The following is a 121,896-nucleotide window of genomic DNA, read 5'->3' as shown; positions in this document are numbered from 1 at the left end:
TGATTGGCCGGATTCTGAGCAAGCCGACAGGAATCCTTAAATAATGTGATGGGGATTACAGTGGAATGGCTGTTTTTACAAGTGAATGAATATGATAAAAGGCTAATTAACAAGGAGAAATTATAAAAGAAATACTGAGAGATGGAAAAAAGCTTACATACCTATAACACAATGCATATAAAACGTATAAAAATGTATTGATCTGATGCTGTTTGATGTTTGGAAAAGAATACCAGGAATGTTTAAGAACAATGATTCTCAACTGGTGTTTCACAACCTAAAATGGATCACCTATATGTTCTGTTGGGGTTGTCGACAGAAGAGAAAAAAAAAAGCCAAATGGTTAAAAGCAACTAACCCTATAATCATGCATATTTAGGATAGCTTGTCAATGTTTAAAAGGGAGGAGAAAATGCTTCCAGTATCTTTGGTTGTTGCTGTCAAAAGTTGTGCATTCAATCAAACTAGACAATATGTTTTGCACAAGTTTATCTAACACTTGGTAATATTGTTAATACTAATACAATATTTGGTCCAGTGTTTATTCTATGTGTTGGGCTGGTAAATCACACTTTTGCTGTTGTTTATGCACTTTTAGATTTGTCAGATTTTTAATTTTTTTGCCTACAGAATGTCATTTCAAGTTATTGCTTGGCCTATGCAGTTCATTCTCATTTTTAAATTTCATTGCTTCATTTTTGTGGTATTTTTCCAGGTTCAATACAATTGACAGCATTTATGGCATAATGTTGATTACTACAGAATTTGACTTGTATCTCCTTTTCTTAAAAAAAAAAAAAAAGACAAAATCGAGGATACAGTGAGGCAGTTACCATGAAAGTGAATGAACTCTTTGGAGGGTTTAAAGGCAGAAATGTGAAACTTTTATTTTGTAAAAGCACTTACATTAAAGTCCGCATGAAACGGAAGTTGCGACCGACTTCCGTATTGTGACGTATTTCCGAGTGAAACAGCTTATCGAACAAGAAAAAATGTGGGGTGGGGATTTAAGTTTGTCCATTGGTTGTTGATTGGATTGTGAAAATATGGTGCTCTAGTCAGAGCCAGTTATTGGAGAAATTGAGCAGCGATCTCAACACATTTATGATCAAACTGACAACATAAACGCACGAGCACATCACTGTCTTTGCTTACGAAGAGGCTGTATAAGCTGAAAAATGAGTGAGTAAAAGATAACCATGTTTTAACGTTTTGAATCACAATACACTAAATATAAAGGGGAAAAAAACACTTACTCATGCTGTGCATCCCAAGATAACTGCATTAAAAAATATAAATAAACTCCATAGGCTTCCAAAGCATTGTATTAATTAGTGATCTCCTCAGCAATTCAGGCGTGAAATGTCTCGAACACATCTGCGAATTCACCATTATTCCTCCTCATTCGAAATGTAAATTCAAACCAGCAGACCCGTAACCAACTCAACTCAACCCATCTTTATTTATATAGCACTTTTTATACGTTTACGTTATCCAAAGTGCTTCACAATTTTTGTGGAACAATCAGTAAAAAGGAAGAAAACAACAGAACATCAGAGACATACCTTTACAACACACTTGAAAATCTCTTCACTCACTTAAAAATGAATTCATTACTCAGACTTAAAAGCTTATTCAAAAAGATAAAACTTCAACTTTGATTTAAAATCTCAGTTGAAGGGGAGGACTGGATGTGAATAGGGAGATCATTCCATAACTTGGGGGCAACCACAGAAAAGGCTCAATCACCTTTAGATTTCTGTCTAGATCTTGGAACTGCTAACAGCATTTGATTGCATGATCTCAATAGCCTAGAGGAATAATAGGGCCTAAGAAGATCATTGATGTACTGTGAAGACTGGCCATGTAGTGCTTTAAAAACAAACAATGGAATTTTAAAGTCGACTCTGTACTTAACTGGCAACCAGTGAAGGGAAGACAAGATGGGAGTAATATGTTCCCTTTTCCTGGTGCCAGTCAGTAACCTGGCTGCCACATTCTGCACAAGTTGTAGACAGGATAACTGCTTATGATCAATTCCCGAGTAGAGGGAATTACAGTAGTCGAGGCAGGATGAAACAAAAGCATGAATTATCACCTCCAGATCTTTAAATCCAAAAAAACTCTTGAGATGACAGTAGCTGCTTTTAACTATAGAGTTGATCTGCTTATTTAAAGTAAGAGCTGAATCTAGTATTACACCAAGATTGCTCACATTATCCTTTACACAAATCACTAGTGGTGCAAGTGTATGGGCTAATGCCTCTTTAGATTTAGATGGGCCAAAAATAACAACTGATTTATTATTATTTAACCGAAGAAAGTTATTAGATAGCCAACACTTAACATCCTTCAAACAATTCATGAGCGACGTTAGCGACTGACTGCCTCCCGTTTTTAGTGGGAAGTAAAGCTGTGTGTCGTCAGCATACAAATGATAAGAAATTCCATGTTGGCAGCATATAGATCCTAGAGGGCGCACATATAAGCACAAAGGGGCAGGGTTTAAGCGGACTAAATGATTAGAGAAGTCCTGCATATTTCATCAGAGAGAAGTCTGTCGTTTCATTTTTATGAAAGATTACGAGGTCCAAAAAACAAACAAAAAAAAACAAAAAAAAAAAAAAAAAACAAAAACAAATGCATGGATGAATTGTTCACAATAATCAGAATCAGAATCAGCTTTATTGCCAAGTATACTTACACATACAAGGAATTTGTCTTGGTGACAGGAGCTTCCGGTGTACAACAATACAAAAACAATACAAAAACAGCAGCAAGATATAGATAATAATAAAAAATATAGTTATACACATACATACATACACACACACACAGACACACACCCACATACATACATACATACATACATACACACATACACATACTTAGTGCAATCTAATACAAATCTGTTATCTGTTATGTACAGTGCAAATACAAATCTGTTATGTACAGTGCAAATGTTTTTCTTTTTTCTTCTTTTTTTTTTCAGAGGAATGAACTGGCAGAAGAGGTTGGATGTGTTGGATAAATATAAAAAAAAGACTAAACTGTGTAATGCACATAGTTATTGTTCAATGGGGCAATTTAACTGTTCATGAGATGGATAGCCTGAGGGAAAAAACTGTTCCTGTGCCTGACGGTTCTGGTGCTCAGAGCTCTGAAGCGTCGGCCAGAAGGCAACAGTTCAAAAAGGTAGTGGGCTGGGTGAGTAGGGTCCAGAGTGATTTTTTCAGCCTTTTTCCTCACTCTGGAAGTGTATAGTTCTTGAAGGTGGGGCGGGGGGCAACCAATAATCCTCTCAGCAGTCCGAACTGTCCTTTGTAGTCTTCTGATGTCTGATTTCGTAGCTGAACCAAACCAGACAGTTACTGAAGTGTAGAGGACAGACTCAATGACCGCTGAGTAGAACTGTATCAGCAGCGCCTGTGGCAGGTTGAACTTCCTCAGCTGGCGAAGGAAGTACAACCTCTGCTGGGCCTTTTTCACAATGGAGTCAATGTGGGTCTCCCACTTCAGGTCCTGTGATATGGTAGTGCCCAGGAACCTGAATGACTCCACTGCTGCCACAGTGCTGTTTAGAATGGTGAGGGGGGTCAGTTTTGGAGTGTTCCTCCTAAAGTCCACAATCATCTCCACTGTTTTGAGCGTGTTCAGCTCAAGGTTGTTTTGACTGCACCAGATAGCCAGCTGTTCAACCTCCCTTCTGTATGCAGACTCATTGTCATCTCGGATGAGGCCGATGACAAGTGGTGTCGTCTGCAAACTTCAGGAGCTTGACAGAGGGGTCCTTGGTGATGCAGTCATTGGTGTAGAGGGAGAAGAGTAGTGGGGAGAGCACACATCCCTGGGGGGCACCAGTGCTGATTGTACAGGTGCTGGAAGTGAATTTCCCCTGTCTAACAAGCTGCTGCCTGTCTGTCAGAAAGCTGATAATCCACTGACAGATAGACATGGGAACAGAGAGTTGGTGTAATTTATTCTGGAGTATAACTGGGATGATGGTGTTGAAAGCCGAACTGAAGTCCACAAAAAGGATCCTTGCATATGTCCCTGGTCTGTCCAGATGTTGCAGGATATGATGTAATCCCATGTTGACTGCATCATCCACAGACCTGTTTGCTCGATAAGCAAATTGAAGGGGATCTAGAAAGGGTCCAGTGATGTTCTTCAGGTGGGCCAACACCAGTCTCTCAAATGATCACAGACTTCAGGGCGACAGGTCTACAGTCATTAAGTCCTGTGATTTTTGGTTTCTTTGGGACAGGAATAATGATTGAGGATGCATGGGACTTCACACTGCTCCAGTGACCTATTGAAGATCTGTGTGAAGATGGGGGCCAGCTGGTTAGCACAGGATTGAAGACACGCTGGCGAGATGCCATCTGGGCCTGAAGTTTTCCTCGTCTTTGTTTCCGAAAGACGTTGCTCACATCATCTTCAAAGATCTTAAGTGCAGGTTGAGTAGCAAGAGGGGGGAGGAGGGGGGTTGCAGGAGGTGTTGGTGTTTGTGTGAAGTGAAGGTCAGAGTGGGTGTGGGGTGTTAGATTGGGCCTTTCAAATCTGCAGTAGAACACATTCAGGTCGTCAGCCAGTTGTTGGTCCACCACAGGGTTGGGGTAGGAGTCCTGTAATTTGTGAGTTGTTTCATGCCACTCCACACTGATGCAGGGTCGTTAGCTGAAAACTTGTTTTCAGCTTCTCAGAGTATCTTCTTTTAGCCACTCTGATTTCCTTGTTCAGTGTGTTCCTGGCCTGATTGTACAAGACTTTATCCCCACTCCTGTAAGCATCCTCTTTGGCCTGACGAAGCTGCCTGAGCTCTGCTGTAAACCACAGTTTGTCATTGTTGAACTTTAAATAAGTCCAAGTAGGGATGCACATATCCTCACAGAAACTGATATATGATGTAACAGTATCTGTGATCTCGTCCAGGTCTGTGGCTGCAGCCTCAAAAACGTTCCAATCTGTGCAATCGAAGCAGGCTTGTAGTTCCAGCTCTGCTTCATTGGTCCATCTCTTTACAGCCCTTACTACTGGCTTGGTTGATTTTAATTTCTGCCTGTAGGTTGGAAGAAGATGAACCAGACAGTGATCAGAGAGTCCCAAAGCTGCTCTAGGGACAGAGCGATATGCATCCTTTATTGTTGTGTAACAATGATCCAGTATGTTCCTGCCTCTGGTGGGGCATGTAATGTGTTGTTTGTATTTGGGCAGTTCACGTATGAGATTTGCTTTGTTAAAATCCCCAAGAATAGTAATAACTGAGTCCAGGTATTGTTGTTCCTTGTCTGTGATTTGATCAGCCAGCTGTTGCAGTGCTGCATTAAAACACGCGTTTGGCGCGATATGCACACTCACCAGAATAAACGAGGAAAACTTTAGTAAGTGATTTTATCACAATAAAATCATATTAACACGTATTGTTTTCGTCTTGTGGCTATACTTTTGAAATAGTGAGTATTTTGACAATTACGGACTGGCCACATTCACTTCCACTGTAAGTCCCTCACTGTAACCTAGATTTTAGCTTTTTTCAAAATAAAGTCAAAATTATTTTTTGTGATAATCAACATTATGCCACAAGTGCTGTCGATTGAGCTTAATCTGTGTTGAACACAGAATATTCCTTTTTTGTTTAAATTTGTATGATAAACAATTACTAAAAGGGTCATCACTTCATGTCCAAATCAAAATCTGCGTCCTGAAGAAAAACCAGTAGAGAACACTTGAGTTACTACCACATGAGTGCTCTAGTTCTTGGGTTTGTGTTCAAAAATGGAGGTGCTCACTATCGAGTGACTTATACCCCATGGAACATAATGAAATCATCTAAAAAGGAAGAATCAAAGTAAATGGTTTCAACCCTTCCCAAAACACCTTTTTTCTCTCATTTATACCCTGTGTAGTAGTTTTCCAGAAAGAACAATTGTGGTAATTTTTTTGGAGACAGACAGGACACTGGCTCAGAGGTGGGATATGACCTTATCATGTCCTAATTCATATTTTGTCCTGCCATGACCCCCAAGCATGTGACCATATCACTTATGATGTCACTTATGAGCCTCTAGGCAATATTAACCCTGCTATTCTCTATTTTCAGACACATAAAAAGGAATTTATTATTGTGTACAGCCATGAATGAAGGACATTACATTGGCTGCCCACAATTACACATAAACTATGAGATAGTCTATAAAGACTGTTATAAACAACCTTATGAAAGGACTTTGGTTAGAATTAATGCTTGTGTTAACCTTCCAAATGTCCCATATTCCAAGCTCAAAATATCCAGTATTGGGTAATGTTACTTTTAAAAGTAACTAGTTAGAATATTGTGTAATTCCTTATACAAGTAACTTAATTAATTAAAAAGTACATTTTTATGGAAAGTAAAGCATTACGTTACTTTTGCATTATTTTGTGTTACTTTTTTCTCACAGCCACTTTCTCTTCTGCTATGCTATGCGTTCCATACAAATAAGCCATGCACTGCATACAAGAGACATTACAGGTCATGCTTACACAACATAGTAAACAAACAGATATTTAGAATGTAGGTCTTCACGTCATATTTATAATAAAGCATCAATATGCATGATTTGTTTTTCCATCAGCATGGCAGCCAATATGAATAATGAAGAATAACCACTGTCTTACCTAAAGCAGCAAAGTCCAACACTTGAACCTGCATCATATACAGTATGTCATCATGTGCTGTGCCCATCGACAATGCCAGAGTCAACTTAAGATGTTTTTCTAAAGTCAGGATAAATTCAGTGGGGAATGCCAGCCTAACATGTTCAAGGAATGTGTCTGAAAATAAAACAATATTTTTCACTTAAGTCATCTCAGTGCACGCTTGTTTTGAGTTGATCTACGGTGCGTACAGACACCACTGGTTGATCGCATACAACTTCAAAGGCGCATGTTGATACGTCTTGAATGGAATCGTTTTTAATGCTACCAAAATGTTTCATGAATCAAACTACTTGTTTATTCTAAAACAAAAATGTAGAATCATTTTAGAAACTAAGACATTATCTCTGCGTACACAATCGGTGTAGAACATTGCTCAGAGCCACTGATCCAGAGTCAGCTTTTCTCATCCCATTCTCCCAGTTACGGCGAGCTGTAACACAGAGAAGTTCGGCTGCATAAGTCAGTGAAATGAGCGAGTATTTCACCCCGTGTATCATGTCGTGGCCAGTGGAAGACTAGACTAGGCATAATCCTCCTGCCTAAACGCGTTTACTGATTTTTTAATGCAGTGTGTATTAATACTTGAATCAATCACGTTTCACTCAACCGAATGTTGACCTCATATTATGCTAAAAGACACAATTTTCCCGGCTTGTATAGCTAACGCGCATGCGCGTTATGTATTATCTTCCAAAGAGCACTCATTTATAACACAGACTATACTGGATTACGTGTTTAAATGCAATGCAGTTCTTGTAATGTAAGGCATCTATGCAAAGCCACATGGCAGGATTTTAGAATTAGAAAGATAAAGGCCTCTCAAGTAGGCTAGTCATCCACTAGCCTTTGTCCTTAGGACTTATGGGAATCACAAAAAAGTAGCTCATGACAAAGTTTATTGCCATAAATTCATTTTTTATGGTGGAATCTTTCTCTATACTGTTTATAGAGACAATAGTCTCCCAATCAAACACTTAAAGCATTATTAAAGTTAGCTACTATTCATAAAAGCTTAATCATTTGTACCCCATTAAAACCACACCTTCATTTTTAACCTTAAACACATTGGCCTCACTTCAGACATCAGGTGCTAGATACAATATACACTACCATTCAAAAGTCTGGACACAACAACTCCTTCTTTATTATAACTATTTTCCACATATAAGAATAATTGTGAAGGCATCAAAACTATGAAATAGCACAAATGGAAGGATGGGAACTATGTAGTTGCCAAAATGTTAAACAAAGTCTGGGCATTTCCTCAGTCAGCTTCATGAGGTGCTGCCTGAGATGCTTTTTAAACAGTATTGAAGGAGTTCCCATGTATGCTGGGTACTTGTTGACAGCTTTTTCTTTACTAACAGGTCAAATTTGACCAAAAATATTAGTTTTGTAAAGGATTCAATATATAAGCACAATTTATATAAGTCTACAAGCTAATGTCACACTTTCAGGTTTATAGGATCATCTGAAACATACATTGAATCAAGCGTGTCCAAACATTTGAGTTGGAGTTGGAGTTAGTGTACATCATACACGATCAGTTAGGAAACTAACGTTTACTCGACAATTTGCTATCCAAGAAGCAAGTGCCCCAGATCAACTGCAGTATAAACATTTTAATACCAATTACCAATTAATTAATTGTAAATCTGGATGATTTTAGCGAAGGAATAATACAATTCCACACAGACAATTACAAACGTCACTCATACTCTTCCCAGTATGGCTGGATACAGTTTTGTGAGCACATTCATCACTGCGTGTCTTACAGGTGCTGCAGTGGCAGCTCAGAGCCACCGGGTAGGTGAAGTGAGGATCTGCATGTGGCGGGCAGCCGGGCAGAATGGCTGTTCGGTACTCCACCTCCTGATAGGTGCAGCCCCTCTGGACCAGGAAACGGGGATCCACCAACTCCTTTACATTACTGTTTTGTAGAATAAATATAAGATCGCTGATTTAGCAACATTATTGTCACCAAATGATTTTAGATTTGGCTTATCCAAAAACGTGTCTTTTACTCCCATAATGGAAGATTAACAAACTAACGAAAATTTTTCTTACGATTTTTTTACAAAGTTAAGCCCATGAAACAACCCTTAAACCTAACCATAAAGTCGAAATTTATGAAGGAAAGAAGAAAGAAAACATTGGGAATTTGGAATGAGATGAAAGATGCACATTACAGGTTATTAACATGTATCAGTAATTTGTATTGCTTCAAAAAATATGGAATGAGTAACCAGATTTGATCACAGATGTTTCCTTTGTTTAAATAAAGTACTGAATCGGAGGTTAGTTACAATTCGAGACCTATATTGTATCAAACTTTTGTACGAGCCAAGTCGTATGATATCTTACAGTTTCACCATCTCGTAAATTATTATGAGGTATCAGAAGACTAATTGAATTGTTCACCCAAAAATGACAATTTTTATGTCATTTACTCACCATCATGTTGTTTGAATCCTGTATGATTTACTTTCTTCCGTGGAACAAAAAAGTAGGTACTGGCCAGGATCAACCCTGCTTAGCTTCAGTGGGCAACCAGTCTTGAGCTACAGGGTGATATGGCTGGGCCTTTAGCAAGCACTTCTAATTACAACAAAGAAATAATAATAATTAATAATCTTAAAGAATTACTGAATAATACATCTGAATTATGCTAACCCTTTACTTCCATAAGAAACAAGAAAGACTTTACAAAAATAAGTTATGAAGGCCCTGTAAGCGAAAACGAAGAACTCAAAAATATCTGCTTATTTTTTGATGTGTCTTTCCATCCATTGCAAAGCTTTTTGCCTGCCAAACATTACCGTCTTACACTAAATAAAAGGATCACTTACCTGAAGGATCTAGGCAGGCCTGTTTGCTTTAAATCCTGCTCCTCAGATACTGACCCTGATCTCCACTGTGCTGCATGAATAAAACTTCTGGCTTTTAACCAAATCATCCGCATGCATCTAAATTAGATGTTGAGTTCTATCTACCCAGGGAGAAATTAAATTGCTGAGATATTGCTTTTCATGTTCTCTGTTATTTTTCATTAAAGTATCAACTTTGTATTTAGATGTTCCTCCTGAAATTTCTTGGAAGAAATAAAAATAGACACAAATTATTGCATAGATGACATTCAGAGCTATAACATTAATGTGGATATAGCATATCTCTATTAGTTGGTCTTGAAAGAATTTGATGAGAAATGAGTTCATATTGAAATCTCTGACTTGATTGTAGGCTTTGGTATCTTGGAAAATCTGAGCATAGTTAGTGATGGTTAGTTCTCGGTAAAAAAACCCCCAACTGAAATATTAGAGAGACCTTAAGTGATTATCCACAGTTTTTTCCTCACCAACCACTGGGTGGGGCCATGATAATTCTGATTGCTGCTGGACTGTTTTATGATTCCAGTCTTTATAAGAGCAATGTAAACTACTGAAACTACTTTTCCCGATGGAGTGCAGGTGCTACCTGTTCAGCCCGATGGTGGAAAAGCGCCTATATCTCAGAATCAATATATATATATATATATATATATATATATATATATATATATATATATATATATATTTTTTTTTTTTTTTTTTGTACAAATACAAATCTGTTATATACGGATGCAAGGGAATGTACGGCAGAAGAGGTAAGGTATGTTGGATAAATACAGTTGAAGTCAGAAGTTTACATGCACCTTAGACAAATATATTTAAACTCAGTTTTTCACAATTCCTGATATTTAATCGTAGAAAACATTCCCTGTCTTCGCTCAGTTAAGATCACTACTTTATTTTAAGAAAGTGAAATGTCAGAATAACAGTAGAAAGAATTATTTATTTCAGCTTGTATTTTTTTCATCTCATTCCTAGTGGGTCAGAAGTTTACATACACTTTGTTAGTATTTGGTAGCATTGCCTTTAAATTGTTTAACTTGGGTCAAACATTTTGGGTAGCCTTCCACAAGCTTCTCACAATATGTTGCTGGAAATTTGGCCCATTCCTTCAGACAGAACTGGTGTAACAGTCAGGTTTGTAGGCTTTTTCAGTTCTGCCCACAAATTTTCTATCGTATTGAGGTCAGGGCTTTGTGATGGCCACTCCAATACCTTAACTTTGTTGTCCTTAAGCCATTTTGCCACACCTTTGGAGGTATGCTTGGGGTCACTGTCCATTTGGAAGACCCGTTTGTGGCCAAGATTTAACTTCTTGGCTGATGTCTAGAGATGTTGCTTCAATATATCCACATAATTTTCCTTCCTCATGATGCCATCTATTTTGTGAAATGCACCAGTCCCTCCTGCAGCAAAGCACCCCCACAACGTGATGCTGCCACCCCCATGCTTCACGGTTGGGATGGTGTTCTTCGGCTTGCAAGCCTCAACCTTTTCCTCCAAACATAATGATGGTCATTATGGCCAAACAGTTCAATATATGTTTCATTAGACCAGAGGACATTTCTCCAAAAAGTAATATCTTTGTCCCCATGTGCACTTGCAAACTGTAGTCTGGCTTTTTTATGGTGGTTTTGGAGCAATGGCTTCTTCCATGCTGAGCAGCCTTTCAGGTTATGTCAATATAGGACTCGTTTTACCGTGGTTATAGATAATTTTCTACCTTTTTCCTCCAGCATTTTCACAAGCTCTTTTACTGTTGTTCTGGGATTAATTTGCACTTTTCGCACCAAACTACGTTCATCTCCAGGAGACAGAATGCAACTCATTCCTGAGCGGTATGATGGCTACGTGGTCCCATGGTGTTTATACTTGCATACTATTCTTTGTACAGATGAACGTGGTGCATTCAGGTGTTTGGAAATTGCTCCAAAGGTTGGACCAGACTTGTGGAAGTCCACAATTTTTTTCTGAGGTCTTGGCTGATTTCTTTTGATTTTCCCATGATGTCAAGCAAAGAGGCACTGAGTTTGAAGGTAGGCCTTAAAATACATCCACAAGTTAAAAAAAAATAAAAAAATGATTTGCTTATGTTTTTCCTCTTTTGTAAGTCACTTTGGATAAAAGCGTCTGCCAAATGAATAAATGCAAATGTAAATGTAAGTTCACTTCCAATTCAGTACACCTCCTATCAGAAGCTAATTGGCTAATTGTCTGAAGGCTTAACATCATTTTCTGGAATTTTCCAAGCTGCATAAAGGCACAGTTAACTTAGTGTATGTAAACTTCCGACACACTGGAATTGTAATATGGTCAATTAAAAGTGAAACAATCTGTCTGTAAACAATTGTTGGAAAAATTACTCGTGTCATGCACAAAATAGATGTCCTAAACGACTTGTCAAAACTATAGTTTGCTAATATTATTTGTGTATATAAACTTCTGAATTCAACTGTATAAAAAGACTAAGCTGTGTATTGCACATAATTATTCCTCTATGGGGCAGTTTTAACTGTTCATGAGGTGGATAGCCTGAGGGAAAAACTGTTCCTGTGCCTGACGTTTCTGGTGCTCATTGCTCTGTAGTAGGCTGGGTGAGTGGGGTCCAAAGTGATTTTTCCAGCCCTTTTCCTCACTCTGGAAGTATACAGTTCCTGAAGGGAGGGCAGGGGCAACCAGTGACCCGCTCAGCAGTCCAAACTGTCCTTTGTAGTCTTCTGTTGTCCGATTTTGTAGCCGAACCAAACCAGACAGTTATTGAAGTGCAGAGGACAGACTCAGTGACTGCTGAGTAGAACTGTATCAGCAGCACCTGTGGCAGGTTGAACTTCCTCAGCTGGCGAAGGAAGTACAACCTCTGCTGGGCCTTTTTCACAATGGAGCCAATGTGGGTCTCCCACTTCAGGTCCTGTGAGATGGTAGTGCCCAGGAACCTGAATGACTCCACTGCTGCCACAGTGCTGTTCAGAATGGTGAGCTGGGTCAATGTTGGGGTGTTCCTCCTAAAGTCCACAATCATCTCCACTGTTTTGAGTCTCTGTGACATCTCTTTGATACTATTGGAATAAATACATTGAACAGACAACTAACATCACACTTCTGGAATAATTACAGTACTGTGCAAAGGTTTTGGCAGTTATTACATATTTGTTATCAATTAATTTCATACAATGTGCAGTTAACAAAAAACTAAATAATTATTTGGTATGCCTTTAAAACAGCACCAGCACCCTGTTGGGGTCATATCATCTGCTGTCTGATACTATCTCAGCATTCAAGAATCAGCTGAAAACACATTTGTTCAGCTAGCACTTAGTGTGAAGCACCAATCTACACTAACTGCACTTACAATTTAACAGTAAAAAATAAAATAAAAAATAATCCTTGCCTTTCTTTCTTCTGAGCTAGCATCTATACTACTCCAGCCACTTTGAGAACTTGGCAGTGCGATACTGAAGATATTGTTGACTTTTGTATGACAAATCGCTTGTAATGTTCTTCATTTGAAAATCACTTTGGATAAAAGAGTCTGCTAAATGACTAAATGTAATGTACTATTCTATTCTATTTGCTAAAGGAATGTTGGAGAATCTAAAATTGTTATTTCCTATTGACACACTAAAGCAGAAGATATAAAATAACCAAATGTTTTTGTGAAACATCTAATGTGTCTAAGACTTAGTATAGTTAATATATTTAATATAGTTGGCAGATACTGCTGGGAGAAGCTGAAATATTGTTTACACAAGTTATATTGGATATGTAGATAAAACAGACAGGATGTATCAACATGATGGTTTCTGCACTGATTGATGGGCTTCATTTAGTTGTCCCTCACACTTAATAACATAGCTAGTGTTTGTAAAGATACAAGCTATTAGTTCTGTCAATTTATCATGCTCTCATCAAACAAATCTCAGGCATCTTTGGGTCCTTATCTTATGTTCAAAGTTCATAGGGTGGAAAATGGAAAACTAATTGCATGCACAAACTGTTAGCATGCAATTGCCAGTTGAGTGATATGCATGTTTGGCACTGGAATAGTAAAATTAAAATTGATTAAAATTGTTTTGCAGCTTAGAGAACCAACAACAAGAGATTGTCATAGTGTAACAGATTAACTTTCTCAACCATCAAAGCAACAATACGAATGTTGTTTGCACAAAAACTAATGTTTTAACACTTTTAACTGACATGAACTGTATGGTTCAAGTTCACGGTACACCTGTCCTGTTGACTGTTGGCTACCAGCTATACTTATTCATATCTTACAATTCTGTATAGAGAACCTGGTTTCATATGCTGTTAATAATTTCTTTGTCTTATGGATTCCAATGTCTCTGTCAAGCTATAACTCATTTGAAAACCGCTCACTGTTTCTAATTTACCCGAAAACATTTGTGGATACTGATTCAACAAAACCTACTTACAATGGACAAAAACATTCCTTTCAAGCCTTAAGAAAACTCCTATGTCAGGTAAGTGCAAAAACAGTTCCAGGAACTGAGGGGGTTCGACTAGACCTTCTCTTTGGTACTTGAAGTCCTGTTATGTTGGTCATTTTCAGAAAATAGTGTAATTGTGAAATATTGTTTCTATTGTGATTTATCATATTGCATTATCAGTGGGAGTTTTATCAGGCTGCACAAAGCACAAAGCGTCCTCCTTAACATCTTTTGAAATTCTTTAAGCAACTGTGACTAGACAATGCTAAACTCACTTCATGAGCTTGGAATAATAATAATTAAAAAAGCAACTTTACTTCCTTTTACAATGTAACTGTTATATCTTCTGGCCTTGAGGGATCATTAACTCAGGGTTTTTTTTTTTTTTTTTTTGTGGTCAGTCCAAGATTACAGAACACTCAAATTCTTATCAGTTATTGGCACAGAGAGGAGCTACTTGGTCCTGTCCTCCTCTTTAATGTTGGGGAAATCGTTGGAGGACTTTCCAGCAAGAACTTGATCTCGATATCCAGCATCACTTCACAGAAAAACAGGACTCAACCAACCAAGACTAAACTGACTGGAGTGATCGCAGTTATATAGCTCTTGATCTCCTTAAGTGTACTTTCGAAATCATGACTGGCAGTGGAGGTCCTGTTGCAACGTTTTCAGTGTGGGACTATGTGGTCTTTGCTGGGTTGATCCTTTTTGCAGCAGGAATTGGGCTGTTCCAAGCCATCCGAGGGCGAAAGGATACCAGCAGCAATGAGTTTCTACTGGGTGGCCGTCAGATGACAGCAGTACCTGTGGCTTTGTCCCTCACGGCTAGTTTCATGTCAGGTATTACTGTTATTGGAACACCTGCAGAGGCTTACTTGTATGGCACACCGTATTGGCTCTTCGTCTTCTCCTATTCTATTATGTCAGCAATCAGTGCAGAAATCTTCGTGCCTTTATTTTACCGCCTGGGCATCACCAGCACATATGAGGTAAGAGGGCAACACAGGCCACATGGAGTTTGAATGAGGACAGATGAGTGTGGAAAACAGACAGAAAACTCCCAGATAAACTGCAGGGTGTACATGAATTTAAGAGTACAATTGATTGCCTCTCAGATGCTCCCATTTGTGTTTGCTCTTGTTAAAGAATCAATGGATGGAAATACAAATGAGGACAAATAAGAGCGAGTGAGATGAAAAGAAAAAAGACAATGTCGGGATAGTTTATTGATAAACAGATTTATTGCCTCTGGCACTGTATTCGACACTTTCATGTTGACAAATGTTGTAGGTTGTAAGTGCAAAAGTTCTTCTGAGTTACCCGCCCTGTAAAATAAACATACAATACAAACATAATTTAATGAAGAATTAGCATTTAGAATTGGAATATACAGTGTCCCCCCAAAAATGTAAGACACTTAAGTCACTCTTAAAGTTCTATACATTTTTGCATTATACAGTAAGACAATGATCAAAGAGTCATTAATTTTAAAGAAATATAGCTCAAATACACTTTTTGAGCAAGAAATTTCACAAAAAGACGTTTGTTAGGATTTAAATGGTGTTAAATAATGAAGTCAAAAAGTAGTTCACTTTGTGGTAGTTAAATGTTAGTGGAACATGTTCATAGTTACTGTGATGAACTATGCCTGCGGTTAGTTTGAGAACTGACTTCATACAGCCACTAAAAACCACCTTGGTTGTTAAAAATACATTGCAAAAATGGCCCAAAAAAGTGACGTTTGTTTGCAGTTGCCACTTGGTTTGATAATTTGTATCTATTGCAGTGAAATTCGTGCATTTTTAAGTGACTTAAAGGAATGTTCCAGGTTCAATACAAGTTAAGCTTAATCAACAACATTTGTGGCACAACGTTGGTTACCACAAAAATAATTTCCTCCATTTTAAAAAACTTGTTCCTCCTCCTCCTCCTCCTCAAAAAAAAAAAAAAAGCAAACATCTGGGTTACAATGAGGTCCTTACAATGCAAGTGAAACATTACAATAGTCACTGTTTCAAAAGTATAGCCACAAGACAAACAATATGCATGTTAACATGATTTTAGTGTGATAAAATTGCTTACTAACCTTATCCGTGTAAAGTTATATTAAATTTTACAACTACATGCCGTGACAGAGTAATGCCGTAAACCCTAAAACAAAGATTTAAACAACTTTACAGCTAAAAAAAAAATACACAAGTATTAGTAGAAGAATTAATGAATTAACATTTCTGACTTCAAACCTCCAAAAATGGGTGCCATTCACTTCCATTGCCTCACTGTAACCATGATGTTTGCTTCTTCTTCTTCTTTTCCTTTTTTGTTTTAAAGAAAATGAGGGACGAGTCAAAATTAATTTTGTGGTAATCAACATTATGCCAAAAATGCAGTCAACTGAGCTTAACTTGTACTGAACCAAGATTATTTCTTTAAGTGTCCAAAAGTGTGGGCCATTGATTCAATGGTCTGTATTTACAAAAAGACATAACTAAATGGGTGCAGATGTTCAAAAATGTGTGAAAATTATCATCACTCAAGAATGTGTTTAACATTAACCTCAACAGCTAAGATGTTAATCTTAAAAAAAATAAAAATAAAAAAAATAAATAAAAAAAATATACAGTACAACTGGTGTTTTATGTAATCATGACATTATGTAAATTTCTACAAAGTAAATTTGTTGTTTCATTTATGAATAATTAATTGAATTGGTCACTTGTTTTGTAGTACTTGGAAATGCGTTTCAACAAGCTCATCCGAATCATTGGAACATGCATGTATATTGCACAAACCGTAAGTTGGCTTTTAGCTTCTTGCATGACTTTATACATAACCAAACACACATATGAAGAATGACTACCGTATCAGTCATTCTTCAGTCATCTGTAATCAGTGTACATCACTTTAGAAAATCAACTTCCATTTGTCTACATTGTTCCATGTCATATATGCAGTGACGTGCACAGACCTTAGCAGGGACGGGGCGGAAGGATAAAAAAGGGCACTGTTTTTTAAAATTATTTTTTATTTATTTTATATGAGTAGTTATATATACTAAACTAATTTCTTTGCTTTTTGAGTATTTAAGCATTTTTATATACAGAATTTTTCCATTTTTTCTTTTAACACAAATAATAGCCTATTCTGTTATATTTCTCATAAAAAACACCATGGTATTACACTTGTTTATTTATTTATTCAGACATGGTCTGTGATAGTAAAACCATGGTATTTTTTGACTTACCTTGGAGTACCATGACAGTATCATGAAATATGAATATAAAAATCATTCAGTACCATGGCATTACCCTTGTAACGGCACAGTCTTTTTGTTAGAGTTCTAATGTTTTTCTTTCTCATCACTCTTTTTGGTTTCTCTCATCTCTGCTACCTCACTTTATCATTTCATCTTTGCTGCTTCCCATCGGACCTCATCATCCTCTTGAATTGTCACTTCTTATATTACTTTCTCTTCATTTCTTTTAATATTCATATTATTTTATTTATTGTCTTCTGTCATTATTGTTTAGGAGCTTACAGCAAAAAGGTGGCGGAACCATAGCACAATGATGGTGTAAAGATATGCTCCTATGGGTTTGACTTGTTATCATGGTAAATTGTAATACCATGGTATTTTTCTGAAAGTGATTAGTCTAATGGCTTATTAGTTTAACCTGTTTTGGCTCCTTCAGTTTATGACAGTACAGTATTCTATGGAAGACAATTTTAATTTCTATCACAGCTCCCATGACCGCTCCCATTATAATTAATAAAGCTGTCTACACTGCAAGTGTGCGATGTCGGAAATGTGTTACCAATCAAGTTTTATTCTTTTGATGAACTTACAACACAGTACATAGAGTGGACTTTTTATCTGACCTGTTACTTGTCTGAGGCCATGCCACTTTGATGTTCTGAAGTGGCAAACTACATTTTTGCTCCCTTGAAGGGCACTGTTGTGGAAGGGGATGCCACTTGAAAGCTCGTTCAAAACGCCCCTGCTGCCCCCCTTCTGTGCATGTCATTGCCTATAAGTGTTTAATATATTAAAGAATTTAAGGCAGAAGAGATTTTCTCCAATTACCTAATGGGAGTTATTATCCCTCCTAGGTTTTATACACAGGCATGGTAATCTACGCACCTGCACTCGCCCTTAATCAAAGTAAGTAAAGAAGCAATTTTCATTTTTTGATGTCAAAAATATTAAAAAAAGGGATAGTATTTGCTGAATATGAAAGTGATATCTATTCCTGCCAACATGAATGGTGACACCTTGCCATGATCTCAAACATGTACAGTGGGGTCTAAATTCTGATATTTTTATTTAATATCAGAATTTAACATGACCAATGTCACATATTTTCACAACTAAATCAGAATCTTATTTTTACTTTATTTCACATCAAATTTTCTTTCTTTTAAATTGTTCAAAATCTTAAAACTTTACTTCCAGATTTTTTTTTTAACCACACTGTATATCAAATAAAAAAGTTCTTGCAGTATAAAAATGTATATATGTATAAATATATACTGTATAAATAAGCTCTTTTGTTGCAGTCACTGGTCTGGATCTGTGGGGAGTGCTGGTGGCAACAGGGGTTGTTTGCATCATCTACTGCACCCTGGTCAGTAACATTATTTAATTTATTTGCAGTTTCACAACATGTTTTCTTATTCTTTTAACCACTTTCCCCTTAGTTTTAAACATAATTAGTGCTATTATTTTTTTTTTTCAGTGTTGTGTAATGTGTACATTGTACAATGTGTAGCCCAGTGATGTGAAAAAAAAATATAGTATATCAGATACGTATGAATCTCTCTGAACTCAAAGGAAAGTGATCCTAATGCTCAAAGGTGCCATCCGTGCCTGATGTGAGATGTAGATTATGTAATTTGCTGATATTCTCTGATATGCTCTTATTAACAGGGAGGGCTGAAGGCCGTGATATGGACAGATGTGTTCCAGATGATCATTATGTTGGCGGGGTTTGTGGCGGTCATTGCTCGTGGGTCTGTGCTACAAGGGGGACTTGGAAGGATCTGGAATGATAGCTACCATGGTGGACGTTTGGAAACATTTAGGTATATTCTAAGAACTCCTGTCTAGATCACATACTTACTGTAAATAGATGTAATACAGATGTAATAGACAGACAGACAGATAGATAGATAGATAGACTGATAGATAGATAGAACAGTGACAGACAGACAGACAGACAGATAGATAGATAGAAGAGTGACAGACAGACAGACAGACAGACAGATAGATAGACAGATAGATAGATAAATAGATAGATAGATAGATACCAACCTAGAGTGTATTTTACAACGCCTTCATGATGTGGTGAGATAGATAGAAGAGTGACAGTCAGACAGAGAGATAGATGATAGATAGATAGAAGAATGACAGATAGACAGACAGACAGACAGATGATAGATAGATAGAAGAGTGACAGATAGACAGAGGAATGACAGACAGACAGACAGCCAGACAGAAAGACAGCCAGATAGATAGATAGATAGATAGATAGATAGATAGATAGACAGACAGACAGGCAGGCGGGCAGGCAAAGATAAATAGATAGGTAGGTAGGTAGATAGATAGATAGATAGATAGATAGATAGATAGATAGACAGACAGAGAGACAGACAGGCAGGCAGGCAGGCAGGTAGGCAGGCAAAATAAATAGGTAGGTAGGTAGGTAGGTAGGTAGATAGATAGATAGATAGATAGATAGATAGATAGATAGATCTTAACCTACCTCTCAAATGTTCCTTCAGTTTTGATCCTGACCCTTTGAGGCGTCACAGTTTTTGGACAATTGTTGTTGGTGGCAGTCTAATGTGGGCATCAATGTACTCAATCAACCAATCTCAGGTCCAACGCTACATTTCCTGTAAGACATTGACTCATGCCAAACTGTGAGTATATGATCAATACATAATTGTGTGAGGATTTATTGCACCTTGTACCAGATATTTTATGTAAACATTGGTGTCCTGTTAATATTCTACTACACAGATCTCTGTATGTGAATATGGTGGGATTATGGGTCACAGTGAGTTTGGCCATGCTTTCTGGTCTCACTATGTACTCCATCTATAAAGACTGCGATCCTTTTACGAACAAAGACGTAGGAGCCACAGACCAGGTAATACAAGCTCCAACAGTGACCACATAATCTTTACACCCAATGCTTGAAATCAGACTCACCAAACAACATGTTCACCAGCTCCTTCCTTATCTGGTGATGGACATACTAGCAGATTTCCCAGGACTGCCTGGCTTGTTTGTGGCTGCAGCATACAGTGGTACATTAAGGTTAGAAACAACAACAAAAAACCAAACCAAATAAATTATTTGTCGGATTTGTCCGCCCTGATTATTTTGAGAAGATTTTCTAGACTGGGGTTTGGGATTGTGATAGTGTGCTTAGTTAAATTAAATTTAAACAAAAAATGCATCAAATGAAAAAATTCTAATATAACACTCATCTTCTATGCAAAATAAATTGTGTTAAATGTTTTCAACAGTACAGTGTCATCCAGTATAAACGCTCTAGTGGCAGTCACAGTGGAGGACTTTATGAAACCTGCATGGCCCTGGCTGACAGAGAGACAACTGTCCTGGGTCAACATGGGCATGAGTGAGTAACAGTGCAACAACTACTGTATATACACAGAAAACTGCATGCAATAAACCCAGCAGAGAGCAGAGAATGGAGGTGATGTTGGATTGTTTGATGAGTAATGGCGTACTGTTTACCTCTAGGTGTATTCTATGGAGCAGTATGCATTGGTATGGCTGGCATTGCCTCCTTGATGGGCAATATACTGCAGGTAAGTTTATTTATGGAGACTTGAAAATACACAAGACAAAACTATTAGAGGAAGCATTCAAGTTTTTAACTTAAAACGGCAATAATATCTTTACAATGAAAATTACAGAACACATTTTAAGAATTTAATACGGAACTAGTATTGCTTGGGGCACTGTGCAAGGCATTGGATGTTTTTTTAAACAACAGCACCATCTGCTGGTAACAGACTGCAATGGCACGTTATGAATAAATGTTCTCTCTCCCCCTACAGGCAGCTCTGTCCATTTTTGGTATGATCAGCGGCCCTCTTCTGGGCCTGTACCTGCTCGGCATATTCTTCCGCTATGTGAACTCCATTGTAAGATCTGGAATTTATCTTAAAGTGCTCATTATTTTTTTGTACATCAATTTAAACAAAAAACATCAAAGTTAAAGGAATATTCCAGGTTCAATACAAGTTAAGCTCAATCGACAACATTTGTGGCATAATGTTGATTACCACAAAAATTAATTTTGATTCAGCCCTCCTTTTCTTTAAAAAAAAACAGTACAAATCGAGGTTACAGTGAAGCACTTACAGTGGGGGCCAGTTTTTAACACTCAGTTTCAAAAGTATAGACACATGGCATAAAGGATGTGCGTGTAAACATGAGTTTTGTGTGATAAACTCGCTTACTAACCGTTTCTGTGTAAAGTGATAACCAATTTTACAACTTCTTTACCATGAAAATGTAATGACAACAAACACTAAAACCCTAAAATGACTGTAAATATTACGATTTAAACAACTTTACAGCTCAGATAATACACCAGTTTTAACAAGAAAAGGAGGGGAGAGTCGAAATAAACTTTTGTGGTAATAAACTGCTGTCGATTGAGCTTAACTTGTATTGAACCCGGAACATTCCTTTAAAGTGTCTTAATGGTGCACTGAGCAACTCTTTCCACGGTAAAACGTTTTACAGCTAAAGAAATGAATCACAGTTTCGAAACATTTTGATATTTCTGTACTCTACATGGGGTGGTCACCCCCTCATTGTGCTGAGATCACATGACTAGCTGAATTACTACTCTCTTTATCCTTGTAACCCCCATATTATCGGACACTTTTAGTTGCAAGCAGGGTATTTCTACAATCGGCATCGGTACCTGAAAATGTTAGCTTTTGAGTGATGATGCATCCACGTAGACAGGTGTCGATGTAAAGTTTAAGAGCAGTCACACCTTTATCACTAAACTGCACAACTTACAGAGTTCAATTTGCTCAGACTGTCTGATGTACCACAGATCTATAGAATAACTATGTAATCCTACAGGGTGGTTTGGTTGGTCTGATTTCGGGCCTGGTTATAACATTATGGGTCGGAATTGGAGCTCAGTTATATCCACCTTTACCTGAGAAGACCCTTCGCCTTCCCTTGAGTGTGGAGGGCTGCATCTCATGGGACATGAACCAAACCACTACAGTGACACCATTCAGTACTGTCACAACTCCAAAGTTAGTGATCTCATATTTTTGTTACATACATTGAACTTGGCATTGTAAGCGGCATGCTGTACCAATTGAGAAGCAAGAACCAATAAACCTATGGCAGTAAATACAGTTATACTGACATCCAAGTTAACATCTCAAGCTAACAGTTACTTGTCTCATGCTGTCCTTCAGCCCAAGAACAGCTTTGACAGACAGCTGGTATTCTCTGTCCTACCTGTACTTCTGCCCTGTGGGCATACTGGTGACAATGATCACAGGACTAATAGTTAGTGCAATCTCAGGTAAGCTCTCCTTGTTGGTGATGCAAGCATTCAGAGGTGACGCCTTAAAGTCAACATCAAATAGCCTTTGCAACACCTTTTACTACTGCAATCTGACATACTTCTAATGAAAGAGGATATACAATGAGAAAAAAATGTAGGGCGGGACTTGATTTTATCTGTTGGGAATTGATAGTGAAAAGTGGGTATTACATACCAGAATGGAACTAGGTAGTTAAAGGGGACTGAAAAAGTAAGAGGGATTCATGATGTCAGCTGAAAACGAAAGACGTTTCAGAGATGGAGCAAGTTACTACATTTTGATAAAAAAGAAACAAACATTTGCTAAATTTGGAATAATGTGCACTGATGAATTGTGCAAAATAAGAACAGGAATGTGCATTAAGCAAATATGGTCAATTTTGATTTCATGTTTTTCTTTAGGTGGCTGTAAACAGGAGAAACTTCAACCTGAGCTGTTTATCAGAATGTCAGATCTCCTCTGCTTTGGCTGCAGTAGAGCAAACACAGAGGTGAGGCCTTTCATGTGCACTGCCAAAGAAAATCAAGATCAAAGATCAGGTTTTTTTTCAGTTACAGTTTCAGCTTTTAGTTGTAGTCTGGAATCTAAAATCAAGTAATTAATTAGTAAGCTACAAATGTGTTGATTAAAGTTTATTTTACATACACATCATTTATGAAACATTTACAAATACTGATTATTTGTTTTATTGCAGATGTTTTAGCAAAACTGCAAGAATTTAAACATATATTAACTGCATTGTTTTTTATATTCTTTCCAGAAGTCCAAGTCAGACCTAATTGAAAAAGAGCCAAACCCCATCCAGGGGCTGGACAGTCCAGTTTTCTATGACAACGAAATTGCACTGAAAGAGAAAGACCTAGAGAAGATCACAAGATTTTAGAAATAAAACACTCTTTTGATTTTTTGATATGTTGTAAATAGTAAATGATAACTGTATTTTTGTATGTTAAAATTGCTGATACTCCCAAGAATTCAATCCACATAAAGGAAGCAAAAATTATTGATAATCAACATGTCTATTTATTTCCGTTGTTCTCATAAAGTCTGTTTTTGTTTAAGTTGCTTGGTTTGAATAATTTACAGAGCAATAATAAAGATTATGCATTAAAATTGAATTGTATAAGAACTGTAAAATCACTGAGTAATCAAGGATAACACACCCACAAATGTAGGGCGAGAGAGGGGGTAGAGAGAGTGAAGTACAGATAAGGGTTAAAAATGATTCAACACCTGCCTCCTTGACACTCTACCAGTAAAGGAAGTCACACATTTGAAGGTCCGCCCACTCAACCTGTTTGTTTGACTTAGAGCTGATTTTGAGCTCCCTGTTTTCTTCAGGGAGTGGAAAAAGTATAGATTCGACAGCAGTTAGGGGAGTGTTATAACTGCTGCGAGGCACTTCCTGGTTTCATGTACCAGGGTTTGTTTCTGCTCACAGGTAAGTTCAAAACCTGCTCTTATTGTTCTTGTTTTTTTTGTTTTGTTTTTTGCTTTTACATATAAACTACTGTATAGAAACAACAAAAAACAAAAATGGTAGGGGAAACAGAAAGAGGTAAGAAAAAGACATTGTGGCAGGGGGAAGAATGAGGGAATGAGTTTTTCTTTAAAAGCTTTATGACATATAGTTGTTCTCATAATAATGCAGAGTGGACAGAAATTTAACAAAATTGTTTGCGAGATTATTAAATTATGTGAGTCTACTGTAATTAAGGAGAGTCTGTGATGGATAACATTGCTAATAAATTAGACTGCCCATGACTGTTTGTTTAGTCCATGCAAAACCATGCTGTTCTTTGTTGTTTTCGGTTTAAGTGTCAGCACCATTTTAGGTATTATCTTCAAGTATATTATTTGTGTGAGATGGGATCCTTATCATCAACACCATCTCAGCATCTTCTTCTAAATTTCTGAAAATTTAGAAAAAAAGACAAAACCATTTCTGATTTCAGGTGATTATAGTAAGGAAATACAAAGCAGGTTTTACAAGAAAATAATTTACATACCAAGCAAATGGAAAATTAGCAAGAACCTAACAGGAAACCACATGTCAACACCACATACACATAAAGACACTAAGTTAGGTCATGCTAAATATGAAAATGCATGATCTCTTGCTATCTCGAGTGATTTGTGTGTGTTCTGTGTTTATATTATTTTTTAAAGGAGACAAAAGCATTTGTGAACGGTTATGGGTGTACTGACTCTTCAGCTTTTGGTATCTGGCCAACTAATACTGGTTGTATTGGCCATAAACAACATAACTGATCCTCAATGGATCACTGAGTCACCATCATGGCTGCGTAACAAGTCTCAAATTCTTACGGCTCCACCTCTGAATGCAACCGGAAACTACACAGAAAACAATGCCTCAAATTCATTGAGCAATTCTGCGTACAATTCTAGTGATACAAATATGACCAACTTCACCACCCAGGTGACGACTACTGGCCCCCAGAACACTACTTTGGGCACCACCCAAAGCAATGTAACAGTCAAAGCACCAACAATGCAGCCAAACACAACTGCAAATGCTCAGACAACACAATCAACCATGACTCAGACAACCCATTCAACACAGCCCACCACAGAGAGGAAAACAACAGTCAACATTACTTCAACAGCCATCACTTCTCTAAACAACATCACTCATAGCGGCAATAAAAGTACTTCATCAAATACTACACCAGTGCCTAAGCCAACAGAAAATGCAGCCACCACTGTAATTCCAAACAATACAACTCTTTTCAATGAATCTCAAGGTAGGTTTGACCACATTCTATCATCAATAGTGTAAACTACATAATTAAATTATTTACCCTGCCTGATTAACTCCAACCCGGTCTCATGACATGTTGTAATAATAGTACAAGATGGCAAAATCATAAGAAATTGTAGTTTGCTTTTACAAAAACATTCAACTTTTACTCCAACAGAGAGAAAAAAGGTTTAACCCCTGGTTAATATGGCGCCTTGGGCGAAACCCGCTTCAACGCCCCAAAGTGTGTGTGTGGGGGGGGGAGGGGGGTGGGGGGGGGTAACCTGTGCAACTGCCCATGCCAAAATCTGCCACTGTCAATTTGAAATTCTGTTTTTTGATTGGTTGGTCTCTAGATGGGAATAAAAGTCTTACCTTTTTGTACAAGCCAAGTTGTACAATATCTTACGATTTCGCCATCTCATACAAATTATTATGATAATATGCTGATTAATTCCTACCTCCTATTCCTATTTCAAAGCAGGTGCTGGCATGAATCATTCAGAGAAATCTCTGACCATTTTATTCAGCATTCTGCTTGGTGTAATAGTTCTGATAATTCTGGGGCTCTTTGTGTACAAGTCTGGTAGATGTAATCAGAGAAGGATCCAATATACTCATCGCCGTCTCCAGAATGAGGATACAGGTAAGGAAAATATTTTCTTTACACTGTGTACTTGATGTATACATGTTCATGGATGTCTCTTTTTGTGTACATGATGTCTATACTTGCTTAATGAAGTTCTTGTAGCATCATTCAGGTTACACAAAGTTATGATTAGGTATAATGGACAATGTGCCAGTCATTATCACATAATAATCGCTTACTGACCAGCTGGCTGTACATTATCCAACTTATAACACTGCTGCTTAACAAATAAACAAATGGATATGAACGATGAGGGAATTGAGTGCCCGAAACAACAGACAATTAGAGAGTTCAGCAATTATACAAAAATATTTGACAGCAATGTTGTGATTGACCAATTAGAAATCAAGTTTTCCAGAGAGCTGTGTAATAAAAGTACTTATTATGATTAAAATTACAAATAGTACATCAGATTATCTAAATTACTTTCACAGGTGAGCAGTTTACAGTGCCAGATGACACACTGGTCATTTCAGGAGGACTTTATGATGGCCCACAGATTTACAACCCTACCATGACAGTGCAGAATGAGGATGAATTTCAGACAGATGCACCTGGACATGCCTACAGACCCACTCAGTTCCGCTTGGAGTTTTTGCGAGAGGATCAGGGAAGTGCACTCGATCATGAAACCTCAACCTTTCAGACATTCCAAGCAAATGATCAACAATTACCTTGATATCTGAACTCATCAACCAGCCTCTTTATTTAAAAAACAAACAAAGAAACAAAAAAAAAACAAAAAAAACAAAAAAAAAACAGAGATGAAAATATTACTTTTACTTGAAGCTTCTATAGTATACAGAAAATGTAGTTTTTAAATTATTAAATGAAGATTTTGACAACTAATGAAATGGCTGAACTGAAAATTCAGTAGCTGAAAAACACTTGGAATGCAAAAAATAAAATAAAATAAAATAAATAAAAATAACAGCAAAAATAACAGTACCAGGAACAGCATCTTTTTGATGAACATTGTAACAACTAAATGTAAAACTATGACATGCAAGTGTACTGAGAACATACTGTAGAACCATGTCAATGAAACAAGATAATCACCGTAATATTTTTGATTAAAACTTTTTCAAGCAAATATTTTCTCTGTTAACTTTGTTTTCTTCTTATCTGAACTGCTGACGGTGGTCCATCCAGCATCTCGCATTCTCTTTATTGCTGCAAGTTTCAGAGCTGTTCCTGGAGACTTGCAGGCAACAGAACTCTGCACCTGTACAACATAAAAACAATATTTAAGCACATGATCTCAGTATAGAGAAGAATAAAAATTTTACTAATTCTGTAACAATTTAGTTTTTACCTTCTTGAGCATGCCTGAACTCCCTGTTTCTGGGTCTTTTGGCATCATTGGTTTCTTTGACTTAACAGGTCTCGGAGAGAAACTCTGCACAACAGACAAAGAGGGGATGTAACAGATAGTGTACATAAATTACAGACACAACAGAAAGTGTTACTCAAACCACAAACTTGAGGATCTACTATAGCTGATTTCAAATAAAAAAAGCAGAGCATGGTAAGACACTAGAAAGTAAATAGAGTAACAGTAAATACACATTTACCAGTACATCACTGAATTCTGAGCTGTCTGACTTGGGGTCCAGCATCAGGATGCTGGTCTTCCAAGACCCAGTTTTATCAGGTGTTGGTGGTGTCCGGATTCTGAACGACTGAAGCAAAGATTGAACTGGCTCATACAAAAGTTTAAGATGAATGATGAAAAGTGCAAACAGTTCAGGCTGCCCATATACCTTTATCTGAGGTGTTCTTCCAGTGCTGAGACTCCACAAAGGGTTTTTTATGACTTCATTCACAGCTCCCTTGCATAAAAATGTTTGTTAGACACTATACATGAAGAAAATGAATGTTGTACATAAAGGGGTAAAACCTACACTAGGAGTGGCAGATGCATTTCTTGATGGAGATTCATTTTCTGCCTGCTTAGTGGAAGCAGTTTTTAGAGTTTTAGAGATCCTGCTTCTCCCTTTCTTGGGTTTTGTTTCAGATATCTAAAACAAGATTTTCATATTTCACTCTACTTTAAACAGCTATGTATACTTCTGGTATGTTCTCAAATGAAATGAGATATGATACCTTTTGAGGTGTGTCTTTTTCAAGAGACGTCCTCAAGGCCATCTTTTCTCTTTTGATCTGATCAAGCTGTTGTCTCAGCTCATTATTTTCTACTTGCAGGTGCGACAGCTCCAGCTCCTGAATTCATTGGTTATTTTTTTAATTAGCAGAGGCTATTTATAATTTAGAGGCTTTAATCCAATGCAACTTAAAGTACTCTTACAAAAGTGACAGCCTCTCTGCAGCAACAGAGGGTAAAATGTCTCGAGGGCATAAAAGTAACAGGCAAACCATGCAACTTCATGAATCAATCTTTCCAAAGTTTGAACCTAGGACCTTTGAATTACCATCCCTAACCTCAAACCACTATGCTACCACTAACTCTGCATTTATCCTGAATAAGATATTAAATGCAAACAATGTATGTTGTCATGTCAGCCATAAAAAACTCAAATAATTACCAGTAATGCTTTACTTGCATTGACTTCAGCTTCTCTCATCCGTTTTTCACTCAGCTCTGCATCTTTTTCCTCTACCATTTTGTCATACTCATGCTATCAAGTAAAATAAAACATCAGAATTGACAATCTGCAAAAAGTTCCGAGATTAGTGATGAATATAAACAATGATTGCCACCTTGTGCCTCTCCATCAAAGCAACCATGTCTGATATCTTCTGCTGGCATTTGATTTCTGCGTCATCTTTACTCTTCAATGCGTCCATAGCTGTTTGCTTCAGTTTCTGCACCTGAAAAAACCAAACTGATCAAGTAAGGGCATGAGTGTTCATTATTATGCCAGTTACTGTATGAAACAAAAGAAATCACCTCGAGGTTGAGTTGTGTCTCAGATGTTGATTTGTCTTCAAGGTCAGAGCACATTTTCTGAAGCTCCTCCTTGTGATGTTTCTTTGTGTTGTCAGACTCCTCCTTCAATTTAGATATCTATGAGAAACAATTTTATACTGTCGGATTAATCATATACATTATGCCATATTCATCAACAATTTCCATTTTCTGATGCTACTGATTTCTACTGAATATTGATCACTGCAAAGAGTTTAATATAAACTTGATAAAGTATTATTTGTTAGATGAGTAATAGTGAGTAAATTGTCCACCTCATTTTGGCACTCATCATGAGCCTTGATTTTGGTCTCTAGTTTTGTTTTCAAGTTTGTTAGCTAAAAAAGAGAGGAAATTAAAAGTAAAAATCAAAAACAGTTCTAATGAGTATGGAGCATACATAATACTGTATATCCAACATACGTCATATGATGTTTTACCTTTGACTCCAATGCTTTGATTTGTTTGTCTTTCATCAGAAGTTCTCTCTTTGAGTTTCTGCCCTGTTGGGGTGATCCAAAAGAAATTATTTTTAGATGTGTGAGCTGATCCACCTCAATAACTGTAACAATAAAGTGTGTAATAATTTAAACGCACACTCTCTTTCAACTGCTCCTGAGCATTCTTACTCTCTTCATTTTGACCAGCTATTTTTGTAGATAAAATATCCACCTGCACCCTGGGATATGAAATTGTCCATGTAAGACAAAATTAAACCCATATATAAAATCAAATATACTGTTGCAAAACTTTTTTCCTCCAGTCTTACTGAAGCTGTTCTTTCTCCCTCTCAAGTCTCTCTTTTTCCATCTTCTCCCTTTCTGCATTTGCTTTGATGTCCTGTAATTAAAAAAGAGATACTGCATAACATATAGCACCTAAACCAAACAAAGCCACTTTTTCATATTGTCATCCAATTACAACGTTATTGACTTGATTCAAATTACAGACCATGAGATGAGACTGTAGGACTTTTTTTTCTTGAGCATCACCCTCAGCCTGTTGTTGCATGGTGTCCTTCTGTATCTGCAGGTCATTAAACTTCAAAAACAGCTCCTCATATATCTCTCTACAGGGACAAATAATTCCATATGATATTAAACAGAATTCCATAATAAAGAGCAGGAAGATCTAAATGCTTGATATTTAAAGGAAAGGGACATCAATTTAGCTCATTTTCTTATAAGGCCTTTAGCGTTTAGTTTCCACTGTACAATTACTAAGACCACGAATGCATTTGCAAAACATCTCTATCTTCAAAGAATGCAAAAATACTGTTGATTACCTCCCTCAATTAAAAATACTTATATAAACTGTACACAAAAACAGTAAGCAACAATGTAAAATAGAGGAGTAAATGACCACTAAAAATATCCTTGAATTATTTTTAAATACATGAGGTTCAAATTTGATATGAAAAGATTAGAGACAGTGATTGCTCTTACTTCTGTTGCTCTATGTCCTTCTCCAATCTTTCTACCTCTTTTGATGATTTATGACCACTGTCCAAAGCTCCTTGCAATTGTCCTTCTATCTCTTTCAGTTTAGTCTAGATGAAAGATGTACATATTCAACTTGAGCACCCAAACTGCACAAGTACAATCACATTCCATCATATTACTCAACTCATAATATGATTATAAACACATTTACTTTGGCAGTGCAATATAGTGAAATACTGAACTGTAAATATATGTTATTTGACCTCTTTCAAAATAATTTCTTCTTGCAACTCATCAAACTCATGTAAAGCCTTTTTCAGGGCCTCCTCTGTGTTTTTATTTTTGGTGGCGGTTTTCTCCATTGCATCCTAAGAAGGAAGAATTTTAGATATATGAAACACACAGAGCACTAAAATTATGGGGGATCCACTTTACCATGGCATCTCAGTAAAATACTTCATGACTTTCTCTTCACCTTCAATTGATTTGCTTCTGTTTGTTTCTCTTCAAGAGCTACAGTAAGCTGGAGCATCTGATCCTCACTTGTCTGTAATTTCTCCTTTACAGACCTAAGTGACTTTGACTTCACATCCTGTTTAAAAACACAGTAAGCTTAGTTTCTTAAATTAGTGAGTCACAGAGAATGTTATTGGTTAAACAGAGGAAGAAAACATACCATCTCATCTTTGAGTATCTGTATTTGCTTGCCATAGTCCTTTTTCTGCCCATTGATTACTTCTGTATGTTGACAACAGAGCCAATGATATTAGAATGACACACACAATAAAATTATCAATAATAATTAATGTACACAGTCTTAACATACCTAACTGTGAGTTTTTCTCACTGAGTTCATTCAATACTGAGCTTAACTTGGTCTCAAGGTCTTGTACCCTGTGAAAACAAAGGAATTACATATTTTAAGGATTAAATTTGCTATTAAAATTCTTTGTTAAATTGTGTACTTTACCCACCTGTGCAATAAAAAAAACTTTTCATAGCATTATATTAGGGCTTGTATTATATAGGGCTTTTGATATATTTTCCTTGATGTACCTATGCATTTCTGATGTTAGTGAGGCCTGCAAAGAATTCACTGTCAACTCCATCTCTGCAAGTTGGTTTGACTGTTGCCCTTTGAGGTTGTTTAGCTCCTCTATTTCAGTATTTTTCTTCCGAAGGACTTCTGCATGCTTTTCCATGTTTTGTTCCAGTTCATTGGTTAATGCTCTTTGATTTACCTTCAAACATTTATATATAATATAACTTAATACATAAATGTCTTTTCACACTATTCCTGGTTCAAGAAAATTAAAATTATAAATAAATAACGAAATATTAAAACATAAGAACAAACCTCAATCTCCTGTTTGAGTTGCTCTGTTAGCCTGAGTTTTTCTTCAAGGGCCTGCTGGTCCTGCATAACACTTTGAAGTAATTTCTGATGTTGCTCTAAAATAATAATAATAATAATAATAATAATAATAATAATTAAATATAAAAAAATATGAGTATTAATGAGTAAAGTTAAATAACTTTTGGACAAATATGATACCCATGTATCTTCCATTCATACTTGCAGACTCCTGTAGTAAACTGCAGCTTTGCTGTGCCTCTTGGAGTTTTAGTGAGACTTCTTTGAGATTGCTTTCTTTTGATTGGAGTTTTTCTAGAAGAATAGCAACCTAAACAAGTCAAAGCCAAGGAAAACAAAATGCATTGTTTTCAGGGTGTTTTTAGTCAGCATGAACACAAAGACAGGCGAGTACTATATGATAAATTATTCAATCTCAAGATTATTAAAGCAAATGCTGCCCTCTCCAGGCAGAAAATTTATTTCAAGGCTCAATGGCAATTGCACTTACCTCCTTTTCCTTTGTATGGCAGTCAATTTCAAACTTCATTTTAAGATCTTCTAATTGTTTAAGGCCTTCCCTTACTGTAATATAATTTGTGCATTTTCATGTAATGTTAACAAAAATTCAATTTGATTACTTCAACTGTCTTGTGTATAAAAAATAATAAGACAAATTAATAAAACAATTTGTACATTGCAACATATCCTGCTGATCAGCTTCTGCTTGCTTCCGAAGACTTTCAAATGCTGCCCCCATCCTCTGCATATAGACAGGTAACAGGGTTACTCCAAGGTTGGGACCCCCCCACCCCCACTCCACCCCACTCCACACTCACACATTTGTCCGTATAAATAAACAAATAACTTTTTAAGAACCCTTTATTACATAGTTACCTGAATATGCTCACTGTTGTGTATAAACAGATCTTGAGTTTCCTCCCGTTCAGCCTCAACTATTAAAACAAATAAAATAAAATATATTGTTGTTCTGTGATAATTGGTACATTAATATGAGTTACACATTTATGAAGGTAAAATGTAACATTACTGTCTATATTATATCACATTTATCATATGTTATAATATGCTATCACACTTACACAGACTCATTTTCTCAGCAGACCTCTCAAATGTGTCCTTCAGAATGTTACACAAGTTCCTGGTTGAATTACTCCTGCAAATCATGAACAAAACATTACTCAAAATGCATCATATATCACATGTTGAGAAATATTACCCATCATGTACATACTTGTTTCTAAGGTCTTCATTCTCATTGAGTTGATCCTCTAATTTCATGCTTAGACTTTCATTTGTAAACTAAAACAGACATAATTGAACATTTCATTTTGGTATAAAGGAACATAAAAAACACAAAACAAGCACACAAACAAAACTACTGTTTGAAATCAGCTCATTGCCATACAAATGTGATTTACCTGAAGCTCCTGAATAGCTTTGCGCTGGGTCTCAATAGTTTTTCTGTTCTCCTGAAGCTTCCTATCTTTTTGTGACATCTCCGAATCCATTCTGAACTTCCACAGTTTGATTTTCTCAGCTTCATCCAGCAATCTGGAGTACAGCTGGCTGGATCTCAGTTTTGTCTGTTAGGTACAGAAGCATGGTAATTAAACAGATGAGTTAGATTTACATTTTTAAGTATGTTGCATTCAATTCATAAGCTTGTATTTAGAATTTATCAGCTGACCCTAAAAACATTCTAAAAGATGAATAAACGAACCTCTCCCTTTTCCATTGGCATGACTGCAGCCTTTGGTCCCTCTTTGGAAACAAAGTGTCAGGATTATTGGGCATACTGCATTCAAGGCTGGCATTCCCACCAAATTAAAATACCAAACAATATTTATATTTATTAGAGGACAACACCGCATTAGACCTTGTTTAACTTTATTTAAATGTTACCAATTCGTGATGTCCTTGTAGGATGCACCATTTTGGAAGGAAAAGGCAGGCTTGTCTCCATATCCATACACCTGTTGTAACTCTACACACAAAGCATATGTATTATGCAACATATAAGTGAACACAGCAGTTTGACTGAGGTCAGGTGCCAACATTCTTAAATAAGAACCTGATTTGATGGAGAGGAAACACAGTTGTCTTCAAGTAAGGCTGTTTCCTGAGGCTTTACTGCAGCTCTTGGGGGCACCAATAGTTTGAAGTTGAATGCCCTTTGCATGCTGTAGAATACAACGAAAGAGAGCACTGAAATAATCTATCAAAATGTGATGCCAAATGGTTTTACCACAGTCTTATCGTAATTTTTTTTTTAAATATATGTATTTATTTATTTTTTACACATAGTAGTTGAGGCTTTTTTTATTTTTACTTTTGGGATATTCGCTAGACGAGAAATCAAACGCCAACTACGTCGATAGCGTTGTGGTAGCTGAGGTAAATATTCCTCGCAAAATGATTTTCGATACTGTTTGTCTTGTATAACTTGCGTTTATATAGTTAAACTTCATTTCACTTCATTTTGGAGACCTTTTGCGAAACTTTTTTTACCTTTAAACAAGTCACTGGAGCTCTTTCGTGAACTATTGTACCGTTAATTTCACTCAGTGGACCAACGGTTTCTCAACTGACGTAAATTGGACTCACGCGACGCGGATTTTAAATAATAGCGCGGTTTCACGCGATGGTTTAGTTTCAATAGCGTGAAATCACCGAAATGAACTCTTGTTGCACCACAGTATCAGTCGTTCCTTAACTGTAACAAGTATTGTAGTTTTGTTATAAATATACATTATAAATAGAAATCTTCAGGGAGTCATTACTACTCTTGAAAGAATGGGAGACATTAAGTTTCTTATTAAATTGAGAATAACTTTTATTTAACTTTTATTACTGTTTTATAACACAAAACGATATATATTTGAATTGGTCCAGACAGTTAATTATTTGGCATTTCAAGACCTACACAGTTTTAAACAACAAAACAAAATCTTTAATCATTACACACACTCATACAAACATAAGAATAAAAGAATAAAAGAGACATACTGGCAAGTGAAGCAGTGGGTACTGCATAAACAATGCACACATTATTGCAAAAAAAAAAAAAAAAAAAAAAAAGTTTTTATATACACAGGGTTGGGAGGGTTACTTTTTAAATGTATTCCACTAGGATTTGTTTTAATACAATATTTTTACAGAAAAACAATACAAAAATTATTATCAAGAATACGATTTTTGCCTAAATATCAAAAGGTCTTACTAGAAAAAAAGAAATTATGATCCAACATGAATTTTCTTGATAAAAAAATATGATCATGCCTGATAACATGTGCATGTAAAATGGCTAGAAATAGCATTTTAGCTTAGCCTAAAGCTGACAATTTACACAAAGTTTATTTCTATTTCTTCTGCTCCAAACTTACTTCAAACGTACTTCTCTGTCTGCTCGTATGAATGTAACACATCATAAGAAAGTTTCACTGCTGTTCAAATGCACTTTGGATCGCATCATTTATATGTATAAATGTTTTCCATCTGAAAGGACTAAATATTTAATGAAACAAATGACAATAAAATGCAAAGTAATCTCTTCAGTAATCAAAATACTTTTTGAAGTAACTGTATTCTAATTACCAATTTTTTAAATTGTCACTGTAGTGGAATACAGTTACTTATATTTTGTATTTTAAATACGTAATCCTGTTACATGTATTCCGTTACTCCCCAACCCTGTATATATATATATATATATATATATATATATATATATATATATATATATATATATATATATGGATAAAATCAACTCCTGACCTGCCCTAAATTTATTTCTTGTTGAATATCCTATTTAATTTAGAAATACATCACAATACGGAAGTATATTGTGTTGGGAACTCCTTTTCATGTTGACTTATAACAACAAAAATTGTTTGTCAAAGGAATAGTTCACCCCAAAATTCTCTCATTATTTGCTCTCCCTCATGCCATCTAAGATCTGCAGAACACAAAAGTTTTTAGAAAAACATCTCAGCACTGTAGATGCAATGCAAGTGAATGGTGACCAAAACTTTGAAGCTCCAAAAAGTAAATAAAGGCAGCATAAAAATAATCCATTCTGTATGACTCCAGTGGTTTGATCCATGTCTTCTGAAGCGATCTTATCGATTTTGGATGACAACAGACCAAAATATAACACCTTTTTCATTGTAAATTTTGCCACTGCAGTCTCAAGACATGATCATGATTTCAAGCTCAACCACACTTCCTTGTGCTGGATGCATGCTCAGAGTGCTAGGAAATGTAGTGAAGCTGGAAATCATGATCACCAAGAAGACTGCTGATGTCAAGATTTTTAATATAAAAGGAGTTATATTTTGGCCTGTTCTCAGCAAAACCCGACTGGATCACTTCAGAAGACATGGACTAAACCACTGGAGTTGTATGGATTACTTTTATGCTGCGTTTATGTGCTTTTTGGAGCTTCAAAGTTTTGGTCGCAATTCACTTGCATTGTATGGACCAAGCTATACAACAGTTAAGCAAATGTCCACCCAAGATCAAGAAGCTACCCCTCCAGCCATACTGACCAAAAATCTCTGTTTGTGTTCTGCAGAAAAAGAAAGTCATACAAATCTGGGATGGCATGAGGATGAGTAAATGAGAGTAATCTCACTTTAGGGTGAACAATTCCTTTAATTTCTCTCCTTATTATAAGACAGTTGTGTCCAGTAGATTATTTTTTATGTATTCAGTGCATTTAGATTCAATCTTTCCTTCAACATACATAAAATACCCCAAAATAGTGCCACAACTACAGTGAAATATTATGTTTTAAACTAAAATCAGATAAAATCTGTATTATTTAATTAATTTTATTATATTATTTACAGCAGCCTGAATACTCTTGATGGATATTTGTATTTAGATTTTCACAATATTGAAAGTGTAGAGTATAAGTATCACCAGGATCAACATCGGTGATAAGATAACCAAATCAATTCATTTCAAATCAAATAGTCAGTGTCACACAGCATCCTCTGCAGTATTGTCATCAGGTACTTTCAATGCCTCTTTGCCAGATCCTCTGTTTGAACTGTCTTTGTTGCCGTCATCCTCTCTCCCCTGCAGATTGGCTCTCTTGGATTCCTCTTTTGCCTCCCTATGTAGTAGCCTGTAGTTGATGCCCATTCCGATGAAAAGAAACATACTGCCAACCAGTAGCAAAATTCCACAGCCCATGTAAGTGTACTTGTAGTCATGATAGATGTCATTTAATTTTCCTATAGGAGAAGACAGAATTATCATGTTAGTAATGGTCTGTAAGTAAGTGCATCCAAAACCAGGAAAATGCTGCCTTCGGAGGCTGTATATGGAGGTAGGAAGGGACCGAGGCACGACCGAATCCAATGTTCGTGTCACATCCTGTCTACACAATACCTTCATCTGATCGATTTTTGAAGGCAATTTAGATGTATCCTTCACTGCATATGAAATCCCACAAACCTGTGTGTGCAGTTCCACAATGGTTGAGCTGAAGAAAAGAAATGGCGGCCAAAGAGGCAGTTGATAGCCATTGTGTATAAATGTAACTTTTTTCCACCTTTTCCACCTTTTGATTCCATTTCTAGCGAGAAATAAGTATCGTAGTTATGAAATATACACTTGGTTATCGCCAAAACTCTCTTGACTTTTTCTAGATTATTAGACCATTGTGGTTTGGTTGGACCGAATGAAGCAGATGCGTTACATTTAGTGGACACCAGATGGCGACAACAAGTTGCTGGTATCCTAGCAACGATGTGACTATGCTGTCTCAGTAGCCTGTCCAAAACTAGTTTCTGGAGGTACCTTCATACGCAAATGCTGTCTGTTGAGTCATTGACTGATAGGGCAGCGAGGCAACAAGTCAGCTGCCTATGGTTTTGGAAGCAGCCGATGTGTCTTTACTTTCAGCCAATTGGGACTTTAGAATGCAACAGTGCCTACCTACATTTTCAACCACCTAGGTTCCTGAAGTATTTTCCCATTCATTTTTTTCCATAGGGAATTCATAAAATCCTTCAAAAGAGAGTTCTAAGCCTTAAACCAACTATACAACCATTACAAACTTTGATTTGAAGCAAAAAACTATTTGAAATTTGGACAAATGCACAAAGTTAATTTACCATCTTTAATGAGAGAATGAACTACGGTCCTATGAAGCATCGGGAATTACTTAAATAAAAAACTAAGGAAAAATATACAGTTATTGATTTTAAATTGTTGGATATAAGAATAGAAACCATATATTTAAATAGTTGAAAGTCGCTGCAGTGCTTGTTTGGCACACTTTGTTGGCTGCGATTCTCTGATTGGTGGGGTGTTTCTGTCCAGGATCATGGGTAGTGTCGTTTTTCACCAGGAATTCTGCTATTAAACACAATTTCTAAAATAGTAAGTTGAAATATACCAAAATATACCATCGATTAACAACCTCGAAACTCATGGTAGGTCTGCCTTTAAAGGTTTATAAGTTATTGTTAAAAATGAACTCACTCATGGAAAACATTAATGGGATTTTTTTTACTTCTAAAACCCAACTGTTGTGCTCTATTATGCTAGGCCCTGGAATTGCAATGATGAAATAAATATTCTAGGAAATATTTTTGAGTCCTTTCACAAAACATAAAAGAACAGATAATTAGCATTTTTATGGGAGCATTTTTATAATTACTTTTAGTGTTCATTTTGACCAAAATGTAAGTGATAAAAAATTTAGGACGCTCAAAAATCTTTGCAAGATGAATTCTGCCTGATGCCTGATTCTCATTATGCATCTTTATTTTACAAAGACATTCAACTTTTGTTGAACATTTTTTTCACAACTTCCCTTCTGGGGATGCAAACAGTGAGAACTCCAGAGCACAGTGTTTTTATTGTCTTTTCTTATCATCCATCATCATTATGAGTGGGTAAGGAAATAAATCTCTAAAGCGAGTTTTTAAAAGTTTTGAAACCCTAATAAAGTTGAAAAAATTCGTTAAGCTGAAATGTGTAACTTTATCAGTGTTAAATACTTTCTCCTATCCCAGCTTAATATGCAAAGACTTTAAGTAAGCCATTCATAGGTTAATTATTATCATACTATAAGCACTATGTCTCTGAGGCGACAAAAAAAGCACAACAAAACAACATTGACTCAACCAAGGGCCTGATTTTGGGGCAGGACTATCTGTCTGATCGATCAACAGAAGACGCGTATTCAGATGTTTGAAAACAATGTTTATTTTTGCAATTTACGTTGGATAGCGCTAGTGGTACAGAAATTACGCACTTCAGTTTTAATAATGACTTATTTTGTATTGCTTGATTTCCTAGTTTACAGGTCATACTCACCTAGTAAAGGAGGCCCCAGTAACACTGGCCCACATTCCACAATCGTCACCAATCCTACAGCACTGGAAAAACGCTGGGCCCCAACCAGATCCATGAGGGTCTCAAACAGCACAGAGCTCAGCCACCCAAAGGCAAACCCAAAGAAGATGGAGTAAATCACAAACCCTGTGTAGTCCGTCGACAGAGGAGCAAGCAGGTGACACACACCGTTGAGAAGAACAGAGGCAGCAAAGAAGTACTGCACCCTCGGTCTCACCCATTTTGTGTTAGCGACTATTCCCATGGACGGTCGTGCCACCATGTCTACAAAGGCCAGCACAGAGAGCAGAAAAGCAGCTTTCTCCTTGGGAATTTCCTTGCTCTTGGCATAATTACTGAGGAACACAAGGGGAGTGAAGAGGCCAAAGAACATGACCACGTTTCCCATAAGGTAAAGCAAGAAGCCACGATGCTTGAAGAGCGTCAGATCAATAAAACCATTGATCATCTCTATTACCGTCTTTTGCTCTGTGGCTCTGTTGTTACTGTTAACCCCTTTAACAGCAGGTTTGGGCTTTGGCCCTATAGGCCTCATCAGAGATCCAGCTATACAACAGTTAAACAAAAGTCCACCCAAGATCAAGAAGCTACCCCTCCAGCCATACTGATCGAAGAACCAGGTGTTCAGAGGAGCAAGAGTAGACAAGAAGACTGGACTACCAGCCATAGCAATGCCATTCGCTATTGGGCGTCTCTTGAAGAAATATTTGCCAATCATAGTGAGAGCAGGGTTGAGATTAAACGCCAGTCCCAGACCTGTAACATCATAACAAACATTTCAAATGAGAATTGATTTATTGTGTGATATTAAAATGTGCCACTGGAGTACAATATCACCAGGAGTGCTATTATGGTAAATTGCATTGGATAAGAGCAGTATGGGTTTAAACATTTTATTTGCTTTTAATTATACCTCCCACAACACCAACACAGAAGTACAAGCCCTCAACAGTATTGCAGAAAGAAGCAGCAATGAGTCCTGTTCCTGAGAGGCAGCCTCCTAAAATCATAATAGGCCGACTTCCATACTTATTGACCAGGATACTACTGACAGGACCTGTGGTGAGAAATGGAACAGCAAAAAGTTAGGACTTTTCTGATGTTTTTTAAAGGTTAAAACATCCATAGAGTTTTTCTCTTTTAAAAGGAAGTTAAAAGGAATATTCTGGGTTCAATACAAGTTAATCTCAATCGACAGCATTTGTGGCATAATGCTGATTACCACAAAAATTTATTTTGACTTGCCCCTCCTTTTTTTCTCCCCTCTTCTCCCCAGTTTGGAATGCCCAATTCCCAATGCGCTCTAAGTCCTTGTGGTGGCGTAGTGACTCGCCTCAATCTGGGTGGCAGAGGACGAATCTCAGTTGCCTCAGTGTCTGAGACGTCAGTCTGCGCATCTTATCACGTGGCTTGCTGAGTGCGTTACCGTAGAGACGTAGCACGTGTGGAGGCTTCACGCTATTCTCCGCGGCATCCACGCACAACTCACCACACGCCCCACCGAGAGCGAGAACCACATTATGATGACCACAAGGAGGTTACCCCATGTGACTCTACCCTCCCTAGCAACCGGGCCAATTTGGTTGCTTAGGAGACCTGGCTGGAATCACTCAGTATGCCCTGGCTTCGAATTCGCGACTCCAGGGGTGGTAGTCAGCATCAATACTCGCTGAGCTACCCAGGCCCCCCTGCCCCTCCTTTTCTTAAAAAAAAGCAAAAATCTGTGTTACAGTGAGGCACTTACAATGGAAGTGAATGGAGGCCAAATTTTGAACATTAAAATACTCACTTAATCAAAAGTATAGCCACAAGACATAAATATTATGCATGAATACATGATTTTAAAGAAATAAAAATAGCTTACTGTAACAGATGTTTGTATTTGGATCAAAAGGAGGAAGCAGGACACAGCGAGATCCAACTCAAAAGGCCTTTATTTCCCACAGTCAAATTGATGCTTTTCAGCACAATACAAATCGCACTCAGGAACACTCTGCTCTGTGCAGCTCTCTCTCTCTCTCTTTCGGTGGACTGGGCCATCTTTTATCTCCCCTGACTCTCACTGTGAACATGGAAATGGTAATTAGTCACAATTCATCTCAGGTGGATGTATTTACCACTTTCTCTCTCCCCAGATGGACGCTTGAACACGCCCTCACCCCCACATGCCCCCACTGCCCGACTCAGGCCGGGGGAACCGTCCAGACTGCCCACTCCCCCCCTTTTCTGGAGAGGAAGTCCGCAACAGCCATCTGTGCTCCTGGTCTGTGGACCACCTTGAACTTAAATGGCTGGAGTGCCAGATACCAATGGGTGATCTGGGCGTTGGCATCCTTCAAGCAGTGGAGAATGAGGGTGAATGCTCGTCCCAACAAATAGTAACGGAGAGTGAGGACTGCCCATTTGATGGCCAAACACTCCTTCTCTATGGTGCTGTACTTCATCTCTCTCATAGAGAGAGCATCGGCATACGCAGCGTGCGGTCTGAGGACTTGGTACATAAGATGCTGAAACGTAGCCAGGCCCCCAAACAAACCAAATGGAAGGGTCACAAATTGGTGAAATCCAAATGGTGTGGAGAAGGCCGTTTTCTCATGGGACATCTGTGTTAAAGGGATCTGCCAATATCTCTTTGTCAAATCAAGTGTCGAATACAAGCGAGCAGAGCCCAACTGCTCGAGCAGTTTGTCAATATGAGGCATTGAATAAGCATAAAATTTTGACTCCATGTTGACCTTTCTATAATCCACACAGAACCGGGCCGAGTCATCGCTCTTAGGCACCAGAACCACCGGGCTGGCCCAATCAATGTGGGTTTCTTCTATTATGCCCATATCGAGCATGGCCTTTAATTCTTCCCATACTACTTCTTGTGTTCAGTTAAGTGGTAGGGATGACTACATACCACTACCCCTGGGGCTGTCTCGATGTGGTGTTTTATGAGATTAGTGCGGCCAGGGAGAGGCGAGAACACATCAGAGAAATTATTTTGCAACCTGGCAATCTCTGTATGTTGTGACGGCGAGAGTTGGTCTCCGCAAGGGAGCGGGGTGAACTGATTGGCTTTTAGACTCACATCCAGGCCGAGGTCCTCTCTCTCCGAAACTACCGTCGCCAAGGATACGGGGACCGCATCTCTCTATGGTTTTTGTTAGTTGAGTTGGTAAATTTTATGAGCCCCGCCTCTATCCGAACGCACTACCTCATAATCGACTTACCCATCTCACTGTGTGACCTCAAAGGGCCCTTGCCACTTTGTGAGTAACTTAGAGCTCGATGTGGGCAGTAATACAAGTACTTTATCTCCGGTGCAAATTCCTGTAGCCGAGCTCTGCTGTTATACAGCCGGGACTGGCGTTCTTGTACCTGTAGCAAATTCTCTTGTGATAGTTGCCCCAGTGTGTGGAGTTTTGCTCTCAGGTCAAGAACGTATTGAAATTCATTTTCAAGTTCCCTCCTCCTAATTTTCTTTCATGACGTCTAAGACGCCATGGGACTTATGACTATATAACAATAAAAATGGGGAAAACCCTGTGGAGGTTTGCAGGACCTCTTGCACTGCAAATAACAGGGGTTCGAGCAACTTATCCCAATTCCGAGCATCTTCATGCACGAACTTACGAATCATATTTTTTTAAGGTCTTATTAAATCGTTCGACCAAGCCATCCGTTTGTGGATGGTACACGCTTGTCCAAATAGATTTAATTCCCAATAATTTGTACAGCTCGTGTAGTGTATGTGACATGAAAATATTGCCCTGGTCAGTGAGGATTTCTTTCGGAATCCCCACTCGGGAGATTATTCTGAAGAGTGCCTCCGCAACACTACGTGCTGAGATGTTGTGAAGAGGCAATGCTTCCGGTAATCGTGTTGCATAATCCACCTGAACCAACACAAAGAAATGCCCACGTGCTGACCATTCTAATGGCCCAACGAGGTCCATGCCAACTCTGTCAAAGGGAACCTCGATCAAAAGAGGATGGCACAATGGCACTTTTGGAGTGGCCGGAGGATTCACCAGCTGACATTCATGGCATGTCACACACCACCGGCTAACATCCCCGCAAATGCCCGGCCAAAAGAAACGGGCCATGAAACGGCTTAGTGTTTTCACCTGTCCCAAGTGACCTGCTATCGGACTATGATGAGCCGCCTGGAACAACATTTCCTGACGGCCTCTTGGTAATAACAACTGGGTTGTATCTTCTTTTGTCTGAGCATCCTGCATCACTAGATACAACCGATCGTTTATAATTGAGAAATAAGGATATGTGAGTGTAATGGGCGGCTGAAGGGTTGACCATCAATTATTTTCACTTGGTCAAACACGTGCTTAAGTGTCTCATTTTGCATCTGCTCCAAAGGGAAATCCCCAGTGGGAATTCCCCTAAGGGCTGGGGAAGCAGAGGCTTCCCCCTCCCTTACGTCATCCTGACACAGAGTTGACTTAGACGGCCCCGGCTCCGCCTCCTCCGTCAGCGCATTGCACACCCCAGACCATACTACTGTATTACAGGACCATCCACACACAACCCCTTTAACAATTCGGTAAAAGCCGGCCAATTAGTACCCAAAATTAGTGGATGGGTTAGGCGGGAACTAACCACAGCCTCAGTGTTATGCTTTTGACTCCGAAATACAATCGTGATGATCACTGCAGGATAATCGTAAACATCCCTGTGCACACACTTCGTCTTCACCCGATTATTTGTATCCAAAGCCCCATTTTGAACCAAGCATTGATGAATGGAGGTTGCACTGCTTCATCTAATCCACCAAGGCTTGGTATGTACCCCCCCCCCAATACTCATGGGTATTTGGTACGTCCGCTGATCGAGGGCGGCCTGTGGAGTGTCAGGGACCCAGATCAACGACCCACCTCCATCACGGGCACATTTCACGGATTTGTCCTGGCTCCCTGCAACTCCAACAGACCAGCCCAAACCTCACGCCTATACCAGTGGCGGCAGCTTCCCCCACCTGAGAGGAAGAATGGGTAGAGCCGGGGGAGAGAGAGACAGGAGTGTTAGTACACCCCCAAGGCTGGGCACAGGACTCGGGGGATTGTTCCACCGTTTCTGGGGGAATGGGATAGGTCAGAAAGAAGGAGGGGAGGGGTCGGGGGAGGTACCACAGAGCGAGAGAGAGCGGGGCTCGCTGGCCCCCGGGTACACCGCTAAATGGTCCTCCACCAACTGCACTGCTTCATCTAACGACGCCGGTCGGTGGTACTGGACCCACTCTGCAGTTCCTTTTGGTAGTTTGGAGATGAATTGCTCCAGTACCACGAGATCGATGACACCCCCAACGTCACTGGGCTCCTCGGCCAGCACCCACCACCAGCAGGTGTCGTGGAGCTGTTGAGCGAAGGCAAACGTGCGGCCGATTTTGCTCAGCATCAGGGTTGGGAACCGCTGGCGATGCTCTTTGGGACTGCAGCCGACCTGCTGCAGGATGGCTTTCTTCAGCTCAGGGTACCTCAGGAGGTAGTCGACTGGGAGTTGTTGGGCTGTGAGTTGGGCCTCCCTGGTCAGCAGCGTTAGAAGGTGGACTGCCCATTGCACCCGCGGCCATTCCAGAGCTTGGGCTGTGTGTTCGAAGATTTCCAGAAAGGCCTCCGGCTCATCTTGTGCCCCTATCTTCACCAACGTCACATGAGGGTTAGCTGCTGCCGGGGTCACGGTGTGTACCCAACCACCCCCCCCCCGCCCCCCGGGGTACCAACCTCCGCAATGCCCATCGGTCCTCTTCTTGGCCTCGAAGGAGTGCCTCGAAGCACTGTTGCTGCTACGACTGCAGATCCATGAGGGCCTGATGTTGAGCCTTGTTGATGCTGGCGAGGGATCAGAACACTTCCTCCAGTGGCGAAGACGACTCCATAACAGCATACCTTCCTCCTTATCCTGGGTTTCGGCACCAGTGTAACAGATGTTCGTATTTGTATCAAAAGGAGGAAGCGGGACATGGCGAGATCCAACTCAAAAGGGCTTTATTTCCCACAGCTTCACAGTCTATATATATATATTCCACTTTTCAGTGGTCACACTCAAATTGATGCTTTTCAGCACAATACAAATCACACTCAGGAACACTCTGCTCCATGCAGCTCTCTATCTCTGTCTCTTTCGGTGGACTGGGCCATCTTTTATCTCCCCCAACTCTCACTGTGAACATGGAAACGGTAATTAGTCACAATTCATCTCAGGTGGATGTCCTTACCGCTTTCTCTCTCCCCAAATGGCCGCTTGACCACGCCCTCACCTCGACACTTACTATCCTTTTCTGTGTAAAGTTATAACAGAAGAATGAATGCGCTTTTATAAAATTATAAGCTTCACATTTCTACCTTTAAACCCTCCAAAAATTGGCCACAATCACTTCCATTGTAAGTGCCCTTTTTTTTTTTTTTTTTTTTTAAGAAAAGGAGGGACAAGTCGAAATTATTTTTTGTCAGCATAATCAACATTATGCCACTGAGTTTAACTTGTATTGAACGTAGAATATCCCTTTAATTATTTATGTGCCTCTCGCGGCACCAAACGGAATTGCAAAAATAATGTTTATTTTCAAACAGGTTTCACGACACTCCCCTCGTCTTCCATTAGTGGATCAAACAAATAGTTTGTGAAAAACAAGGGGGCTTGGTGTAATTTCAGAGGCACAGCAAGTCATTACATTTTGATAAATGTTTTGAAGACAAGAATTACTTTTCTTTTTAAAAAATGTGCTCAGATAAATTATGCAGGTATATGTAAAAATAAAGTACATACGGTCAAATTTGATGTCATGTTAAAGAAATAGTTCACCCAAAAATGATAATTCTCTGATCATTAACTCACCCTCATGCCATTCCAAACTCATTTGGCTTTCTTTCTTCTGAGATGTTTTTGTTCTCTCTCTATATATTACAAGTCAATGGGCATCAAAACTTTTAAGGACATAAAGGCAGCATAAAAGTAAGCCATACGAGTCCAATGGATTAATCCGTAATTTATGAAGCGATACAATCGCTTTTGGTGAGAAACAGACCAAAATTTATGTCCTTATTCACTCTAAATCCTGACTACTGTCCCGATTGGAACACAGTGCAGTCTTCAGTGCAGTGATTCTTTTTTGCTGCGTGTGGTTGCCAGGCCCTCAATCCCGGTTTTATAATACATCATTAAGATGTATTTCATTTCATTTTTGGTGCCTGCTGTACATTTGAAAAGTATCCCAAATAAAACTCAACCAGTGACTCTAATAAAACTATCATTTTAACCTGCGACTGCATTTTCAAAATATACCAATTGGGCGTGAAAACCACAAACATGGTAACACTTTATCTGGTTTGTGTACAGCGCTTCACGCATGCATCAAGCACGAGAGTGCATGAATGAGCTTCCCAAATGAATGTGCATATGAGAGCTGGGTGGAAGTGAAGATTTTTAGTGAACAATGACTGCTTGTAATGCTTTAGAAGACATGGATTAAATCACTCAAGTCTTGTGGATTACTTTTATGCTGCCTTTGTCCTTTTCGTAGCTTAAAAGTTTTGTAACCCATTGACTTACATTGTATGAACAAAAACAGCTGGGACATTCTTCAAAATATGTTTCTTTTTTCTTTTTGTGTGTGTGTGTGTGTGTGTGTGTGTGTTCTGCAGAAGAAAGAAAGTCATATGAGTTTGGGACAGTATGATGGTGTGTAAATGATGAATTTTCATTTGTTGGGTGAACTATTCTTTCAACTTAAAGGGATAGTTCAGCCAAAAAAGAAAATTCTGTCATCGTTTACTCACCCTTGTGCTGTTTCAAACTTGTTTGACTATCTTTCTTATGTAGAACACAAAAGGAGATGTTTGGCAAAGTGTTAGGGACTGACAACCTCAGTCACCATTCACTTACATTTAATCTTTTTCCATACACTGTGAATGGTGACTGAGGTTGTCAGTCCCTAACCTTCTGTCAAACATCTCCAATCCTGTCCACAGAGGAAAAAAGGTCATACAGATTTTGAACAACATGAGGGTGAGTATATGATGCCAGAATTTTCATTAATGTGTGTGCTGTCCCTTTAATAATGTAAGCTGGTAGTCTATCTTCAAACCACGAGAGGGCATTGCAGCTCTGTAAGAAAGAACAATAGAATTTGACATTGCATTTTACTGCAGTAATCATTAAACTGCAGATTTTACTGTTTTCCATCATCATACAGTCACTGGATAAAAGATATTACCTCAGAAACATGGTGGCTGATAAATTAAACTACTCTCCTAAATTATTTTCCAAATGCATTTCCCCCATGGTAAATTTTAGCCCTCATAAACCAAACTAATGTGTTACTCCACTACTGTAGCAAATACAGCAATCCCAAAGGTATTTCCAGTTACGTGCATGCTTTAAAGCTATCCTTGTACTGAGTCTAAATCCTATCATGAATGTAGGAAGGAAGCCTGCTAATCACGCGAAAACCGGGGAGTGATTGTGCGCACTTGCACGTCTTCAGCCTCCCAGTACAATAAACTGCGTTCTTTAACCGCTGTAATCCACTTCGTACAGCGGGGAAGTTAGTCACCTTAAACATGCTTGAATGAACACATTAACACGTTAAAACTTCATCAGCTCTTTGGTTGGAAGGAGAAGCCCATGTTTACCCCACAACCTGATCTGTTTTCAAAGAATTTGGACTGCTTAACTACTAATAGCAGTCCTTTAACCAGATTTGTCAGTAGGCTACTCTTTCTCCAAGAAGAAATATGAGTGAAGTACTGAAGATATATGAGTGATCAAGCACATATGAGCATGATTCACCCTCATGTCGTTCCAAAACCGTATGACTTTCTCTTTTATGTGGAACACAAAATGACAGAGTTTAATGAATGTCTTGGTCCATCTTTTCAACACATGACAAATCTTTAAAACAAAGCACTCAAAAGTATCATAAAAGTAGTCCATGCGAGTCGAGCATCATGTATTCTGAAGGCATACTATAGGTTTTGTTAAGAAACAACCCGATTTCTCATTATTAAATTCTGTTTTCTAAGGACTATGTATAGATTTAAGCTGAACTGAAAATGGTTTATACATCTAATAGTATACTCTAATAGTGGGTAGAAACAAGATATATAAATATATATTGTATATATAAATCAATTGTGTGTGTGTGTGTGTGTATATATATATATATATATATATATATATATATATATATATATATATATATATATATATAAACAAATGTAATATTTTGATCATTTCTTTTGGCTTCAGTACAATGACTATATATAATCCAATTATTTCATTTCGCAAACAAAATATTTTCTTTACAATATGACTCTTATTATTTTTCTCACACAGTATAAATGGGTCTTTATAGATGAAAATATATTACTGCCTTTTAATGTTTCTGGAGGGGGATTCTCGAATGGGGATAATCATATTTGGGGGACCGTTGCATCAAAAATTTTAAAACCCCTGCCCTAGATATGGCCCAGATCCCTTGTTCAGTGTAAATCTTTGGGATTGTTTTTCTCTGATCCCTGTTGCTTTGTCTTTTGATTGCTTAGGAAAGTAATAGCACATTTCTCCTCAATAAGCCGAATCTTTTGAGGTATCATTTATATATGTTGCACAGAAGGTGCAGGGTGAGTTTTGCACTAAAGTTTAATACATATATTAGAGATTTTGACAAACCCCTAACCCCAAGTATGTGCCTTAGCGAGCACCACCATTAGTTAGCGTTGAGGTGACAAGATACTGTATAACACTGGTTAGAGTCAGCCTTAATCTTTTGCTAATTCTTGTTACTAAAAAAATTAACAGCTTACTCGGAACATTATTCCATTCTACACACTTTCTTTTATGCAGCTTTGGTGTTAAAGCAGGCACAAAAATAATTAATGTGACTGTAAATGTAGGAGTTGCGGACTGATTTTCAATTATAATTTTCACAGACTAAGCCCATGGGTGACATTATACAAAAAATCACTGCTGACATCTCAAATCACTCTACTGCATTCATGTAAATATCCTCATAACAAGACCTCTCGCCCCAGGCAAAGTACCTCTGGGCAGCCTGAGTCACCAACAACAAACTAAAATGCAGAAGAGGTCTCTCTGCGAATATGTCTTGGCCTTGAATGCCAAAACAACACAACCCTGCAAAGAAATAAACGCCATCTCACAGTATTTGCTTAGAGGGCATCCATACTTATTCGCATACAGTGGGCGAGTCAAAGTGGCTGCATTCATGAGCAGGCAGAAAGGGGAACAAAACACAACTAGTGAGGGAAATGAGCGACAAAAAGAAAACACAAACTGGAAGGTACTGAAAACAAAATGCATATGGGAGACTGGTGCTAGTTGTCACGCTTTAACTCCAGTGAATATTTCTCAAGGTATATTTATGTATGAAAGTCAATTTCTGTAAAGGCACATATTTTAAAGTCCTGTCTATAAAAAGCTACAGAATATTTTCACCTTTACTGCCCAGTAATAAACACTGACAAAAGTGGGGCAAGTTGTCACATTGTATTGGATACGTTTTCACAATGGGAACCTGCCAAGAAACAGCCTACTATCGGCTATTTAATGGCTTATCTACTGGCTAATTTAAGACCTAGTTTTGAACTAGGTGTGTGAAACCAACACTGCTAGAGAAAACGAGCATTTGTTCAATTGGTCTTTTGACTGAATACTTCATATCCTTATAGTTACTGACATATAGGCCTTGTGACAATTTCCACATTTGACAACTAGCCCTTGTCTCCCGAGTATGGCTTTCATATAGTGTTTGATCAAGGACGGCGTCAAATGGAATCAATAAAAATGGTAAATCAGTGCTAATCCATTCCGATGTATTTGTGAGCATGTGTATTATTATGTATATTATTAAATATATACAGTATGTATGGAATATATTGCTACACAGCTTATGATTAAGGCACAGCTGATGTGCACAAGTCAGCATAAAACATTTTAGTAATTTTTGTCTTCCCTGCATATAAGTTTATACACAGCAGTAGTGCTACATATTAAATTTAGTTCCGATCATCACTGTCTGCAGAACAAAATCCTTGAAATTTTCCAGCCGTGGTTGGTTCTGTATTTATTTGAGTCACGTGCTGTGTATTGCCCCTTGCACACTACAGTAGTGAATTAACTCTCTTGGTCCAGAAGGAGTAGTGTTGTAGTAAGAGGTCAAATGTAAAATCATGTGGCTCTCACATGACAGAGTTCTCCAGCATGTTAACCCCACCAGCAGAAACTGAATGGTTTTTCTTTTGGGAGCATGTCCTGATCAACCACCTCATGAAAAATCTGAAAAGGCTGGGAAGGTGTTGGTAACAAAGGCAATAGCTCAAGTTTGACAGAAACATATTTTATTCAGAATGTTGCTATTGAAACAAGCAAGCAAAACACTCTTAAAAGGTTAGTTCACCCAAAAGTGAAAATTCTCTCATCTTTTACTCACCCTCATGCCATCCCAGATGTGTTTGATGTTCTATCTTCTGCAGAACACATCTGAAGATTTTTAGAAGAATATCTCAGCTCTGTAGGTATATGCAATGCAAGTGAATGGTGACCAGACGTTTGAATCTCCAAAAATCACATAAAGTCAGCATAAAAGTAATCAATACAACTCCAGTGGTTTAATCCATATCTTCTGAAGTGATATGATAGGTGTGGGTGAGAAACAGATCATCCTCTGACCAGCCCTGACCAGTAGGTGATGATATGCACGAAGAATGCAATCACCAAGAGAAGAAGAATGTGGAAGTGAAAGTGTAGATTTATAGTAAAAAAGGACTTGAATATTGATCTGTTTCTCACCAACACCTGTCATTTAGCTTCTGAAGATTTGGAATTAACCATAGGAGTCGTATGGATTACTTTTATGCTGACTTTTTGATTTTTGGGGATTCAAAGTTTTGGTCACCATTCACTTGCATTTTGAGGACCTACAGAGCTTTAAATGTTCTTCTAAAAATCATAATTTGTGTTCTGCAGAAGAAAGTCATACATCTAGAATGGCATGAGGGTGAGAAAATGATGAGAGAATTTTAAATAGCTATAGGGTATGTAAAAATACGGTGCCCCTTAGAGGACAGGGAGGGAATTTATTTTCTGAAATTGTTTTGCGTTCTCTCACAAAAAGTTTTGTTTTCCCTTGCTGAAGTTTACATTGCCTCACAATAAGTTTTGTGTTCCCTCGCAATAGCTTAATCTATGCTTTACTAAAATGAACCATGGTTTTACTTCAGTAACAATAGTTCAACTATGGTATTTGTAGTTAAACCATAGTAACCACAAAATTGACCATTGTTGTACTACAGTAACCATATTTTAACCATGATATGTGTATTAAAACTATAGTTATAATAAAGGAAAACCAAAACTGTGATACTATAATCATTCTCCCAAAAAACATGGTTACTACAGTTTACCACAGTAACACCATGCCTTTTGTGGTACGTGTACCATGGTTATCGTACCTACCAAAAACATGGTTTCTAGAGTTATTATTGCAGCAGTTTTACTATTGTTCAACCATGGTTTTCACAATTTTCGTTAGGTCTTTTTTTTTATTTTTTTTTTTTTTGGTAGGGAGCATGGTAACCCCACAAAAATTCCCCAAATAACCCCAAATAATGGGTTATTTAATATGGAAACCTCAAATAAGTAAGACTGTAAAACTATTTCAGAAAATAAATTTCACATTCTCTAACATGCATACAAAAGTAACTTGAAACTAGACACTGAATATCTTAATGGATCTTATAACCAGACAAAAAAGTTTATTAGCATAGCTTATACTGTGTATACAGTATATTATGCAGAATACAGAATAAGCAATTTTAGTGAAGTCAGCATTAAAACTAGAGAATTTGTCCCTCAATTCATCATGTTTTGAGAGTTTGCATCTTGAAAAAGGAACATTTACTGTAAGTTTATTTAGCTTGTTTCAAGAGTAGCAGATTTTCACCAAGAGTACAATAACATAGACCTATGGTACATTACAGGGGCCAATTTTCTGGTTATTTCATTGGCTAGTTATGTAAAAAACAGGTTGCGTTTTTGTGTAGGCATACAAGCAAGTCATATTGACAACAGCAAACACTAGTAGGCTTGTGGTGATGATAATAGGTTTATTTAGTAATATAAGTGAAATGTAGCAAAATACTGCCAGAAAAAAAATCTGTGTTTTATTTACTATATTCATAAAGGTTCATATTTTTTTAAATGCATGTTTGATTTGCTCAGTAGCGTGAGCATGAGTGCCTGCAATTTAGCCTGCCGATGTGAGTGTGCTGACATCACTCGCTGGTGCTCTACTTCCTGAGACAGGTTTGCTATTGACGCTAGTCATCACAAGTCAGTGCGACTTCTGAGTTAGGCGTCTCATCTCCTCATCTCTCTCCAAGGAAAACATCTGACACTTGCAGAATAAAGAGCTGACTGAGAAGAAAGACTCCAGAGAGAGATAGAGTTGCCCATTCAGAGCTCAGTCTCCCTGCAAAGCAACCAGTAGCTGGAGTCTAAGCCTTGTCTAGCTTGTCCTCATTTCTACCATCCAAATGAATAAGGGTCTTTTCACTCATTGATAAACTGCATAGAGTTCTTCATTACCTGTGTCAAGGTCTCAGCACTGGCTTGAATTGATACAACACTAGCTGATTTAAAAGTGACTAAAGGGCAGAATTATAGTACGAAGCAACTCACTGAGACTAAACTAGAAAAAAATAATAAGTTATATTGCAAAAATAATAGGCCTACTTGTTTTCAAAATGGTTTCCCTGAGCACTTGCCCCTTCTGCCATTGGTAATAAAAAACAAAAACAAAAAACATAGTCCCTGCCTCAAACTAACGCCACTGGTTGAGCCAATGTTGTTATGTCGGGATGCTCAAACAAACATAGCAATGCTGAAAGCATCACAGAGATACAGTATTTGCTCTTTTTTGGTTATAACGCATATAGTTACATAAATATACTTTGAATAATATAAATAATAATAATAAATAAATAAAACATTTATAAAGTGTGCTAGATTCAACTTACTAAAATTGTACAGCATATGTCATAGATGTTGTATAAAGGGTTAACATGCCAACAGAGCACGTTATATGACAAGTGAGCCAAAAGTGTCATAAAAGCACCACAAAATGACATGGTTGCTTCATCAACATGGAATTTCACCTCACATTTGCTTTTATGACACTATCGGTTGGGTTTAGGTTTAAGGCTGGGGTAGGTACCTCAGTTTTGTTGTTTACATTTCAGTCTGTTTGGGTGAACATTTAACTCGCTTTTAACATCACACAGTGGACATTTTACCTGGAAACTGCCGTGATATTTAAAAAAATGTTGCTGCAGTAACGGAATTTTCATGAGATCAGGCTGCATATGTATCGTAGGCTGGTTGCCCCAAAAAGTGTAAACACTGTGTTTCTGTGGTGCTTTCAACATTGCTCTTTTGAGCATCCCAACATAACAACATCAACTCACCCAATGGTTTGAGTTTGCAGCAGGACTATCTGTTTGCCCAACAGTGGTAGACAGATGGAGAGTTTGGGAAATCTGTTTGGGAACAATAATTATTTTTGCAATTCCGTTTGGTGCCACTAATGGTACTGAAATGACACACAGCACCCTCCCCTCCAATTAAGCCTGCAGTATTTATTTTAGCACACAAATGATTTGATCCCCACTACTTGTGGCAAAAGAAGGTGGCTTTGATGCAGAGGCTTCTCTAGAAGAAGTAGGAAGTCATTGCTTACCTCCTGCATACATGACAGCAAGCATGATGGAAGAGATCCAGGACACTTGACTGCTGGTGGCATTGAAGATCACTTCGATTTCTTTGAAGAACACAGTGATGGACTTTGGGAAGGCATAGGAGAACCCAATGGAAATAAAGGCTCCAAACACCACGGCCCAGCCCCAGCCCCCCTCTGGAGGAGTGTAACCGACGGGACCTCCAACAGCAGGTGGCATGGCTCCAGAGTGCAGATGACCAGGTGTTTACAAAGAAAGTTCTTAAAGAATAAAGAAAAACTAAAATGGCAACTTAGATAGAGGTCAAGGTCAAAACATCATCAAAATAAAAATGTCAACAGTCTTGAAGATTGTAAAGATCACTTAGCTGTGATAGCTTAACTGAAACATTTGCAGAAATGTTTATTAAAGTGCACTGTCCCAGTAAATCTAAACTGAATAATGTAAAAGTAAGTACAGTAAAGGCTAACTGATAACAACATTTTTGATTGTGGATGAGGTAACATGATAGAACTATCAGAAACTTTGATTTTTTTCATCTCTGATAGATTCAACTTTGCAACTTTTGAGAGATTATTATGTACAAATTGCAATAAACAATATAAAACAGACCCAAATTATCGACTCTTTTTAAATTTTCTTCAAAAAATGTTAGTGGTGCTTGCCTTTGCAAAACTCTCTGCCATGATAACTTATTTTGGGTGGTTGCCAGGGTGTTGCTATATAGTTACTAGGATGTTCTGCGTGGTTGCTAAGTGTTCATATACTGGTCTAAATAAAAAAAGGCTCACTTTAAAGTCTCCATGGCATTTTGGTTCCCAGATATGGCTAGAACATAAGTCTATGGGATTTTTTCACCCATTTTGCTATCTGCTAGAAAAGTAAAAGCGCACCTCTCCAAAATAAAACTGCACAATTTGAGGTATCATTCATGTCCATGGCAAAAACAGTGCAGGTTAGAGATTTATTCAAATCCCTAACCCCAAGTATGAGGAATAGTAATAGTAAGGCTTGCTTTAGCAATGGTGTTAAGCTAAAATAACTGGAAATAAAAGATTTTATTTCCAATTAGTCTTTTACAGGTAAACCTTAAACATCAAAGCTTCACACATCAGACCCAACAGCTTTCAAAACCATTGTGCATAAATGCAGCAGAAAAACGTTCAAAGGAAATATAGATGGAGAAAAGACTCAGTACTTTTACATATTAAAACCTTGCAGCCGACCTGCATGCATCAAGTGTTTGTAAAGCTACAGCTGCAGGCTTTTAAGGTGAACGTGCCCTCCAAAATGGAAATGTGACTCACATTATTCAGGAGGATCAGAGGTTTATGTCAGAAAGAGGTTCCTTGTACCAATATCAGGTTATTTACCCCATCTGCGTTTAAGCCTCTCTACATGTGCTCCTGGATTTGTTTTGACAGCCCAGGCAGAATGATCTTGAGGACTCAGGCCACCTCGTTGCTTGTTATGTTCCATACAGCATACCCCATCCCCCCCCCCAAGCAATACCCATTATTACACCATATGATGTTCTCACTGCTAGATCATAAAAAAAAAAGTAAAAAAAAAAAAAAAACTGCTTTCAGATTAAAATATGAATCAGCAGAGTGACAGGGTGAACAGTACCTAAACACAAAGAAAATCTTGTATAACCCTATAAGGGGCTTACTTTGCAATAATGAATGGCTGACTGTATATAATTCTGCCTCCCTACTGAAAAAACATCTTAAACCAGTCTAAGGTGGTTTGCTGGTCTAAGCTAGTCTCAGAGCTGCTGTTCAGCTGGTGTAACTGGTCAGCCAGCTGGTCTCCATTATCCCATTAAACCAGACCAGCCTTGGAGACCAGCTGAACTGCTTGTTATTTTTTCAACAGGGTTATTAGATGGCTACTTGATAACTAAATAAAGAAATGGACATGAAATTGAACATATTTTGTTATGCAAGAATAAAAAGAGAACAAGTGATACAAGAGACACTAAAATCAATTGCCTGATACAATGGCCAATTACACAGTTTAACCATCACTATACAAAAATATTTGACAGCAGAAAGACACGATTGACCAATTAGAATCAAGTTTATCCAGAAAGCTGTGTAATAGTAGTTTTAACATTTTTTTTTTTTTTATGTGGCAGGATTAACTGAATTCATACAACCACTAAAGTTAAAGCACTCAGAAAAAAATAAGAGGCAATGCCTTTTTACACATCACCATCTCTCTTCTCCTTTTATCCAATTCTTTGTGAAATTCTTATAAAATGCATTTTAAGTTAGCCATTAGCCATTATTAAATCATTGGGCCATTTACTTTAAATTTGGACCATCTGACAGCTTGATTATTTTGGCACAGCATATTGTCCAAATCAATGCACTTGGAGTGCTGAATGGTTAAAATAGAGGTGAGAATTAAATGAATCACTTTACAGGTAAAACGGCTCTTTGACACGCCGACAGGGTGGACGTTTGGCGCATTCAAGCCTAAAATCACACATTCCACATAGACATGCTCCTACCTTTTTGGCACAGTATAAAAATTCTCTGCATAAAATAGTCCAAAGTGCTCCTCTATTCCACTGCGATGACAAGCTGTATTGTAAGGGACAAGTCTGGTTCAAGGCAAGTCTCGGGTTATGTGAATAATCCTTAGGAAAAACACGCAGCTCTGCGAGTGAAACCCCCCCCCAAAAGTACTGAAACTTCAATTGGCCTTAGTGTTCGCCTTGTGATATGGTCAACTTTGTCAGACTGTGTCCAGCTGAGTTCTGGCCTGCTCTTATTGGTCCCCAAAGTCTACAGAGAATTCAAAATGGGTTCTTATTGGCTCCTTGATGTCTGTCACCGGTCCCACTTGTGTTCCCTGTCCCCTCCTCTTTGTCCTTTGTTTAAGCCACCAGTTCTGAACTTTGTTGAGGTCTCCCTTGGAGGATACATGTTTCAAAATGGGGTCTTTGAGATAGCATGTACATTGCTTCTTGATTGTGTCTAAATAGTCAATGTCAATAAACACCCATTATAGCAATATGCATTGACGCTATTATACTTCCTGCACTGTTTATTTACATGCTCGTTTATTATTAGGTATCATTCTTGTTGCTCAGTGTTAGGGGAGCTACTTTGAGACTGAAGTTTGTTAAAGGGATAGTTCTCCCAAAAATGAAAATTCTCACATCCTTTACTCTTTTTATTCTTTCTACAGCAGAACACAAACAAAGATTTTTAGAAGTATATCTCAGCTCTGTAGGTCCATACAGTGCAAGTGAATGGTGATCAGGCCTTTGTAGCTTCAAAAATCACATAAAGGAAACATAAAAGTAAACCAATCAAATCAAATCAAATCACTTTATTGTCACTCAACCATATACACAAGTGCAACAGTGGGTGAACGTCTTGGGTGCAGTTCCGAACAACATAGCAGTCATGACAGTGATGAGATATAAACCAATTTACAATAAACATCAGATTTACACAACACAATTTACATATCTAATATACACATAATTACACAACACAATAATAATATACAATGTACAGTATACAATACACACAATACATGATACACATACAATATAGAATACACAGTATACAATAAAATAGTATATATAAAATATAGAGTAGGTTGTATTGTGCTGTACTGACATTCAGGCTGTCGGCTGATAGTCAGTGGCCAGTGTATTGTTAAGAGAGAATATAATTTATATTTATAATTTAAATGTTATAGATGAATAAGATTAATAAAGTGCAGTGCTGATGTATATTGATAGTGAGAGAACAAAAGTTCAAAAGTCTGATTGCTTTTTGGAAGAAGCTGTCATGAAGTCGGCTGGTGCGGGTTCTGATGCTGCGATACTGCCTGCCTGATGGTAGCAGTGAGAGCAGTACATGTCTCAGTTGGCTGGAGTCTCTGATGATCCTCCGAGGTTTTTTCACACACCGCCTGATATATATGTCCTGGAGGGAGGGAAGCTCACCTCCGATAATGTGTCTGGCAGTTCGCACCACCCTTTGCAGGGCTTTACGGTTGAGGGCAGTGCTGTTGCCATACCAGGTGGTGAGGCAGCCATGTGCTGGTTCATTCCAAACTTCCTCAGCCGTCTCAGAAAGAAGAGGTGCTGGTGAGCCTTCTTCACAACGGCCTCAGTGTGGACGGACCATGTGAGTTCCTCGATGATGTGGACACCGAAGAACTTGAAGCTTCTGACTCTCTCCACCGGTGCTACATTGATGGTGATGGGGCTGTGCTCTCTGTCTTTTCTCCTGAAGTCCACCACAAGCTCCTTGGTCTTACTGACGTTAAGGGAGAGGTTGTGCTCATGACACCAGCATGTCAGAGTTTGCACCTCCTCTCTGTTGGCTGTTTCATCATCGTCAGTGATGAGACCTACCACCGTCGTATCATCAGCAAACTTAATGATGGCATTGGAGCTGTGTGTTGCCACACAGTCATGTGTGCACAGGGAATACAGGAGTGGGCTGAGAACACAGCCCTGCAGGGCTTCAGTGTTGAGGGTCAGCGATGAGGAGGTGTTGTTACCCATTCTAACCACCTGGCATCTGCACGACAGGAAGTCCAGGATCCAGCTGCACAGCGAGTTGTTTAAGCCCAGAGCTTCACATCAAGCTTGGAGGGCACTATGGTGTTGAATGCTGAGCTGTAGTCTTCAAACAGCATTCTCACTGTGTAGTGTAGATGCAATGGCATCATCAGTGGAGCGGTTGTTGTGGTATGCAAACTGCAGTGAGTTCAGTGAGGCAGGCAGCACAGAGCAAATGTAATCTCTGATTAGTCTCTCAAAGCATTTACTGATGATGGGGGTCAGAGCAACAGGACGCAAGTCATTTAAGCAAGTGATTTTGGATTGCTTTGGTACAGGCACAATAGAGGACGGTCCACATGAGCAAAACAGTCTTGTAGCATAGAATCTGATTGGTCCGACCAGCACTGGATCGTTCTAAGGGCGGGTGCTTCCTGTTTCAGTTTCTGCCTGTAAGCGGGTAGAAGCGGAATGGAAGAGTGGTCCGATTTGCCAAATGGTGGGCGGGGGAGGGATTTGTAGCCATCCCCGAAGGCAGAGTAGTAATGGTCCAAAACCCGGTCCCCTCGTGTGTTGAAACTGATATGCTGGTAGTATTTCGGTGCTATTGACTTGAAGTTGGCTTTGTTAAAGTCCCCGGTCACAATGAACGCGGCCTCAGGGCGCACGGTTTCCTGCTCACTTATACTCCCATACAGTTCCTTGAGTACACGGTCTGTGTCGGCCTGTGGGGGGATGTACACAGCTGTGATAATGACTGCTATGAATTCCCTCGGTAGCCAGAATGGTCGACACAGAAGCATGAGAATTCCAGATCAGGAGAGCAGAAAGACTTGTTAGAATGTACATTCCTCTGATCACACCAGGATTTGTTGATTATAAAACATACACCACCACCTTTTACCTGCTTTTACCTGAGAGGTCTTTCATTCTGTCCGCTCGGTGCACGAAGAACCCCACAGGTTCAATGGATGAGTCTGGAATCTCTGCAGACATCCAAGTTTCTGTAAGGCAGATAATGTAGCAGTCCCTCATCTCTCGTTGGAAAGAGATCCGCGTTCTCAGTTCGCAGAGCTTGTTGTCTAGAGACTGAACATTTGCTTGTGGAATGCTGGGTAGTGGGGGTAGATTTGAGCAATGTCTTAATCTGACGAGAACGCCGGCTCTCCTTCCCCTTTTCCGGCTACGTTTCAGTGGCCGGGCTGCCCAGACAAAATGCTCTGCTGTCGTGTTTGAAAACAGCGGGTCGGCATTGAGGTACTTAAAGTCCAGTTTTCGGTGTGCTATTGCAGAACCAATGTCCAAAAGACACATATGGTGCCTGTTTAGTTTCACATCTAAAAGTGAAAGTGGAGATTTAGAGTAAAAAATGACTTAAATATTGTTCTGTTTCTCATCCACATCTATTATATTGCTTCAGAAGATATGGATTTAAACACTGGAGTCATATGGATTACGTTTATGTATCCTTTTCATGATTTTTGGAGCTACAAATGTCTGATTACCATTCACTTGCATTTTATGGACCTACAAAGCTGAGATATTATTCTAAAAATCTCCGTTTGTGTTCTGCTGAAGAAAGAAAGATGGCATGAGGGTGAGTAAATGATAAGATCATTTTTATTTTTGGGTGAACTATCCCTTTAAGCTACAAGCTGCTCATACTGTAATGTAATTTTCAAGTAGTTCAACAACAGTCAAGCTAGTCTTTAGAGAAAGTAGTAAGCTACATTACAAGCTACTAAAAAGTAGTTTTACTACATTAAAGCTACTTAATCTGATTAAATAATTTATAACTTAATCAGAGCCATATTTGCTGAAATTGGGCACAAAAACAAGGTTAGGATAATAGTATTAAATTTGATAAAGAGAAAATTTTACTCTAAATATACAACAAAAAACTAGAATACACCACAAAATAGAATACACCACAATTTATATAACTGAACTAAGAAATCGAAATGTAAATGTTTTTTTTAATCAGTTTGTTTACCTGAATCGTTCGAAAGAACCAATTCACTAGAATGAATCGGACTTTCAAGTAAGAGAGAGAACAGTTTATGAGAGCATGTCTGATTATTGCTACTCAGTTGGCTACATGCTGAAAAAAGTAGTTTGTAACAGGAAAAACACGACACAATTTTGAAGACAGCAGAACTACTGTCACGCCACTGAAAGTGCAGTTAAGTTTAAGTTATTAAGTTAAAAAACATTTCAAGACTGTTGATAATGATAGGTTTTTGCATGACACATGACACGTACACAAACTATCACACACGTATTCCTTTCTAATGGTCAAATCCTTTTCCTCTGCGTGCAACAAGTGTTTATAGCACAATGAAATGTTTGTTAATGTCTTTGACGTCTGTAAAAAAGAAGGCATAAAATGCTCAGAGCAAGGGATTTCCTTGATCCGGTTCAAGATAAATCACTGCAGTGCAAAGGCTAATGTTAGAATTAGATGTAATTTTGTAGAATCACACACATTAGGAACAGGAAATCACAAAATAAGCAGGAAATTGATGCATATAGGACATAGGTGAGCCGATGTTGTTTAAAGACCCCATGAAATGGCTTGACGAGCAGTTTTCTGTCCTATGTTGGAGTATTTCCTATTGAAACTGGTAGTTTGGGCAAGAAATAATGAATGGTTCATCCATAAAAAAATAAAATAAAATAAAAAGCCTTTATGCTTTAGTAATGTCAAAGCCATAAATCTGTTGCAGGTGGTATTAGAGGGAGGGACATTCTCATTATCAGTTTTTACTAATTATGTCTGTTTATTCCTTATTAGACATTAGTTCTCTAGACGAAGTTCAAAACAATTAACATAGCCATCATAACAGATTTTAATTTAGCTGTACAGCACCATATTGTGATCGGATTTCAGACTTTATGAAAATACAGAAATCACAGTTTGAGTTTATAGATTACAGTTAATGACAGCACATTGATCAGTTTTTTTCTTGCTGTAACCATAAAAATGACTAAATTTAGTTAGGTTTATGCTTAAAACAAGAAAAAAAAAAAAAAAAAAAAAATGTGGGTAACAAGGGGTTAGAAAAGGAAACTTAATTCAGGATATATTCTCTGAGGGGTAGCTCAGCAAGTAAAGACACAGACTACCACCACTGGAGTCGCAAGTTCAAATCCAGGGCGTGCTGAGTGACTCCAGTCAGATCTCCTAAGCAATCAATTGGCCCGGTTGCTAGTGTGGGTAGAGTCATGTTGGGTTAACCTCCTCGTGGTCGCTATAATGTGGTTCTCGCTCTCGGGAATTGGGCATGACAAATTGAGGAGAAAAGGGGAGAAAATCCAGTTACTGTTAAAAAACCCTGTCAAAGTATGGCAAAAAGTAGCCTTGTTATCCTGTAAATTTATTCTACAGTATTTTTTTACAGTACATGTTCTCCATACATCAGCAGAATCAAACTGTATAATACGTTCCTCCAAATTCCTGTGGCTTTCAAAGACCTAGTCTGACTTTCATGTCAGCGCAATTGTGTCCTGGACGTGACACTGACCCAAAATATTTACTTTTCTCTTTTTTCACATTAAATCCTGCACAAACCTGACATCAATAAGCTTCCTGCTTCAGTCCAAACGAGGGAGGAGAAACTGTGGCTCTACGCCCAGAAGAAGGAAGATCTGATGGCCATTTTTCCATGTTGGAGCATGCATCTGCGTGGAGAAAAACAGCTGTGACAATAAACATGCCATGAAAGAGGCAGGAAAGAATAGAAGAGCCTGTGTTCTCCCATCTTGGGCTCTATTGTTCAACACATCAAGCTTTAATATGAAAGGAAGTGTTTGTGACAATCCTATAGGGGTCATATAACAGGTTTATGGGAAGGAGGAGGTTCAAAAGACTGAAAGTCGCCAGTCTGGGTGTCTCTTTCAATCTCTTTGTCAGATGTCCTGGATTTCTGTCGCTGTGGCTGTGACTGTCAAGTGAGACGCTTCATGGCTAAAGGGTACGATGAAGTGCAAGAGACTTTGACCTTCACGGCTTCTAATTAGCTTTGGTGTGGATTCTTATGAAAGTATGCCCAGGTCACAATTCATTGTATAAAGAAAAAGAAGCCTATTTGTAGGATGTTTTTTTTGTTGCATTGTGACATTATTTTCATGACAATTAAATAATGTTTACTTGCACTCCACCCCACCCCAACCACCCCATTACATTATTATTACTGTAATAGAGTATTTTTCATGTATTACAGTAAAAATGCATTTATACTTTTTTTAAATATAACTGCATAAATTAAATGCAACAAATACTATGATAATGTAGTATAAATAATTTACAGTTGAAATAATATATATATATATATATATATATTTGCATTAAAGTAACTATTATTATTATTATTATTATTATTATTATTATTATTGCATTATAGTAATGAGAATTAGGGGTAAATGTGCATAATTATTATAAAAATGTCATGATACAAAAATGAATGGTCGTAAAATAGGCTTCATTTTCTTTAAGAAACCTTTTGTTAGCTTTTGTTAAATATATTACATTAAGAGACTCTTGAGTTTTGCAACTCTTGACTTTTGAGACTCTTGTATGTGTGAGCATCACTGATTATACTCAGGCCATCTCCTATTTGTCCAGCAGGGGAGGTAGCTGACCTTGAGAGAAATGGAGAGAACTGACAGAAGGGAACATTGTTAACAAGCACTGGCCATATATCAAAGAGCCAATTTGGATCTCTTAATCCACTGGGGGTCAATTCTGGCCATGTGGATGTAGATCACTGCAGTTCAGGACATGTTACATGGCTAATGTCTGTCTGTTCGATTCTGAATTAAGCCAGAAATTGTCCAGCTTGTTATTTACATAGAATGGAAAATAAAGCAGATAGAAACGAGTTAAAAAGCATACAGAAGCATGTGCACAAATATTTGATTACAGAGACAAGATTGCTTATTTACAGTTCAGTGTCATGCATTGCGATAATTTCACATTTATATTCAAATACATTTTTATGCAGTATGTAGCATTTATTCATCCTGTATACATGCTTACCCTGGGTAAATAACAACAACCCAGAAAAGCAATAACTGAATCATACAAGGAGGTATCTTTAGCAGATTCTGACAGTGTTGGGCAAGCTACTCCAAAACTAGTAAAGCTAGCAAATTAGCTAAGCTGAAAGCTAAGCTTTAGATAAATTAGCAAGCTACACTATAAGCTACATAAATTTAAGATACTTCATAGGCTACATCATGTTTCATTAAATATTTAAAATGATCAGCTGTAATTTGATCTACTATCCTATGCCTACTGCACATGTTTGTAAGAAATCAAAATAATTCTGAAATGTATTTTTGCTATTATCTAAAATTACACCGGTTTGGAACTGCTCTGTCCTGTGCTTTGCTGTTCCAGGCAGTAATGCCACTACTAATGGCTCTCACATTGGAGCTGCGGCAATAGCTATGTTTACTCATGACATAAATTTTGCCCTCAAGTGAGGGTACTCTTGCGCTTAAATCTCATCTGTGGTCCAGTTACAATCCATATGGCTTGCCTACAAATTTGGCCTGCCCAGAGAAGAAATGTTTTGCTCCGAGGTTGCTCTTCACAGCTCAGGAGATGTAATGGTGTTCTCAGTAATTATAGACTTTTTTTCTCCAAACAATTCTAAATAGAAACAATTATAAACCAAAAGAGAATGTTCTGAATGTGAACAGCATTTAGAATATTTGGTCTCGGATAAATTCAATACTCATACTGACTTCTGACTTTTGATTGCAGACTTTGGTATCTTGGCAAATCTGAGCATAGTTTAAGACATTTAAGTCTCAATTTGCTCTCCATTTAATCTCATTGCTTTCTAGAAGAAACTATTGTGATATAAAGCTACTGTAAGCAATGTTAGCCATCTTGGACCACTTTGACACCAAATTAGACAAAGCCCTGCCACCCATGGACGTGTCACTGTCAACAAACCAAAAACACACAAAATGACTGACAGACAGAGAGGTTCCTCCAAGGTTTCTGACTGGCTGTAGTAGGGGTTTTCAAACTGGGGTCCGAGGACCACCAGGGGGCTGCCAGGGGGTGCTAAGGGATCTGTGGAAAATTTCAAAGAAAGAAAAAGAAAAAAAGAAAATGTGTTACGAAAGTGTTCATAAATGTAAAAAAGTTAAAAACTATATATACAGAATTTGACATTATTACCATTTTAATTTAATTTAATGTTTCACTTTAAGTTTATACATTTAACATTACTCAGTTATTAGGTAGGAAAATAAATTTACTGGTAATGTACTACAAATTTGAAATAAAAGATGGCCGATATAATACTGATTTGAACTTATAAGACATTCTGATGCATTTATTTGAAGAGAGAAAAATAAAAAAATAAAAAAAATTGGAAGAGAGAAAAAACTATTTTTTTTTAAGAGAGAAAAAAAATTTTTGAAGAGAGAAAAAAACATTTTTGAAGAGAAGAAAACAAATTTGGAAGAGAGAAAAAAAATTTGGAAGAGAGGAATTTTTTTTTTTTTTGAAGAGACAAAAAAAAAAAAACACATTTGAAGAGAGAAAAAAAAATTTGAAGAGAGAAAAAAACAATTTAGGAAGAGAGAAAAAAAATTAAGACAGGCTCAGGAAGGAACTGAGACACTATTTTTTTTTATTATTATTTTTAATAAATTTTTTTTACTGTAATTTTTTTTCTCCACCTTGTGGTTCAGGGCTTCCGTAGTAAGTACATTTTATGTGAAAGAATTCACAGCAGATTTAAGGAGATCTCATTTGGGAGTCTTCCCTGAAAGTAACTTGAGTGGCTAAACAGTTTCCACATTTCTCTATTCATAGTTTTAAAATTCAGTTTGTGGTTGTGTTGGTATTCAGAGCAGGACTGAATTTGAACCCACTGTGACCCCATCAAACACAGGACAAGAAACAGGCATTTCCAACATCAAACAGTTGCTACAAAAATCAAGGCAAGGCAAAAAATTAAACAGATTAGACTGCATAAGCTCTGAACACTTGCGTGGACCTATGACAACCTATGACAACAGGAACAATTCTTATAAATTGCAACAGCAAAACAGTCACAGCAGTGTCTTATGATGTTAAATATTTTTTGTCACACAACAGGCCCACAGCCTCTTGAACAGTCACTGAAAATGATATGCTCCAAAACTTCCTTATAGTGGCCTCATTGTGTCAGCACGGCAGCTAGTAGATTCCCCTGCGTTATGTTGGATGCGTTCTGTTTCTGTGTAGTTCTAGTAAAACCTGCGCTCAGCAGATAGACTGAAGACTTCTAGAATCCATTTAAGTCCCCATATGGCTGGGAGCTGCAGCGCTCTAGTGAGCTTACTCCAGATATGTTCCGTTTTTTTTTTGTTTTTTTTGGTAATGTGTAACCTCTGCAATAACTGTAGCTAGGTATGATTTGTATTTCTGTCCTTGTTGTAAAGACAAGCCAGATGGCCAGCCTGCTGAGTGGGAACAATCTGTGAGACAAGTGATGCGTCACTATGGTAAAGTCTCTGGTGGTATCCGTGAGGATGGTCTTTGAATGTGTAGAATACAGCTTTTTCATATCTAGAAAAGTATTTGCACGCTTAAAGGGATAGTTCACCCAAAAATGAAAATTCTCTCATCATTTACTCACCCTCATGCCATCCCAGATGTGTATGACTTTCTTTCTTCAGCAGAACACAAACAAAGATTTTCAGAAAAATGTCTCATATCTTGCATCTGAAGATATGGATTTAACCACTGGAGTCTTATGGATTACTTCTATTTACATATTTCCTTTATGTGATTTTTGGAGCTACAGAAGTCTGATCACTATTCACTTGCATTGTATGGAACAACAGAGCTGAGATATTCTTCTAAAAATCTTTGTTTGTGTGGTGCTGAAGAAAGAAAGTCATACACATCTGGAATGGCATGAGGTTGAGTAAATGATGAGAGAATTTTCATTTTTGGGTTTAAGCCACACACATTTCATTGCATTATAAACAAAATCTCAAACCAAGTGGCATCTGCTTACAAACAACAATACACCTTTTTTTCAGAACTAACTAACTAGCCATTTTTGTAATTTCTTTTGACCAACTGCTCCCAAGGTCACTTTTAGTGCATGTATGACGTCAGTTCCTCTAAAGTTCTCACAGGTGCCTAGCAGAGAATCCACAGGTGTAGTTCATCACATTAAATATAAACATTTTCCACTAATGTCTGACAACCAGAAGGTGTCCAAATATGTTTTGTCTTAATGTGGAAGAGCATGTCTTTTGTTTTATAATTTAAAAACTAACAAACCACTTTTTGTCAAATGTTTTGCTTGAAAAGTGTGCGTATGCCGTCTTTCCTTAAAAAGGCCACTTGGTTTGATATTTTGGTATAAAATGCAATGACATTCATGCATTTTTAAGTGTGGTTTAAGTGTCCAAACACTTTTTTATGGTCATTGTTTATCAAAATGGAGACTTTTGCCAGGAAGGATATTGGCTTGTTGGTCCTGGAACAACGTAGCTAGCAACCTTCCAGATTTTAGAGTTCTGTCTAGGGCTGGGTTTAGGAATAACATTATCAACCTTTAATTTCCATCTTATTTTAGGGGTAGTTAATAGATACCGTTAAGCTTGGGTTATTTGGCACATTAACTTGTTGATAAATGTTCTATTGTACTAAGCATGACATTAGAGCGCCACTTGGTGGATATGGCAGATATTTTGCAACAACACTTTTCATTTGCATTATTGTAAATGCTTATTGATTTCAACAAACAGCCCTTGACTATTTATCTGATCGAATGTAATCAATCATTATCGCCGGTGTAGAGAAATGACAATAGATATCTCTGTTTGTACTCATTAAATACGCCTTTGAGAACTAGGGGTTAAACATGTTCTTGTTTGTGCATTAAACTACACAAAGCTTTGCATCACACACTGTGGGCCTACTAGAGGGAGCAGGACTAAATAACAAACCTTGCAGGTCATGTTTAAAGGTAATGCATTGTGAAACAATTTAACTGATGTTGTTTTTATTTTTAGACATCAAAACTTGTGTGAAAAAACAGACTGATTTAATTTTTAACAATGCCAACGGGTGTTGAGGGTTTATTAACCATAAAATGCCCTTCTAAAACAATAGACAATCAGAATGGGTACACTGCCATGGAAAGTATGGATGTTTCTTACATTTTAAATACATAATGCCCAAGTAAAAACCCTTAAAGGAATGTTCCTGATTCAAAAAGTTAAGCAATTGTAAATCAACAGCATCTATATAATAATAATAATACTACTACTAATACTACTACTACTACTACTACTACTACTACTAATAATAATAATCATAATAATTATTATTATTGCCCAAAAAATAATTTCTAACTTTTTTATTAAAAAAGTGGTAACATAGGGCACTTGCAATGGAAGTGAATGGGGCCAGTTCATAAACATTAAAATACACATTTTCAAAATTACAGCCACAAGACATAAATGTTATACATGCTAACATGATTTTAGTGTGATAAAATCACTTACTAACCATATCTGTGTAAGCTACATTACATCCAAGAATGGGATTACAAGGCTTTGTTGTCAGGACATCCAAGTTATAATATTGAATATTACTTTACAAAGATAAAGTTAGGAAGTGATTTTTTTTTTTTTTTTTACCTCAAGTGTTGCTGGATCCCTCTGCTACATTTCTATTGATATAATCTATGTAACTTGTGAGTGGATACATTTGTACCAGATCTACACTTGCAGCAAGTGATTTTATCACACTAAATGATTTTATCATTGGTGCCAATGGTCTCAGTTTAAGCTTGCAATGCTTTTGGGAAATGCAGCCCTGAGCACTTAAGCAATCACACAGCAACACGTTAAAAACAGATCAGAACATCTTAGCAACTACTTAGCAACACACTGGTAACCATCCTCAACAATACTGCATGCATCACATTTTACATGGGCAAGCACCAGTCACATTTTCTTCCAAAAGTGGAAAACCTAGTTAATAGATGCAGCCTAAGATGCAATTCAGACTTCATCCGCCCCCGAACTTGAATACCAACTGCAAGCTTCCCCAGCATCTGCAACATACTTATTCATGTATTCAGGCATTCTAAAATACCCATGTCTTGCCATGGCAATTACCAGCCCATCTTTCCCACCCCGCTGCCCACTGCCAGCCTCAAAGCATCCCTCTGCTAGAGGATAAGTATTCACCCCAGGGTCAGGGCATTTAAAAATACTCACGAGAACATATTTAACAACTGTGCTGCTCCTCTCTATTGTGTTCTATTCTGTGCCATGGGCCAGAAACCCTGACTAATTTTTTAAATATTGGAAAATTTTAATTCCTGAATGGATTTATGCATGACTGGCATTTAAGTTTAGGCCAAAGTCTAAAGGATCAGGTTTAAATAGTTTGACGCATACAGTTTTGATCTGATTCTGAGTGGCTATGACCCAAGACAAACATGAACCAGGAAATCTATTATGTGATATTTAGTGGTGAATTGACCTTAATCACAAGGTTTGGAATCAAATCGGGGTTGGAAGTGTCAGTATGAAGGACTGCAAAACAAGGTGGATTTGAGACACCCTCGGGTTAAAATATTAGGTTTTAAAAGTTTTAACGAATAAATCTACCCTATAAGAGAAAATATAATTTAGTAAATCTAGGCTTGTTTGACTCCCCTTTTTCACCTTTAGGACTAATATTTTTTTCCTTTTCAACCCTCTAAGAACATGTTGGAGAAAGAATCGCCATTGGCTAATACATTTTTGTTTTTACTCGACATCAATTTTGACAACATCTAAGCGTAATGCAACTGAAAACTGAAAAGATATTAAACAAACTGAGAAGGGGGCATCTTCACACACACACACACACACACACACACACACACACACACACACACACACACACACACACACTATATATATATATATTCTATTCTATATACTGTAGAATTCATATATATATATATGACTTCACACAATATAGTATGCAGGATTGTACATTTTATTTTGTATTGCACTTTTCATCATGTTAATCACATTTGAGCTTTTTTTTCAAAATGTACATAGTTCACATTCTGTCAATTCATCTAATGTCATGAAATTAAATTTTTAATAATGATACAAGCTGTTGCCTCTATATGAAATTTCATACACATTTTGTAACAATATATATACGAGGTTGGAACCTAATAATTAGCATGGAATTACACACAAAACGGTTAGGCTAAATTTGCGTGTTCATGTGTTGACGTCATATCCGTACACAGAGAAAATAAGCTCCGGCTACTGTAGCTCGTGTATGGTGTGGGAGTAGCGTGAAGCTGACAGTTTGTTGTCACAACGAACGAGAAAACTTTACCATGGATCATTCAAAATGACAAACCTCCGGGGAATCACTGGTTGTAAAAACAAAGAAACCCCGAACAGAGCAGAGTCTACAAGCAAAAAGGGAAAGTGACAGAGTCCGTAATAATACCTGGATTTCTTAATCAACAGGTATGATATTTTATTGATATGTTTTATGTATAGTTGTGTAATCACACACACACATACACACACACACACACACACGTTTATGTAGTGAAATACAATAATTACACTGTAATCGGTGCAGAACTTTTCACTTGCTTGCACATGTGTGTATTTTTCACACAGCAATAATTTATATAAACAAATCCTTTATATCTAGCCAAATCAAATCAAATCAAATTGTATTTTTATAGCACACTTAAAAACAACAAATGTTGACCAAAGTGCTGTACAAAACTGACCAACATATAATAAATAGTAAAACAAAATAAGAATAAAATAAAATAAAATAACACCATAAGGTGATACTGCACAATATGTTACAATGACTCATAAGCAAGGGAGAACAGGTGGGTCTTTAGATTAGACTTAAAAAGATCTAAGGTTGGACAAGACCTAATCAATAGCGGCAAAGCATTCCACAACCGAGGGCCCATGACAGAAAAAGAACGATTACCCATAGTTTTAAGACGAGTCCTTGGAACACACAACAGTAGACTCTGAGACGATCTTAAAGACCTTGGAGTCTGATATTGGTGGAGAAGTTCAGAAATATAAAGTGGTGCCAGTCAATGGAGGCCCTTATATACCAACAATACCAAGGACATGTGAGTCTTGAAATGATGTTGACCACTGGTTGGTAACAATGGCAATCTATAAATTAGTTACTACCGTGGCCTATTTGGCCAGAATATCCTGCAGTTATTAAAACTTTACAACGTTTGACCTTATCAGACTAGCAATCATTATGTCTAATGTTAACGAACGTTGCCTAACTTATGTAATGTCATTTATTTCAAAACATCAATGTTTTCAATAAGTCAAAACAACAGCATAAGATATGGCACTTACCTGCACAGATGACATGTTTTCATATATCTTTCTTTTCCTTTCTTTCGTTATTTATTTGTCCATTCGCTCTGATAAGATGTCCTGTATCCATGTGTACACTGGTGCCTCGAACCACATTCATCCGCACAGAGAAGCAGAGCCGAAGCACAACTTGCGTCATTACCAAAACAATGTTCTTCCGCAAGACACATGCAGTTTTGTTTTTTAACCGCTAGAGGGCCAAAACGTACATAGTGTAGCTTTAAAATATTTAATAATGTATGATTATGCCTTTAAATATTTATGTATTTACACATTTATTACACTTACTACACTTTGTTTAATGTTTTTATATGCACTTGTGAGATTTACATTGAGTTTACATTGACATGAATAACAACCACTAAATTGGTACTGTCTCTTCAGGAGAATGGCTGCTCCACAAGCAAATGTTTATAGTTGAATGAGCACAGCGCACATTAACGAGAGAAAAGTTGCGCAATGTGTTATTAGTATTTAGTTTATTTGTACCTTTTTTTATTACCAATTGATTGAAAATAACCAAAGGGATATTAAAAGAGACATGAAATGAAAATTAGGTGTGTGGATCTCGTCTTTGGTCACAAAATACATGGAACGAGCCAAAAGAAAACTTTTATGTGCATAATAAGTATTGACTTGCTTGTACAAATATTTATTGTACAAATTCTCACATTTAAATCTACAAGCTCTTGAGTTTTGCAACACTTTTATCTTCCAACAGCCATTCAACAGGGCAGGTGCATTACTGGTCTGTATACAGACAGTCCGTGGAAAAGTGCAGCCAAAAAAGGTACATTTCCTTTAGGGTGCGTGCTCACGAGTCAACATGCTGTAAAAGACGAGACTGAATCCAGCTTCATAATCACCAGCTTCTTATTCAGCAAGTTTTTCAGATTTTGGTGCTTTGTGACTACACAACTCAATAACTAGTGAATGAAATCTTAATATTTACTCGCCATTGGCTAATAACAGACATATTTTAGTCACATAGCTTGAAATTTAGTCGCATATGCATATGCGAGTGATTTACTCACTTTGTAGAGGGCTGCTTTTTCCATTTTTCACTTTTATACCACATTATAAGCATGATTAATTAATTCTATGACTTAAAGTAACAAATTACAAATGATTACTGAGATAAAGTAAGTACTAAGCAATATTCTGCTGCTCATGATCTCAACATGGTAATAATCATGATATGACAAGAGTCTTCATCTCATGTGAGTGTGCATAATTTTGAAAATATTTTTCAAGAATATGTTTCCTTTCTTTCTGTTTCAAAGTTGAGCATTTAGCAAAAACAAGAAAATCACTTTAGTCACAAAGAAAGTGCATTTAGATTTGGATGTTCTGTAGATTGCAAAGAAAAATTAATGGATATGTCCGTGGATAGAAGAAAAAACTACTGAACAAGTGCATTTTTTCTGTAGTACTCAAATCAGTATGATCGCTGATTGAATGCCATGTCTGTCTCAAGGGTCTCTACTGAAGCCATTTTTTGGTCTTTTAAAATAAAGAGCCTCATTCCTGTTCATCAGAATCCAGGAAAGACATATTTGTTGCACTTTTACTGAGTGCACACCTGGTGAGGCAAAGAAAAAGTTGTGCCTTCTTGTGACTCAAGTGCCTCCACATCGTCTTTCATTTGCAATTAAATTAATCAAATCTATGCATTATACCTGAAACCTATGCATTATATAAAAAAAAATAAAATTCTTAATCAGTATTTTGTCTTGTATTCCAGTAAAATATCTAAACACCCTTGAAACGAGATACATTTGCTTGAGAAGCAAAATTGCATAAAGACTTGTTTTCAGAGAATACAAAGGATAGTTCACCCAAAAATTACAATTCTCTCATCATTTACCCCCGCCATGCCATCCCAGATGTGTATGGCTTTCTTTCTTCTGCTGAACACAAATTATGATTTTTAGAAGAATATTTCAGCTTTTTAGGTCTATTCAATGCAAGTGAATGGGTGCCAAAATTTTGACGCTCCAAAAAGCACATAAAGGCATCATAAAAGTTATCCATATGGCTCCAATATTTCAATCCATATTGACACAGGGACACAGGGACACAGGGACAACCCCCCCCCCCCCCCTTAGCAGGGAGGATAATTAATGGTAAAAAAGGACTTAAATATTGATCTGTTTCTCACCCACACCTATTAAGTCGCTTCTGAAGACATTGATTTAACCACTGGAGTCTTATGGGATACTTTTATGCTGATTTATGTGATTTTTGGAGCTTCAAATTTTTGCCACCCATTCACTTGCATTGTTTGGGCCAAAAGCTGAGAAATTAAATAAAAACTAAATATCTTCATTTATTTTCTGCAGAAGAAATAAAGTCACACATTTGGGATGGCATGAGGGTGAGTAAATGATGAGATAATTTTCATTTTTGGGTGAACTATCCCTTTAAATTTATTTTTGTAACTCCATTGGCAAACAGTTTTTTAAAAACATAAATCTTAAAAATAAATAAATAAAAAAAATAAAAAATAAAAATTCTTTGGAAGGTTTTTATGCTTAAACCAAGAACAATGGGGTAAGAAAAATAATCTTATTTCAATATATATTACTTGAAAACAAGACTTAATATCTTTCATCTTCATCTTGCTTCTCAAGTAAATTTACCTTGTTTTAAGGATGTTTTAATATTATTACTGTAAAATAAGATTTTTTTTTCTTTCTTTATTTTTTTGCAGTGTGATTGGTTGGAGAGGAATGTTATATGATTTCATATACAGCTAAAGCCCTCAAATGTCATGGTACACCTACACACATTATCTTAGAATACAGTATATGCACCAAGCAATATCAGAGTCTCAGTTGCGTCTTATATCATATTCCTCCTATTTTCCGCATGGCGAGGCCTGGAAAATTGACTCAGCAATGTTTCCATGCAAAGTGGGTTCACTTTCACATTAACATATATAGGGATGTGTGGGGTTATCAAAGCGGGACGCAGGTTAGCCATAGTGTTAACATTGCCGTAATTGTCAACCCGTGGCAGAAAGACAGAAGAATATTTGATGCAAATGAACAGCACGCTACCATTCGCCTCGCTGTTTGTCTGCATCTCTCTGTCACACACATGCAAACACAATGTGTGAGATGCAATGACATTTAAGCTAATATGAAAATATTGTGCAGCAGTCAGCCTGCGTTTGTTGAGTGTGTGATAAATCTGATGTCACAACTGTCAGAGCAAAAACATAACTTGGCCATGAGACACTTAACCCTTACAAAAATGCCAGATTACCAATTAGGTCTACCATTTCATAGGGAAATTGACTATTCCCTATCATAAGGTTTAGAGAATCTTCCCTTTTTCAAGGGAACTTAATTTAACTGAGTTGTTTCAATGAAAAAAAAAAAAAAAGTTTAATCCATTTGTGTTGGGTCAACATAAATATTTTTTGTTTGGTTAACTAAAACTGGGCAGGGGATTTCTAGTTCCCAGCATGCTTTGCATGAGACTTGATGGGGAGAGTAAATGTTAAAATTAAGTGTTAGTTTATGTGTTTTTGTGCAAGATGAGTATTGATTTTTAGAGCTTTCGGGGTTATGGTAAAGAGTGGATCTTGATCTTATAGGATGAGGAAGAGAATGTGTGGTGTGTGATATTAAACATGCTCATTAATGAGCAATTGCTGTGCTAACCATAGCATAGTTGTCAAGCTGCACTCTGTAGTGCTTCACATTTGCATCTATTTAGCATGCTAACATTCACCATCACCAGTTTGAATATAAAGAATTAAAAGATTCATTTGAGCTATTTTGACATGTCTTATTTGGTTGGGTTAACCTAATTCAGTAAGGTTCCCTCCTCACAAAGTATTTGAGTTGAGATTACATATGAATTTTAAGAAAACTTATTTCAAACATGTGGAACCACTGTTCATGATTGAATCAAGTTCAGCCAAATAATTATTTTTGAGAGTGGTGCAGAAATGACTTCACATAAACTTTACCTACAGAGCCTTTTACACTTTTTGAAGAATATTCCAAAATTAAAGGAATATTATATGTTATATACAACTCAAGCAACTTGAACAGCATAATAAAGTCAACTCTAAGTGTAATTCCTGACACAATTCCAGTATAACTGATATTTTGGCCAAAACTATGATTACCACAGTATATTTATGTAAGGAAAGGTGACATTCAAATAAAACCTCTACCACAAAGGCACTTCTCGCTAGACGTTAATATGCAATCAACATTTCTAAGGGCACATATATTATGCATTTGCTTATATATCAAAACCATAGATGATTTATTTCTGTCTGGTATCTTATGACAGTGAATTCCATTTAATAAATCACAAGTCTAAATATTATTCAAACAGATAACACCTAAAGAATTTAATTAATCTTCTCAAGAATCATATTCCCGACCGTTCTTTCTTTACCTGTGTCTTTTTCACCTTTTCATAAAAGAATAAGCCAGCTCACCCTGGGGACAAAGGGCCACACTCGCAAAGCAAACAAAATGAAAAGTGGCGAGCAATAACAATTTGCATTTCCAACATCTGTTTCTTGACAGAGACCAATAATTTGTTATTTTGCTGGCCGGAGGTCTGTCTTCCTATTCCAGTCCTCCTATCAAGGTGCTTTTCACAGGAGTGCATTTTTATGACACCGTGAAAACTCCTTTTGGGTGATTTATTAAATCTACCGTCTTTCTAGGGGGGCTTGGGTAGCTCAGCGAGTATTGACGCTGACTACCACCCCTGGATTCACGAGTTCGAATCCAGGGCGTGCTGAGTGACTCCAGCCAGGTCTCCTAAGCAACCGAATTGGCCCAGTTGGGGTAACCTCCTCGTGGTCGTGATTAGTGGTTCTCGCTCTTAATGGGGCGCATGGTAAGTTGTGCATGGATCGCGGAGAGTAGCATGAGTCTCCTCAGTGTCATGCACAACGAGCCATGTGATAAGATGCGCGGACTGATGGTCTCAGATGCGGAGGCAACTGAGACTTGTCCTCCACCACCCAGATTAAGGTGAGTAACTGCGCCACCACGAGGACCTACTAAGTAGTGGGAACTGAGCCTTCCAAACTGGGAGAAAATGGGATCGATTTTTTTTTTAATCTACCGTCTTTCTTTGTTCATTTATTTTATTTTATTTTATTATGGGTAGGGGCTGGGTAATCTACCCAACATATTTCGGATTACATTAGACACCACTCTAGCTGGCTGGTCACACCGAATCCAATGTAAAATTCAATGTCCATGATGCATGGGCCGATTTTGTAGCCTCAGGATTTGTAAGGTAAAAAGAAAAAAGCCCATAGATGCAGCAACAATAACAACAGACCTTTCCTAGTTGTAAAGGGCCATTAGAACTAAGTACCTGGGGCGGATTTGTGACAGGGTTTTTTTCCAGGAAGGTCAAATGCCTTGAGCGCTCTAATAGCAATGCCACTTTGAGCGGGGTCACAGGAGGCACTGAAGGCTGGTGCAGGGAACAGTAAGCAACTTCTCACTTTCATACTTTTTCCAATTAATTCTCCATTTTGCTAATGCTGCCATATAGCTCCCCATAGGGAGGAAAGGTGCTCCTAAACTCCAGGGAAGAAAGTGATAATCTTCTGAGTTTTTTTTTTTTTTTGGAAACAGCTATGTTATGTTAGAGCACTGGTCATGTTATTATAGAGCTGGTGGGTCGCAACTGGTGAGTTCATAGATTTGTTCTGGAAGGGTTGCAAATAGGAAAAAAAAAACTATGGTAAATGCAACCAACAAAATAATTGTGTATAATTATGACAAAAAATAAATAGGGCAATTGACTATTATAGGAGTGTTCTAGGCTAAATAGAAGTGGAGGTCAGTTGACAGCATTTGTCTCATAATGTTGATTGCCACACAAAAAATTATTTAGACTCGTCCCTCATTTATTTAAAACAAACCAAAATCTCGGTTACAGTAAGGCATTTACAATGGAAGTGAATGAGGCCAGTCATTAAACGTTAAAATACACACTGCTTTAAAAGTATAGCCACACGATATAAGATTATGCATTTTAACATGTTTTAGAGTGATAAAATCAGTGTTACAGTGTTTTCCAGATTACAAGGTATTCTGCCATTACGTTGCCATGACAACAAAGTTGTAATATTGGATATAACTTTACACAAAAGAGGTTAGTAAGCAATTTCATCACACTAAAATCAAGTTAAAATGTAAAATGTTTTCATCTTGTGGCTTTACTTTTGAAACAGTATGTATTGTAATATTTATGGACTGGCCTCATTCACCTCTATGTAAGTGCCTTAATGAAACCACAGCTGTTTCATTTTGTTTCTAAATAAAACAGGGATGAGTCGAAATTATTTTTTTATTAATCAACATTATGCCATAAATGCTGTCCATTGAGCTTAACCTGTAGTGAACCCGGAACATTTCTTTAAAATGGATGAGAAAGCACTTATCACACATCCATCCATCCATCCATCCATCTATCTATCTATATAAACAGCATTAGATACAGGTTTTCTTGCTACCATCATTAAAACCATAAAAATGTAAGAGACATTTAGAAACCAAATTTGAAGTTGAATTTTCCTAGTTAGGAATATTCCTATTCATTCTATGTAGTTACAAATTTTACATAGTTTTGGGCTTATTAGGTTCACTATTATACAATTCAATATTTTATTTCTAAAGATATTTTTTATCAACTTTCATATGATAAAAACTTTTGGTACTGTGTTAGATTTCTTGATGTCCAATGTATAATTTGGGTCCTGGAGCAAAATCACCTGAGAACTACTGGGTTAGATGCATGTTAAAATATGTCAATGTTATGAAGTCTCTTTCTTTGTCTTTTTCAGGTACACATACATGTCATACAAATATAAAATCATAATGATGTCCAAGTCTCAAAGCATCTTCAGAGCCCTTTCTGTTGAATTTTACATAGCAAATGTCTTCTAAATCTACTCTTCATACAACTGTTCCAGGACTGTTTGACCAGTCACTATACTATAAAGGAAGAATGTGTGCATATGGGATGGAGGTCCATTGGGATTGTAGAATGTTTGTGCCATTCATTGAAAGAAAAGGTTTGTACTGGAGTCATCTCCTAGTCTGTTTGTTTCAGTATTTGTTTACCTGGCCTGAGTAAGGTATGAAGAGACAAGCGTTGAATGGTAAGCAGAAGCTTTATGTACATTTGGGAACAGCCAAAGCTTTGACCATGACTGTGTTAACCATGTTTTTGTGGTAGGAACTATAGGTTTAAAAACCATAGACATGTACAACAAATTAAGCATGGTGTTACTATAATAAAACTTAGTAACCATGTGTTTTTAGACCAAATTTTTAATACTACAGTTTTAATTTTTCTTTAATATTACAATGGTTTTACTACAAACAATCGTTACTGCTGTAAAACCACTGTAAATTTTGCGGTAACTATGGTTTTTACTATAAATGTTATTGTTTAACTATGGTTAATGTAGTAAAGCCAGCCAAAAAATAAAAATGGCAAGAACACACAAAATTTCTGTAATGTGAGACATTTATCTACATTTTTGCACACTTGCAAGTTGGCATGCACATATGTGGATGACAACATCAGTACCACTACAGAAAAGGTATTATACTCTACTTTAACAGCCATTCTCTTCACATACTCAAAATCTGTATGCAGGTTGAATACTGGTGAAGTTGGCAAGAAGCAAGCGGCAAGAGGAATGAAATATTCATAAAATACTCTAGTCTAACAATGAGCCAAAATGACAATGGTCTCAATTTCAAACTGGCTGAGGTGCTCCAAGCTAAGAGGGAGCCTTACCTGACATCATTTCTGCTTGTTCTGTTCAATCAATGTATGCCCTGGCAACATAAGCTTTCATAACAGGGCTTAACAATTAAAAATAGCATGTTTACCAGGCAAACCTGGTAAACAACATGTAAATTGTAGGGTAAGCCAATGCATACATCTTTGATTGGAGTAGTGTGTCCTTGCAGCTTGTATGGGAAGAAAATAGAGAGGTTAGTCTTTAAGTGAAGCCACCCTTTTTCTTTCTGGTTTAAAAGCTTTTCCATGTTATCAGATTTTGGTCACCCTTGTAAGGTATGACATTTCTCCAGGATTACAGCATCTTTTATTTAAATGTCAGGATCCTCCAAGGCTCTCCAGAGAGGTACAGTGTGCCACAGATGTTTAAAGCTGTTCTGGGGTCAGCACTGGATGTGTGGCAAGACAAGAGACTGAGACTCAATCTCAAGGGCGTAGATTTGGCTTGAACATTGGGGCAATGGGTCCCGATAAAAATCACACTCCACCATGCAACTGTGCACACAAATACACACGCACACGCAATGAAGTCTGATATAGGTGACAAACACAGCATTCGGTGTAAGGGACAACATCACCAATGAAAGGAAAGAAAGCTAGCCTCTCTTCCTTGGGCACCCAGCTACTGCAATAGACAAAACCAGTTGGCACCATAGAAGTAGGCCCTTGTTATAAATATTGAGCAAGGCTTAAGCAGATCCAGTGCAAAAAGCAGCGGTTTTGGCATAATATGTAAACACAAATTACAGAGAAAAAGTTACTCAAAAGCAAGCAAATGCAAGAAGCTTAGAAAACAAAGAATTCAAAAATTTAAGAAAAGAAAAGAAAAATACAAAAAACTTTGGAAATCACCATCGAGGGCATGAAATCATAAAAAGAAAAAAGTAACTCAGAGTGCCCCAATATGAATCTTTTTTTTTTAAATGCATTCCTCTTCACAGTATAACTGTACAGCTGAAAACATCTCGCTTCACAACTTGATTTTGGCGCCCCTCTGTGGACATTTCAACTGGAAAATGGAGCTCACTTATGCCCATATGCCAAACAACACTTACTTCTTTTGCCACTGGGGGCAGTGTTTTGAATTTTCGTAAAGACAGACCAATTTTAGATTAACCCTCAGGGGTCGACGGACGCGCCAGCGCGTCCTGCTGAATTTTTTCCTCGTAACAGCGGAAACAACTTAAAATACTCCATCAATTTTGGGCATATAGATAAGTGTAAGACATCATTAGAAACTATAAAGGGTCTACTTTTATTTGTGTACACTCACAATAACAACAAAACTTTGTGCTTTTGTAAAATAAAGAAAATAAACAGGGTGCGCTTTCAGCCGTCTCTGTCTCCGTGAACGTCACAAAAATGAACGGAAACTCCATGAATACTTATCAGACAAACATGAAACATATGTCTAAAGCAAGCTTAAAATGTCTACTTTTAAATAAAACAATTCAAATTTAAAACAAATATTCTCCTACAATGTAATCTGTATTAAACCAAGCGATGTACAGTTTCTCCTGGCTCAGCTAATTATCGCTAATGTGATCACACCCACCAGTAGAGCGCGCTATTAATGTGCTGAGGCGATCAATGCAAATGGTAAACGCCCCCGACAATGCCTTAAAAAGCATCAAGTTCATTCACTTTCCTGTGTGTTTGGAAGATGGCACTCTACACAGGTGAGGAAGAGTTCACACTTTCCTCAGAAGAAGAGCGGGACTCCGATGAACGTTTGAAGAGTGACTTGATCCAGCCGAGGATACAGTTTCCGATGAGTAAGTCTTTACTTACACTAATTGACATGCTATTTTGTATAAACATGGACATATTTTACTAGTTGGACTATTTCCAGAATTGACAGCCAGGATTCAGAGTATTGACATTTGAAATATGTCCTAATAGGCAAATTTTAGTTACATTTAAATGTTGTTTCGGCTAAAGCAGGTATTTAAATTGTATGCTGTATGATATCAGTATGATATGTAATATGATATAAAAATAATATGAATGTTTAGATTATATTTTAACTAGTGTTTATGCTGCCTCATTATCATCAATGAAGCTTGTGCTTGCAAATATCTGTTCAGGTGTAAATGTGTAAAATGTGCTGTAAATATACCCATATTAGAAAATCAGCATATTAGAATGATTTCTGAAGGATCATGTGACACTGAAGACTGCAGTAATGATGCTGAAAATTCAGCTTTGATCACAGGAATAAATTGCATTTTACAATATATTCAAATAGAAAACAGTTATTTTAAATTGTAAAAATATTTCACAATATCACTGTTTTTGCTGTATTTTGGATCAAATAAATGCAGCCTTGGTGAGCAGAAGAGACTTGTTTTAAAAACATAAAAAAATCTAACAGATCTAAAACTTTTAAATGGTAGTGTAGGTCTAGAGTTTTTACGTAAAGTCTTTATGTAAAGAAAATGTATAGTTAGATCACTTCTTTTAACTTAAACTTGATTTTGTGAATATGCAACAAACAATACATTCAATCAGTAAGTCTCCTCACATTCATTCTCTCTCAGGGAAGGGGTCTTTGTCTCCTCAGGTGTGAATCACAACAATATTCATGATCATCCACGCCTCCTCGCATATGGCCTTTCTAACACTAAAAGTGTCTTACAAAAGTTAAATGACTATATTGTTTTGTATGAATGAGTGATCAGGATAGTTTTCACATCATTTTGTAGCAAAAACTCTAGGCTACAAGATCCAGTTCTCAAAAGTCTTGTGAACAAATATTTAGTATGTGTTATATGGCCTTATTTCAGTGACTTCAAATGTTTGTTTTTTCATAAACCATGCATAAACGTTATTTTCTCAAAAATACAAACATGTACATACATGTTGTTCACATATTATTGTAGCCCAGTTTGTGCTGAATACAGTGTTATCAGACTTTAGCCATTAATATGTTTTTAAGCAACTGAAAAATGCACAAATGTCAAGGCATGTCAAAACTTCTCCAGGGCCCAAAACACCCTCAGACCCCAGAGGGTTAAAATAAACCTTCTGCTCCCTATCTGTCACTCACTCGAAGTTGTGTCGATGTAGTGACACTAGGGGTCACTCTTGGGAACCCGAGACACCTCTGGTCTTTGATAAAAGGCCAATGAAAATTGGCAAGTGGTATTTGCATACCACTCCCCCAGACATACGGGTATAAAAGGAGCTGGTATGCAACCACTCATTCAGATTTTCTCTTCGGAGCCGAACGGTTGATGCTCACTGAGCTGAATTCCCACTGCTGTTCATTCACCTCTGCTGGATCTGACGGCTCATTTCAGCGGCTTCTCCCCCCTCTGCACTGGTGCACTGTAGAGAATGCCCCTGGGCGCTTCGGCAGAAATAAAAGAGTATATTTCTCTAAAAGAGTATATTTCTCTAAAAGAGCGGCACACACGGAGCATCTTTTTAAAGACGCATCTTTATAAAGATGCCTTTCCGTTTGTGTGTTATTCCTGGTTGCGGTCATTATCTCTCGTCTTCTGACAGCCACGATCACTGTCTTTCGTGTCTGGGCGCTGCCCACATGGAGACAGCATTCGTGGATGGGTCATGTACTTGCGAGAACATGTTCATGGCAACGATGCGGTCGCGGCTTGCCTTCGTAAGAAAGCAAGCCACCCCAGAGGCTCCCCGCCTCGGTCCTTCTACCCACTGGTACACTGGGGGCGATTTGGGGACCCCAATGGGACCACCTCCGCCGGGTATCCCCCCACGGACCTCCCATTCCCCAGCACGCTCATCTGCCCCGATCGGGCTTCCGGATGAGTCCGCCGGCTCGTCTCACGGCGAGTTCGACCTCTTATTCAGAGCCCGCGAAAGTGGTGAGCTCTCGAGCGCAGCATCAGAGAGCGGGCTCGTCCAGTCAGACGCGGAAGCCTCAGCTGGGCTCCTCCCTTTGGGTGCGGTCGCCCAGTCACAGGCTGACGCGGAGATGATGGACATGCTTTCCCGGGCAGCCGCGAACGTCAGGCTAGAGTGGAACCCTCCGCTCTCCCCTGAACCCTCGTGGCTCGATGATTGGTTCCTGGGCTCGCGGCGCCGCTCACAGCCATGCCCTGCCCCAGTTCCTTTCTTCCCGGAAGTGCACGAGGAGCTGACAAGGTCGTGGGAGGCACCTTTTACTGCCCGGTCCCGATCTTTCAGCTCCCCTGCCCTCACTACCCATGATGGTGGGGCGGCCAAGGGCTATTCGGCAATCCCCCAGTGGATAAGGCGCTCGTAGTGCACCTATGCCCGCAGAGCGCCGCCACCTGGCACGGGCGCCCAAAGCTCCTGTCCAAGGCCTGTAGGTTTACGTCGTCCCTAATGGCCAAAGCCTATGGTGCCATTGGACAAGCCGCCTCCGCCCTGCACGCCATGGCTCTCCTGCAAGTCCACAACGCCAAAGCGCTAAAGGAAATGCATGAGGGTAGTTCCGCCCCAGGATTGATGCAGGAGCTGCGCTCGGCAACCGACCTCACTCTCCGGGCGACGAAGGTCACGGCGCGGTCTCTCGGGCGGGCGATGTCCACCTTGATGGTCCAGGAGCGCCACCTTTGGCTCAACCTGATCGAGATGGGAGAGGCCGACAAGGCACGGTTCCTTGCTGCCCCCATTTCCAAGGTTGGCCTGTTCGGCGACACCATCGAGGACTTTGCCCAGCAGTTCTCAGTGGTGAAGCAGCAGACGGAGGCTATCTGGCACATCCTGCCCCGGCGTGGCTCAAGATCCCGCACCCAGTCTGCTCGTCGCTAAGGGCATCCCCCTGCGGTGACTGCACCGGCTCTGCCGCAGCCCGCCCCTGTGGCCCGGCCCCGGCGTGGAGCCCACCGCAGGAAGCAGATGCCACCCGTCTCACGGTCGGCTGCCAAGAACCCGTGAAAGGGGTGTCCCTGAACTCAGCACAGCCACGACACGGCATGGCCATCATGCCGATGTATCACCACCTCTTCAGCCCTTGGACCGACCTCACGTTTCTACGGGCAGGCGTTCCCCTAGAGCAGGTCTCCAGGCACGTCGTGGTTATGACAGACACCTCCAAAACGGGCTGGGGTGCTGTATGCAACGGGCACGCAGCCGCCGGCTCATGGACGGGCCCGCGGCTGCATTGGCACATCAACTGCCTTGAGTTGCTGGCAATTCTGCTTGCACTGCGGAGGTTTCGGCTGTTAATCCAGGGCAAGCATGTGTTAGTTCGGGCAGACAACTCAGCAACGGTAGCATATGTCAACCGTCAAGGCGCTCTGTGCTCCTGTTGTATGTCACAACTTGCCCACCGTCTCCTCCTCTGGAGTCAGCAGCACCTCAAGTCGCTGCGAGCCACTCACATTCCGGGCGACCTCAACACTGCAGCGGATGCTCTGCCACGGCAGGTTACCCTCAGGGGAGAGTGGAGACTCCACCCTCAGGTGGTCCAGATGATTTGGAGTTGATTCGGGCAGGCACAGGTAGATCTGTTCGCCTTCCAAGAATCCTCCCACTGCCCGCTCTGACCGAGGCACCTCTCGGTATAGATGCGCTGGCACACAGCTGGCCCCCTGGACTTTGCAAATATGCATTTCCCCCAGTGAGCCTACTTACACAGACCCTGTGCAAGGTAAGGGAGGATGAGGAGCAGATCGTCCTGGTAGCACCCTACTGGCCCACCCAGACATGGTTCTCGGACCTCACGCTCCCTGCGACAACCCATTCCTATTTTTTCTCAGGGACGGGGCACCATCTGGCACCTGTGACCAGACCTCTGGAATCTCCATGTCTGGCCCCTGGACGGGACATGGAAGACTTCAGCCGCCTACCACCCATGGTGGTAGACATGATCACTCAGGTTAGGGCCCCCTCTACAAGGCGCCTGTATGCCTTAAAGTGCCATCTGTTCGCTAAGTGGTATTTTTCCCGACGCAAAGACCCCCAGAGATGCGCAGTCAGATCAGTGCTTTCCTTCCTGCAGGAGAGGTTGGAAGGGCAGCTGTCCCCCTCCACCTTGAAGGTGTATGTAGCCTCTATAGCGGCACACCACGACACAGTGGACGGTAAGTCCTTAGGGAAGCATGACCTGATCATCAGGTTCCTGAGAGGCGCCAGGAGGTTGAAGCCCTTCAGACCATGCCTTGTTCCCTCATGGGACCTCTCTGTAGTTCTTCAGGGTCTACGCAGAGCCCCCTTTGAGCCTTTGCAGTCAGCTGAGCTTAAGGCACGCTCTTTGAAGACTGTCCTCCTGACTGCGCGGTGTCTTCCCCTTGGGAGTGACACCCCCCCGACTAGACCTGGTGGCCCCAGTCGGTTAATTCCTTTTTTTTGGGGAGAGGAAAAAAAAAGAGGATAAGAGGCCATGACTGGGCTAGCCTGTCTCTATCTTTTGGGCAGTTGACTTGTCCCCAAAGGGCCGTTCGACACTCATAACAGCGTTGGGGGAGGTTACATATCGGCCTGGTGCACTGGCTACGAGGCACACAGTGGTCTGCCCGTCACACACCGCCAGTTCACGTAACACAGTTCAGCCAGTTGCGGCATTTCGTATAGGGACCCCTAGTGTCACTACATCGACACAACGTCGAGTGAGTGACAGATAGGGAACGTCCTGGTTAATTGCGTAACCTCTGTTCCCTGATGGAGGGAACGAGACATTGTGTCCCTCCTGCCACAACGCTGAACTACCCGCTGAAATGGCCGGGACCTTGTCTCGGCTCCTCAGCACAAAACCTGAATGAGTGGTTGCATACCAGCTCCTTTTATACCTGTATGTCTTGGGGAGTGGTATGCAAATACCACTCTGCAATTTTCATTGGCCTTTTATCAAAGACCAGAGGTGTCTCGGGCTCCCAAGAGTGGCCCCTAGTGTCACTATATCGACACAACGTCTCGTTCCCTCCATCAGGGAACAGAGGTTACACAAGTAAACAGGACGTTTCCGACTTCACTGTGAGATCAGTCTGTGTACGAAAAGGTACAACTTTTTTCACACAGAGGCCAACCGATCAACAAACAGAATGTCAAATTGATAAAATACAGGCATCAAATTTTAACCTCCTGTCCAACATTTTATTTTAAAAAGGTAACATCTGTGAAAAAATTTGGTTACTCGTTTTATATTTATTTATTCAATACTAATTGTACTGATAATATGCTAATACACTTCCCTTGTATCATTCCAAACCCCAGTGTTTTGTTTGTTCCATGGTACACAAAAGTTAGTTTCCTATCAAAAATAATGATTAGGTTTTGGGTTTGGGAAAGGAGTAAGACTATATGGTTAGTCTGGGATTGGGGTTAAACTTAGGAAAAAAATTAAACACGATGTTGTTCTTTTTCTCCTCTCTATGGATGTAAAACATTTGCATTTTTGTAAGTGCTAACTTTTTACAGTTTTGCCATCTCGCACTGTTATTACTACTTGTCATGAGACCGGGTTGGATAACACTGTATATTCATACCATGGTATTTACATGGTTCTCCAAATCACTTTAAAATACTGTATTCCATGGAATTACCACGGTACAGGTCCAGGAAAACCTAATCCTACTCTGTTATATGTCCAAAAAACTATGGCATTACCATGGTATTTTTTTGTTAGTAAAAGACCACATCCAGTCCGTTCACTGAACTTGTATACTTATTGAATACAAAAATAAAAATATAATATTTTATTGTCAGTGCTTTCTGTGCAGTGGGTCTCGGACTGACACTGCTGTGCAAATATTTGACTTTTGATTTTGAGCTTTTTCCATTCTGGTTTGTTATTTTAATATATACTATTTCAGACATACCCACCACTAAATAATATGTAAAAACAAAGCAAATACCAAGTAGACCAGACTTTATGCAAATGTTCAAAAGTCTGGTAATTTAGAAGTTCTCACCATCAGCTTGTACGAAAGTTTAAAAAAAATATGCATATATTTCAAAAAATTTTCAGTAAGACTCATCAATTAATGATTTTCATTAACCTTATTTACAGATTTGAGCTTACATATTGAGAATACAGATTTTCTTCTTAGAGTACGTAGTCAGCCAAAAGACACCTGAGTCATCATTGCCATCATTGCTGTAATTCCTTCCTGTGATTAAGGTGTTAACTTGAGTAAAGGTGGAATAAAGGCTGGCTCTTGCCTTCGGGTGGAGGGTGTCCAGAAACTTTGTCACATTAATTGATGGCTTCATTAGATCCCATTCAGAGCACTTCAGAAAGCCTCCGGGGGCCAGCTAACCCATTCCTATGCACTGGAAAATAACGCTTTGAAAATAGAGTTTTACTGCAGTGGATATTGCGCCTGTCACACCAGGAGAACCAAGAGAAAACCTCTGTCTGCCAGGAGCATAATGTAGATAAAGTAAAGCAAGAGCGAGTTACATGGAGACTGATTGTGGTACGATAGCAAGGCGGCAAAAAAGTAAAATGACAAAGAAGTTTAGTCAGATATGGACTTTTTAGAAATGGCAAGGCACTTTGTTCTCCATATTTTTGGGATAAATTACATCTTTCAGATTTGAAGGTCAAATTTTAGAGTGACTACATGGCCTGCATGATTATTTTTGTCAGATTTTCTCAGAATAATCAAAGGAGAATGATGTCATAATGTGCTCTTTGAAAAAAAAAAAAAAAAAAAATCTGGTAAAGGATTAGCCGCACAATTTTCCAGATAGTGTCCCTTTTGACTTGGGAATTGCCGACAATAGCAGAGCTATTGTGTGTGTGACTCACAAGAGAAAACAGGCCAACTGTAGCGAAGTAACTGAAATAACTACAGACCTATTACTGAATTACAACCACAGTGAGTGGTTTTTAAAGACAACTATTTCATCTAATGTTGGAGAGCTGAAAGACCTTCTTCGAAAAACAACTGATTGCCTCAACTATGAGTCTTTCTACAATTATGTAATCTTTCAGTAATAGGGTGCTGTTTGTCGTTGGTAACTTGGTGGTTAAAGTACTCGTCTAGTAAAGCAAAAATCACCCTTGGCCACCCCTTTTTCATGCTAAAAACACCAGAATGTGTTGTGTTTTGGATTCTGGTCCCCAGCAAGAGTTTCTGGTGTGCTGGTGTCTCCTATATTCTTCTTAACTAAACCAGCAAGACGTATTTGATCAATTAGATTCACCAGAAAGATCTAACTGGTCAACCAGTTTCACAATCTAAGTTTTGCTGGCGAACAACGTGGATTTACTGGTACCACCAAACCAATTAAAGGAATAGTTCACCCCAAAATGAAAATGATGTCTTCATCTACTCACCCACGTCGTATAAATTTATTGCTTCTGTGGAACACAAAAGGTGATATTTTGCAGAATGTCCAAGCTGCTCTTTTTTATACAATAATGTACAGTTACCAGTAGTTGTCAAGCTACAAAAAAAAAAAAAAAAAAAAAAAAATACATTATGTAAGTATTAAAGGACTTATATTTAAATTGTTCTGATGCCATATAGCATTATGAGAGGAAAAGGGGAAAATTGAAATAGTTCTATGATAAAAATCTTCCTCACTGCTGTTGCTCTCAAGTCTCATTCATACTTGGATTCAGTTAAAAACATTCAAATGTGTAACTTTCCAAATGGTAAAAAAAAAACCCATTTTGGATTAAAGATAAATCTGCCCAAAATAACACCACTACATATAGGCCTACAAATATATACCCTACATAGACTAATTCTAAGACAAAAATGTGATTTTTATATATAGATAAATATATACAGGGTTCCCACTCTTTTCAACCAATGAATTTCCATGACTTTTCCATGAATTTTCCATGACGTTTTAAGCTAATTTCCATGCCCAAACATATTCATTCTGAAAATGGCACCAAAATCGCATAATCACAAATTTTAGTGCCCAAAGTATTTCGGCAGTGAGCACATAATTTTTCCGAATTATATCTGAAATAGGCTTTTGCGTCTTTACTGCAATTGAGGTTTTCTCAGTACTGCCCAAGCTAAAATAATCATTATTTGAAGATACGGTAGCTTGAGCAGTTCCTGCACGTTGGTGTTTTTTTGCTCCTCATGTGGCTGCTCAAAGACATCTCCACCATATTAGAAAGATTAAAAGACTTACAACATAATTTGCACACTACCCGTGTAGGATCCCGATCCTTTGCCAGCCATTTTTTATACCTGGTCATGCTGAGCCAGGCATTGTAAAAGGTGCACTTTCATGGCTTGCTAAACTTGGCTGTAAAATCTACATTTTACATACTAAAGTAGCTTACGTGAAAATTAGGAAAGAGAGACACACTTCACTGAAATAAGCAGGTTAATGACAATTAACCTGAAAACATTAATCCTAAAATGGGCAGGGATTAGCAGCATGTTGTTGTCTCTAATTGGTCAGGTATTCTAAATAACATAATATATTTTAAACTCTTCACCGTGTGTTTTTAATCCAGTGCAACATAACACCCTAATTAAATATTTTAGGATAGAGCATAACAAATTAAAATATATTAACTATATATATATATATATATATATAAAAATCCATGATTTTTCCATTACTTTTAGGTTTTAATTAATTTCCATGACTTTTCCAAGGCTGGAAATTACCATTTTAAAATTCCTTGATATTTTCAGGTTTTCCATGACCTTGGGAACCCTGTATATATAAATTATATATTTATAAATTATTATATATATATATATAGTATACATAATGTGTGTGTGTGTGTGTGTGTGTGTGTGTGTGTATATATATATATACTGTATATATGCACTGTATATAATAGATAAATATAAATGTAGATAAATAAGAAACAAACAGTAATATGCCTTATCAGTTAGTAAAAGTAAAATTAGGTGAGTGAATTTTCAATTTATGCTATGTTAATTTATATATTGCCCCTGGTCTTTGAATTTGAAACTTGACAGATCATTTACAGACCATTCTTTATCCAGTGTCTATGAACACCAGGAGAACTTTAATCCTGTGTGATCTTTAACAGGAGAGCACATCTCCAAAAGCATCTTATAACCCCCACATTAAAGGAATAGTTCACCCAAAAATGAAAATCCTCTCATCATTTACTCACCCTCATGCCACCCCAGTTTCTTCAGCAGAACACAAATGAAGATTTTTTGAAGAATATTTCAGCTCTGTAGGTCCACACAATGCAAGTGAATGGTGGCAAGAACTCCGTAGGGCCAAATATCACATAAAGGCATCATAAAAGTAACCCATAAGACTCCAGTGGTTTAATCAATGTCTTCTGAAGGGATCTAATCGGTTTTGGGAGAGAACCAACCAAAATATAACTCATTTTTCACTGTACATCTTGCCTTCGCAGTCTCTAGGCACAATCATGATTTCAAGCTCGATTTCACTTCCTAGTGCTTGTTGCATAAGCAGAGCACTAGATGGCACTCTGCTCTGAAATCACAAACACCAAATGGACTGCTGTCAAGATTGATATTCTTCTAAAAATCTTAATTTGTGTTCTGCAGAAGAAAGAAAGTCATACACATCTGGAATGGCATGAGGGTGAGTAAATGGTTAGGGATTTTTCATTTTTGGGTGAACTATCCCTTTAACCATGAAGTCAAGGATTTGTAGTTAATTAGATCCTTGTCTAAGGCATCTTGTGACAGATCTTCGATGCTTTGGCTGCAAGGACAGTAACATCTATATTAGTTGGTACATTTCTAGTATTATAACCTTGGCTTTGGCACTTTTTGGAGTGGCGGCACAGAACTGTGGGTAAACACAGTATGCGGCTGATTGCAGAGTGTACTAATCTGCAGATGTGATATGCTTCGAAGGATGGTTCTGGGTTTTTGTTACTTTGTAGGAACTTTTAAAAAGTCAAGACAGGGAGAGGACACAAATTGATGAATTAATACCTCGGATTGTTATGGAAACAGTACAAAGTTTTTTGTACATAGGATGAAAAGTTTCATCTTCTCTAAAGCCATTTTTAAAACTTTCAGGAATTTCAACAGTCTTTTTCTAAGTTATTATTTGACTTCTGTGCATAAGCTGCATGGTTCGGATCAACAATGACAGAGGGAAAGAAAGAAAGAAAGAAGAAAGAAAGTAGATGGGGTGGGGATGGGTTTAAGATTTCTGCAAGCAAAAAAAGGATTAATGCTGATTCGATGCCAAACAGTTCTTGGCAGATGGGGCTGGTGCATTTAGGATGCCAAAAGAGTCAATAATTCATCAGTGCCTTCAATCCTGGAGATAATACATTTAGGAGAAGGGATTAACGGACACAATAAAAACAGGCCTTTTCATCCTCTGCCTCCACACTGCACTCTTTTGCATGAGGAGGATATTCAAGGAGATATTTGCTCCTCGTCACTCTGACGCAATCCCCTACTGTCCTTCCATGTGATTTGACTGTTCCAGTGCCATTCCTTTGACAGTGAAGAGGTTTCACCTCAATTGTACATTGTGCCAAGGGCAAAAGTGCAATGGACTGAGAAGCGTGCAGGAGAACAGAGGTGTGCATAATGCTGAGAGGTAAAGAGGCTCATTTATAATTGCCTCCATTCGTGGCTTTGACTGTCAGACTGACTGACAGACAGACAGACAGACAGACAGATAGATAGATAGATAGATAGATAGATAGATAGACATCTATCTAAGTTTAGGTTTTGGTTTCACAGATGAAATTTTGATTGTGCAGTCTCATAAATTGGTCAGACCCACCCCAGTCATTTCACAAGTTTTCTCCAAATGCAATGGGCTGCAATAGACACCCATGGCACTGGACAATAAGGTGAAATGTGCTTTAGGTACTTGGCCCCTAAATTTATCAGGCCCATTATGATTTATTACATTGTGACATTTTTTGCATGGCAATTATGCACATTTTCTTTTGGGTAAAAGTACCCACCCACTTTCTCAGCAACCTTGGTTTTGAAATTATTTTTCCCAATAATTTTCCCCACAGTGATTTCAAAAAGGTCTTCAATAAAGATTATGAACCAAACTAATCAGCTCTGAGATGAATCATAACATTGCAACCTTTCATTTGAAGCAAAAAAGTAAGTATTACTTTTAATACATCTTATTTTGAGGTAAAATATGACTCGGACATGTTTTCAAGAGATTAACCCAGCAACCATCAGTGACGTTGTAATGCTTTAAAGGAATATTCCGGGTTCAATACAAGTTAAGTTCAATCGACAGCATATGTGTCAAAATGTTGATTACCACAGAAAATATTTTCGACTCATCACTCCTTTTCTTAAAAAAACTAAACGAGGTTACAATGATGACTCCAGTCAGGCTTCCTAAGCAACCAATTGGCCCGGCTGCTAGGGTAGGTAGAGTCAGGTTGGGTTAACCTCCTCATAGTCACTATAATGTGGTTCTCACTTTCGGTGGGGCACGTGGTGAGTTGTGCGTGGATGCCGCGGAGAATATCGCGAAGCCTCCACATGCGCTAGGTCTCCACGGTAACATGCTCAACAAGCCACGTGATAAGATACGTGGATTGAATGTCTCAGATGCAGAGACAACTGAGATTCGTCCTCCGCCATGCGGATTGAGGCGTGTCACTACGCCACCATGAGGACTTAGAGCGCATTGGGAATTGGGCATGCCAAATTGGGGAGAAAAGGGGAGAAAAGCAAAAAACGAGGGTACAATGAAGCACTTACAATGGAAGTGAATGGGGGCAATTTTTGGAGGGTTTAAAGGCAGAACCTGAAGCTTATATATTGATAAAAGGATTTGCATTAATACTTCTGTTAAAACTTGCGTTATTTTGAGCTGTAAAGAGCATCGTTTTTATATTCATTTTAGGGTTTACTGCATTACGTTGTCATGGTAATAAAGTTGTAAAATTGGATATAATTTTACACAGAAAAGGTTAGTAAGCGATTTTATAACACTAAAATCATGTTAACACATATCATTTACGTCTTGTGGCTATAATTTTGAATCAGTGAGTATTATAACATATTTGAATTAACCACGTTCACTTCAGTTGTAAGTGCCTCACTGTTACTGAGATTTTTGCTTTTTTTAAAGAAAAGGAGGGACGAGTCAATTGTGCTTAGCTTGTATTGAACCCAGAATATTCCTTTAAGTGATTTGTATTTGTATTTGTATTTTTTTTAAACTCTCTCTAACCTGTCATTATTTAGAGATTATTAAGTTATTAACAAAGCCCGTTATTTGCCATGCTGGGGTTTATACTGTAATTCTTTGCATGCCATTATAAAGATACAGTGTCCTCAGACATACTATGACTTGCTTTTCTTCAATATATGACAATGTAATCCATGAGTCAATTCGCACAATCCCTTTACATGAGTTTCATTAACTATCAATTAGCAGGTGTCTGCCAAGTGTTGGGTTTTAACCACAGTGGAGCGCACCACGGGAGCGGACTGCTGAATGAGAAGAGGCGAACCATGACAGAAATTTCCTACAGGACGATCGAGCTGCACCAACATTTCCTCCCTGTACTAATGAAAAGAGCTGACCTCTCACCCTCCATGGTTTTACATTACTAGAGAGAGAGAAAGAGAGGCAGCATTACTTGCACCAGTACCCCTGAGAGATAGACTGATTGTGAGACCAAAAGATAAACTGAGAGGGAGAGAGGAATAGAGAAAGGCTATCTCTTTCCAGACAGTCCCACTGCTGCCAGCATGATCTTTAATTATACTACAGGTACAAAGTAGTAGATATCCGATTTCCCCTCTTCTCTCCCACAGACTTTCCTAATTAGATTGTAACTGACACAGGATGGGGAGAAGGACCAGAGTCACTTTTTATATTTAGATCAGAACATTAGCAGTGGATTTTGAATCGACTCAATCAAAACCAGTTCCGAGTCTCGTCATTAAAATCTAAACTTAAGCAATTGGTTCTCAATCCTGTCTGTAAAAGCCTAACTGTAGATCTAAGAATAAAATATTTCACCTTTTCTGTGAGAATTGTGGCCTAGAGGTTGGCATGTGGTAGCTCTGACCAGGGCCATTTTTGAGCATATGGGGACCCTAGGCAAAATCCTACCTCTGGCCTAAAGGTATCTGTTTATGTGTTGGACTGGGAATAGGGGTCCTGGGCCATTAAAAGGAATTTGTACAGCAATTACTGGACTTATAATGGTTCCACAAGCATGTGCCAGACCTTTGTTATAAACTGAACAATTACTGATGAGGCATCTTATTCTGCAGTTTAATTATGGTTTGCATTTATGACTAATTAAATTGATTATACCCCCTACAGATCTCAGCAGCAGCTATGTAATTAGGTGGAAGTTGTTAAACAGGTGCCATAATGAAAAATGTCTGCATCACATTTATAACATAAAATACATATGTATTGTACACATAATCCCATGTGTAATCCCCCGTATAGGGTATCTCAAGGGGTCAAACTTTGGCTAGTTAGAATCAGAAGTTAGGTCCTGCTGGTACTGTCAAGTCAAGTCATTTTTATTTGTATAGTGCTTTTCACAACACACATTGTTTCAAAGCAGCTTTAAAGGAAATCATGCATTAAAAAAAAAGAAAAAAGGAAAAAAAAAAAAACATGAAACTGCAATATCTATAAAGTCTTAGAGTGATCATTGTGTAGTTTGATTAAATATGATTGTAAATTGTGTATAAAAATTAAATAATAATTGTATTTAGAACCCCTGAGAGCAAGCTGAAGGCGACTGCGGCAAGGAACACAAAACTCCATAAGATGTTGGTGCTGTAACTATAGCATTATGTGGGTAAAAAGCATGTTTCTCCATTAACTGCCATTTAAAAGTAGCAGTTTACTCTGACTATGTATATACAGTATACTGTATACATTTGTACTCCAGTGAATATTTCTCAGGAAAGGTTTAATTTTGAAAGTCAGTTATGCATAGCCACATACCCAGATAGCAAAATTGCGCTGGGCCTAATTTGGCAACATTTTGGCAGTTACGTTTGCCTATATACCATGCGGAATTATGGTCTAAGATTGGCCCAAAAGTCACTTGCTAAAATATAAAAATTAAAACCTTGAAGTCTTCAAAAAAGCCATTGAATAGTTTTCACCATTCTTGAACAGGAAAAAAAGATACAGTTCACTGAAGACATGCTGACTTTTTGTGAGGGGCAAGTTGTCACAATAAACCTTGTCACTAAACCTTTAGCATAGGTTTCATGTCCCCATGTAATGTATGATATTGTGGTTTAATAATGATCGCTTCTTTGCCCAAGAGCTATAACAAAAATAAATTAACTTCTGGTAAAATTCACAAAATTGTTACTAATTTAAGAGGGGTTTGAACATTTATGTAATGGACTTTTGACTCCAGATCTTATCATTACAGAGATAAAGCTCTGGTGACAACTTTAATGTGTGACTACTAGCCCAGGTATCTCCTATATATGCGCCAACCGAGCAACTGCCATTGAGATGAATGTTTAAGGGTAGCTCTCTACAGGTATTACAGACTACTTTGGCAAACCTGAAAGTGCAATACTGACAGACAGAAAGAGTTTTCTGATTAGCTAAAAAAGGTGGGCCACTCCCCTGACACTTTTTTTGTAGTTTACAGAGCCTAGGGTTGTCATCAAGACAGGTATGATTTCCCAAGACACCAATTACAGTGATAGCTGTCAGGTAGTAGTTTTTTGCATGGTATTCCAAAACTAAAACTAAATATATATATACTGGTGGCCAAAAGTTTGGAATAATGTACAGATTTTGCTCTTATGGAAAGAAATTGGTACTTTTATTCACCAAAGTGGCATTCAGCTGTTCACAATGTAAGTCAGGACATTAATAATGTGAAATTACTATTATAATTTGAAATAAAAATGTTCAGAACTTCTTAAACTACTTCAAAGAGTTCTCATCAAAAAATCCTCCACTTGTGCAATGACAGCTTTGCAGATCCTTGGCATTCTAGCTGTCAGTTTGTCCAGATACTCAGGTGACATTACACCCCATGCTTCCTGTAGCACTTGCCATAGATGTGGCTGTCTTGCCGGGCACTTCTCACACACCTTACAGTCTAGCTGATCCCACAAACGCTCAATGGGGTTAAGATCCATAACACTCTTTTCCAATTATCTATTGTTCAATGTCTGTGTGTCTTTGTCCACTCTAACCTTTTCTTTTTGTTTTTCTGTTTCAAAAGTGGCTTTTTCTTTGCAATTCTTCACATAAGGCCTGCACCCCTGAGTCTTCTCTTTACTGTCGTACATGAAACTGGTGTTGAGCGGGTAGAATTCAATGAAGATGTCAGCTGAGGACATGTGAGGCGTCTCTTTCTCAAACTAGAGACTCTGATGTACTTATCCTCTTGTTTAGTTGTACATCTGGCCTTCCACATCTCTTTCTGTCCTTGTTAGAGCCAGTTGTCCTTTGTCATTGAAGACTGTAATGTACACCTTTTCTTCAGTTTTTTGGCAATTTCAAGCATTGTATAGCCTTCATTCCTCAAAACAACGATTGACTGACGAGTTTCTAGAGAAAGCTTTTTCTTTTTTGCTATTTTTTTTTTTTTTTTACCTAATATTGACATTAAGACATTTCAGTCTTTTGTATACTGTGGTAACTCAAAAACAAACACAAAGACAATGTTAAGCTTCATTTAATGAGCCAAATAGCTTTCAGCTGTGTTTGATAATAATGGCAAGTGATTTTCTAGTACCAAATTAGCAATTTGGCATAATTGCTCAAGGATAAGGTGTTGGAGTGATGGCTGCTGGAAATGGGGCCTGTCTAGATTTGATCAAAAATATATATTTTTTCAAATGGTGATGGTGCTGTTTTTTTTACATCGGTAATGTCGTGACTATACATTGTGATCAGTTGAATGCCACTTTGGTAAATTCAAGTACCAATTTCTTTTTGTGGAATTCTGTGTTTGATTTACACCAGATGTAACAGGACCCCTGTGTTTGATTTACACCAGATGTAACAGGACCCCTGTCTTCCAAACAGTTCCACTTTCGACTCATCAGTTCAAAGAACATTCTCCCAAAAGTTTTGAGGATCATCAAAGTGTGTTTTTGGCAAAATTCAAACGAGTCTTAATGTTCTTCTGGGTTAACAGTGGTTTCCATGGATGGCATTTCTGGCCAGTGTCTTTCTGATAGTGGAGTCATGAACAGGAGCCTTTCTTGTCGTCGCTGTGCTCTTGGAGGAATTTTGGAAGGTGGGCCATTTCTGGGAAGGTTCACTACTTTGCCAAGTTTTCTCCATTTGGAGATAATGGCTTTCACTGTGGTTCTTTGGAGTCCCAGAGCCTTTAAAATAGCTTTGTAACCCTTCCCATACTGATGTATTTCAATCATTATTTCTGGAATTTCTTTTGACCTTGGCATAGTGTGCTACTGGATGAGACCTTTTAGCCAACTTCATGCTGCTGAAAAAGTTCAATTTAGGTGTTGATTTGATTGAACAGGTCTGGGTTAGTCTAGTCCAGCTGAACCCCATTATGAATGCAGTTTCATAGATTTGGGGATTTAGTAACTAAGGGGGCAAATACTTTTCCACAGAGGCCCAGTTGGTATTGGATAACTTTTTTGCTTCAATAAAAAACATTATCATTTAAAAACTGTATTTTGTGTTTACTCAGACTGACTTTGTTTTATGTCAGATTTTGTTTTAATTTTTGAAACAATTTTGTAACTTTGTATGAGATATACACAAAAACAGAGGAAATCAGGATGGGGGCAAATAGTTTTCCACAGCACTGTATATATATATATGTATATCTTACAGCACCTTCAAAATTAGCAATACTTTCTCTAACACACCAGTAAGAGCACAAAACCAAAACATGCTTCAAGTGCATCGCAGTTTAGCACATTACCAAGCAATCGCTCTTTGAAGTTAACCACTAAAAGAATATTAATTGGTAAAGCACAGCAGATCTATTAAGATACCGCAATCCCTTGGTGTCTCCGTTCTGTTATGCTACTACTAAACAAACCTTTCCTTGGTGGAGTGAGCCTTTGTATCCAAATTAATTTCAGGACAATGAAGCTTTTAATGTGCTCATAACAGAAATGGTTGGATGAAGATGAATGAGTGTTGCTCGGGGAACCGCAGGTTTATATGCTTTTGAGTGAAAGAGGGAGAATGAGCAAGAGAGACCAGTGAAGCAGCATGCTAGCTGTTCTCCCAGGCCTTTGATTAATAGCCTTAACTCTGCTCCAAGCCCTCCTCCCCAAGCTTGTGTAATAACTGCCCTGTGGCTGTGCTCTACTGAAGATGTTTTGGGGAGAAATGGATGGCTGACTGTTCTTCTTCCAGGCAAACATCAGCCGGGTAAATTAAACAATACAAACATGCAGGTCTTCACAATTCGTTACACCGTTGGGTTCGACAGAACAAGAACTATGGGGAGCAATCTATGATGGCAATCTGGATGCCTGACCAATTACGCTTTGAATTACTGGTTAAAACCACACATCAATAAGAAACAAAATGATGTCATTGTCTCTCAGTGGTTTGGAATGCATTTAACCAGCAGTTTAGATCCTTGTTAATGTCAGGAAAGACTGCATGCAGGTTATTTTATGGAAACAAATATGGACTTGTGTGAATGTGATTGAACACTTTTCGTATTTCTATATGATCCAACTCTTAAAATAACTTTTGTTGCTATAATCTAATGTAGTAAAGATGATTTAGTCATGTACTGTAAAGTAATATTTTTGATTTTAAAAACCAGTTCATTTAGATGTTAGCACATTTTTGGGTTTACCTGGTGATACATATTAATATTATTTAAAAAAATGTTTTTGGGAAAGCTGACATGTCCAGTGGTTTAACCAGTTTTGGTTGTAATCTAATTACAAAGTACAGTCATTCATTACTGTAATATAATTACTTTTTAAGAAAGTAGTGTAAGACATTACATTTTAAATTCTTTTAATTGGATTACAGTTACTGATTTCAATGAAGTTAATTACTTTAAGCAGATGATGGGTTACACATATTTCTATATTCAATATTATTTATGTACTGTGATAGCTGAAGGGCATGCACCTCATATCAACTGAGAGACTACATTAAACATTTGTACTTGAATATTAAATATAAATATATACTTTAAAAATGTATTTGTCACTCTGCAAAACTATTTAAAATGAACTTGTAGTGCGAGTTCACTGTATAAAAAAAAAAAAAAAAACTTTACCATAAGGTTCCATTTGTTAACATTAGTTGATGCATTAGGCATCTTGAACAAACAATGAACAATTTTTTTACAGCATTTATTAATCTTTTTTAATGTTAGTTAATTAAAATACAATCGTTCATTGTTAGTTAATGTTAGTTCATAGTGCATTAACTAATGTTAACTAATATAACTTTTGATTTCAAAAATGTATTAGTATACGTATGCTGAAATTAACATTAACCAAGATTAATACATGCAGTAAAATTATTGTTCATTGTTAGTTCATGTTAACTAAGGTTGTTAACTAATGTAAACAAATGTAACCATATAGTAAAGTGTTCCCAACAAATCTTGTTTTAACTTAAAAGAGTAAGTGTTTGTGCTGCTGCATTAAAATTTTAAGTTGTGTTATCTCAAGAGGCAAAATTGTTTAAACAGAACATAAAGCTGACTTACTGTAAATAAATAACTTGCTGAAAGAGCTTAATGTCTTTTTAAGTAACCATGACTTTTGTAGTTCAATCACCATTCTAATTCAATTCAAACTGAATACAGAAGTTAAATTGCTTATATTTTTATGTCATATTATTGATAATTAAAATCTGATACTATTATCTTATAGATTCTATTATATTCAGATCTAAGCTTGTCAGGAGAAAAGCATGGGCCACAACACTTAACATGCAAATCCCAATAATGGTGACAATCATCAAACACATCATTAAAAAGATAGAAAAAGTAAAAATATGAGCTTTGATGAGCTTTGAATTATTGCTACATGACAAATAACTGAAAGTGACAACAAACACAACAGTCAACAGCATAAATAAAACAGCAAACGTGAGACTTGAAAAGTTATCTTGACTATATTTTTGATTTCAGATTAATAGTTTTTACTAAGTTCAGTAACTTATCACAACCAACAACAACAACAAAAAAAATAAATAAAAAAAAATGGATGATTAAGCTATCTCAACCAGATCAGTCCTGGCCAGTTATTCTCACTCTACAATTTAAGTCACAATAAGTGAAAGACAAAATAATTTCTACAGTGTAGTGAATGCAAATAAGCGATTAAAAATGGGAAACAAATTCAAACAAATGGTGACAGGTTACAGGACCTCAGATATTCTCATTTCCTTCTAACATTCAATATTAACCTAAAATCTTGATGTTGATAAACAGAAAAGTCCATGGAGACATTACACATCAACTACCCATGTACTCACACATTTTTGCATAGGAAAGTAATTCTTGAATTTAACCGGATGAGTAATTACACATATTATCAACCACACTGGCTCATCTTTACAGTTGGCATTTGAAATTACGTTACCTTGGCTTCTTCATACAGACATTCTAAGTAATTTCTATTTGATTTGTCTGTGAAAGATCATTCTTCATGAATCCTCGGTCGATTGTCTCCCTCTATGAACATCCAATACTCGGCGAGCTCCATCTGGGTGTAATTAAAGAGAGTCTGTTCCTACTGTAGACACCAATAACTCACAACTAATTATACATCAATTAATAAATCCCTGAAAGCTTATTAACACAGTGTAATAATTAGCTACCAGCACCTGACAATTTATTGACTATTTATAGCACAAAGAATAATGAACCGAATAAGGATGTTGATAATCATCGTCCACATTAAGAGGTAGAGAGGGAAGTACAGGGAAAGAAAAGAGAGCAAGAATCCATATTGAGGGGGAGAGAGAAAGATTTTCTCTTAACTACTGGTTTTTATAACCTATAATCCTGTTAATATACACAGTCATAAGAGGAAACACTGATGGGCTCACTATTCAGGTGTTCCAGCAATATTAAACCTGTAAACGTGCCACTCCACGGAAAAGAAATCTCAAAAGATTGGCTAGCTCCCTCAACAGTCCTGTTTGAAATTCATACAGATCAAATTCATTCTATGTTCCCTGAACTTTTAACGTTTTTTAATGAGAGAAGGATTCAGAGTGAAATAACATCAGAAATCTTTCTGCAGCCTCTGTTTTCAGTAAATGTTAAGAGACATCACATAATGACAGATTTTTAAGGGCATTGACTTAATCACCGATTTTTGTGGGAGCTGAGATGTACGACGTAATAGGGCCTAGCAACACTTATGCCTGTTAGTAAATACGGTTGTCAATCCAGGATACTGACCGTGTGAATGTATAATCAAAGAATCTTCGTAGAAACCCCCGTGACGAATGCGCTGGAGGGGTGACCATGTTCGGAGGAAAGCAAATGTATATGTTATCGGTGGTTAGCAGGAGGAGACGATGTGGGCTGAATTGGATATTGATCCGTGTGTGTATTGAGCTGCATGTAATGAATGAAGACGACTGGGCAAGTACATGAGCTCAGGATGGTGACCCTGGACGTTCAGAATAAAACAGCTGTGCTTCAGTTAATGTCCTAACTAAATTCAAAGTTAAAACACCTTGGAACACATAATAATATTCAGTGAGCTTGTGGAAGGCCTATATTTAAGAGGTGAGACCTCTCTTTCAGGGTAGAATATGATAACTGCTACAAAATTAACACATAAACTGATCAATACATTTGTCAGTCTGAAAATGAAAGAAGCTGAAGTCATTCAGAGGCCAAAATCCAAATACAGAGAGGTAGAAATTTTGCTTGTGGTCAGTAGTCGGTTGCAAGAAACCTCTTAAGTTACATAAACCTTTAGTGTCAACACTCTTTTTATAAATAAGGGTTTTCAATTGATGACATTTCTTTGTCACCGAACACTTCGAAACTGAAGTTTATTGTGTAATGTTTAAGAGGATTGCTTGTAATCCATTCACTGATTCATTTGGTGTCCTTCATTCTATTGGGATTGAGACTGGAAAAACTACTGATCACTCACTATCATCTTGGTTAAGTCATCAATTCCACTAACACTGACAGACTCAGTGATGTTCAGTCAATCAATGTGTAGGTTATAAATACACCTTTAGTATAGGCTAAGTGTAAAACAATAAAGGAATATTATTTCCCAAAATAAAAATTCTGTCATTATTTACTTATGTTAAGGACACACATCTACCAAATAAAATTTATTTGACTAATTTTAGAAGAATCTTCTCAACTATTGTATAGAAAATTATAAATAAAAGCACCATAAAAGTAGTCCATGTGAGTCATACACTGGGAATATTATCAAAACCGCTGGGACCGGATCAGGGTGAGTCAGTGATTTGACCTAAAGAATCGAATCAGTCCTATTCATGAACAAATCATTCAAACTGGCCTTATAAATCTGATCAACCGATTCATTTAAAAGTTTGGCTCCAAAGAACGATTCGTTCATGAATTGAACATCGTAACTTCTCTCGTGAACTCTTAAGGAATGCGGCAAGCAGGGCAAATGATTAATTGAAAAGATCCAACTCAATTAAACAGTTTCCTCATGAATCAGATTTTTTTTTACTTCTTTACCCTCTTAACGACAGGTGGGTCAAAAATGACCCACTTACGTATTTATTTACATTAAAAAAATTTTAATGCATGTTTAAACTGTGAAATTGTAAACTAATATTGACATCCAATATATCATTTGAAAGATATGGGTCTCAATATATGATATTTTAAAGAGATTTTGACGATCGCAAAGTTACACAATACGATTTTATTAAATGTGTCAAGAGTGAATATTAAAACATGGAAAATTAAACCGGAAGTTCTGACCTTTATTGTCTTTCAGCCAAACACAGATGAGCACAATCCTCCAAACTTCAGTACGCTTTTCACTGCAAGAGTCCAATAAATAAAATCCATTAGAGATTTTAGTCCAAAAATGTACAGATATGAAGAAATATTGATCAATCTGTCTTTGTTCAGGTTTTACATATTCAACACATGTTATCATTCATGTCCATTCTCTGCTAAATCTTGCACTCTGTGTAGTGCTTCAATAGCAAAACACCTAAACATGATATTTGGGAGGGTCTTACGAACAAAATGAGCCCTCCCTAAAAAAAAAAAAACCAGGACAGTCGACACAAGTGACATAAAGATTTGCGTCATCCATGTTTGTCTCTAGATAAAGCCGGCCAATGAAAAGCTAGATCATTTTTGACTGACAGGTCGTGATGGGTCCTGTTCAACTGCACATCCAAGGGGCTCAGACATGTCATTCAACTGAGATGAGCCACCCTCCCCAGCTTCGCTCACCGTGAGTTAGACCCTGGAGCACATGCGCTCCCAATGCATTGACTTAGTCCTTTTTTTACTGCATTTGCTTTGCCGTTCACCCAGGGCCTTTAGCCTCTGCCTCAAGCCAAGAGGCGCCACCCTCCTCGGCTTCAGTCACCATCACCATGGGCCTGGAGGAACCGCTCCTCCTGACTGCATTTTTTTATCAAACCCCCTGTTCAACTGCACATCCAGGGGGCTCTTGCACCCTCCCCGGCTTTGCTCACTGTGAGTTAGACCCCAGAGCACATGCGCTCCCAGTGCATTGATTTAGTAATTTTTTTCCACTGCTTTTCGTTCAATGTGCATTGGAAGCAGGTGTGTTCCAGGCTTCACTGATGGTGATTGAAGCTGGGGAGAGTGAGGTTCCCCGGCTTGAGGCAGTGGCTTAAGACTCTGGGTGAACGGCAGAGCAAAAGCTCTGAAAAATAAGTCAGATTGCATTTGTATGGGGGAAGAAGTTAACAGAAGTATCTTTATTGTAAGTAAAAGTTTATTTCCATTGCAACATTTTAAATTGCAATGTTATTTTCACATTGTTTATAAAATGCATAAATATATCAAATCAAATCAAATCACTTTTATTGTCACACAACCATATACACAAGTGCAATGGCGTGTGAAATTCTTGGGTGCAGTTCTGAGCAACATAGCAGTCGTGACAGTGATGAGACATACACCAATTACAATAAACATCATATTTACACAACACAATTTCAAATCTAATATACACAACACAATATACAAATTAAATAACATACACTGTACAGTATACAATACACACAATATAGATACACATTATTCAATAAAAAAGTATATATAGAATGTACAATAGGTTGTATTGTACTGTATTGACATTCAGGCTGTCGGTTGATAGTAAGTTGTTAAGAGAGAATATAATATAATAATAATATAATTTATGACAGTCCGGTGTGAGATAATAAGATTATAAGATTATAAGATTAATAAAGTGCAGCGCTGATGTATTTTGATCGTGGGAGATCAAGAGTTCAAAAGTCTGATTGCTTGGGGGAAGAAGCTATCATGGAGTCGGCTGGTGCGGGTCCTGATGCTGCGATACCGCCTGCCTGATGGTAGCAGTGAGAACAGTCTCAGATGATCCTCCGAGTTTTTTCACACACCGCCTGATATATATGTCCTGGAGGGAGGGAAGCTCACCTCCGATGATGTGTCTGAGCAGTTCGTACCACCCTTTGCAGGGCTTTGCGGTTGTGGGTGGTGCTATTGCCATACAAAGCGGAGATGCAGCCAGTCAGGATGCTCTCTACAGTGCAGGTGTAGAACTGTGTGAGGATGTGGCGGTTCATTCCAAACTTCCTCAGCCATCTCAGGAAGAAGAGGCGCTGATGAGCCTTCTTCACAACGACTTCAGTGTGGATGGACCATGTTCTTCAGTGATGTGGACACCCAGGAACTTGAAGCTGCTGACTCTCTCCACTGGTGCTCCATTGATGGTGATGGGACTGTGTTCTCTGTCTTTTCTTCTTAAGTCCACCACAAGCTCCTTTGTCTTACTGACACTGAGGAAGAAGTTGTGCTCCTAACACCAGTGTGTCAGAGTGTGCACCTCCTCTCTGTAGGCTGTTTCATCATTGTCAGTGATCAGACCTACCACCATCGTGTCATCAGCAAACTTGATGGCATTGGAGCTATGTGTTGCCACACAGTCATGTGTGTACAGAGAATACAAGAGTGGGCTGAGAACACAGCCCTGTGGGCCTCCAGTGTTGAGGGTCAGTGATGAGGAGATGTTACTGCCCATTCTAACCACCTGGTGTCTGCTTGACAGGAAGTCCAGGATCCAGCTGCACAGCGAGCTGTTTAAGCCCAGAGCCCGGAGTTTCACATCAAGCTTGGAGGGCACTATGGTGTTGAATGCTGAGCTGTAGTCTACAAACAGCATTCTCACATAAGTGTTCTTTTTTTCCAGGTGGGAGAGAGCAGTGTGTATTGTAGATGCAATGGCATCATCAGTGGAACGGTTGTTGCGGTAAGCAAACTGCAATGGGTCTAGAGAGAGAGGCAGCACAGAGCAGATGTAATCTCTGATTAGTCTCTCAAAGCATTTGCTGATGATGGGGGTCAGAGCAACAGGACGCCAGTCATTTAAGCAGGTGATTTTGGATTGCTTTGGAACAGGCACAATGGTGCAATATGATATATTCCCAAATAATCTAAAAAATATATATCTTCATGTATATTTTTGATAATTGGTTTACAGAGTTACTACAAGTGGTATATTGGTGCCCCCAAGTGGCTTTTTTTAAATGGAAGTACACTTACATAAACCATTATGGAACAAATAGTTTTGGTCATATCGACTTCAAATTTGTGTCAGACCTTCATCAGACATGTGGCTTTGTATCAGATGTGTTTTTGGGGCACTGCGCATAGTCTTGAATATTTAATTTTATAAATAATATTTGCGGTCACCATTCAAAATATTTGAATAGCTCTAACTAATTTTTTTATACTACAATGATAAATGTTTACTCTTGAATAACAAATGTCTAAGTGTCTACTTTAAAATGAGCCCAAGTTTGTGTTTGTAGACCAAAGGGTTCAAGAACTGAAAGAGTTTTACTTTGGGTGTGTCGTTTTCAAGCTCATGCACAAAAAGAGGCCGGATGTTAAGATGTTAATGAACTCGAATGAACGAGCCAAGAACAACGGCCGATTAATTGATTAACTTGAAATTAAATTGTTGCCAGCGAACATAACTTACATTTCGGTCACTTTCTCACACAAAGCTGTGGTCAGGCTTCAGAAGACTGACACATGTTATGTAAGAGTCACATGGACTACTTTTATGGTACTTTTGCTTCCTTGAAAGCTTCTAAAATTTCTCATTTTGTATTCTACATAAGATATAAAGAAATGACAGCATGAGGGTGAATACTTTTTTGGTGAACTATTCCATAGAAGAGATAGGCTACTTATGCTTCTTCATGTTAGAAATTGAATATTTTGAAGCAGAGAGTAGTTTGGTTGCTTGCAAACACCATTATGTTGCCAATGCCACATTAGCTAGGTTTAAAAGTATGTCGATCTCTGTATTTCAACGACAGAAAAACACTGAGCTCGTGCCCTTCAATGAGTCAAAACTAGGCACCATATTTTATTTTAAAGAGAGATTATTCAGTCAATAACTGTTTAAATTTCGGTCTGTTCATTACACAGATTTTCCTATGGTTACAAAAGACTTGAAATTGTAACGTGTGCTGGCTGCTGACAATGACATGAAGATGAAGAACCCAAGTGCAGTTTATTTACAAAAGTGAATGCCCTAACTATACACGTGAACTAAACATGAACTTGACATAAACCTGACTTGATATAAACTTGGCTTGACAAACTACTTGACAACTAGACAATGAAAACATGAGGGCTTAAATACAAGACATGGGAGAACAAACCAATGAACAAACAGAACTGATAACAAGATAATTAAACAATAACCCAATGAAAACATGACACATGAACATGGAGGGAAAACAAGACATCACATGACTGGGGAACAGGAACTAAACTTTTCAAAATAAAAGACATGAATCAACAAAATACACCTGACATATCCCCCCACTAAGGGGTGGCTCCTGACACCCCAACACATAAACAAAACACGTAAAACATGACATAAATTCAAAGTTCTATAGGGAGCTGGGGTGGGGGGGGTGGGGGGGTGTCTTGAGGTGTGGGACGTGGCATGGCAAGAAAGGGCGAGGGGCATGGGACCAAGGCAAAGTCCGTGGGGGGTGGAGCCATGAGAGTCTCGAGGGGTGGAGCCGATGGCAGGGAGGACCAAGGCGGTGCTGGAGGCTCGGAGGAGCAAGGCGGAGCTGGAGGATCGGAAGACTGAGGTGGAGCCGGTGGGACTGAGGACCAAGGTGGAGCCGTAGGGAAGGAGGTCCCCGGTGAAGCTGACAGATCGGAGGGACGAGGCGCAGCCAGAGGATCAGAGAGCCAAAGCGGAGCCAGGTGACCAACAGACCAAGGAGGAGCCGGAGGGACGAGGGACCCCGGCAAAGCCGACAGGCTGAAGGACCGCAGTGGAGCCGAGGGAACACAGAGCTGAGGCAATGTCGAGGGACTGACAGGCCAAGGCAAAGTCCAGGGCTCGGAGGGTCCAGGCGGGGTTGGAGGGCTGAAAGTTCCCCTTGCCTGCTCAGGAGAACTAAGGGTGGGTATAAGGGTGGGAACCATCTCCAGGTCCCACTGCTCAGGTGTGGCTGTGACATGGCATGGAGCAGGCTGAGGCGTTGCTGTGACGTGGCATGGAGCAGGCTGAGGCGTTGCTGTGACGTGGCATGGAGCAAAAGATGGCGCTAGCTCAGCGACCATGACTAGAAACTCTGGCTCGGCGGCGGCCATGACGTGGACCTCTGGCTCAGCATCCGCCTCCCCCACAGTGAACGGGGAACCAATGAACCGTAGGGTGAGGTCGATATATTGAGCCAGGCTGAGGGAACTGCGACCGCCAGGCATCAAAAAAGAAATGGACTCATTCAGTCCAAATCTAAAACAGTCTTTGAGGGCAACCTCATTAAAGTCCACCTGGAAGGCCAGATCGCAAAAGTCCTCCACATAGTCCTCACATCCAATACTTGACAATTAGACAATGAAAACATGAGGGCTTAAATACAAGACATGGGAGAACATAAACCAATGAACAAACAGAACTGATAACAAGATAATTAAACAATAAACCAATGAAAACATGACACATGAACATGGAGGGAAAACAAGACATCACATGACTAGGGAACAGGAACTAAACTTTTCAAAATAAAAGACATGAATCAACAAAATACACCTGACAGAAATATACAGCACTTGTTGTCACAAAGAATAATTTGATGGTGTTTTCTTGTCCTTTTAGGAGCTTGACAGCCATACTCTCTATAAACTGTTATATAGAAATGAGCTGTGAGAAAGATTCTACAAATCGTCCCTTTGTGTTCCAAAGAAGATCAAATAAAAAACAGAATGCAGGTTCATATCTAAATTAGGGTGAGTAAATAATATTAACATTTTAATTTCTAAGTTATATATATATATATATATATATATTTGATTTAAAAATGATTTCCTATATTTTCTTCAAATTCATTTAAGTATTCAGATTTTCAGTTAAGCCGCCATTGATCAAAGATTTTACAGTGTAATAATTTAGTTGAGATAGGCTTCATATTTGTTGATATGAGACAGGATTGTTGGCTGATTGTTTGCACTTCAACACCAAATTTGATATTACAAATTTCATTGTTAGTGAATATTAGAGGCCATAAATCATATCTATGACCCAATGGACTAGCTAACATTAATTAACAAACATGCAGATGTTTTGATTTTATCATCTAATGCCTGACACTCACACTGCTGATATGGACTCTAAGGAGACCAACTAAGGTCTCACGTGAAGTACAAACACATTTTTTCCCCTCATGGTTCTCCTGACAGAGAATGTGAGCTGTCTGTGGTACTTTATTTGCATGGTAAGAGGAAAAGGCAGGCTAACTAATCAACAAATCTCCTGATAGTGGATCTCACACCATTGATGAATTAGGTGCTGTCTGCCAGTCGTGAAATGTATTTTTAATTGCTCTTTGTAATTAAGGATTGCCAGTGGAAGACGTATTACAGGTCTGGTTGTGCATTTGCATGTGTGTGTGTGTGTGTGTGTGTGATTGAGTGTGAGTGTGACCCACACTTCACTTCAGAGGTTTTGTTTGGTTTTAGGCAGTTAATTGTGAGATTGTGCATGTTGTGAGAGTACAATTCACGGCTGGACAACCACTGGGAATTAGAAGCAGGAACAGTGAAGTGAGTCACACATTGTAATGAGAGCCTTCACACACAGACAAATTGAGTCTCAAAATGCTGAAATGGACCAAATTCTGAAGCAGTGTAGAGATGCAATCAGATTCTTGTGCATGCATAGTAAGTGATAAGAATGTACAGCCTTTCTCAACAAAGGAGGAAAAAGATAGATATATAGATAGATAGAAGAGTGACAGACAGACAGATAGATAGATATATAGATAGATAGATAGCAGTGTTGGGGAGATTATTTCATAAATATTATCTGGTACTGATTACAAATTACAAAATTAGAATTGTATTCAAATATTTTTTATTACACTTTTTAGGTTATCAAATATAATTACTTATTCATAACTTACTGTATGTTTTGAAAATCTAATTTAAAGTGATATATTAAGATAGATAGATAGTTATACTTAGATAGATAGATAGATCTATAGATAGAAAGGAAGGGAAGAAAAAAAAACATTTGCAAAGCAGCTCGGAGCCAAAACTTACGCCAGAGCATGTACCTGTGCAGAGCAGACCTGTGAATGATGAATGACATCATTAACTCACCCAGTAAAACTCTCTGCACCATTTCAGGTCTCAAGTTGGCACAGAGAAAGTTGATGAGCCAGCCAGACACTGAGGAAGGAAGGTATCAAGCACACTCTTAGAACCCAACTGGGATGCTGGCTAAGAAACTATTAAACTATGAAGGTGCACTCCGTACAATTAGTGTTTTTGTTGAGCTGACACCTTGTAGATCATGAAAAAAATGCTATTCGAAATCAACCATAATTTATTCTACAGGTATATACAGGCAATTATAATGGAATATTGAGATAAAGCATGTTCTAATTGGCTGGTTAAGTGATCTCAATATGTTTACGCTCTTGAATGTGTGTCTAGCCCCATATGCAGATTAAAGCAGACACAATCAGGGCTTCGGTTTTGATAGTGGAAAAGGCCACTGCAGAGCCGAGGAGGGCGGGGCCGGGCTGGAATGAGACACACCCGGTCCTCAATCAGCCTGATGGGGCGCGCGAGGGATAAAGGCGGCCGGGGACGACAGTTCGAGAGAGAGAGAGAATGACAGGCAGCTGTACTGTGTGTTTATAGTTGTGTGTTTTGTTTAAGTTGTTTATTAAATTATTATTTAAATTGTCAAGCCGGTTCTCGCCTCCTCCTTTCCACTGAATCCCCTTACACTGGTGCCGAAACCCGGGAAGGAGGAGGGATTCCCGTCGCAGAGTCCTCGACACTATCGTCCACCCAGGGGAGCGCCGCTGCCGTCCGACGGGGGACGGAGTAGCCCGACCACCCAGACGCGGGGAACGGCCGCCGTCCGCGAGGTGAGTGGGGACGGGACTCCCCGACCGCCTGGAGCGAGGGAGCCGCTGCCGGTGGCGGAGGAGTGCCCTGCCGTCCCCCGGGAATGCGGAGGGGTCGAGAGAAGACCGCCATCCACGGGGGGAGGAGGGAAGCGACTCCCCGACCGCCTGGAGTGGTAGGGCCGCTGCCAGCGGCGGAGGAGTGTCCCCACGGGACGCCGGGAACGCAGAGGGGTGTTCTGTCCGCTGAGGGTCGGAGGTCTGACTCTGGTCCGCCCGAGGAGGAGCGGCTGCAGTCCGCCTGAGAGGGTGGAGTAGTGATCGAGGACCACGCGACGGCGCATCAGAGAACCGGTGAGTTTCTTTTCTCTCTCTCCTCTCTCTCTCTCTGTCGCTCCGTGTTGGCCTTTCCCTCGCCATTTTGTTTTGTTGTTTTTCCCCTCCTATCTCCTCCCAGGTCGAGGAAGGCGGGGATGACCCACTGGCAGTCGGGGCGTAAGGCACGCCCCCCTGGAGAGGAAGGGTGGGGGATGTACGTCATGCCGGGGGCTCCCCGGCCTGAGGCAACGCTGGGAGGAGTGTAGAGCCGAGGAGGGCGGGGCCGGGCTGGAATGAGACACACCCGGTACCCAATCAGCCTGATGGGGCGCGCGAGGGATAAAGGCGGCCGGGGATGACAGTTCGAGAGAGAGAGAGATTGACAGGCAGCTGTACTGTGTGTTTGTACTGTGTGTTTGTACTGTGTGTCTTTTGTTTAAATTGTTTATTAAATTATTATGTATATTCTTAAGCCGGTTCTCGCCTCCTCCTTTCCACTAAACCCCCTTACAGCCACCTTCCAAACATCTTTTTGGAAGTGTGGCGCTATTAGAGGTCACTTGCATTTATTTAAATCGAATCCCAATACTCTTCCCAACCAGTGAGGCTCATGCATTGGCTTCCCCAGCACGCAGGGCCTCTGACACTTCCCGGACGTGCCCTTGACATTTCGGCAGGTTATTAACCTTTTGGGATGCGAGGATGAGACACTGATACAAAGAGGAGTGATGCAGGAGATGCAGTGGAGCTGACAGATCATTCAGTTGTGGGACATGTGCATTTGTGTACGTGTGTTGTGTGTGACAGTAGTAAACAAAATGGTATTGTTATTTGTAATAAGGAATCACAGAAGAACCTGAAAGTGGAACTAGGGTAAAACTGGGGTTCCCCAAAACAGTTTCACGGAATTTGCTGTTGTTCTTCCAACAGAATTTGTTGTTGACATGCCGAATTAATCGAATTAATTACAATTAATCACATATATCAGTATTTCCTGAGAAAGGCCCCCAAATAAAGATAATTCACTATAAATATTAAATAATAATACATATAAATATAATATGTAGGGCCTATAATACAGTAAATATAATTCAGATATTCAGATTGAAACATATTGCATTATTGTGGCAGACGAGTAAAGCATTGATTAGACAATACAAAAAGTGCTTTAGAAGTCAATATATTGTCTGCTGTATTCCCACATCACTGAAGTTGAGCCTAGTTGACAGCAATTAATTTTGCAATTGAGTTCATCAATCTGTCATGTTCTCACAGGACGTGTTAATGTGTTCCATCGGTGCTATTTGTAATTGTCTGTCTATGTAGCCTACATGTGTGTCAGACGGACACTTGTGGATTGCCTGACAGATTTTCAGTGTCATAAACGCTTTATTTTTAAGATGTTGTGTTAAAAGCAGTTGAAACTTTGGAAATCGTGTCTTGAGATACGTTGTTGTGCTTTGCCTAGCTGTCAAGATTGTGTCCTGTGTGACTCTCTGCTTGTGAGGTTTGTTGAAGCACGCTGACTGCCCCCTGTTGATGCGGCTCTTAAAAACTCTTAACTTATACAGTTAATAGTTTTAAATTAACATGTTAAATCCACAGACCTACAAGCAACATATAAATTGTAAACTTTTAATTGTATCATAGTAGATTTTTGTTGATGAGAACATGTTCCCATGATGCATAGACCACACAATAGATGTGCCCTTACAGGATCTTCTAAAGTATAGGAACTCCTTTTTAGTTCTTATCTGCTTAACAATATTGGCCACACTTTGACCTTTCATGCTCAGATCCTGCATTACACAAAAGTCTATGTTCCCACTCAGCCTTTACACCTTTAATACATTCACCTCACTTCTATAGGGCATCAGGGAGCAACAAAAGAGAGTTCCACACTAAATAGAGAAAGAGAAAAGGAAGAGGGAGGCAAGAGGGAGTGTTAGTTTCATTATTCATCTCACACTGGATTGGCCAGCTTCGTACTTTTCCCAAAGGAAGGCGTATGAAATTTCAATTGAAATCATTCTGTGCATTGAGTTTTAATGTCAATAATATAGACAGTCTTTTCAGCGACTGAGCTGCCTCAAGAAACAGGCAACTTCAAAGCCATGGCTCTGCGGAATCCTTCAGTCTTGAATTAAAAATGTTAACCTTGGAGACAAATTAAGTACAAGGCAGGTAATGTAGAATTCAAATGAATAGCTCAGAGAACAGGAGATTGGGAAATTATTCGCAGTTGCTGCAAATGCACTTTTGGTGCAACAGATCAAAATATCTAGCAAGATGTGAGATCTTGAAATGCATTCAGAAGTACTGGTGAAAGTGCTGACAGAAGCACACTTGAGTGGTGAAATATGCATGTGGGATTGAGAAGTGCTGAATGAGACTCTTGAAAAAGATGGGTGGTTGAACACAGACGCGAAAGAGAATGGAAATTATAAAATTAACACTTAAAGGTAAAGTGTGTCATTTTTTCAATGTTAAATTACTCTTTTCTATTCAAGCTTATTATGCAGAGACAACTGACAGAATAAAGGGAGAAGATGAACCACTCGTAAAAAACATATTGTACTGCTCAGCCAGGCAGCTGTAAGAAGGAAAGTCCCGCCTTTCATTTTAAAGAGCTAATCACTGCTTTTATAGCATTTGTTTACTCTTATAAACAGTTTTTGAGATTTCTGTCATTTTGCCATTCAAATAAGAGCTGTACTTGGATGCCTGTTTTGCACTTAGGAAATAGCTACTCTGGGGTGTTACCAAGATGGCAGCCAAGTGGCCTGACATGCCTTAAAGGTACACTCAGTAAGTTTTGTGTTTACTGTATGTTGTCTTGAACTTACACTGACACCTAGGGGCATGGATGCAGCATCATTCAAACATAGTTTTCAGTTACCGATGCCATTATAGAAATTCACTGTTCACAATCAGCCATGATTAATTTAATCCATGAATTAAAGAATCCAATAACATGGATCCAATAGGTGGTTACTTAGATTAAGCGAGTAGTGTTCGTCTGGTCATGTGATTCTAACATGGCAGCCCCCTTGTGGAGACCCTCTCCATGTAGAATAAAACAGCTTTTATAAGGTTACTGATATGACTGGAACCTTCATCTTATGTGAGTAGTCATTATTTTTATACATATGTTTCAAAATGTACAATTTATTTCATTAGGAGTAAAACTTATTTGAGAAATAAATTACTGAGTGCACCTTTAAAAGGAACTTTCATAATTTGTACCATTGATTTATGCATACAAGGCTTTTTAACATAATACTATTTGGATTTTTTTATTAATGTTTCGTGGTTTGATGTCAGGGGGTGTTGATTCCAGAGTGAACCCCTGATTCTGAATCAGTGTTCAATATATGGCTGTAACTAATCTCAAGTTAGTTTAGCAATTCTAATTTGTTAAAACAAAAAAACATCAGTAATGTTTTAGTACAAAAACAAACTTTTATTTAAATCAATTTATACACAATAATCATAAAAAAGGCCAACTTTTATGTGAAGGTCTGCATTCTGCAAAGACTCAGATTTGTGTATTCAAGGATTGTAGACTGCCTTGAAAATAATATGCCAAATACAGTACATGGCATTAAATAATATCCAAAGCATTATTTCATTGTAGTTGCTTTTCACCCAAGTTTTCATATTGCATTTACATTACAGTAGATGTCCTCAGCGTGTGTCGAAGCAATTGGTTCACTTGATTCGAAGTTTCAGAAATCTTTGTTTCTCCCATTATTATTAAACACTATGTAGCACTAACAAAACATTGACTTTGTTTATGCATCGCGCGACAAAGCAACATTGGCTCAACAATTGCATGAGTTTGGGGTGGGACTCTCTGTTAGTTTGACCAATGGAAGATGGGGGTGGGGTGTTTGGGAAACCTGTTTGAAAACAGCCATTATTTTTGCAGTTCGTTTGGTGATGCTATATGTCGCAAAAATCACACACTTCATCTTTAACTAGGTGTGCAAGAATCATCACTTAACCCCTTAATGACCTGAAAACAAAAACAGAAGGTTATTTAGAAAAATACATGCTTCACAAATGGTTGGTCTTTTTTGCTGTTTTGGCAGAAGTGAATGCAGTGTATCTTGCCCCAGGAATATAACACATAATGGCTGGCAGATGCTGCTGGGTGAGGGTGCCAGGACTCAGCATCCAGACTCAGGCTTAGGTCCTGCTTCAGTGCATTAAACACCTGGAGGCCTGTGCATGCCTGGAGCGCAGCCAACCACATGGTAGCATGCAGTGTCCGCACCGCATATCAACATAGACCACAGCACACATGTATTGCTTTTTTCTCCTTGGTGCCTTGTTTCAGTTAACTTGATTTATAGCTGCTATGGTGCGTGGACGGAGCTATTGAGGCCCTGTTACAGTTCTTTTAACAGGATTGGCTGCTTTGTTAGTTTGTTAGAGCATTAGTTTGGTTTTGAAATGTTTGAGCACAGCCTGATTAGCTTTACAGCTAATAACATGGATTAATTATCCTATGGTGATTCTAGATTTGAAAATCTAAGCTTAATGAAGTCCTGGTCCCAGATGTTTGGGTTGAGTCCTTGGACTTGAAGACCTCAAATGAAGATTTCAACTTTGAGCTGATCTGCATTGCAAAGGAAACTTAATTAAATTGACAAGTAATCGGTTTCTTGAGTTAAGTCAGTAACTGTAACAGGATTTTTTTTTTTTTTTTCACATTTAGGACTTCCTCTGTAGCTCAGCCCACTCTTGCTAAGGATTATGAGAAATGTCTTAACTCATAGTTTAGAAGTTCACACATGGGTGGAGATTGCCCATTTTTCCAGCCTTCTTGGTTATGGAATTATTATTTGCAATTATTTATTTTTTACATAAGGATTTCCTAAAGTCTTCATGAAAACATTTTCTAAGCTATAAACCAAATCAAACAGCTCTGAGGTGCATCGCAACATTACAAACTTTGATTTGAAGGATATTAGTGCAAAATATTTAGTTATATACAAGTAACTGTAAAAAGATGTGCTTGTGTCATTCACAACCACTGTTTGTTTACTGCTGCTCTTGTTGGTGGATTTTCCCCCACAGGTTCATGGGTAGTGTAGTTCTTCACCAGGAATTCTGGTAGTAAGCACAATAAAAAATAAAAATAAAAATTGATAATGTGAAAATTTGATCATGTGAAATCTTATTTGTCAATACAACATTTTTGACATCACAACTTTTGTAATTATGTAATTGTAAGTAAATTCGTTTTCCACCATATATAAATATATTCTTCCACATCCAGAGGACATTTTGCACAACACAGTTTTGAAATCACTGCTCTTAGCATAAGAACAAAACTACACAAATATTGAGAGATACAATTCTAGAACAGAGCGCAATGACAATGACTTGTCAAGTCACTGGCAAGCAGAAAAGTGTATTTAGAGTAACTTAAAGTCACTTGTGAACAGAATAGGTTTTTTGAGTCAATAACATAGAACAGTTGTGAAAGGACTGCAACAGCTGGTGTGTAAACACCGGGGGGAGCAGCAGACTGACTCGCATGCCACAGAGGGCAAAATCTGTCAGGTTTCATCTTTGTTGCATCAGTTCATTCCTCTGCCTCTCCCTCTCTGTGCGCTCAGCAAGAATGTGATGGGAATGGCATTTATTGGCTAAAGGAAGTTTTGTTCACTACCTTCCTCCACACCTTCTGTCTTATTTAATTCAGCAATGCATTTTTTTTTTAAGTTAATTTAATTATTTTTTCTTCGTTTTCTTCTTCTTCTTCTTCTTTTTGATGTAGGTGCAATCATTAAAAAGTCACTGTAACTCTGTTTTATAATACATTGGCTATCATAGCAACAGGTCAACATGTTCTCCTAGTGGGCTGTGCATTCTAGTGTTCTGACTCTAAGTGGATGTTAGTGGGTATCTGGTTGCTAGGGCATTTCTGGATGCTTACTGGCCTAAAGGGCCGTTCATACCGTATGTGTTTTTGCAACCTTCTGCATCCGTTTTCAGTTCTTTTCCTATTTAAACATGCGCTTGACAGACATCTTTGACCGTTGTGCCACATCTTGCTGCTTTTTTCAGCATCTCACACAGAAGCGCTTGCACTTGCATTCTGTTTTATATGTGGTGCTGCGTATAGCTTTTTTTTTTTTAGCACAAGGATGTGCTTGGTGGAGCCCATTTTATTGTCTTCCAGGTGAAAATCGCATGTTTAAATGTTTGGAATAGTAATTGCCCATCTATCCTCAACAAGCACCACAATTTTAGGTGTCATTCACAGTTCTGGACGAGAACATGGCACATTAATATTTTGGTTCAGCCTTAGCAAGCACCACAAAATATACATGCAGTTTCAGGAATTCTTAATTGTATTTGTTGAGTGTTTGATTTTTATCAGAGACTATTTAGCAGAGACAGGCCACTTCTATTTAAATGAATGGGAGAAATTAGAAAACCCAACCAAGAAGTTCTAGCACCCAGTGGTCAACGGATGTAGAAAGGAAGTCCCGCCTTAAAGGTAAAAGAGCCAATCACCTTTTAGAAACAGACATCGCCTGTCAATCAACTCAATAACATGCATTTGCATTAGCTATGCAAGCCGGAACAATTGTGTGTTTTAACTTAATATAAGGTAAAGAAGCACAATTTATGATTCCAATATTATAAAATTTTATTGCTGATTTGAAATATGTTCTTTTATTGTAATATTGACCAACCGTTTTTTAGATTTTGGTCTTTCCCCATTCAAGTAGATACGAGCTGCACTGTCATGACTGGAAACAGCCTCCCGAGAGCATTCCAAAGATGGTCGACAATGGACTGACTTGCTAGAAAGTCTTTGTTTTTATTCAGAACTGGTTCCCATTTTTTTAAAATGCCGGAATCAAATACATTTTTTGACTTTCGACCAATGTGAAACATACAGCATGACCAGTGTAGTCTAATTCACAAACTATTCACTCTGATGAGCCGGTTCTATTGAATCTACAACGCAAAAATACAGCGCTTCCTTCCGAACTAGTGAGTCTAATCAGCTGATTTTTTTCAGTGAATCAAAATCTTACTGAACCGCATTATAAGTTTTGTTGTAATTAGTGATATTTTATCAAATTAACTGAATAAAATACCTTCACTGATAAGTTTGTGTAAGCACACCTTTTGCAAGAATCTGTTAAAATCTAAAACGATCATCATTTGGTAATAGGCTGCTGAGGGCAGTAAATTCAACAAGAATTTATTTTCTTATTTCCAAATATTTCTTCCTCAAAAGTACTAAAAAATCGTTAATGGAATCGTTAAGGAACTGAAGTCGTTAAAGTGATAGTTCACACAAAAATGAAACTTATCTCATCATTTACTCACTCTCATGCCATCACATATATACATAATTTACTTTCTTCTGCTGAATACAAACAAAGATTTTTAGAAGTATTTTTCAGCTCTGTAGGTCCATACAATGCAAGTGAATGGGTACTAAAATTTAAAGCTCTAAAATGCACAAAGGCATCCAGTCGTTAAATCCATATCTTCAGAAGTGGTGGGAGTGGTGGTGGTGTAGTGGACTAAAGCACTGAACTGGTAAGTAGAAGGTTGTTGGTTCAATCCCCACAGCCACCACCATTGTGTCCTTAAGTAAGGCACTTAACTCCAGGTTGCTCCAGGGGGACTGCCTCTGTAATAAGGGCACTGTAAGTCACTTTGGATAAAAGCATCTGCCAAATACATAAATGTAAGTGATGTGATAAGTGTAGGTGAGAAACAGATCAATATTTAAGTCCTTTTTTACCATAAATTCTCCTCCCTGCCCAGTAGGTGGCAACATAAAAAATGCGAATCGCCAAAAACAAAAGAATAAGAATTTGAAAGTGAAAGTGGAGATTGATAGTGAAAAGTGACTTAAATATTGATCTGTTTCTCACACACACTTATTATATTGCTTCAGAAGATACGGATTTAACCACTGGAGTTGTATGGATTACTTTTATGCTGCCTTTATGTGATTTTGGAGCGTCAAAATTCTGGTACCATTCACTTGCATTTTGTGGACCTACAGAGCTAAAATATTCTTCTAACAAGAAAGTCATACACATCTAGGATGGCATGAGGGATAGTAAACAATGATATAATTTTCATTTTTGGGTGAACTATTACTTTAAGAGGAATTTGAAATGGAACCAGAATCATTAATGTCCTTATGATTCCCATCGCTAGTGTTTGGCAATCTTTGATTGTGATTAGCTCAGGGAGAAAGCTTTTTATGGACTAAAGGCTGGTGCTCATAACCAAAGCATCTCGCTTCAAAAACACCAAGACCAGAAGCTTATTATCAGTTAATCATCTTTCTACCAACAGAGCTGATTTCTCTTGTGGGTTTACACCAACTGACCAAGAATATTTAATTGAAGTTGAGTATAAAGGCTTCATTTTTTGTATCCACCATTGCTTTAAATGCTCTGGCTGAATGATAATAAAAATGACCTCTCGGAGAGCTCACCTGTGCAAGGTGACGTGCGGGAGTCATCAGTATTCAAGACTGGATCTCGCTTAGAAAGCATTAGCACCATCATGGACCTTCACTCTAATGAGGCTCCAGGTTTTCATGTCTTAATTGGATTGCTTCAGTACAGTCCCTTATTGATGCTAGTGCTGCACAGTTTATCATGATAAGTAATGAGCGGGTAATGCTCTGGCCATATCCAATCTTTGGCCTCATCGTTGAATTAGGGGGAAAGTGCTTTTTTATCCTTGAGCCCAACTGTTTTCTGAGAACCACACAAATACACCTTTTGCATTGCATTATGAATACATCATACAATGCCATTATGTGAGTGTAACAGTTCGGGAAAGCAGGATGTGGGAACCGGAGTAACTTACACACAGAGTGGCCGTGTGCATCTCTCTCTCTTTCTGGCATCCCCGGCTCCTCCTTTATCCCTCTTCTGCTGATTGGGCAACTCAGAGCCGGGTGTGCATCCTCTTGGCCCGGCCACGCCCTCCTCCTCATCACAATGAGTATATTGCTAAAGCCGTGTTTTCACTCACAGTAAGTATCACACAGGGGTTTAGAACTAAACTAAAGGTTAAACTAACATGCTGTAGAGTGAATGTGGGGTGTGTGTGTGTGTGTGTGTGTATGTGACAATTTAGTTCCAAAACAACAAATCGCTGGCAAATAATCAGGAGAGTGGAGCAATGTGAGGATACAGTGTTTTATCAGAGGAAGAGGACATGATTGCCTTTTCGAATCCCAAATAATTGCAGCTGGGGCTCTGAGTTGTCTCTCTGATATCTCAGGCTCTGAAGGAAATTGATACTTACACTTGGAAACTAAACTGTCAAATATAATTCATCTGTGGTCATTTGTTTTATTATCTCTAAAAAGGACACTGCTAAGTAAGTGAAGTCAGCATAAACACGGATAACAGCTATGAGGAAGGCACAAATTCTCAGAGGAAAGTGTGGAATACTTATTACGTGCAAAGATAGAGGGACAGAAAAGGCAGAGTTTTATGAGGAACTCCAGTAAAAGGTATCGATCTTGATTTTTCAACCAAGCAATACTCTTTTCCAGTGTTCTCTTCAATAAACCCAAAAGCACCCACTGCTCATCCCATTTACCTAAAGCCATATATCTCAATAGCAGATGGTTTGCATGCTTAACCAGACATCCACTCAGCCACTGTGCCAGTAAGACTAAAGGCTGGATTACACTACACGACTATTAAAATCTGAACAGATTTTAAAATACTATGCGTTATACACTTACTGACTTTGAAAATCTCTTCAGACAAAAACTGGGCATCACAAATGACTGGGGATTACACACTACCCAACTTTCAAATTGGTCCAATATGGTCACGAACTCATGCATAAACACACGCCCTACTGTTATAGGAGCCGTGAGACAGATGTAAACAAACATGGATATGGGAACTTGCTACTTTTGTTTTGTTGCTGCTGCTACTCTGTATTCCAAGTCTCCAAAGACAAGGGCCAAACACATTTGGTATCATCCGACTAGCTGGAATTATAGTCAGAGGGTATAAATCAAAATTGGAATCCATCATACACTACTCTATTTTCTTGGACTTTCTCAAAATCCATAAAATGGAGCCGACTAGCGCTGACTAGCACCAACTCCTGACTGAAAATTGGGGCTAAAATTTGCTTAAAAGTAATGTAGTCTAATCCAGCCCTAACATACACACTTAGAAATGTTAGTTGTTTGACTAAAACCGGTTGCACATTGTACTATGTTTATGGTCCTTTAATATTGTTGATTATCAGACTGTGTGATAAAAGCCATGGCACTCTGCGACATTATGTCAGACTACGATACACACGATAGCCAAGACTTCGGTCCCAATTGTCCCGATTGACAGTGCTGACTGTGTATTTTATCTCATCTGGCTGTCAGAGTAGCAGTCACATTGCACAACTGGGATGCAACATTTCTGACACTGCCAGAACTTTGTCGAAGTCTAAGATTCATTGCAAAAGCAATTAATCGGCCGTCACTGAGTTACCATGTCACACAAAGCAATAAAAACTGAAAATATTGCCATATACGACAAGAAAAATATTCTACGATTGCAAAGTTCGTCTCAGACAGCAAAATCGTGGCCCAAATTGTACAGTGTGAACCTAGCTTAAAGGTGCATTCAGTAATTTGGGGCTAATTTAAAAAGTTTTACACATTAACAAATGAATTGTGTTTTTGTGAAGAGTGATCTGAATGGTGTAAACATGAAATGAAGACTGTACTCATAATAGTTTTCTATAAAAAGTGTCTTTATTATACATGGTGCGGGTCACCCCTTCAATGTGTTTCGCCATGTTGAAATTACATGGTCCACTGTGTTTCACTAAACGTCTAAGAAGAAAATCCACGTGCTCATTGGCTGCTGCCTATGTAGATACGTGTGTCTATGCTTAGCGCAGTGTTGTTTGGTGACGTGAAGAGTGAAAAGAGCACAATGAAACATACTTAATATTGTGCTTTAGAAGCGGAGACAACAGGAGATTCAGTTGCTGTACTGCCGAAGAAGCGAAAAAGGAGCGAAGCAAGAAGACAGATAGACTGCAAAGACAAAAAACTAGAGTAAACATCGGTATGGCATACACAAGGTGGCAAGATTTAATGACGGAAAAAACATGAGTAGTGATGCTGATGTTGCTTCTTTTTTGTTGGACAGGTAAGACATTATTAATTGTTTAGACCACTCTCTAAAATTGTATCAGTGGAATTTACAGAAAACTCATAAGTTTCCCTCTAACTTTTTTAAAATTACATGTGTAGTCAACATATTTTAGTAATGGACAGTTTTCTGCTCTGTTTACAAACGCAACCGGAAAGCAACGTGTAATTTCATTTTCTTTGTTATCACAACTATCGTAAGGAAGGCCCATCCACCTCCACCTCT

At 38.4% G+C, this 121,896-nt stretch overlaps 4 protein-coding genes across 6 annotated transcripts; 2 read left to right on the top strand and 2 right to left on the bottom strand.

Moving 5' to 3' along the window:
- The first annotated feature begins 13,917 nt into the window (after positions 1-13,917).
- On the top strand, positions 13,918-23,769 carry LOC127449344 (sodium-coupled monocarboxylate transporter 1-like). Its single transcript, XM_051712706.1, has 16 exons — positions 13,918-14,068; positions 14,437-15,024; positions 16,763-16,828; positions 18,146-18,197; positions 18,593-18,660; positions 18,963-19,117; positions 19,817-19,957; positions 20,058-20,187; positions 20,269-20,357; positions 20,570-20,682; positions 20,808-20,875; positions 21,128-21,214; positions 22,173-22,354; positions 22,523-22,632; positions 23,056-23,144; positions 23,415-23,769. Exons 2-16 carry the CDS (start codon positions 14,671-14,673, stop codon positions 23,535-23,537), a joined length of 1,827 nt encoding a protein of 608 aa, XP_051568666.1. The 5' UTR covers positions 13,918-14,068; positions 14,437-14,670; the 3' UTR covers positions 23,538-23,769.
- Positions 23,770-23,947: 178 nt separating this feature from the next.
- On the top strand, positions 23,948-27,159 carry LOC127449357 (uncharacterized). Of its 2 annotated transcripts, none has more exons than XM_051712722.1 (4): positions 23,948-24,095; positions 24,824-25,419; positions 25,897-26,061; positions 26,499-27,159. In XM_051712722.1, exons 2-4 carry the CDS (start codon positions 24,849-24,851, stop codon positions 26,741-26,743), a joined length of 981 nt encoding a protein of 326 aa, XP_051568682.1. In that variant the 5' UTR covers positions 23,948-24,095; positions 24,824-24,848; the 3' UTR covers positions 26,744-27,159. The 2 variants fall into 2 exon arrangements, with proteins under 2 accessions (XP_051568682.1, XP_051568683.1); XM_051712723.1 differs by having other exon boundaries at positions 23,949-24,095; positions 25,900-26,061.
- LOC127449342 (synaptonemal complex protein 1-like) lies at positions 27,149-33,992 on the bottom strand. Of its 2 annotated transcripts, XM_051712705.1 has the most exons (31): positions 33,885-33,992; positions 33,716-33,797; positions 33,534-33,574; positions 33,232-33,396; positions 33,045-33,112; positions 32,893-32,966; positions 32,687-32,745; positions 32,486-32,552; positions 32,301-32,374; positions 32,012-32,120; positions 31,793-31,887; positions 31,492-31,676; positions 31,262-31,329; positions 31,112-31,173; positions 30,911-31,027; positions 30,699-30,803; positions 30,439-30,542; positions 29,945-30,062; positions 29,763-29,833; positions 29,591-29,672; positions 29,434-29,496; positions 29,269-29,331; positions 28,976-29,092; positions 28,786-28,896; positions 28,611-28,703; positions 28,171-28,287; positions 27,969-28,085; positions 27,828-27,896; positions 27,639-27,746; positions 27,380-27,463; positions 27,149-27,289 (listed from the first exon to the last, which is right to left on the bottom strand). In XM_051712705.1, exons 1-31 carry the CDS (start codon positions 33,990-33,992, stop codon positions 27,149-27,151), a joined length of 2,937 nt encoding a protein of 978 aa, XP_051568665.1. The 2 variants fall into 2 exon arrangements, with proteins under 2 accessions (XP_051568665.1, XP_051568664.1); XM_051712704.1 differs by lacking the exons at positions 27,969-28,085; positions 28,171-28,287; positions 33,716-33,797; positions 33,885-33,992 and having other exon boundaries at positions 33,534-33,618.
- A 1,977-nt stretch (positions 33,993-35,969) lies between these two features.
- On the bottom strand, positions 35,970-56,676 carry LOC127449351 (monocarboxylate transporter 1-like). The gene is made up of 5 exons (XM_051712715.1): positions 56,465-56,676; positions 53,949-54,206; positions 40,101-40,244; positions 39,149-39,943; positions 35,970-37,053 (listed from the first exon to the last, which is right to left on the bottom strand). Exons 2-5 carry the CDS (start codon positions 54,163-54,165, stop codon positions 36,797-36,799), a joined length of 1,413 nt encoding a protein of 470 aa, XP_051568675.1. The 5' UTR covers positions 54,166-54,206; positions 56,465-56,676; the 3' UTR covers positions 35,970-36,796.
- Between the last annotated feature and the right edge of the window lie 65,220 nt (positions 56,677-121,896).

The sequence above is a fragment of the Myxocyprinus asiaticus genome, chromosome 12 (assembly GCF_019703515.2).
Source record: "Myxocyprinus asiaticus isolate MX2 ecotype Aquarium Trade chromosome 12, UBuf_Myxa_2, whole genome shotgun sequence".
Taxonomy (NCBI): domain Eukaryota; kingdom Metazoa; phylum Chordata; class Actinopteri; order Cypriniformes; family Catostomidae; genus Myxocyprinus; species Myxocyprinus asiaticus.
This window is presented reverse-complemented; position numbering and strand designations above follow the sequence as displayed.

What these genes read in the sequence shown, in the direction of transcription:
- LOC127449351 (XM_051712715.1), bottom strand. Translation starts at nt 54,165, where the DNA reads ATGCCACCTGCTGTTGGAGGTCCCGTCGGTTACACTCCTCCAGAGGGG. An exon ending in TGCTGTCATGTATGCAGGAG is followed by an intron (nt 40,245 to 53,948) that starts GTAAGCAATGAC and finishes TTCTCACCACAG; the next exon opens with GTCCTGTCAGTAGTATCCTG. An exon ending in ACTGGGGCCTCCTTTACTAG is followed by an intron (nt 37,054 to 39,148) that starts GTGAGTATGACC and finishes CTTCTCCTATAG; the next exon opens with GAAAATTAAATGACATCTAT.
- LOC127449344 (XM_051712706.1), top strand. Translation starts at nt 14,671, where the DNA reads ATGACTGGCAGTGGAGGTCCTGTTGCAACGTTTTCAGTGTGGGACTAT. An exon ending in TGCACTCGCCCTTAATCAAA is followed by an intron (nt 18,198 to 18,592) that starts GTAAGTAAAGAA and finishes CTTTTGTTGCAG; the next exon opens with TCACTGGTCTGGATCTGTGG. An exon ending in CTGGGTCAACATGGGCATGA is followed by an intron (nt 20,683 to 20,807) that starts GTGAGTAACAGT and finishes GTTTACCTCTAG; the next exon opens with GTGTATTCTATGGAGCAGTA.
- LOC127449342 (XM_051712705.1), bottom strand. Translation starts at nt 33,992, where the DNA reads ATGCAAAGGGCATTCAACTTCAAACTATTGGTGCCCCCAAGAGCTGCA. An exon ending in AGACACAACTCAACCTCGAG is followed by an intron (nt 28,897 to 28,975) that starts GTGATTTCTTTT and finishes TGGTTTTTTCAG; the next exon opens with GTGCAGAAACTGAAGCAAAC. An exon ending in GAAGAACACCTCAGATAAAG is followed by an intron (nt 27,747 to 27,827) that starts GTATATGGGCAG and finishes TCTTTGCTTCAG; the next exon opens with TCGTTCAGAATCCGGACACC.
- LOC127449357 (XM_051712722.1), top strand. Translation starts at nt 24,849, where the DNA reads ATGGGTGTACTGACTCTTCAGCTTTTGGTATCTGGCCAACTAATACTG. An exon ending in TCTTTTCAATGAATCTCAAG is followed by an intron (nt 25,420 to 25,896) that starts GTAGGTTTGACC and finishes CCTATTTCAAAG; the next exon opens with CAGGTGCTGGCATGAATCAT. An exon ending in TCTCCAGAATGAGGATACAG is followed by an intron (nt 26,062 to 26,498) that starts GTAAGGAAAATA and finishes TTACTTTCACAG; the next exon opens with GTGAGCAGTTTACAGTGCCA.